We start from the raw sequence: 144,179 nt of genomic DNA on the forward strand, positions 1-144,179 counted from the left end.
CACTCCTTGACATACACACTTTGGACAGCCTGACCCCTCCGATCATGCCACTGTTTTGTCGCAAACAGGCAACTTTTTTTCAAAAGGCAAGGCGTTGACTCGAAATGACAAGCCTGTCATGAATGTTCCAAATGATCTTGCCAGGCAACCTAGCGTACATGATACCTCCAGACTCCTGCAGCCCATTCTGGGGAATTAAGTTCAAAGTTGACGTTAATGTTACCAACAAATGTCACAAAGACTCATCGCCCCGTTTTTGCATCTCCCAGAACTTATTTATTCATACGGAGCTCATATTTAGCAGCAGACTGACTTAACGGCATTATAGACACAGGACTGGCGACACAGGACTAACCCATCCAGCTTTGGGCTGAGTATGAGCATATTTTTAAATGCCTTTATGTACGGGGAGGCACAGATAGACAATGGGTGTTTATCAGAAGATGTAACAGTTGCTTAGAAAGCTTCTGAGTTGCACAGTTGTAACAAATAGGGGGAAAACGTGCGTTTGGTAGTATTGTTAATTTCTGTAACATCTTTTGACTGTACATGCGGGGGGGGGGGGGGGGGGGCACAATTTATCTTGCAGTGTAAAAGCTTGCTCAAGTGTTTTGTAGCTTTTTTCACCCCCCTATTCGAAATTAAAGCGCTTGAGATTTATTTGTTCTTGGACTCAGACGCTATTTAATTATTATTATTATTATTGTGGCCTTTTTAGTTGATGTCTGACACACGAATAGTTAGTTCACTGATGGGGAGACTTAACAAAGTAACCGCAGCTAGGGAGGGTGGTTTAACTTAATCGTCTTTTTAAAGGATTTTTTTTTGTTACATCAGGCTATTGTCAGTTTCCTAAAAGATGCCTTGAGATCAGTCTCGATGAGATGCAGCTAGTTCTGAAGACTCGGGCTTTCAAGTTTAATCCCAAATCTTAATGATTCCCCGGAATTTAGCAAGGGGGTCAGACGAACGCTTACTTAAAAAAAATGAGCTTATTGTCTTTTGGCAATCCCATGTCAAATTTGTTCAGGGAGCAGAATGTTAAATTTGGATTTTTAATTATATTGGTGTTGGTGGGGGGGGGGGGGGGGGTGTTGGGGAGTCAATGGGAAGGTTATTTTACACTTATGGGTGAAACAGAGTGTAAATCATCCTGCAAATTCCTATGATTATTATTTTGGCATCAATTCAGGGAGAGAATGGGTACTTTTGATAATCATTGCCCAATTGGAAGAAACTATTAATTCGCCTTTTGATATGGTCCCTGGTCTCTGAAGCGTTTCTAAATTCACGTAAATGATTATATTTTAGAATATTTTAATGTGTAGTGCACCTTAAGAGATGGTTTTATTTGACATTGAGTCAATTTTGATATGATGTTCAGTGAACAATTTCCTGTGCGCATAAAAAATGGAAAGGAGTTGTAACAGTTTTAATATAATCAACAATTTGATGTGGTATTATATACATGTTGGTCAGACACAATTAGGCAGCCTGTCTCACTTCCCCCTGCGTGCCCTTGTGGTCCTGTGGTTCTCGCTGATAGATTGAGGCAATCTTGCAACACAGAAGGAGGCCACTCTGCCCATCGGCCTCGTGCTGTCCACTTTGTCTCTCTCTACCCGTGCTCTTTCTCCATAGCACCGCAACTTTTTCCTTTTCCAAGAATAGCTCTACTTCCCCTGCTGCAAGTTACAAGTTGAGTTCTGTTTCCACCACCATTTCTGGCAGTATGCTCCAGATCATAAGTGGTTATGTGGAAAACAAAATGTTTCCTCATCCACCTCTGGTCAGTTTTTTTTTGCCATTGACCTTGATTCCTCTGCTTACTCACCCTCCCGTCAGTTTATCAAAACTGCTTGTAACTTTGTAGGCAGTTTATTTGATTTATACCCTGTGTTGTGCTCTGATCCCAAGTATTCTGCTCCCTCACCTTATCCATTTCTAAGGTCCCTCCTCAGTTACCAACATTCTACAACAATGCGCCAATCGTGTTAGATTAAATAGTGTGAGGGGGCTCGTATGGTAAGTAAGTAAAGTTGCCACAGTCCCAGATGACCATAGGCTTTGAGGGGGGGGGGGGGGGGGGGGGGGGGGGAGCTGACTGGTGGTGATTTAACCTGAGGGTCACCACACCTCAGGCGAGGGTCAAGGTTGAGAAACTAGGGCCTTCATGAATAACCTCAGCCGGTACGGGGATTGAACCCACACTGCTGGCCTCGTTCCGCATCACGTACCGGATAAAAACACTGATCTGGACTAATCAGCTCGAACGGCCCATTTCTCTGCCGAGGACCCTGGAATTTTATGTAATTCATGTATGTCTCATTAGGTAGTCGGGGGGACTCTCCTAACTTATCTGCAGTCTGGAATCCCCTCGCTAAACCTGTCTGCCTTTCCTTGTTTGAAACACACCCTAAAACCTACCTCCTACCACACTTTAACTCCATGACAAAGTTTTCGATCATCTGCCTTAACATTGCCGTCTGTAGCTTGTTGTTATATTTAGCATTATAATATGCTGGTGAAGCATCTGGGGTAGTCTCATTACATTACAGGCGCTACGTAAGTACATGTTGTTGTTGTATTATGTCTCCTGTACGCAACTGTCCCTAAATTGGCATTGTATTCAGTAATCCCACTGTGATAGGTCACAGGACGGCGGCTTAAGGAAAACAGAAAAATGACGTTGCACTGGTACACCAGGGGCGCCTTTCTGAGACTGGGGGCAAGGCACATTGTTGTAGTAGAGGAGAGAGAGCAATGACCTGCATCTTACAGTCCTGTAGCGTGACGGCAGAGAGCTTGAGATGGATGTGGAATGAAAATATTTTCCATTCTCCACCTTTAAACACCTCTGACTTTGAAGAGCGCCAAGAAAACTGAAGTGGTGCGTCCTTGTACTATTGGTAAGATAGGGGCTTGCTTCCGTCATTCGCTCGAGTTTCTGATTTTAATCAGAAGGCGACTGATTGGGGAGCGGAGGGAGGGAGGGAGGGAGGAAGGGAGAGAGAAAAAGAAGACACGGCTAGGGGGGTGGTGACAGGTCAACGCTGTCAGCAGCCTCAGAACAGAGCGAGTATCGCCTCGGAATTACTGCCGAGGCTCTCCGTGGGAGATTGCTGCTGAGGCTCTCCGTGGGAGATTGCTGCTGAGGCTCTCCGTGGGAGATTGGCAGAACACCTGGAAAAATCGGGTGAATGGCTAAAAATCTCTACCCTACTTCTACTGGACATGGGGGTCATCAATTCTAATAACTCCCTCGTATATTCGGTGTCAATTTGTGTAAGATTATGTGCCTGGGAAACACCTTGAGATATTTTACTGCGCTAAACATGCTTTATACCTGTAGTTTGTTGTTTCTGTCAATCTCCTATCGAAACCGCAACATGCAAACCTCTGTGAAAAATCAGGGTCAGGCATTTTTAAAAATAGGGATAGGCCCCTCACATTCTCCACTGCAGTATCCCTGTAGAAAATGGCCATTCGGTCCATCGAGTCTGCGCTGACCCTCTGAAAGAGCACCCTACCCAGGTCTATGCCCCCGGCCTAGCCCCATAACCCCACCTAACCTTTTGGACACCAAGGCACGATTTATCATGGCAAATTCACCTAACCTGGAACATCTTTGGACCGTGGGAGGAAACCCACGCAGACACAGGGAGAATGTGCAAACTCGACAGTCACCCAAGACCAGAATCGAACACGGACCCCTGGCACTGTGAGGAATTTGACGCTGTACCGCTGTGCCGCCCCTGTGAGGGAGTGCTGCACTGTTGGAGGGGCTGAATTTCAGGTGGGACATACACCGTGAGTTGGAGATAAAAGACCCCGTGGCAATAGTTCGGAAAAGAGCAAGGGAGTTCTCCCAGGCGACCTGGCTATTATTTACCCCTTAGCCAAGGTCACCAAAGTAGACTATCTGGTAGTTATTGCATTGCAGCTTGTAGCACCTTGTAGTTTGCATTTTTCCATGCCTGTATTTCCTAATTGCAATAGTGACTACACTTTGAAATGGCCTCAATGGCTGTAAAGCACTTTGGGGTGTCTTGTGGTCATGAAAGGTGGATCATCAGTGCACCGCCTACTTTCTCAATGGTTTATTGAGATATATAAAACATAGAACATTGAACATTACAGCGCAGTACAGGCCCTTCGGCCCTCGATGTTGCGGCACAACATCGTGTTCTATATATACAGCTCCAGGGTCCCAGGTTCGATTCCCAGCTGGGTCACTGTCTGTGTGGAGTCTGCACGTCCTCCCCGTGTGAGCGTGGGTTTCCTCCGGGTGCTCCGGTTTCCTCCCACAGTCCAAAGATGTGCGGGTTAGGTGGATTGACCGTGCTAAATTGCCCTTAGTGTCCTAAAAAAAGTAAGGTTAAGGGGGGGTTGTTGGGTTACGGGTATAGGGTGGATACGTGGGTTTGAGTAGGGTGATCATTGCTCGGCACAACATCGAGGGCCGAAGGGCCTGTTCTGTGCTGTACTGTTCTATGTTCTATGTTCTATAGATCATGTAATAATGCTTCTGAATACATTTTGTATAATAACATACTGTATATTGCATGTCAAGTTAATAATTGGTTGGCAGGATTATGCAAGGCATCAGTAAATTGGATCAGTTTAATACACAAAGGAAGCTAAATCGACTGAGTTTTAAATTTAAAGTACCCAATTACTTTTTTTTCCAATTAAAGGGCAATTTAGCCTGGCCAATCCACCTTAGCTGCACATCTTTGGGTTGTGGGGGTGAAACCCACGCAGACATAGGGAGAATGCGCAAACTCCACACGGACAGTGACCCAGGGCCGGGATTCGAACCCGGGTCCTCAGCACCGCAGTCCCAGTGCTAATCACTGTGCCACATGCCACCCCGATTTGAAACAGGGTTGAGGAGAAATTGCTTCTCTCAAAGGATGGTGAATCTGTGGACTTCACTATCCCAGAGTGCGGGGTATTGAGTGAATTTAAGGAGGAGACAGACAGATTTAGAATCCGTAATCCGTTCAAAGGTTATGGAGGATGGGCAGGAAAGTGGAGCTGAGGCCGGGAGGAGATTAGCCATGATTGTATTGAATGGCGGAGTGGGCTCGAGGGGCTGAATTGCCCACTCCTGCTCCTAGCTCTTATGTTCTTTCAGTTGCTTGCTAGGACAGAACCTGGGTACGGCATCGAGGCAGATGCAAGAATGCCAAATTTCAAAGCGAGCAACAATTTATACTGCATTAGAAAAGACTTCTAATTGGTTGGAAAGGTGACACTAATTGGCTGAGACATTGCCACGGAAAATGTACAAGGGAACTAGTGGCCCGCATTTGTTTAATTAAAAAAATATGCAATGCCTGGACATGTTCCTTTTGTATGCAGAGGACAGGACCTGTGTATGACCAAATGAGTCTTCTAGAAGTGTGACAGAGTCACATTGTAAGCCCAACTGATCATTTGAAATACGTGGTTAGTGTAATTCTCAGCACACTTGGGGTTGCTCAGTAAGTGCTGCCCATTCACAGAATCACATCTGTTTTGGACACCTTGGGCGGGATTCTCTCACCCCGGGGCTGGGCCAGAGAATCCCGGGACCGGGGCGAATCGCGCCACGCCCCCATTGAGGCCGGTCTACCGCTTCTCCGGAGTGTGGAGAATCGGCGCCAATGGCAACGGCACGGTTGGCCCGCGATGGGCCGAGTGGCCATGCCAAAAAAGCCGAGTCCCGTTGCCGCTGTTCACACCTGCACTTAGCCGACCGGACATCGGCATGGATGCATCCGGGGGGTGGCCTGGTGGGGGGGGGGGGAAGGGGGTCCGACCCCGGGAGGGGCCTCCGCTGTGGCCTGACCCGCGATCGGGGCACACCGATCGGCGGGCCAGCCTCTCGGGCTGGGGGCCTCTTTTGTTCCGCACCGGCCACTGTAGCCCTAGCTCGGGGACGGCGCGGAGAAGGGAGCCACTGCGCATGCGCGCTTTGGCACCGGTCCCACTGCTCATGCACGCTAATGCCACTGCGCATGCGCAGACCGGCGCCCATCTGACGCCGGGGATCGTCAGCTGGAGCGTCGCGCGTCGCTCCAGTGCCATGCTGGCCCCCTATAGGGGGTCAGAATTTCTGCTCCTAAGGGCATGTCGACGCTGTCGAGAAACGCGACGGCGTTTACTACGGCACCAACAACTTAGCCTCAGGATCACAGAATCCCGCCTTATGTTCTGAGTTTTGCAAACACAGGCTGGGTAAGTATTGCTGGCACTCTGTCTGTTGTAAGCAGCTGTAGGGATGTGCTGCTTGATACGATCTGCCAGTCATTGGGATGTACGGCCTCCATTTCTGGCATGGCATCGGCACTGGATTTGTTTGTCCCACAATATGATGGGCAAAATATTGTTTGGCCTGATGGCCGCATCTTGTTGGTGGCGAATACCAGCCGTGTTGCTACTCCGCAGTATCAACGTGAAACAGCTAATCTCACCTGTCACTCATATTTTTGTGATCCCTTACCCTTTCAAGATATTTTAGGCCTAAGGTGGCCATTTTGGACCTGAATTGTGCCCAGACTACCCCAAATTACCCTGGCAGGTTTGGTATCTCAAAAGTATGAGCAGCAAGCAAATTTAGTCATTTCATGTTGCTAGCATTAAGCTAAAAAGATGTTTTGCCTACCACATAAATGGGTAATGTGCTGTATGTGTGATACTAGGTGCTTAGGTCATTTGCTGAACAATCCCCAGTGTACAAAGAATTACACGAGCAGCCCGTTTATCAACCAGGCTTTCAAAATGCAGCTCACTTGACGCTTGCTAGAAGCCTCATATATTCCTAAGCAGGGAGCTGTCCTCTGCAGGCAAAAGGGACACATCCAGGCATTGAATCAAACAAAAATGTGGGGACAATTATTCCTTGCTGCATTCTCTATGGCAACGACGCGATCAATTAGAGTCAACTTGCCAACTAACCAGCACCCTTTTCTAATGCAGTAGAAATTATTGCCCCTTTTGAAATTTGCCATTCTTGCGTCCGTCCTGATGAATCCAAAATGAAAAACTTTGACAGCATGTCTCTTTTTTCAGCAATGCTTTAGTTCATTATGTTGTGTTTTGGCATTGGAGTCAAATATGTTCGGGAAAGAAATAGAGTATTTGGGTGGCATGTGGCGCAGTGGTTAGCAGTGGGACTGTGGCGCTGAGGATCCGGGTTCGAATCCCGGCCCCGGGTCACTGTCTGTGTGGAGTTTGCACATTCTCCCCGTGTCTGTGTGGGTTTCGCCCCCACAACCCAAAGACGTGCAGGTTAGGTGGATTGGCCACGCTAAATTGCCCCTTAATTGGAAAAAAAATAATTGGGTACTCGAAATTAAAAAACAAAAAGAAATAGAGTATTTAAGGAAATGTTAGATAAATGCACGAGAGAACAAGAAATAGGATAGGTTGATGGGGTAAGATGAACTAAGATGGGATGAAGCTTCTGTAATGCATAGGTAACGGCATAGATCCAGTGGGCTGAATGGCCTGTTTCTGGGCTGCAGTAGTGTTCAATGAATCGTTTTTGTCTTTTTGTTGTGCAGTATACTTTTGATCAAATATTTTGTTTCTGTTCCTCCTCCCCGAGGGTGTTGATTCTGTGCCAGAATGCAGTCCCAGATGTGGCCTGGGCCCTCCAGTACCTCCCTCGGTGGGGAGCTTAAACAAGCAACGCTTGTTGAGGGGGGTGGGGGGGTTTGGTGACACCGCAGCTCAGCCCAACCCTGCACTTACCCAACATCCACACATATGAACTTTGCAGCATTGGTCAAAATAATAATGATCACACTTAATGTAGACAATCTGAAATCATCCAGTTGTCTGAAAGTGTTTCATATATTGAATTTATTTCTGGAATAGGCCGACGCCAGTTTTACGCTTTTTCTTTCACTAGACCAAACTCTTTTGTTCCCTGATTTTGTTTCACCTCTCCCCGCAGATTGCATAGAACATAGAAAATACAGCACAGACCAGGCCCTTCGGCCCACGATGTTGTGCCCGAACTTTTGTCCTAGATTAAGAACAAATTAATCTACACCCCATTATTCTACCCTAATCCATGTACCTATCCAATAGCCGCTTGAAGGTCCCTAATGTTTCCGACTCAACTACTTCCACAGGCAGTGCATTCCATGCCCCCACTACTCTCTGGGTAAAGAACCTTCCTCTGACATCCCCCCCTATATCTTCCACCATTCACCTTAAATTTATGCCCCCTTGTAATGGTTTGTTCTACCCGGGGAAAAAGTCTCCGACTTTTTACTCGATCTATTTCCTTGACCATCTTATAAACCTCTATCAAGTCTCCCCTCCATAGTTGGTGGATACTTGGAGTTTGTGCTGGGTGGGTTGGGAGGAGGGGGTGATTGTTGTATAATTTGCACCCTGACACGATAGAATATGCTTGATGGACCTTTGGGATGGTCTTTTTCATCCCATCGTCTTTTTTGTTTTGCATGCTTGTGTGGTGTTGGTGGCAATATGAAATGAAATGAAAATCGCTTATTGTCACGAGTAGGCTTCAAATGAAGTTACTGTGAAAAGCCCCTAGTCGCCACATTCCGGCGCCTGTTCGGGGAGGCTGTTACGGGAATATAGCAATATAGTGACATTTGGAGTATTGTGTGCTGTTTTGGGCCCCATATCTAAGGAAGGAGGTGCTGGCCTTGGAAAGGGTCCAGAGGAGGTTCACAAGGATGATCCCTGGAATGAAGAGCTTGTCGTATGAGGAGCGGTTGAGGACTCTGGGTCTGTACTCATTGGGGTTTAGAAGGATGAGGGGGTTCTTATTGAAACTTAAAGGATACTGAGAGATCTAGATAGAGTGGACGTGGAGAGGGTGTTTCCACTTGTAGGATAAACTAGCAGCAGAGGACACAGATTCAAACTGAAGGGACGATCCTTTAAAACAGAGATGAGGAGGAATTTCTTCAGCCAGAGGGTGGTGAATCTGTGGAACTCTTTGCCGCAGAAGGCCGTGGAGGCCAAATCACTGAGTGTCTTTAAGACAGAGATAGACAGGTTCTTGATTAATAAGGGAATCAGGGGTTATGGGGAGAAGGCAGGAGAATGGGAATGAGAAACATATCAGCTATGATTGAACAGTGGAGCAGACTCGATGGGCCGAATGGCCTAATTTTGTTCCTATGTCTTAAGATATGCCTCAGCATGTAGTGGTGGGTTACTGAGCTAGTAATCCAAATAATACTAATAATCACTTATTGTCACAAGTAGCCCCTAGTCGCCACATTCTGGCGCCTGTTTGGGGAGGCCGGTACGGGAATTGAACCCGCGCTGCTGGCCTTGTTCTGCATTACAAGGGAGCTATTTATCCAACTGTGCTAAATCAGCCCCTATAAAAGGCCTGGACTTGGGCCCTGGCTGATGTGTGCTAAATCAGACCCCCTCTTCACAGCTTGGGAATTCCAGAATGTGGAAAAGCTGTCATTGTACAAGGAGTAATCACCACACTGTCCACTTGTCTTAAACATATTGTTATGGGCCAGGGTTCAGAGAACTCCAAAGTATATCATGGAGTTCACCTGACCCACAACTTTTAATAGATTGTGGTACGGGGAGCACACGGCCCACTCGACAGGTGTGGTACAGCAGAAATGGAAAAGTATTTTTTAAAAAGCAAAACAATGTTTATTCTATGAACTCAAGTTAAACGTTTTAACATACAGTGAACATTTTAGCAACCATCAATTCACATACAACCCCCAAAGACTACAACACTAAGTAATCCTTAATAACTTCCCAAACAACATCCAGAAGACAGAAGAAACACCTTTTAACAGAAGCATACTGTATTAGGTTTACATTCACTACTGAGAACATTTATAATTCTGAATTCACCAAATGATCAAGGATGGTCTTTTGATGGCAGAGAGAACAGCAATACACCTGCTTGGTCTGGCTTCAGCTCCAACGCTGAAAACGAAACTAAAACACACTCTGCAGCCTGCTCAAAAACAAAAGTAAAAAGCTGACAGACAGCCCAGCTCCACCCACTCTCTGACATCACTGATAAACACCCATTTCTTAAAGGTACTCTCACTGCAGATATCTATACACACCCATTTATAAACACCCATTTTTTAAAGGTACTCTCACTACAGATATCTATATACGTACCCATTTATAAACACTCATTTCTTAAAGGTACTCTCACATGACAATATTCAGCAACATCCTTTAACGGAAGGAAATCTTCCTTCCTTTCCTGGACTCGTAGACCCATCTATGAGTCAGTCTCACACCGAGGTGAACACAGCGGACTTTATTCTCTGCCCCAGTAGGACTGAACCTTGAAGGAATTCAGCACTTTCTCTCAGTATGGGACCACAGTGCCAGCCTAGTCTATTTGCTTATGCCTTGGACAGGAACTTGAATCTCAACCATCTGACTTGGGAAATCTTTTAATCTTAGGAATGGAGAAGATATTCAGGCTTTGCCAATTACACCCACATCCAGGAACGGGTTAAAGGAAGATATGCATTAAATAAACACAGAAGTGTTGTACCCCAGCAACACAAAATGCACTATAAGCAGCGTATACTTGGCCGTATGGTAGCTGTTATGTACCCCGATCTGAATCAGAAGGTTATAAATTCAAAAGCAACACCAGGTTGAGGGGATCATTCATTGTTGGACGTGTCTTCTTTCTTGAAATGAAAATGAAATGAAAATGAAAATCGCTTATTGTCACGAGTAGGCTTCAAATGAAGTTACTGTGAAAAGCTCCTAATCGCCATATTCGTGGAGGCTGGCACGGGAATTGAACCCGCGCTGCTGGTCTGCCTTGGTCTGCTTTAAAAGCCAGCTAATAGCCCACTGTGCTAAACCAGAAACGTTTGAGTGGATATAGTGGATCGTTACGCGCGGCACGTTATTTTTACTCTGTGGAAAGAGATATGCGTAGAATTCATGTTTTCTGTCACGCTCAAGACTCCTCGTTCTGTCACAGATCTTAAAAGAAAGTGAAACAAGTCCACACAATGCAGGATCTTCAGCCTGATCCAGCTCCGAGGGAAGGGGAAGGCAGGGGCATTACTGTGGAAATTTCAGAGTTCAAGCGTCGGCCAAAGTGAAGCAGACAACAAATGTCAACTGAATTAGGCAGTCACGTAGCAGGGGCTTTCCAGCTATTAAACACTGATTAACAGCCTCTATCCCTTAATAGATATTCAATCAGTCTTGGGACATGGACCCTTGTTGCTAGGCCATCAGCCTGGGCCTCTGAGTTACTACTGCACTTCCATTTCCAGTACTCCACCACTTTCCCCATTAGTCATAAGTGGGCCAAGGGCTGAGGTCCACTGGAGGCTAGAACGTACCCATGGAGGATGGGGCAAGTGTCTATTTAGGATGCGACAATTGGCAGGTTGGTAAGAGAGGTTTACCAGTGAGAGGTAAATCCAGCAACAAGTGAAATACTGATAAGTCCAAATGTGTTGTGTGTTCCTACACGCTCACTGGCAAAAATGGCTGTTATAGACACGAAGGTAGAGAGGCCAACAACAACTTGCATTTTTACTGTGGGTTTGACAGAGTAAAATGGCTCAAGGCACCTGAAGGAGCATGAAACAGACAGAAATGTAACACTGAGGCACTGGCTCAGATGCCCTAGTTAGAAAGATGGGCTTTAAGGAGTGTCTTAAGGGGAGGGAGAGAGAGGCAGAGAGGGAATTTGAGGGCTTTCGGGCCTTGCTAACTAAAGGTATGGTGCCCAGTGGTGAAAACTGGGATGAGCAGGAGACCAGAATGGGAAAAGCATTGGAGATCCCAGACGGTTATCGGTCTGCTGAAAGTTACAGCAATAGGATTGGATGAGGTATTGAAATGTAGAAAATAGGGGCAGGAGGAGGGAGGCCATTCAGCCCTTTCAGTTATTGGTGAGAATGGAAGACGTGAAGGTGACATTTTGTGAAGGAGGGAGAGCCACAATTTCAAGATGAGGACCATGTCACAGTTTTGTTGAGTCCGAAGACTAAACTAAACTGCACTCAGTTTTTGTTTTTGCATTTCACCATTGCAACTAGTGAGCCCAATCAGCATCAGTGACGTGTGTTAAAGGATGTTCATTCGATAACGGATTCAGCATAGATTCAGATTTGGCAATGATGCTTCCGATGGCGAAATTTCCCACTGTTACTCGCTGGGCAGCTGGTAGCACAAGTGATTAGCACTGTGGCTTCACAGCGCCAGGGTCCCAGGTTCGATTCTCCGCTGGGTCACTGTCTGTGCGGAGTCTGCACGTTCTCCCCCGTGTCTGTGTTGGGTTTCCTCCGGGTGCTCCGGTTTCCTCCCACAGTCCAAAGACGTGCAGCTTAGATGGATTGGCCGTGATAAATTGCCCTTAGTGACCAAAGGGTTTAGGAGGGGTTATTGGGTTACGGGGATAGGGTGGAAGTGAGGGCTGAAGTGGGTGGGTGCAGACTCGATGGGCCAAATAGCCTTCTTCCGCACAGTATGCTCTATGAATCTATGAGTCAAGATACTCACTTGGAGAATGCTGCCTAGGCGAGGTTATAAAGAGGGTGCTGACATTTGAAAGGCTAATTCTAATACCCAACCTATTGCCTGTGAAAGAATTCTATGCAATTACGTAGAATGACAGAGCAGAAACGCTCCTTCGCTCATACTGATCTATGTGAGTGTTTTTTTGCCCCGTGTTAGCCTTCTCCCACCTCTCTTCATGCAACTGCGTAAATGTGCGTCTTCCTCAGTATCACACCCTCCTACTGCTTTTTCTCTGATGCCCCTGTCTCTCTTCTCCTTAAATGCATCCATGCTCCGAGCTTGAGCTTTCTGGTGGGAATGGTTTAGTGCCACACTGATGATATCTTTTCCCACCAACTGGTTTGAGACTGGAAAAGGACGGGTATGGGAAGCACAGCCTGTCGTCATTTGCAAGGTAGGGGGAAAGTCCTCAGCGGCATTGACTACTGAAGCCATAATGTTAGCAGCTTCTTAGGGGTGGCACGGTGGTTAGCACTGCTGCCCCACAGTGCCAGGGACCCGGCCTTGGGTAACTGTCTGTGCGGAGTCTGCACATTCTCCCCGTGTCTGCGTGGGTTTCCTCCGGGTGCTCCGGTTTCCTCCCACAGTCCACAAGGATGTACAGGTTGGGTGGATTGGCCATGATCAATTGCCCCTTAGTGTCCAGGGGTGTAGAGGTCAGGTGGGGTTACGGGGATAAAGCAGGGAAGTGGGGCTAGGTCGGGTGCTCTTTCAGAGGGTCAGACTCGATGGGCCGTAGGCCTCCTTCTGCACTGTAGGGATTCTCTGACCTCTGCATGAACTCGCCAAGTGTTCACTTCACAGCAATTAGACTGTGTAGGCTGACGGGCGAGGGACAGCTGTGCTTTGGCTGAAGGTGAACTCAAGTGGAGATGGGGGGCGCGATTCTCTGAAATGGGGACAAAGTCCCGACACCGGAGTGAAAACCGGAGTGTTTCACTCCGGCGTCGGAGCCCGCATCCCAGCCCCCTATTCCCCCGCCCCTGGGGGGCTAGGAGCGGCGTCGCGTATTTTTACGCAGACTGGGCCTTGGAGCCGCGTAAAAAGCGGCGCCGCGTAAATGACGGCGTCGCGTAAATGAAGTCACCCGCGCATGCGCGGTTGCCGTCCTTCCCGAGGCCGCCTCGCAAGAAGATGGCGGATGGATCTTGCGGAGCGGTGGAGGAAAGGAGGTTCCCCTTTAGAGAGATCGTGGGCCAGACCCCATTGGAGCCCCCCCCCCCCCCCCCCCGGTGCAGGAACCCCCCTCCCCTCCCCACAGGCCGCCCCCCCAGATTTCCCGCCCAGTTCCCGCCGGCAGCGACCAGGTGTGGACGGCGCCGGCGGGAACCTGACGTGTTGGGGTGGCCGCTCGGCCCATCCGGGCTGGAGAATCACCGCTCGCCTTTTGCAAACGGCGAGCGGCGATTCTCCGAGCGGCCGTGATTCCCGCCGCGCTAGTTTGGGAGTGGGGGGGATGGGAGAATCGCGTACCGGTGCCGGGCTGGCGTGGCGGGACTCGCGTGGCGCCCTGGCGATTATCCCACCCGGCGTGGGGGGGGGGGAGAATTCCGCCCGAGATGTTAGAATCATAGAATCACAGAATCTACAGTGCAGAAGGAGGTCATCGAGTCTGCACCTGGTCTTGGAAAGAGATCTCTACTTAAGCCCACACCTCCATCCTATCCTCAAAACACAGTAACCCCACCTAACCATTTTGGACACTAAAGGCAATTTAGCATGGCCAATCCACCTAACCTGCACATCCCTGGACTGTGAGAGGAAACCGGAGCACCCGGAGGACACCCACGCAGACACTGGGAGGATTAGGTTTGCGTGTGCACAAATGCTCAGTTGGGAGAGCGTTTAGACTGAAGATCTAAAGGTCCCTGGTTAAACCCTGGTGCTGGCTTTCCTCGCTCTCCGTCACGTTGCATTGTTTATTTTGGTTTAATGTTTTAAGCCTCACTTTGTGATTCATTTTTGTTTTGGATTAAAGCGGTTTCCCTTTAAGGGACTGTCCCTTTAATTTGCCCCTCAGTTCATTTGATTTTGTTTAATTGGTTAGGCATGTTAAACAAGCTAGTCGGAATATCTAGCCCTCCGTGTGGCCCAGCTTTTCAAAGCTCCTGGCTTCGGATGCATCGATCTAGCTGTGTTTGTGTGTTTGAACTCTTGGGATCCATCCCTTTTTAAAGTGTTTCAGTTTATTCCAGACACAAAACGAATTTGGGTCGGGAATGTAGTAATCGCATGTTGGGTCGGACGAGGTATCGGACTAGTCTCAGTGTGATGGGACAGTGTGGAAGGAGCAAAGCTATCGGTGGGGGTGGGGGTGGGGGGAGGGGGGGGGGTAGGTAAACTAATCTCCTTTTGTGATGTGTGAAGGATGAATGTTGGTCAGCACAATGGGGAGAAGTCCTATTCTCTTCTTCAAAACACTGCCAAGGGATCCAACCTCTCAACCTTTTTTATGTTGCTTTCTAATATTTATCAACGTCTCGTTTAAAATCTATTCTTGACTTGCTTCAACCACTGTTTCTGGGAAGGGGGCCCCGCCCTTACAAACCTTTATAAATCCTTACTTCTCGATTCGTTGTTTTGCCTGATGATCCAGAATTGACACTCTGCAGTTAGGTGAATTGGCCATGATAAATTGCCCTTAGTGTCCAAAATTGCCCTTAGTGTTGGGTGGGGTTACTGAGTTATGGGGATAGGGTGGAGTTGTTGACCTTGGGTAGGGTGCTCTTTCCAAGAGCCGGTGCAGACTCGATGGGCTGAATGGCCTCCTTCTGCACTGTAAATTCTATGATTCTATGATTCTAACTCCCTGACCAATGCAAGTAGTTTTTCTCGATTTAGCTCATTAAAGCCTAATAACTTTGACCAGGTTGGGCAGGTTGTTTCCACTGGCAGGTGAAAGCAGAACTAGGGGGCATAGCCTCAAAATAAGGGGAAGTAGATTTATGAAATGAAAATGAAAATGGCTTATTGTCACGAGTAGGCTTCAATGAAGTTACTGTGAAAGGCCCCTAGTCGCCACATTCCGGCGCCTGTCCGGGGAGGCTGGTACAGGAATCGAACCGTGCTGCTGGCCTGCTTGGTCTGCTTTAAAAGCCAGCGATTTAGCTCAGTGAGCTAAACCAGCCCCTGAGTTTAGGAGGAACTTCTTCACCCAAAGGGTTGTGAATCTATGGAATTCCTTGCCCAGTGAAACAGTTGAGGCTCCTTCATTACATGTTTTTAAGGTAAAGATCGATAGTTTTTTGAAGAATAAAGGGATTAAGGATTATGGTGTTCGGGCCGGAAAGTGGAGCTGAGTCCACAAAAGATCAGCCATGATCTCATTGAATGGCGGAGCGGGCTCGAGGGGCCAGATGGCCTACTCCTGCTCCTAGTTCTTATGTTCTTATAACGCTTTCGAGAAAATTCTTCGGCTCCTCAGTTCCACTGAAAACTGACCCATCTTTCGGGCCAGTATTTGTAAGTAAAGATTGTCATTTTGGGATTATTTTCATGATCCCCATTGATAGCCTTAACCTCGTTCTAAAGTAAGGCACCCAACGGTGGTACAGCCTAAACAATTGAAAAATAAATAATCTTGCATTTATATAGTGACTTTCTCAGCCTCAGGGCATCCCAAAGTTCTTTATGGTCAATAAAGCCATCATAGAGTCATAAGGGTCGACAGCACAGAAAAGGCCCTTCGGCCCATTGTACCTGAGTATTCTAATCCCATTTTTCAGCACTTGGTCCATAGCCTTGTCTGCCCTGGGATTGCAAGTGCACATCTACATACTCCTTAAACGTTATGAGGGTACTGTTCCGGGACCTGTTTGTGGCCAACGAACAAGAGGAAGAATAGCCAGGTAGCCAAGAATTAGGGGAAATTAGTCAAGAATCAGGGGAGGGTAGCCAAGGCATGAAAGGGAGAGAGGGACTGGGAAGGAGGAGGGGGGGGGGGGCTAAACCTGAAGGAAGAAAGGCAAACCACAGTGGGGGGGGGGGGGGGGGGGGGGGGAGAGACAGCTAAACCTGAGGAAAGAAAGGCGAACAGTGGAGGGGGGGGGGGGGGAACAAGAGAGGAGAACCAGCGGGATGGGGCGGGGGGGCAGGGAAACGGGAGCCGGGAGGAAGGCACGGGATGCCAAAACGTACATGACATCTCCAGGAGCGGGGAACGAGGAAATTAAAGATGGAGGACGGGAGGAGCAGCAGAAGCGGAGTCGAGCGGGGGGACGGCAGCGAGAACCGTCCGGGAGAAGTAGGCGACAACAGCACACGACACAGCCAACACTGTAATTATCTCCCCGGCACCCAAATGTATATTTGCCCCCCCCCACAATCCCCGCCACCCCTGCCCCCCCCTTCCCCCCAACCCCCCCCCCCCCCCCCCCCCCCACGCAAACAGTCGCGTACGTACGTGGCGTAAATAATTCAGCCAGATGGACAGAGCTGCCGCTGTCGAGCTGGTGCACAGTACCCCCCACCAGTTAGTCTATTTCATATTTTATTGTATTTTATGTTGGGGTGTGCCCTTCTATTCTAAATATGTGTATATATATATGTTTCTTATTCTGTGTACATAACGGTAATTATACCTTGTTCAAAAACCCAATAAAAACATTTATTAAAAAAAAAATGTTATGAGGGTCCCTGCCTCCACCACCCTTTCAGTCAGCGAGTTCCAGACTCCCATCACCCTCTGGGTGAAAGGGTTTTTCCTCACATCCCCTCTAAACCTCCCGTCCCCTTACCTTAAATCTCTGCTGCCTGGTCATTGAACCGTCCACCAGGGGAACAAGCTTCATCCTCCCGACTCTATCTACACCACATCATTATGGTTGTAATGTCGGAAACGTGACAACTCAATTGGTGCACAGGAAGCTCCCACAAACAGCAATGCCACAGTGACATAGAATTTACAGTGCAGAAGGAGGCCATTCGGCCCATCGAGCCTGCACCAGCTCTTGGAAAGAGCACTCTACCCCCTACCCAAGGTCAACACCTCCACCCTATCCCCATAACCCAGTAACCCCACCCAACACTAAGGGCAATTTTGGACACTAAGGGCAATTTATTATGGCCAATCCATCCTAACCTGCACATCTTTGGACTGTGGGAGGAAACCGGAGCACCCGGAGGAAACCCACGCACACACGGGGAGAACGTGCAGACTCCGCAAAGACAGTGACCCAAGCCGGAAATCGAACCTGGGACCCTGGAGCTGTGAAGCATTTGTGCTATCCACAATGCTACCGTGCTGCCCAAAGAATCTAATTCAAAGTGACCAGAGAATCTAATTTTTACGATATTGGTTAAGAGGTGATCTTCCCTGGTCTTCTTTTAAGTAATTCTATGGGATCTTTTATCATCACCTGAGAGGAAATATAGAGGCTTCAAACAGCAACCCTGCCCGCCCTTTGACCTAGAGTGTGTCAACAGGCTGCAATTAACACTGGTGGGCACTGTACACAATCCTGCTCCATTTTCATTCCACATCCATACATGCCCACCCTTTACTAGCAGGGGTGCATGCATCAAGAATGAGTTAGGGAAATGGAGTCAAACACTTGGAGGATTATTAAAGATTAGATAAGAAATAGAAAGTTATGTTTTTAATCGCTTTTCAGTTATATCAGCATTCGAAAACGTTTTGCAGCCTATTAGCTACTCGTGAAGTACATAGTCACCGTTGTAATGCAAGAAATTCAGCAGCCAATTATTATCCAAATGGCGAGAGACGTGTGCGGCAGGGTGGCGCAGTGGTTAGCACTGCTGCCTCACGGGACCTGAGGACCCGGCTTCGATCCTGGCCGCGGTTCACTGTCCGTGTGGAGTCTGCACATTCTCCCCCGTGCCTGCGTGGGTCTCACCCCCGCAACCCAAAGATACGCAGGGTAGGTGGATTGGCCACGCTAAATTGCCCCTTAATTGGGGAAAAAAAATTATTGGGTGCACCAAATTTATAAAACAAGAAAGAAGAATGGTGAGAGATTGCAAAGGGAAGGGGCAGCGCGGTGGCGCAGTGGTTAGCATTGCGGCCTCACGGTGCCGAGGTCCCAGGTTCGATCCCGGCTCTGGCTCACTGTCCGTGTGGAGTTTGCACGTTCTCCCCGTGTCTGCGTGGGTCTCGCCCCCACAACCCAAAGATGTGCAGGGTAGGTGGATTGGCCACGCTAAATTGACCCTTAATTGGGGAAAAAATGAATTGGGTAATCTAAATTAAAAAATAAAATAAAATATAAAATAAAGATTGCAGAAGGATCTGGTTAGCCCAGTGCATGGATAACAAAAGCTTTGTTTTTCAAAATTCTTTCATAGGATGTGGGTACCCTGACTGGGTGACCATTTATTGCACACATTGCTGTGGATCTGGAGTCACATGTAGGCCAGACCGGGTAAGGGCGGCAGATTTCCTTCCCTGAAGGATATTAGTGAAGCAGATGAGTCATCGTGAGAATTTATAGTTCCAAGAATTCTATTCAACTCAAATTTCACCATCTGCCGCAGTGGGGTTTGAACCTGGGTCCCCAGCGAATTGCCCTGGGTCTCTGGAATACTAGTCTGAGTGACAACACCATCACGCCACTGCAACCCCATGCATGCACGCATTTAGGAAAGGTTAGCATGTTATTGTTTATTGTGAGAGGAATTGAATACAAAAGTCCAGGTTATGCTTCATTCATACAGAGGATTGGTGAGACCACATCTGGAGTACTGTGCACAATATTGGCCTCATTTAAGGAAGGACATAAAATATTTACTAGATTAATACCTGGAATGGCTGGGTTGTTTTATGAGGAAAGTTTAATAAAGTGTCATGTGAGCGCACCTTTAAGAAATGGGTATTTATTACTGCAGTGATGTCAGAGAGGGGGGTGGAGCTGGGCAGTCTGTCAGCTTTTTACTTTTGTTTTAGGCTGTTTGCTGCAGGGTGTGTTTTAGTTTAGTTTTCAGTGTCGGAGCTGAAGCCAGACAGAAATGAAATGAAATGAAATGAAAATTGCTTATTGTAGGCTTCAATGAAGTTACTGTGAAAAGCCCCTAGTTGTCACATTCCGGTGCCTGTCCGGGGAGGCTTATATGGGAATCGAACTGTGCTGCTGGCCTGCTTTAAAAGCCAGCAATTTAGCCCAGTGAGCTATCAGCCCCTTTCAGAGTGGGGGTACTGTTGATCTCTGCCATGAAAAGACTATCTCTTGATCATTTGGTGAATTCAGAATTATAAATGTTTTCAGTAATGAATGTAAACCTAATGTGCTTCTGTTAAAAGGTGTTTCTTCTGTCTTCTGGATGTTGTTAGGGAAGTTATTCAGGATTACTTAGTGTTGTATGTGAATTGATGGTTGCTAAGATGTTCACTGTATGTTTTAAAAAGTTTAACTTGAGTTCATAGAATAAACATTGTTTTGCTTCAAAAAATACTTTTCCATTTCTGCTGTACCACACCTGTAGAGTGGGCAGTGTGCTGCCCATACCACAATCTAGTAAAAGTTGTGGGTCAGGTGAACTCCAAGATACACTTTGGGGTTCTCTAAACCCTGGCCCGTAACAAAAGACACTGGGAGTCCACACCGAGTGAGAATACCGAACTTTGGTTTATTTACAATGACCTTATATACAACTCCTGGTAGATCCCAACCGGTAAGTTGGTGCCTTATTGGTCGACCTTTGAAACGCAACCAAATGAAGTTCTTGGATCAGCCATGATCTTATCGAATGGTGGAGCAGACTCGATGGGCCGAGTGGCCTACTCCTGTTCCTGATCCGTATGTTCGCATGGCAAGCTCGCGCATTGCCAATGTGATACGGAGCGCGTAATAGCCGTGAACCCGCGGCCCCATTAGTTGCGGGCGCAAATCCCGTAATGGCCACTAAATCTTGTGAGTGGCCAAAAACGGGATCAGTTTGAGAATCCCCCCCCCCCCCCCCCCTCCCTCCGCTCCAGTGACGTAATCAGATTCACACCCTTTCTGGATGTGATCCAGATTTCCATAAATTTTGATGCCAGGGTGGCAGTGCCAGGGGTGTGCCCTCTGGGGAACCTCGATGGGGAGAAAGGTTCCCTTCGGGTTGGGGTTGGAGGGGGTCCATGCTTTATGGGGGCGGACGTTGCGCCTGCATTGGGTTAGGGAGGTCCGGTTCTTGTTGGGGGTGGGGGGGGGGCGGAGCTGGAGCCTGTGAAGCGGATGGGGGTGGCAGCAGTGACAGGGAGGGGAATCCCTCCCCTCCAGCTGGCTGTGTGATCTTCGCCAGCACTCTGGAATTGCACAGAGCCCTGTTAAACCGGGCGAGAAAAGGCGTCTGTGAAGCTGATGGGTTCCATGCAGATTTTCCCGTCTGGTCCAATGCGCTCTGCAAATTTGGGGAAATTGCAGCCAATACATTCTTAGACGTTGGCTGAGGGGTAAATATCGGCCAGGAGCTCGGGACAATTCCCTTGTTCACCACCTAACTGGCACCATGGGATCTTTTATGACCGCACGAGAGGGTTTTCATCCTCATCCAAACAATGGCCATCCTCCATCTCATTCTCAGCACTGTCCTCACAACGATAGCCTGGATTTTGAACTCAAATCTCTGGGACAAAAGTCCCGATCCCACATCACCCCCGTGCTTGCTGACCTAAATTGGCGGCCAGTGAGGCAATGTTTAGATTTTAAAATCCTCGTCCTTGTTCTCAAGCCCTCCAAGGCCTCAACCCTTCGCTCCGCATCTTTATCATCGCCTCCCACTCCTTGAGACTTCTACACTCCTCCATTCTGGGTCTTGAGCATTCCCGATTTTAATCGCTCCGCCATTGGGTGATCTGAGAAAACTCAAACGAGCCCAGATTCTCTTCAAAAGCCTGGAGTGACCTTGCTGACTGGGGGAAAGTTACTGGGAGAAGTCGAAGGAATAGTTTTCAAAGTGCCACCTGCTCCATGTGTGCAGGAAATTGGGGTGGTAGGCAGCTGAATTTATTTCTAAGGAAAGATCCTGCCGATTGACTCGACCGAATTAGGCAGGGATCTTATTAACTTATTTATTCAGGTGCCCTGCACTGGGGCGGCACGGTGGCACAGCGGTTAGCACTGCTGCCTCCTTCTTGAACTGCGATCCGTGTGGTGTAGGTACACCCACAGTGCTGTTAGGGAGGGAGTCCCAGAATTTTGACCCAGCGACAGTGAAGGAATGCGCCGGAATGTTCGACTCTAATTTTTCTAAAATAATGCCCCCTTTAATTCCCCCCGCCAGAGGAAATAGTTTTTGTTCATCACTTCTCTTCGATTCTTTGAATATTTTAAACACCTCGATCAGGTCACACCTCAGTCTTCTTTCTCTACTCCAGGCAATCAAAGTTTATGTAATGTCATAATGTAACCCTTTTGGCCGTTCTCTCCGGCAAGATTTTCCTCGAATCCGGTAGTGGGTCCACCGTGAGAATCTGGAAACAGTTCGGACAACACTTCAGACTCAGTTCCGTGTCTGTGCTGGCCGCTATCTGCAATAGTCACCTCCTTTTGCGGGTTTGGATTCAGCCTTTAGGTCATGAGAGGGGAGGGGTTTGGAGAGGTTCTAGGACTTGTTTGTGGAGGGAAGGTTTGCCAGCTTGAAGGAGCTGTCGGAGAAATTTCTCCTGGTTCCAATCTGTTTAGCTACTTTCAGATTTGCGATTTTTCAGGCAAGGCTTTTCCCTCTTTCCCCTCGACACCACCTTCCTCCCTTTTGAAGAGGGTTTTGTCTTTGACCGGGTCTGATAGGGGGACTATTTCATGCACACACGGCCCGTTCCTATCGGCGGATTCGGCTCCGTTGAATGGGATGAAGGGGAAATGGGAAGGTGAATTGGATGATGAGATGTGGAACGAGGCTCTTCACAGAGTCAACTCCGCTTCCTCTTGCGCTCGGCTTAGTCTGATCCAGTTCAAGGTGGTGCACAGGGCTCATCTGACCGGGGCGAAGATGAGCGGATTTTTCTCTGGAGTGGAGGACAGGTGTGAACAGTGTTAGAACATAGAACATAGAAAAATACAGCTCAGAACAGGTCCTTCGGCCCACGATGTTGTGCCGAACTTTTATCCTAGATTAAGAACAAATTAATCTACACCCCATCATTCTTCTTGGGAGCCGCCTAATCACACTCATATGTTCTGGCCTTGTCCCAAGTTAGTGAGCTTTTGAATCTCTTTCTTCAACACCATGTCAGAGATACTCAATGATCTTTCCGCCCAATTCCCCAGTAACTGCGGGAAAAATGTCATATCTTCTGCACTTCAATTATGAATGTAGATGATACAAGCTTCATCAGTCACACCCTTACTACTCTCTGAGTAAAGAACCTACCCCTGACATCTGTCCTATATCTATCTCCCCTCAATTTAAAGCTATGTCCCCTCATGCTAGACATCACCATCCGAGGAAAAAGGCTCTCACTGTCCACTCTATATAATCCTCTGATCATCTTCTATGCCTCAATTAAGTCACCTCTTAACATAAGAACATAAGAACATAAGAACTAGGAGCAGGAGTAGGCCATCTGGCCCCTCGAGCCTGCTCCGCCATTCAATTAGATCATGGCTGATCTTTTGTGGACTCAGCTCCACTTTCCGGCCCGAACACCATGACCGTTAATCCCTTTATTCTTCAAAAAACTATCTATCTTTACCTTAAAAACATGTAATGAAGGAGCCTCAACTGCTTCACTTAACCTTCTTCTCTCTAACGAAAACAGCCTCAAGTCCCTCAGCCTTTCCTCATAAGATCTTCTCTCCATACCAGGCAACATCCTGGTAAATCCCCTCTGCACCCTTTCCAATGCTTCCACATCCTTCCTGTAAAGCAGCGACCAGAACTGCATTTGGATGGGGTAGTGGGCCTAGGTCGGCGGCTCTATCAGACGGTATGCGTGGACTCAATGGGAAAAATAGCCTCTTTTCCCCCATCCCCGTAAACCCCACCTAACCTTTGGATATCAAGGAGCAATTGATCATGGCCAATCCACTTGACCTGCACATCTACGGACTGCGGGAGGAAACCGGAGCACCCGGAGAAAACCCAAACAGGTACGGGAAGAACGTGCAAAATCCACACAGACAGTCGCCCAAAGCCAGAATCAACCTGGGTCCCTGCCACTGTAAGGCAGCAGTGCTAACCACTGTGCCACCATGCTGTTCCATTATTTTTTCTTTTTTGCAAATCTTTTTATTGGCTTTACTCATCTTTATAAACAGTTGTTGCTTATATACATTACATTTTTCTTCCCTGCGCTAATTTGCTTTATTTTACAGAGAGGTTTGTTTTGTCCTTCATTTGACTAACTGTACATACATTTTGCACCCCCCTGGGTGGATCTATAATATCCCCCCTTCCTCCTCCACTCCCCCCATTGGTTTCAGCACCCTTCCTCTTCTCTTGTGGTTTCCCCATTTTTCACCCCCCCCCCCCCCCAAGTATCCAGGGAGCCTTCCTCTGCTGACCCTCGGGTGGGGTACTTAATCTTCTCCAGGTGGAGAAATTCCGAGAGGTCAGCGAGCCAGTCTGCAGCTTTGGGTGATGCTGCCGATCGCCAGCCGAGCCGGATTCTCCGGCGTGTGATTAGGGAAGTGGAAGCGAGGGCGCTGGCCCCCCCTTCCCTATGTGTAACTCTGGCTGCTCCGATAGCCCGAAGATTGCCACGATCGGGCATGGTTTCACCCTCACCCCCACAACCTTGGACACTGCCTCGGAGAAGGCTGCCCAGAACCCAGCAAGCTTGGGGCAAGCCCAAAACATGTGGGTGTGGTTGGCCGGGCCCCTCTGGCACCGTTCACATTTGTCCTCCACCTCCGGGAAGAACCTGCTCATTCGGGTTCTGGTCAGCTGCGCTCTGTGCACCACTTTGAGCTGCATTAGGCTGAGCCTTGCGCAGGAGGAGGTGGAGCTCACCCTGCTTAGTACTTCGCTCCAGAGTCCCCATCCTACCTCTGTCCCCAGTTCGTCCTCCCATTTTTGTCTGGTCTCGTCCAGTGGTGTTCGGGCTCTGTCCAGTAGCTGTCCGTATATTTTCCCACATAGCCCCCCCCCTTATTGCTGCTCGTGCCTATGAGGTCCTCAAGTAGTGTGGTTTCTGAGGCTCCGGGGTACCCTACTGTCTCTTTGCGGAGGAAGTGTTTTATTTGGAGATGTCTCATTTCCTGTCCTCTTGCTAGTTTCCACTTCCTTGTCAGTTCGTCCAGTGTCGCCAGTCTGCGCCCTACGTAGAAGTTCCCGACCATCAGTGTGCCCCCGTCCCACCTCCATCTTTTGAAGGTGGTATCTAGCATGGCTGGGGGGAATCTGTGATTGCCGCAGATGGAGGCCATAAGGGACAATTTGGTTCTCCCGAAGCGCTGTCTCAACTGGGTCCACGTTCTCAGCGTGGCCGCTACCACTGGGCTCGTTGTGTACCTTGTTGAGGAGGATGGGAGTGCTGCTGTGGCCAGAGCCCGGAGGGTTGTTCCTTTACAGGATGCCTCCTCCATTTGTACCCAATCTGTGTCGGGTTCTTGTACCCATCCCCTCACTATTTCTGCCGTTGCTGCCCGGTGGTAGTATTGTAGGTTCGGTAGAGCCAGGCCCCCTCTGACTTTCCCTCTTTGCAGTGTCGGTTTGGGAATTCTCGGGTTCTTGCACCCCCCCACACACACACACACACACACAAACGCCATGATTAGCCGGTCTATGTTTTGGAAAAAGGCCTTGGGGACGAAGATTTGGATGGGTCTAAACAGGAAGAGGAACCTTGGCAGTACGTTCATCTTGATCGTCTGCACTCTCCCCGCCAGGGAGAGTGGGAGTGAGCCTCACCGTTGAAGGTCTTTTCTTACTTCCTCCACCAGGCTGGTCAGGTTCCACTTGTGGATCAGTGTCCAGTCTCTGGCTGTCCGGATCCCCAGGTAACGGAATCTGTTCTGGGCCACTTTGAACGGGAGCCCCTTCAGCTCTGCCCCTCCCCCATTTGGGTTCACTGGGAATGCTTTTGCCCAGGTTTAGTTTGTAGCCCGAGAAGGTTCCAAACCCTTTCAGTATTTGCAGTATTGCCTTCAGTCCCTCCTGTGGCTTCGAGACAGAGAGGAGCAGGTCAACTGCATAGAATGAGCCTCTGTGCTCTCTGTCTCCTCTCCGGATTCCCTTCCAGCTTTTCGCATCCCGCAGGGCTATTGCCAGAGGATTGATCGCTAGCGCGAACAAGAGTAGGGTCAGGGGGCAGCCCTGTCTTGTTCCTCTCTGTAGCTGGAAGTATTCAGAGCTGGTGGTGTAAGTTCGAACACTTGCTTTGGGAGTGTTGTGCAGGAGCCTCACCCAGGTGGTGAATCCCGCTCCGAGCCCAAACCATTCCAGTACCTCGAGGAGGTAGCTCCATTCGACTCTGTCAAAGGCCTTTTCTGCGTCCAGGGAGACAATCACCTCTGGTGTTCACTCCCGGGGGGGGGGGGGGGGGGGGGGCATCATTATCACATTCAGCAGCCGCCTGATGTTCGCTGTGAGCTGCCTACCCTTGACAAAGCCCGACTGGTCCTCTGCGACCACCTCCGGTACGCAGCCCTCCAGCCTTTTGGCCAGGACCTTTGCGAGTATTTTCGCAGCCACGTTCAACAGTGAAATGGGTCTGTATGATCCACATTCCATCAGGTCTTTATCTTTTTTTGGGTATTAGTGAGATTGTGACCTGCGCTAGCGTTGGGGGGCAGGGTGCCCCCTGCCAGCGAGTCTGCTAACATGTCTCTTAGGTGTGGGGCCAGGACTTGTGCGAATTTTTTGTAGAAGTCCGCTGGGAACCTGTCGGGTCCCGGTGCCTTCCCCGCCCGCACAGAGCTTTGCTATTCTAAACCTGCGCTATTTCCCTCGTGGCTACCTGCTTTCTCAGCTGGTGAGCCAATAGGCGGCCAGCCTTGTCTCCGTGTTTGTAGAAGGTCTCCCGTGTCTGGCGGAGTTGGTACACTGCTTTTCTGGTGGATAGCAGGTTAAAGTCCATTTGCAGCTTTTCCCACTCCGCCGGCAGCTCTACGTCGGGGCCTCGGAGTATTTTCTATCGACTTCCAGAATGGAGTCCACTAGCTGTTGCCTGGCCACCCTCTCTCCCCATCTCTACTGGCCTTTCAGGCTATGATCTCTCCTCTGGGCATGGGCTTCAGTGCCTCCCAAAATGTGGAGGGTGAGACCTCCCCGTTTTGGTTGTTACTAACGTAATCGCCTGTGGGTGCTGTTCCATTATAACGTTGCCCTTGGGTCTAGCAGTGTCTACAGGCCATGCTGAAGGTATTACAGAAATGCGGCTTGTTGTTTTCCCTCCGAATCTCAAGACGAGGTATTGTGACTTTTAAATCTGAATGAAAGGGAGATCAATGTTGTTAGGGTCTGGGGTTTAGAGAAGCCCAAAGTGTATCATGGAGTTCACCTGATTGTGGTATGGGGAGCACACGGCCCACTCTACAGGGGTGGTACAGCAGAAATGGAAAAGTATTTTTTAAAGCAAAACAATGTTTATTCTATGAACTCAAGTTAACCTTTATAAAACATACAGAGAACATTTTAGTAACCATTAATTCAAATATAACCCCCAAAGAATACAACATTACGTAATCCTTAAGATGTCCTTTTAACATCCATAAGGATTAAAAAAGAAATTTTAACAGAAGAACATCAGGTTAAAGTCACTACTGAGAGAAGTTATTAGTTTTAAATCACCAAAGGATCGATTTACAGTTTTTAGTTTACAGAGAGAGGGACTAATACCCCTTCTGGCTGTGACTCTAGCTATCCAGCTCTGAAAATGAAACTAAAACACACCCTGCAGCAAACAGCCTAAAACGAAAGCAAAAAGTTGACGGACAGCCCAGCTCCACCCACACTCTGACATCACTGATAAACACCCATTTCTTAAACGTACTCTCACATGACACCTCCCCCCCAAGAAAAAAAAGGAAACCATCAACTTCAAGATGGTTTCATTTTTCACCTTTTCACCATCCTTTAAGAAATGCACACAGTAAATATACTTTTTCATTTCAAAAAAACAACACACGCAAACAGGTGTAATAAATTAGTCCATTTTTGTTCTTCCTCCAACTGGAATCTCTCGATTGACAGTCTCTTTGAACAAGAAGGTCCTTGCACGATCCGTCCATTTCTCTGCGCCTCGGCATTTCTCTTTGAAGTGAGATACTTTAGTTCAATCTGATCACAGAGTCCCTTGTAATTCTCCAACACAGGAGCATTGGTTATCACAGCTTTCAGGCCGTCGAATACCTGTTGAAAGTCCGCTGTCCACTGAAGTTTTTGACGTTTCTTCAGCAAGTCCATCAGTGGAGCAACCACGCGATAAAAATCTTTCACCAATGTTCGATCAAATCCACTCTTGCCAAGAAATCGCATTATTTCCCTTCGTCTTGAGGGTGTCAGACACTCCTCAAAGAAAGTTACTTGGGCTTTTCCAAATTCACTTTTGGCTAGGTGTATCACCAAACCCGCCTCCTGAAGTCAATCGAATAACTCCATCAGATGTTCTAAATGTTCTTTCCATGTCTGGCTGAAAATTATCAGATCGTCAATGTATACCGCACAATTGGGTAATCCTGAAACAACTTTGTTAGTTAACCATTGAAATGTGGCTGGGGTGCTTTTCATGCCAAATGGCATAACTTTGAATTGGTATATACTATCTGGAGTCACAAAAGCTGAAATTTCCTTCACCCTTTCGGATAAAGGTACCTGCCAGTAACATTTAAGTAAATCCAGTTTGGAAATAAAAGCTGATTGCTCAGTGCAACCCTCCAAACGTGGGATAGGATAAGAGTCCGTTCTTGGAACTGCATTAACCTTTCTATAGTCCACACACAACCGTTGGGTACCGTCTGGTTTTGTTACCATCACTATGGGTGAGCTCCATTGGCTGCAACCCACTTCAATTATGCCATTTGTACAGTAAGAAGTCTTACAACACCAGGTTAAAGTCCAACAGGTTTGTTTCAAACACGAGCTTTCGGAGCGCACCTGAGGAAGGAGCTGCGCTCCGAAAGCTCGTGTTTGAAACAAACCTGTTGGACTTTAACCTGGTGTTGTAAGACTTCTTACTGTGCTCACCCCAGTCCAACGCCGGCATCTCCACATCATGCCATTTGTAAGCATACTTTCAATCTCTTTGTTAACCTGTGCCAATTTTAAAGGTTTAAGTCTATATGGATGTTGTTTGATTGGAACAGCCTTTCCCACATCTACATCATGTATAGCCATTTTAGTACTTCCCAATTTATCTCTACAAACTTGCCCATGTGATATCAATATCTTTCAGGTCAGTCCGTTTTTCATCTGGAAGGTAACTCAACAATTTATCCCAATTTTTAAGAACATCCATGTTTTCCAATTTAATTTGAGGTATGTCAAATTCACAGTCATCTGGATTTGGTTTGTCACTTTGATTTAGAATGATAAAAACCTCATTTTTCTCTCCTTCCCTTTCAAAGTACCTTTTAAGCATATTCACATGACACACTCGGTGATTCTTCCTTCTATCTGGTGTTTTTACCGCATAATTCACCTCACTTAATTTCCTTTCAATCTGATAAGGTCCACAAAACCTTGCTTTTAAAGGTTCACCTACCACATGGTAACAATACTAAAACTTTATCTCCACTGGCAAAACTAAGAACTTTGGATTTCTTGTCCGTGACCCGTTTCATCACATTTTGTGCAACTTTTAAATGTTGTCCAGCCAATTCACCTGCTCTATTTAATCATTCCCTAAACTTTCACAAGTAATCCAATAATGTAAGTTCTGATTTCTCACTCACCAATTTTTCCTTAATCAATTCTCTTACCTCATGACCAAAAATTAGTTCAAAAGGACTGAATTTGGTTGACTCATTAGGTGCATCCCTAATTGCAAACAAAAGAAATGGAATTCCTTTATCCCAACTCTCTGGATAATCTTGACAATAAGCCCTCAACATTGTCTTTAATGTCTGGTGCCAACTTTCTAACGCTCCCTGCGATTCTGGATGGTGCGCAGTTGAATTAAATTGTTTTATTCATAAGCTATCCATAACTTCTTTGAATAACCGGGAGGTAAAATTTGATCCTTGATCCGATTGTATTTCTGTGGGTAAACTACATCCAGTAAATAATTTAAGTAATTCCTCCACAATATTTTTAGCTGTAATATTATGTACTGGATTGTCGTCAAAAGATATTGGCCGGGATTCTCCCCTACCCGGCGGGGCGGGGGGTCTCGGCGTACTGGAGTGGCGAGAACTGCTCTGGCGTCGGGCCTCCCCAAAGGTGCAGAATTCTCCGCACCTTTAGGGGCTAGGCCCGCGCTGGAGTGCCTCCCGCTCCGCCGACCAACGCGTACGGCCTTTGGCGCCCCGCCGACCGACGCGAACGGCTGGCTGAAAAGCCTTCGCCGGTTGGCGTGAGTCTGCGCATGCGCCGGAGCGTCAGTGGCTGCTGACGTCACCCCGGCGCAAGCGCGGTAGGGGGGTTCTCTTCCGCCTCCACCATGGTGGAGGCCGTGGCGGCGGCGGAAGAAAAAGAGTGCCCCCACGGCACAGGCCTGCCAGCCAATCGGTGGGCCCCGATCGTGGGCCAGGCCACTGTGGGGGCACCCCCCCCGGGTCAGATCGCCTCTCGCCCCCCCAGGACCCCGGGGCCTGCTTGCGCCGCCTGCTCCCGCCAGCACCAGAGATGGTTTAAACCACGTTGGCGGGAGAGGCCTGGCAGCTGCAGGACTTCGGCCCATCACGGGCCGGAGAATCGCGGCGGGGGGCCCGCCGACCAGCACGGCATGATTCCTGCCCCCGCTGATTCCCGGGTGCCGGAGAATTCCGGCCACAGTGGGGGTGGGATTTTGGCCGGCCCCAGGCAATTCCCCGACCCTGCGGGGTGTCGGAGAATTCCGCCCATTGATTCCCACTTTTTGTTTTAGGAAGTGGTCCTACGCAATCAATTAGGACCCTTGTAAAAGGTTTCTCAAATGCTGGAATGGGTATTAAGGGCTCTGGTTTTATCACTGCTTGAGGTTTCCCTATCACTTGACATGTGTGACATGATTGACAAAATGTAACTACATCTTTATGTAGTCCAGGCCAATAAAAATGTTTTTGGATTTTAGCTTGAGTTTTTCTTGAGTCTTTAAGTTCACAAAGCCAATCCAATAGATAGACTTTTATCCCGGACGAGCCCCCAGTTTGTTATGGGCCAAGGTTTAGAGAACTCCAAAGTGTATCATGGAGTTAATCTGACCCACAACATTTAACAGATCGTTGTATGGAGAGCACACGGCCCACTCTACAGGTGTGGTACAGCAGAAATGGAAAAGTATTATTTAAAGCAAAACAATGTTTATTCTATGAACTCAAGTTAACCTTTTTAAAACATACAGTGAATAACAATCGAGGCTTTATTGCACAAGATGTTGTGCCTCCTGCAGCTGGAACCGGAATGGGAGCAGCGCGGGAGAGCACACACTTTAATACTCCGCCTGCTGGGAGGAGCCAGCAGGCTGGAATTTACTGTGGTACCTGTAATACAGTGGCAGTACCGTAATACATGCAATGTGTTACCAGTGGTGTTTACCACAATATGTCAAAAAGATTTACAGGTCAGCAATCATCTTGTTTGGCCACAAACACACCTTCCTTGGCCATTACGTCCTGGGGTGGGACTCGAACCACGAGCTTTAGCCTCAGAGTTAGGGACACTACTGTTAGAAATTGGCTTTTCTAGTTAGGTATAGATGATAGCGGTAAAAGGCATATTAAGCATTATTTAAGTGCAACAATAGCTGGAGACACATTAAAGGTTAATCCAGATGATACACTTTAGTTTTCTTTCATTAAAATTAGACTTTAACATTTTGCAAGTTGCTTGAGACCTGCTCAAAACTGAAGGAACAGTAACGACAGCTGACTGAAAGGCCCCATTGTGTGAAAGAACGGGCAGTTCCATTTCTGTGGTAACAACCAGTCTTGGGTGATAAGTCCTAGCGATGAATGTGTTTTTCTCAAGCCCTGGAATGGGAACATTTGTACCTTTATATTTTAATACAGATATCTCCTAAATTGATGGACAGACACTTTGGCCGAATTGAGTGAATTATAAATTAGTTAAAGCCAATCAGAGGTGACAAGAAGGCGAGACTTTAAGATAATAATCTCCTTAAGAATCACTTGTCAAAATGGGAAAAAATCCAATCTGGAATCAATCTATCTCTTTCTGAAACCTATTTTCTTTGCTTGCTTTTGCTAAATCGCCATCTTTCTTTTGTTTAAATCACTCAGTCATTTCATAGTGTGTATGATTTGAATAATTACCATGATTTGAAAATGAATGAAAACTCAACTACTGTATTCGCTACACACAATCAATCTAACCTAATTTTGTATTGACAAATAAAGTTTCCCAGTGGCACAAGCTGACAAATGATGTTCAACTGAGCTTTGCCAACAAGCACAGGCTTGATCTCTGTTACTTGGGAACTAAGAAGGAATAACGGATATCCAGGGTTCCGAATAGACACAGAGATCCATCAACTACCCATTGCATCATGGGACTGCACACTGAGGGCGGCTTGGTAGCACAGTGGTTATCACTATTGCTTCACAGCACCAGGGTCCCAGGTTCAATTCCCGGCTTGGGTCACTGTCTGTGTGGAGTCTGCACGTTCTCCCCGTGTCTGCGTGGGTTTCCTCCGGGTGCTCCAGTTTCCTCCCACAAGTTCAAAAAGACGTGTTTTTTAGGTAATTTGGACATTCTGAATTCTCCGTCTGTGTACCCGAACAGGCGCCGGAATGTGGCGACTAGGGGATTTTCACAGTAACTTCATTGCAGTGTTAATGTAAGCTTACTTGTGACACTAATAAAATATTATTACTACTTCATTGGCTGTAAAGACATCTTCGACTTGTGAAGGGTGTTGTACAAATGCAAATCCTTTATTTTGAGGATTTAGTGCTTATCACACAAACATATGCACACTCTCTCACACACACACAAACACTCACTCTCTCACTCCCCCCACACAAACACACTCTCTCACTCCTACACTCACTCTCTCATGCACACTTGCGCTCCCACCCCCACATACTCTCACACACACACTCTCACTCTCTCACTTCTCCACACACACTCACTCTCACACTCATTCACACACTCTCACTTCCACACCCACACACTCACTCTCACTCCCACACAAATACACACACTCTCTCACACACATACACGCTCACTCTCTCACACCCTTGCACTAACATACTCTCTCCACACCCCACACACAGCCACACTCACGCACACACATACAGTCACTCACTCACTCTCGCTCACTCACACACACATACACACACACACACACACACTCACTCTCTCACTCCCACACTCATACACACTCACGCCCACAGACACACACTCTCTCTCCCACACACACAGTCACTCTCATTCCTACACAAATACATACTCACTCTCTCACAGACATACACACAGTCACACTCCCACTCACACCCTCACAGTCTTTCTCTCACTCCTACACACACACACAGTCACTCTCTCTCTCACACACACACGGTCACGGATGTGTGAGGCGTGTAAGAAGGATCCAAACTCATTGGTGAAGCTTTTCTTTTCGAGAGAATTTATTGACTTATTCAGACTCACATCTCTCCTCCCAACCCAGTGTCCCAGTTATTCCCTATTTATCGCTGTTTTTTTGGGGCGCAGGGTGGCACAGTGGTTAGCACTGCTGCCTCGCAACGCCAGGGACCCGCGTTCAATTCCCACCTTGGTGACTGTGTGGAGTTTGCAAGTTCTCCCCGTGTCTGTGTGGCTTTCCTCCCACAGTCCAAAGATGTGCAGGATAGATGGGCTGGTCATGATAAATTGCCCCTTAGTGCCCAAAGATGGTTATAGGAAAGGGCAGTGGAGTGGACCTAGGTAAAATGCTGTTTCAGAGGATCGGTGCAGACTCGACGGGCTGAATAGCCTCCTTTTGCAGGGATTTGGAGGGATTCTATGGATTTCTTGATCTATCGAGTGAATGTTGAATGTGGTGAACGGGATTGCGTGTCAATCAAGCGGGGCTGCTTTGTCTTGGATGGTGTTGAACTTCTTGAGGGTTGTTGGAGCTGCACTCATCCAGGCAAGTGGAGAGTATTCCATCACACTCCTGACTTGTGCTTTGTAGATGGTGGACCGGCTTTGGGGAGTTGGGAGATGAGTTGCTCTCTGCAGAATTCACGGCATTTGTGCTAACATCAGAGATTAGTCAGAGAGTACAACTGGCAGATTAATGTTGTTTACATCCCACATCAGAAATGAGTATCGAGGTAATAATAATCTTTATTGTCACAAGTAGGCTTACATTATCACTGCAATGAAGTTACTGTGAAAATCCCCTAGTCGCCACATCCCGGCGCCTGTTCGGGTACACCGAGGGAGAATTCAGAATGTCCAATTCACCCAACAAGCACGTATTTCGGGACTTGTGGGAGGAAACCGGAGCCCCCGGAGGAAACCCACGCAGACACGGGGAGAACGTGCAGACTCCACACAGACAGCGACCCAAGCCGGGAATCGAACCCGAGGTCCTGGCGCTGTGAAGCAACAGTGCTAACCACTGTGCTACTGTGCCTCCCATATTGGTCAAAACAATGGAAGCGCCCAGACGGTGGCACTTAATTCTCTGGGATTTTCGATCCTCTTGTGACATTAATTACATAACAGCTAAACTATCAAGGTAATCGGTGTCAAGCCTGGAGGATGGGCGAGAAGGAACACCTTTCAATGTACACTCTGGGCAATGTGTGATTAAAAACTCACAGAGAGGCCTCCGCAGGATTTACCAGCTTCGCCACACCTTGCAAGATCAAATGAGAACTCAGAAGGCTTCACAATTTGGATCCCACGCGTTAAGGTCGGGAGCCAGATTTGCATATTCAAGTGAGCAGTTAGACGCTGAGTGGGTGCCGTTTACCGCTGGTTTCCACAAATATGGACCATCGTATCGGAACTTGGGGGGCCGGCAGGGGTCTCCCAGACGATCGGGGGCCTCTGGGCAAGGTGGTATCCTGGCATTGCCAGCCTGGCACCCAGGCAGTGCCACCCAACGTTTGGCGAGCAGGGCTTGCTCCTGCAGGAAATGGGCCTAAGTACCACCTCAGAGGGGCGTTCCTCACCAGAATGAAGCAGAGTCCTGTTTAATAGTGGGGCGGTTCTCAGTGCCAGCGCCTGACCACGGGACTCTGTTTCAATTCCATGAAATCGTGCCCAATATCTCTAGTTAAATAAGGGGATGGAAACTGCTCTGGATGTGGTCAGAATTTCAGCCTGTACAGTTGCAGCAAGACTTCCTGACTCTTATACTCCAATCCCCTTGCAATAAGGGCTTACATCCCATTAGCCCCCCTGAGGACCTGCTGCCCCTGGGTGCTCGCTTTCTGTGTTTCGTGCACAAGTCCCCCCAAGTCTCGAGGGCAGCACGGTAGCAGAAGTGGATAGCACTGTGGCTTCACAGCGCCAGGGTCCCAGGTTCGATTCCCCGCTGGGTCACTGTCTGCGCGGAGTCTGCACGTCCTCCCCGTGTCTGCGTTGGGTTTCCCTCCGGGTGCTCCGGTTTCCTCCCACAGCCCAAAGACGTGCAGGTTAGGTGGATTGGCCGCGCTAAATTGCCCTTAGTGACCAGAAAGGTGAGGAGGGGTTAGTGGGTTACGGGGATAGGGTGGTAGTGAGGGCTTAAGTGAGTTGGTGCAGACTCGATGGGCCGAATGGCCTTCTTCTACACTGTATGTTCTAAGTCCCTTTGTGTTCCAGCTTTCTGCAGTTTTTCTCCATTTAAATAATATCTGTTAGAACATAGAACAGTACAGCACAGAACAGGCCCTTCGGCCCTCGATGTTGTGCCGAGCAATGATCACCCTACTTAAACCCACGTAATCCGTATCCCAACAATCCCCCCATTAACCTTACGGGCAATTTTAGCATGGCCAATCCACCTAACCCGCACATCTTTGGACTGTGGGAGGAAACCGGGGCACCCGGAGGAAACCCACGCACACACGGGGAGGACATGCAGACTCCACACAGACAGTGACCCAGCCGGGAATCAAACCTGGGACCCTGGAGCTGTGAAGCATTGATGCTAACCACCATGCTACCGTGAGGCCTCCTTCCAAAATGAACAACTTCACATTTCCCCCACATTCTACTCCCTTTGCCAACTTTTTGCCCTCTTGACTTAACCTATTAATATCTCTTTGCAAACTGTTGGGATCCCTCTCGCAAGGCCATGTTTGATTGCCTTGTGTCTGTACGGATCTATTGTTTCACCATAATAGTTATTATTTGTTACTGATGTGCGAGTAATGAACTTGCATTTGGGGAACACATTTAAGCTTGAATTACCGACGAATCATTTGAAAATGAAAGGAAATGAAAATCGCTTATTGTCACGAGTAGGCTTCAATGAAGTTACTGTGAAAAGCCCCTAGTCGCCACATTCCGCCGCCTGTCCGGGGAGGCTGGTACGGGAATCAAACCGTGCTGCTGGCCTGCTTGGTCTGCTTTAAAAGCCAGCGATTTAGCTCAGTGAGCTAAACCAGCCCCTTTCGCCTTAACGCCTTTAGAATTTTCTGCTGTTCCGAAATACCAACATTTATGCGGTTAATGTATGTGGATATGGTATATATACTATAGATTATATATAGATAGATATATAGATTATATATATTGTTATGGGCCAGGGTATAGACAACTCCAAAGTATATCATGGAGTTCACCTGACCTACGACTGTTTATCGATTTTGGTTGCTATCAGCACAAGGACCTGCCTTTCAGGTGTTATTTATCAGAGATCTTAAGCACTTTTAATCAAAAACAAAGTTTATTCCATGAATTTAGTTAACATTTTTATAAACGCAGTCAGCGTTTTTATCAACTACCAACATAAATAGCGCACACAACTACAGTACTCTATATGTAACCCTCAATAAATTTCCCTTAACTGTTTTAATTTAATAACAACCTCCCATAAACCAAATAAACCCTTTTACCAAACAGTAGGTAACTGTAAGTATTGGTCTTCTTCTTTGGAATGACTCTTTAAAATTGAAAATAAAGAGACAGGCCAAAATACTTCTCTTTCTGATCCTACAGCAGTCACATGTGTAAACAAAAGTAAAAACCCAGAGCCACAGCCCAGCTCCACCCACACAATGACATCACTGAAGCCATGTGATGAGACAAAAACATTTCTTAAAGGGACACTCCCATGAGTGCCAATGAGCTGCGATCTCCGAGGCAACATGCTAATCACAATTAACGGAGATGTGAAATCAACCATTGCAACACCAATCGTGTAGAGTTAAATAAATCCTGGAGGTAGTCGGACTGGGAGGCAATTGATTGGCGGCGTGTTAGGGCCACCAGTGATTGAGGTTTCAGTGTGGAGCCTGTGACATCATCAAAAATGTAAGAACGGCAAAGATTAATGAAATGTCTAAATCAACCACTAGAGGGAGTTAGATGTACAAGTATATAAAACATTGATGCTAAGCCTTAGGGGTGAGAGGTTGAGGAGAAAGCTGGAGAACAGACTGAAGGAAAGATAGTGTGAGTGAGAGCAGATCATAGATAATGTAATAGTGTAGAGATTAGTAGTAGATTATATGTTTATTATCAACTGTGTATGATTGAGGAGTAAGTATTGAATTCAAATTAGTAGTATTAATAAATTTATAGCTTTGTTCAGTTTAATGCTATTTGTGGTCTTTGTTCACTCTACGCCAACCATCCTGAATTTAGCAACACAGAGCCAAGAGGAGGCACTGTTGCACCTTATTGTCCTCTTTAAGGACAGCAAGGATTGGATGCTGCTCACAAAAGAAAAGACAATGATATGTATGTCTCTATGGGTCTGTGTACATCAGCATGAATGTGTCAGTGTTTACTCTGTGTGTGTCTCTGTGGAGCTGGGCGTGTCTCTCTGTGGTTTTGTGTGCCTGTGCATTTGTGGATCTGTGCGTCTCTCTGTGGATCTAATCATTATAATATTTATTGTCACAAGTAGGCTTATATTAACACTGCAAATTAAGTTACTGTGAAAAGCCCCTAGTCGCCACAATCCGGTGCCTGTCCAGGTACACAGATGGAGAATTCAGAATGTCCAATTCACCTAACCAGCACGTCTTTCGGGCCTTGTGGGAGCGGTGGGGGGGGGGGGGGGCAAGGCTGGTGGATGAGATTTTCAGGGGTGCCAGAAGCAAGGTCGTTGAAGGTGAGGCAAAGGAGTTTGGGCTAGTTTCTAAGGGGAAGGAGGCGAGGCAGCTGTGGGGAGGGCCAGAGGGACAGTGTATGAGTACAGGGAGAAGACGAGCAGGATGTTGACACATCAGTTGAGGAAGCAGGAGGTGGCGAGGGACATTGGCAGACTTAGGGATGGTAAGGGTAAGGTGGTGATGGAGGGGGTGAATGGGGTATTTGAGGCCTTTTATAGGAGGCTCTCCGAGTCGGAGCCCCCGACCCGGGAGGTTCCTGGATGGGTTAGAGTTTCCCAAAGTGGAGGAGGGACTGGTTCAGGGAATGGAGCCCCAATTGGGCGGAGCGAGGTGATGGATGGCGTGAGGACTGTGCAGGCAGCGAGGGCGCCAGGGACGCACGGGTTTCCGGTAGAGTTTTATAAACCATTTGGGACGGACCTGGAGCCACTGATGGTGAGGGCGTATAATGAAGCGAGGGATAGCGGGGGGAACTCCCCCTACATTATCGCAGGCCTCCATCTCCCTGATTTTGAAGAGGGAAAAGGACCAGGAGCAATGTGAGTCGTACCGCCTGATATCACTATTGAATGTGGACATCGGGGCGGTATTCTCCCCTACCCGGCGGGGCGGGGGGTCCCGGCGTAGCCCTTTAGGGGCTAGGCCCGTGCTGGAGTGGCTCCCTCTCCGCCGACTGGCTGGCCGGAACGCCTTCGCGGTCGGTGTGAGTCCGCGCACGCGCCGGAGCGTCAGCGGCCGCTGCGTCACCACCGGCGCATGCGCGATGGAGGGGGTCTCTTCCACCTCCCCCATGGTGGAGGCCGTGGCGGCGGCGGAAGAAGAAGAGTGCCCCCACGGCACAGGCCCGCCGGCCGATCGGTGGGCCCCGATCGCGGGCCAGGCCACCGTGGGGGCACCCCCTGGGGTCCGATCGCCCCCCCTTCCCCCCCAGGACCCTGGGGGCCCGCTTGCGCCGCCAATCCCGCCGGCACAGAGGTGGTTTAAACCACGTCGGCGGGAGAGGCCTGACAGCGGCGGGACTTCAGCCCGTCGCGGGCCGGAGAATCGCCGCGTGGGGCCCGCCGACCGGCGGGGGCGCGATTCCCGGGTGGCGGAGAATTCCGGCCACGGCGGGGGCGGGACTTACAAAGGCCCCGGACGATTCCCCGACCCTGCGGGGGGGTTGGAGAATTCCGCCCCAGGTTACTGGCGAAGGTGCTGGCATTGCGAATCGAGGACTGTGTGGGGAGCGATAGGCGAGGATCAGGCGGGTTTTGTGAAGGGGAGGCTGTGGTCGGTGAATATGCGGAGGCTACTCAATGTAATCATGATGCCTTCGGAGGGGCAGGAGGTGGAGGTCGTGGTGGCGATGGACGGGGAGCAGACGTTTGATCGGGTGGAGTGGGCGTATTTGTTGGAGGTGAGGTTTGTGGATTGGGCCCGGTTGCTGCACAAGGTGTCGGTGACGAGTGTGCGGACGAACCGAGTGAGTTCCGCGTACTCCGGGCTGCATCATGGGATGAGGCAGGGATGCCGACGGTCCCAGTTGCTCTTCGCCTTGGTGATCGAGCAATTGGCGATGGCACTTTGGGCGTCAAGGGGCTGGCGAGGGATTAAGCGGCGGGGCGGGGGGTGCATTGAGCACAGGATCTTATTGTATGCGGACGAACTGTTGTTATATATTTTGGACCTGGGGGAATGTGGCCGGTTTTCGGGATACAAATTGAATATGGAAAAGAGCAAGGTGTTCCTGATTGAGGCTCGAGGGCGGTAACGGAGATTAGGGAAGTTGCCGTTTCGGAGTGGCGGGGGTGAGTTTCAGGTGTTCGGGTATCCAGGTGGGGCAGAGTTGGCGCAGGTGCATAAACTGAACTTGTCTCGGCTGGTGGATCAGGTGAAGGGGGAACGTTAAGAGGTGGGATGTGCTGCCGCTGTCGCTGGCAGAGCGGGTGGAGACCGTGGAAATGAGGTTTCTGGTTGTATTTCAGAACCTCCCAATCTTTGTTCCCAAGTCGTTTTTCAGGAGGGTCAATGGACTACTTTCTAGGTTTGTGTGTGGGGGCGGGGGGGTGGGGGGTGGGGGGGGGGGGGGGGAAGGCCCCATGGGTGCGGAGGGCATTCCTGCAGTGGGGGCAAGAGGGTAGTGGCTGGCGTCGCTGAACATGGTGAACTATTATTGGACGGCTATCATTGCTACGGTAAAGAAATGGGCTGTTTGGGAGATCTTTGTTGTTGGATCCCTTTACCATTCTCTCTGGCCAGGTACCCCGTGAGCCCAGTGGTGGTGTCGGCCCTGAGGGTGCGGGGGCAGTGGAGGCAGCACTTGGGGCTGGAGGGTGGCTCGGTGTGGGTGTCGATCTGTAATAACCACAGGTTTGTTGGGCGGGGCTGGGTGTGAGGTTTAGTGGGTGCCGGCAGGAAGGGATTGAGCGCTTCTGGGACTTGTTTAAGGGGGTGAATCCGCAGGGCTGGGAGGACCTGGAGGAAGACAATGAGTTGGCCAGGGGGAATGGCTTTAGGTACCTGCAGGCTCGGGACTTTGTAAGGATAGAGGTGCTGTCCTTTCCTGGGCTGCCTCCCCTGGGGTCGGAAATCTATCAGGAAGTTGGTGGAATGGGAGGGAGCCCTGGTTGGGGATATTAAGCGTAAATGGGAGGAGGAGCTGGGCGGGGAGGCGGGAGCTGAGACCTGGACTGAGGCCTAGCGGAGGGTGAATGCATCCTCGTCATGTAGGAGGTTAAGCCTCATCCAATTTAAAGTGGTACATAGGATTCATATGACGGTGGCAAGGGTGTGTAGGTTCTTTACGGGTAGAGGATAGGTGTGGGCAGTGCCCGTGAATGACGTTCACATGTTTTGGGCGTGTCCAAGACTAAAGGGGTTCTGGCAGGGGTTCTTGGAGGTGATGTCTGAGGTGCTGGGTATGCAAGTGTTTCCGAGTCCAGAGGTGGCCATATTTGGGGTGTCAGAAGACCCGGGAGTCCAGGGGGTGAGAGAACATAGAACATAGAACAGTACAGCACAGAACAGGCCCTTCGGCCCTCAAAGTTGTGCCGAGCCATGATCACCCTACTCAAACCCACATATCCACCCTATACCTGTAACCCAACAACACCCCTCTTAACCTTACTTTCATTAGGACACTACGGGCAATTTAGCGTGGCCAATCCACCTAACCCGCACATCTTTGGACTGTGGGAGGAAACCGGAGCACCCGGAGGAAACCCACGCACACAGGGGGAGGACGTGCAGACTCCACACAGACAGTGACCCAGCCAGGAATCGAACCTGGGACCCTGGAGCTGTGAAGCATTTATGCTAACCACCATGCTACCCTGCATGGGAGGCCGATGTTTTGGCCTTTGCCTCCCTGATAACCCGGAGACGGATTTTGCTAGGGTGGGCGTGACTCGGAGATGCCGAGAGCGGGGGAGTAGGTGAGCGGCCTGGCAGAATTCCTGAGGTTGGAAAAGGTCAAATTCGCTTTGCAAGGGTCGGCAGAGGGTTCACCTGGAGGTGGAAACCGTTCATCAATTTCTTTAAGGAGGATCAGCAAGGGGGTGGTGGTTGTGGGGAGGGGGGGGGGGGGGGGGTAAGGGGGTTAAAATAGAGAAGGTGGGATGGGAAGTGGCGTTGGCATCAAGTGGGCAGGTGGGTGTGGTTGTTTATTGAGTTAGTCCATTGTTCTGCTTTTCTTTATGTATATATGAAAATGTCTTGAATAAAATATTTTCTTAACAAAACCATGAAAAAATTGGATTATGATACAATGCACCTTTACTGACCCCTTACTTTAACAATTACACACAGGTTTTAGGATTAACATGGATGACACAGAACATCTTATTATACAATGCTCTCAATAACACAAAGTCCCTTTTGAGCACACAAGATGACTGTGGGCAAATACACTCTCCACTCTGAACCCCAAGTGAATGTTTATGGATGTCGCCTCGGGACCCCGCCAGGTGACTCATGTGAGAGCTTTCAAACTCCATTCCCAAAAACACACCTTAACATAGATCATAGAATTTACAGTGCAGAAGGAGGTCATTCGGCCTATTGAGTCTGCACCGGCTCTTGGAAAGAGCACCCTACCCAAGGTCCACACCTCCACCCTATCCCCATAACCCAGTAACCCCACCCAACACTAAGGGCAATTTTGGACACTAAGGGCAATTTATCATGGCCAAACCACCTAACCTGCACATCTTTGGACTGTGGGAGGAAACCGGAGCGCCCGGAGGAAACCCACGCAGACACGGGGAGAACGTGCAGACTCCACAAAGACAGTGACCCAAGCCGGGAATCGAACCTGGGACCCTGGAGCTGTGAAGCAATTGTGCTAACCACAATGCTACCGTGCTGCCCTAGTATGCCCTTCCAAGTATGCTTTCCCTTAGCGGTTTGCAGTCTGAAATCCAGACCAGGTTTTCCAAATGACACTGTTAAGCAAAGCTTCCGCTCCACTTTTAACAGTGAATTCAGTCCGAGATTTTACACCATTCACCCTTTTCGGAGATATTTTGGCTTAAAGGCTTTTACACAAACTCCAAAGCCCAACCACTGATTTCCATAGTTATTTCAACTCATGTTCCGCAGGTTGAAATAAACTCTCACATACCTGAAAACCACTTCAGATATCTTTCTGGTGTCTCAGCCGTCTCACCTCTGTCTGTCTTTACTGAACAGTTCACTGTTCTAGTAACTTTAACAGCAGACCTCGCGGAAACTTCTCTTCATTTCTCTAGTTTCATTAACTGGCTGCTTTTCGAATCTCTGCACTTGTTTCCTTTTTAAAAATAAATTTAGAGTTCCCGATTACTTTTTTTCCAATTAAGGGGTAATTTAGCGTGGCCAATCCACCTACCCTGCACATCTTTGGGTTGTGGGAGTGAGACCCACGCAGACTCGGGGAGAATGCGCAAACTCCACAAGGATAGTGACCCGGGGCCGGGATCGAAGCAAGGTCCTTGGCGCTGTGAGGCAGCAGTGCTAACCACTGCACCACCAGGCCTCCCCTGCACTTGCTTTCTTAACCATTACTCCATGGTATGGCTTTTCTTCTAGCACGGAAGAGATGTTCCCGCTTTAGCCGTCTGAAACTAAGTGACTCTTGCAGAGCTGTGAGAGCTGCCTTCTCTCTCACTAGCTATCTCCAAATCTGCAATCATATTGGCTAAATTAAAATCTAAAGGCGTCTCTACCTTACAAGGCCCCGGTTGCTAAGCAATACCCACACACCTCTGCTGGCTGTTTTATTCTTCACACCATAGCCCTCTCTAAGCACAATAGAATCACAGTTGGAATTGCAACCAACCCCCACACACACAAACACCTCTGTCCAGCATGAATCTAACTATAGGTGCCTTCCTGCACAGAAACATTAAGTTAAACCCACTTACAACCTTACCTTTTTTCTATTGCTTACCGATACAAATATAAATCTCTTAAAACTACCTTTGTTTACCTAAAGCTATACCCACTGTGTCAAATCTGTTTATTGTTTTAAACATTTGATTGGATCCCCTCTCAATCACATAATCAGTGTCATGAAACATGCCCTGAAACACAACACGGTTAATACGCAGACGAATTGCGCAATCTCACCAACGTCAGTGATACAGGCCTGAGGTATGGTGCCGAAAACTGATCGTGAGGCTGTAGATGGGATCTGACAAAGGTTCTATGTAACTGACGCTTGCTGCCTCCCTTTTGTATTCTACCCATTTAATTCGCTTTTGCTTAATATTTACTTTAATCCTCCATCAGGCAGAAGGTACAGAAATCTGAAGACCCGCACATCCAGACATAGGAACAGCTTCTTCCCCACAGCTACAAGACTCCTCAACGACTCCCCCTCGGACTGATCTGTTCCCTGTAAGAACACTATTCATGATGCCCTATGCTGCTCTTGCTCATGTATTTGCTTTGTTTGGCCCCTTGTCCCGCACTTTAACCAATCACTGTTTGTCGATGTACCATTTGTCAATGTTCTCTGTTGAATATTCTTTTGTCTACTATGTACGTGTACATTCCCTCGGCCGCAGAAAAAATACTTTTCACTGTACTTCGGTACATGTGACAATAAATCAAATCAAATTAATGAACTTTCCTCTGATTCAAATTTAGCTAACAGCGAGAAAGCCTGATTTCTGGTCTCCCAGTGGCTAGGGGACCCTCGTTAGGGAAGGTGGATAATTTGTTCCGATTGCCATCATTTTATTCTCCCAAAATATACTTTACTCGTGATGTGTGCCAAAGCACAAACCAAAAACATTTCAAATTAAATGGAGTGCAATGGAATGGAACTTGTTTTCGTACAGCATGTTCCAATCTGAGGTGCTTCAATACAATTTCGATATTAATACGTACGGTCAGCGCCGGCCCTAGGGTTGCTGGCGCCCCGGGCAAGCTGAACTTCGGCGCTCTTGGGGGGGCGGGGCCGGGGGGGGGGGGCCGGGGGGGTGGGTGGGTGGGGGGGGCGGGGCCGGGGGGCGGGGCCGGGGGGGGGGGCGGAGGGGGGGGCGAGGGGAGGGGCCGAGGGGGGGCGGGGCCGAGGGGAGGGGCCGAGGGGAGCGGACCCGAGGGGGGGGGCGGGGGGGCGGGGGGGACCGAGGGGGGGGGACCGAGGGGGGGTGGACCGAGGGGGGGGCGGGGGGGACCGAGGGGGGGGGGGCGGACCGAGGTGGGGCAGGGGGGACCGAGGGGCGGGGGCGGATCGAGGGGGGGGGGGCGGACCGAGGGGGGGGCGGGGGGGGGGGTGGGGGGAGCGGACCGAGCCGGGGGGGGCGGACCAAGGTGGGGGCCGCCCTGGGGGAGGGCGGCCACCGCGCATGCGCTGGTTGGCACCTGCCCAACTGCGCATGCGCGGGACCCGAGTCTCTGGCGCCCCCTAGCACATGGCGCCCCGGGCGACTGCCCGAGTTGCCGGTGCCTTGAGCCGGCCCTGCGTACGGTATTCAATCCGTGTCAGGCATACAACCCGAGGGATTCCATACAGTTTCCAACCCCTCGGAGTACAATGGCTGAAGGGCCTAAAATGGCGGCTTTCTCCAAGGTTTGGTGCATCCCTCGTCACGTGGCTCCGGACCTTAGAACAGGCCCGTCTGCCACACGCGGTCCAGGACATTGCTTTGCCCAGGAAGACCAGAACGTTTTGGCCAGACCAAATTAGCGCCTTCTGCAGAGTTGATGGGCCTCCAGCCGGAGTTGATGCTCATCCACGGTGCACCTTCCTGGGGACAGCCCGTCCAGCACACCTGCCCTACATCGCGGAGCTGCTCGGCGTGAACCTCGACAAAAACCCACCGCATCCCTTTCAAAAAAAATCTTTTTATTGGCATTGTGAAATGAAATGAAAATGAAAATCGCTTATTGTCACGAGTAGGCTTCAATGAAGTTATTGTGAAAAGCCCCTAGTCGCCACATTCCGGAGCCTGTTCGGGGAGGCTGGTACGGGAATCGAACCGTGCTGCTGGCCTACCTTGGTCTGCTTTCAAAGCCAGCGATTTAGCCCAGTGTGCTAACAATTATGTACATTGTTGGCCGTGTTTATTGACTGTACGATACAGCGAGGTTTGTCTTTTCCTTCCCTTAAGTTTTCCTATTTACATTCTGCCGCCACCTGGCTCGGCATGGGTCCCTCCCACGTTACCCCCTCCCTCCCGCGTTGTCCCTTTTGTGTCTCTCCAGCCTTCTCTCATCTTCCCCCACCCTCCCCCCAGGTTGCGCGTTGCTATGGTTTCCTCCCTCCCCCACCCCCGTCTTTATCTTTCTTTCTCCTCTCCCCTATCTTTCTAACTTTCCCGTTTCCCCATCTATTGGTCGTTGCTGGCCTCGAAAGGGCGCTGGAACAGACCGACAAACTGCCCCCAAGTATCCAGGAAGCCTCCCTCTGACCCTCGGATCCTCTCCAGGTGGAGAAATTCCGAGAGGTCAGCGAGCCAGTCTGCAGCTGTGGGTGGCGCAGCCGATCGCTGGCCCAGCAGGATTCTCCGGCGTGCGGTGAGGGAAGCGAAAGCAAGGGCGTCGGCCCCCCTTCCCCATGTGTACTGCACCTCTTTATTGACCCTCTTTGCAAAGGCACAGTCCAGAGGGAGGTGGATACCACATCCAACTCTAAGGGGCACCACATGGAGGGAGGAAGACTCCTGACAGGGGAGGCCTTTCTCACTGCCAGCCAAGCTCCATCTTGGTGTGTTTTGATGACCATAATTGGCGCGTTATATATTGCTCCTGGGTACAAGCTCTCACTCTACCCCCATCTCCCCCCCCCCCCCCCCCCCCCCCCCCACAACAAATTATTTTTCCTCCCCAGTGATGAAGACAATGACACACAAAGAGGTGTGAAGGAGGGTTGGCAGAGGCGTTGAGGCGAGAAGACCCCGTCACTTGTCAACGAGCAAGAGTCACCGTTTAATGACTTACATTGGGAGCCCCAGGGAAGTTGATGTCCCGGTCAAATACATTTGTACTTGAACAATGAATGTATGGGATTTAAAAAATGGGGTTTAAAATGGAGGAGAAAGATGTCAGTTCAACGCTGTTGAGCTCAATGTTGGCACACCTCTTGTTCTTAAGTTTTCTACATCTTGTTGCAATCTTTCCCAGCTACACTATAATATCCAACACATTCTCCCTTTCTTCAGTCATGATTAAGAGTCAAATAGGTTTGAAACGTTAACACTATTTTCTGTCCATAAGACCATAAGACATAGGAGCAGAATTAGGCCACTCGGCCCATCGAGTCTGCTCCGCCATTCAATCATGGTTGATATTTTCTCATCCCCATTCTCCTGCCTTCTCCCCATAACCCTTGATCCCCTTATTAATCAAGAACCTATCTAACTCTGTCTTAAAGACGCTCAATGATTTGACCTCCTTCTGTGGTAAAGAGTTCCACAGATTCACCACCCTGAAGAAATTCCTCCTCATCTCAGTCCCTACAAATGCGCCCAGACCGGCTGAGTTGTTCCATCGAATCATAGAATCCCTACAGTGCAGAGGGCCATTCGGCCCATCGAATTTGCGCCGACCCTCTGATAGAGCACCCTACCTCGGCCCACTCGCCCACCCCATCCTCGTAACCCCACCTATTCCCGTAGCCTTGCACGCTGTTCACGGCCAATCCACCTCGCCTGCACATCTTTGGACTGCGGGAAGAAACCGGAGCGCCTGGAGGAAACTCACACAGACACGGGGAGGACGTGCAAACTCCACACAGACACTGACCCAAGGTCGGAATTGAGCCCGGGTCCCAGGCGCTGTGAGGCAGCAGTGCTAACTACCGTGCCACTTCATATCCCTACTATGTTGCTCATGAAAATTGTATGAGAAAAGGAAGAGGGAAAAATTACAATTGTCTAATTAAAAAAGTATCCATACTTGTCGACTTAAAGCAAATGATAATTTGAAGGAATAAACAACCAATACAACCTTAATTTCTTCCCCTCTGTCTCCAGCTTTATAGGAGCCAGCATCCACTTACTCATGTGACTGGCAGAGAGAATCAGAAGTTGTCAGGAAGCTTATTGTCGCTCCTTATGGTTGTCTGTCTGCTGAAGGTGATATCACGTAGGCTGCCACACATCGTCCAATCTCCCGCTTGCAAACATTCTCACTGATCTGATGACTGAGGTAAGTAAACGTGCTTTTGTACCTGCGTCGTCGGTGCTCGGTTCAGTCCCTGCTCCACTCCCCCTTTCCCTAGAAACCTCCCTCAGGCCTTTAACCGAGACTCTATCAGCCCTCAAAGAGGATCATGGGAGTTCTCCACAGGGCCCTGGCCAATACTCACCCCTCACCCAACAGGGCCAGAAATTAGATTGATCCTGTCACGGTCACATTTCCATTCATGGGAGCTTGATGGGCAGCACGGTAGCATTGTGGATAGCACAATTGCTTCACAGCTCCAGGGTCCCAGGTTCGATTCCGGCTTGGGTCACTGTCTGTGCGGAGTCTGCACGTTCTCCCCGTGTGTGCGTGGGTTTCCTCCGGGTGCTCCGGTTTCCTCCCACAGTCACAAAGATGTGCAGGTTAGGTGGATTGGCCGTGCTAAATTGCCCTTAGTGCCCAAAATTGCCCTTAGTGTTGGGTGGGGTTACTGGGTTATGGGGATAGGGTGGAGGTGCTGACCTTGGGTAGGTTTCTCTTTCTAAGAGCCGGTGCAGACTCGATGGGCCGAACGGCCTCCTTCTGCACTGTAAATTCTATGATACGATTGGCTGCCACTTTCCCAACATTACAACACTGACTACACTCGCCAAGTCCATCGTTGGTTGAAAACCTTTGGAAGAAGTGCTATTTAATTGCGAGTTCTTCCCGATATCTCAATATGGGGAAGGGGTGGATTGTGGTAATTTCACTGTCCTGGCAGCCCACAGACCAGGTTTAACGCTCTGGGGACACGGGACTAATTTCCACCGTGACAGCTGACGGGATTTAAATTCTGTCGATAAAAATATCTGGAATCGAATGCTTGTCTCGCTATGAAACTATCAGCGATTGTTGTTAAAAATCCATCTGGTTCACCAGGGGATTTTCACAGTAACTTCATTGCAGTATTAATGCAAGCCGACTTGTGACAATAAAGATGATTATTATTATTATTATTATTATTATTAATGTCACTTCAGGGAAGGAAATTTGCCGTCCTTACCCGGTCTGGCCTACACATGAGTCCAGGCCCACATTAGGGTTAGGATTAGCAATGTGGCTGACCCTTAACTGAAACAACCTAGCAAGCCACTCAGTTCAAGGGCATGTAGGGACGGGCAACGAATGCCTCTCCAAGGGTAGGATTTTCCTTGGCCAATGGGAGGATTAGGTGTAATGCCTACTCTTGTCAACTTAGATCTGGTACGTCCCTTTCGTGTGGGACCATGAGTTGGATTTGCTGCCGTATTTTTCTTTTCCACGTAATAATCGGCGGGGACTTAGGCAAAGAACGAATGTTTATTAGCCAACGTGTTGGGACAGCACCAGTAGAGCAGTCATGTATATATTTATATATTAACTTAGGTATAAACCATCTGAAGTCTTTGATTAGACACCAGCTTCTAACCTACCCTTGGGTCTCGGTTACTCTATAGATAAACCACCCAAAGCTGCTGATTAGATTCCGGCCTGTTGTATTCAGAATGCACTGATTAGAGTTCTGCTGGAATGCCTTTTTTCCTGTTTCCTGTCAGGTTCTGTCTGCGAGCGGAGCCTTGCGCACCCTGGCCACTGAGGAACATCCAATGGGAGCTGATGGGATGTACGACAAGCTACGAATGTTGAACGTCCAGACAGGGAGCTGGGGCGGGCGGCCAGGATGGTATCAGGGAAGCTCGGTAACTGGGCAAGGGAGCACAGGTAACGCACACAGCACGTCGCTTTGAGAGCATCCGTATTGTCGGCCAGAATGCATTTTATGGAAGTGCTCACTCTTCCCGGGGTCTGATGCCCCCAATGGCTCAGTGGATCGAACATGTGCCTCTGATCTAAGAGGTTGTTAAGTCCTGCTCCAGACACTCGAGCACAAAGTTCTAAACTGACACTCCCAACGCAATACAGAGGGAGGGCTGCCTTTTGGAGGAGATCTTAAACCGAGGCCCTGTGAAAGGTGCTATATAAATGCAAGGCTTCCTTTTAAATCTGATTATTTGCCTTGATTCACAGTGAACAAGGCCTCAGGAGATTTGCGAGCCAATAGAATATAGATAGTGTAAAGTCTTTCCTGTTCATTTCCTTTGCACCCATTTATTTTATTTTATCATTTTGGTCCCTGGATCCTTTGAGCAGAAGGCTCAAAGTTGAAACAGCCAGGGCAGCACGGTGGCACAGTGGTTAGCATTGCTGCCTACGGCGCTGAGGACTCGGGTTCGAATCCCAGCCCTGGGTCACTGTCCGTGTGGAGGTTGCACATTCTCCCCGTGTCTGCGTGGGTTTCGCCCCCACAACCCAAAGATGTGCAGGGTAGGTGGATTGGCCGCGCTAAATTGCCCCTTAATTGGAAAAAATAATTGGGTACTCTAAATTTTAAAAAAAAGTTGAAACAGCCTGCTTGCTGGGACACTGTGTTCCCAGGTTTTGTTTTTTGAGAGGAGACGCCAGACTCCTCGGCACCGAGTGGATCTTAGGAATCGGTTGTGGAGGGAGGCGGTTTGATTGGTTAACTGGAAACCGGTGGGTAGGCCAGAAACAGTGTTCTGCTTGACAATAGTCAGTGATTGGTTCCTGCTTGAGGCTTTCTGAGAGAACTGAGCAGTGTTAGACTTTGGAAGTGAAAGAAATGTTCTCTCTCTGCAGGCTTGCTGAAGTGAAACACCTGCTCTATAGTTCTGCAAGCAGTGAGTGTCTGGCACATCCTTTGCTGTGAACCTGAATTGATGCTGAGTCTGCAGAGAAAGTAGACAACCTTGCCAGAGTAAACCATCTCAAGCCAAGAAGGATGAAGTACCAGAAAAAAGGGCATCATGGTAGCATAGTGGTTAGCACAGTTGCTTCACAGCTCCAGGGTCCCAGGTTCGATTCCCAGCTGGGTCACTGTCTGTGCGGAGTCTGCTCGTTCTCCCCGTGTCTGCGTGGGTTTCCTCTGGGTTCTCCGGTTTCCTCCCACAGTCCAAAAATGTGCGGATTAGGTGGATTGCCCATGCTAAATTGCCCTTTTGTGTCCAAAAAGGTTAAATGGGGGTTACTGGGTTATGGGGATAGGGTAAATAGGGCTTGAGTAGGGTGCTCTTTGTAAGGGCTAGTGAAGACTTGATGGGCCAAATGGCCTCCTTCTGCACTGTCAATTCTATGATTCTGTAAGAACGGCAGCCTGAATTTCAGAAAGACATTGACTGGAAGTCATTCCAGAGCGTCAAAGATCCTTATCCTTTTTTTTTCATTAATAATTTATTTCCTTTCCCACCACCCTTTCCCCTCTGTGTTGTTTCTGTGTGTGTATATGTGTGTGTGTGTGGGTGTGTGTAGACAGTGGGGTAGTTAGGAAGGGAGGGTTGGGAAAGGGGTGTTGGATGGTCAGTTACATTTTCTGTCTGTCTGCCAGGTGTCTGTGGAGAGAGAAGGGAGCTAACGTTTCGGGTCTGGATGCCTGTTTCTCAAAACTAGAGAGAACTGGGCAGCACGGTAGCATGGTGGTTAGCATAAATGCTTCACAGCTCCAGGGTCCCAGGTTCGATTCCCGGCTGGGTCACTGTCTGTGTGGAGTCTGCACGTCCTCCCCGTGTGTGCGTGGGTTTCCTCCGGGTGCTCCGGTTTCCTCCCACAGTCCAAAGATGTGTGGGTTAGGTGGATTGGCCATGCTAAATTGCCCGTAGTGTCCTAATAGTAAGGTTAAGGGGGGGAGTTGTTGGGTTACGGGTATAGGGTGGATACATGGGTTTGAGTAGGGTGATCATTGCTCGGCACAACATCGAGGGCTGAAGGGCCTGTTCTGTGCTGTACTGTTCTATGTTCTAACTGGAAATAGGATCAGACCTGTACTGTTTGGGGGGGGGGGGGGGGGGGGGTGAATAGAGGGCCAGCGATAGGTGGAGATCGATGAAGATGTCATGGACAGAAAGACAAAGGGAATATGATCAAGGTAGTGATCAAGGCTAAGAAGGATCCTGATCAGAGTGAGCTATTCTGACCAACACTCTAGTCAACTCAGCTAACCGTCCCCACTGAGCGAATATACTCATTGAACTAGTGTCCTTTGAGTTATTTTGTTGGCTGATGCTCACACGGCCATTGTTTGCAGCTCACTATGCCCTCTCAATCGCCCAAGGGAAGACTAGAAGAAAATGTTGAAAATACGCAAGCTTGTTTGCCATTGAGCTACATAGAATTTAGAAGCAGGAGGAGGCTATTCGGCCCTTCGAGCCTGCTCCGCCATTCATTACGATCATGGTGGATCATCAAGTTCAATACCCTGATTCCGCTTTCCCCCGTATTCCTTTAGCCCCGAGAGCTGTATCTAATTCCTTCTTGAAATGACACACGGTTTTGGCCTCAACTACTTTCTGTGGGAGTGAATTCCACAGATTCACCACTCTCTGGGTGAAGAAATTTCTCCTCGCCTCAGTCCTAAAAGGTTAACCCCCTTATCCGCAAACTATGCCCCCTAGTTCTGGACTCCCCCAGCGTCGGGAACATTCTTTGTGAATCTACCCTGAATCTACCCCGTTAGAATTTTTAAAGTTTCTATGAGATCCCTTCTCACTCTTCTAAACTCCAATGAATATAATCCTAACCGATAGCATCCCGCTTTTCCAATTGGCCGATAAACGTATTGGTGCCCAGATATCAGTCCTGCTCTCCCCCAGCCCTGCCCCGTCTCGGCCTCGAGGTCTGATACGTTTCAGATGAGCGGTTTTGCCGACCCTGAGCTTTGTGCCTTAACGCGACTGCCTTTGTGTCCTTATCTTCCTCAAACCCCGCCCACCCACCCACCAAACAGACAGCTGCCAGCAGCTGGAGGTCAGAGGTGAGAACGGCAGCGGGGCTAACGTCAACGGAGATGATTCCGATGAGTCCCAGATCCGCCTGCAGCTCAAGAGGAAACTCCAGCGGAACCGAACATCTTTCACGCAGGATCAGATTGAGGCGTTGGAAAAAGGTACTCCGACCCAAGTATGAATCAGGGTTGGGAACGTCCCTGGAGCCTCTCCGGCACTTTTCCGTAACTTCATCGGGACCCCTACAGATGGGGCTGGAGTCTCGGAGAAAATTCATACCCAAACATTCATAGTCATAGGCTGTAATTCCCCGGACATTATGATTCACTTTTCCTGTCAACAGTGGGAAATCCCGTTGACAAGCGGCAGGAAGACATAATCCCTCCGCCCGCGGACGGTGCGCTGTCGCGAAACGTCCGGCTGCGGAATCGGATGATCCATCCCCTAATGATAGATATTTGCTTTGTCCCTTCTTTAAACTCTTCTTCTTTTCCTCTTACTCCTCCTCCTCTTCTTCCTCGCTGTAAATAGTTCTTGGTCTTCTCTCAGCTATCAGTGCCTGGGGTACGAAGAGGGAGCTCGGGTGGTAGAGGGATAGATTTCCCCCGGATTGGTTTTCTCTCAGCCGTCCCTTTCTGTTTCAGCATCCCGGCTGTGCGTAGTTTAACGTTTCCCTTTCGTATTCTTCTTTCAAAGAATTTGAACGCACTCACTATCCAGATGTCTTTGCCAGAGAGCGGCTTGCAGCTAAAATCGACCTACCCGAAGCCAGAATACAGGTAACCGGAGAAGTGATGTATCTGAGCCGCTATGTGACACTGTAGGTATCGCCAACTTTCTGCTGCAGTCTAGGGTGTGGCAAATAGAGATAGAACTGATAGATCCTAATTCTGAGCCACTAAGTAAAACGTGGTGATTGGACTTAACACACATTGGAACGGAGAGAGATCTCTACATCTGGCCCATGTCGTACCCATCAGTGTCGATCTGTTAAAGGTGTGTTTGCCATTCAATTCTCTGCCCGATGGTAGGTCTGACCCACCCCCCGACCCTCCGCCATGGGTGCGGCAACGTGGCAGTGCCTGAATCCACTCCATAGGATCCAAGCTGGTTGGTGAACATTTCTTCATTGGGAGGGTTTTACCAACTTGTTCAATCTCACGGCTCTTCTCTCACACAGTCCCAGCTATCCCCTATTTATACGTGCTCAGAGTCACTTCATACCCATCATCTGCTTCTCTTAGCCATAACAATGTAATCGCCACGATATTAACAGCCAGAACAGGGGGTTGAGTCTCGTGCTTGGCATCATCTGATCCACAGCCAACTGAGTCAACGGGCCTCTCAGGGAGTCCAGATTGCTGTGGTAGCTTCCGTATGCACGCTGTGGTGCGGAGCTATGGATAGTGGCGATAGAGACTCTAATTTCCTTTCAAAGTCAAGGCTGACCAAGAGTGTCTCTCTCTCTCTCGTTCATACCGCCCGCCATTGCCGTGTATCAGAGGGATTTATAAGTTGACACTCGGCCTAGTTGGCCGTGTCCTTGGCCATCAAATCCTGGGGTGGGACTCAATCCCAGACCTCCTGACTCAAAGGCAGGGACGTAGCTCCAAAAGACCACCCACATCAAACCTCCCCCCCGCCATTAATCCTGGAATCCCTACAGTGAAGGAGGAGGCCATTCGGCCCAGTGAGTCTGCACTGACCCTCTGAAAAAGCATCCCACCTCAGCCCACTTCCCGCAACCCCACCCAATCTTTGGACACTGAGGGGCAACTTTCCACGGCCAATCCACCTAACCCGCACATCTTTGGACTGTGGGAGGAAACCGGAGCACCCGGAGGAAACCCACGCAGACACGGGGGAGAAGGTGCAGACTCCGCACAGACAGCGACCCGAGGTTGGAATCGAACCCGGGTCCCCGGTGCTGTGAGGCAGCAGTGCTAACCACTGCGCTACCGCGCCCCCAGTGGGTTATTAGGTTCCACACAAATGATCTGACTTCTGGAGACTGCCACAACATGTGGGCAGGAGAAGGACCCTCAAACCTGATCCACCATTCAACGGCATTATGGCTGATCTGTGATTTGGCTCCAAACCTCAGTTTGCCCTGTGACCCTGAACGCCATTGGCTCACAGAATCTACGGAGAGCCACATGTTCATGAGGCTAAAGAGATGCAGTTGCGTCGACACTTAGAACGTGGACGTTTATAAGCCTGGATGAAGGTCGACTCCCATTCTACAATCGCAGATTCTGTTATGGTGCAGAAGGAGGCCACTCGGCCCAGCATGTCCCTGCTGGCTCGCTGAATGAGCAACTCCCCGAGTTTCATTCTCCCGCCTTCTCCCCATAACCCTGCCCATTCCTCATTGTCAAATAACAGCCTGATTGCCTTCGGATAAAGTCAGTGGGAAAGACTGGAGCTGTTATTCTGGGACCGCGTGACCATCGCACGAGATGTGGACACTGTTGGCGAGGCCAGCCCCATTTGAGGGGCTCGCTCGGCCGTTTCAGAGGGGGGCAGTTCAGAGTCAACCTCATGGCTGTCGGCCTGGAGTCACATGTAGGCCAGACCGGGTAAGGACGGCAGATTTCCTTCCCTGAAGGACATTAGTGAACCAGATGGGTTTTTTAACAACAATGGACAATGGTTTCACAGTCGCCGTTATTTTATAATTTGAATTGAAATTCCACCCACTGCCGTGGTGGGTTTTGAACCTGTGTCTCCCAGAGCGTTATCCTGGGCCTCTGGATTCCTCACCCCACTGATCTGGTCATTAACTCGAGTGTGTAAATTAGTGACTGAATGTTGTACGTTGGCATTCCTCTCTCATTAACAGGACTAAGTTAACGACTATGTTTCTGGTGTTTGAACTGTGTTATTTCCCAAAAAGACCCTTTGCGTTTGGATTCTGAGTGGGATTTCTCACTCCCGCCGAAACGGACCCCCCGCCCGCCGCGGTGGGTTCTCCTTCTCCAGCAGCGGGAACGGGCAATCCATGCGGAAGCCCCTGGTCTTTGGTGGGACCGAAATACCAATAGCGTGCCGCATCCACGCGGGGAAACCTGCCGAGGAGGGACGGCTGGTTTAGCTCACTAGGCTAAATCGCTGGCTTTTAAAGCAGACCAAGGCAGGCCAGCAGCACGGTTCGATTCCCGTACCAGCCTCCCCGGACAGGCGCCGGAATGTGGCGACTAGGGGCTTTTCACAGTAACTTCATTGAAGCCTACTCGTGACAATAAGCGATTTTCATTTTTCATTTCATTTCGGGAGGGAGTGGGGGGTGCTGGTTCGGGGGGGGGGGGGGGGGGGGGGGGGGGGGGGAGGTGGCGGAATGGAGTGATGGGGGGGAGGGGGCAGAAAATCCCAGCCCAGGGTGTTTTGCATGACCGTCATTCTCCAAACCCTCGACCCTTTGCGGCCATTCTGTTCAATTGCATTTCTCTTTCTCGCCTCAAGGTCTGGTTTTCAAATCGACGTGCCAAGTGGAGGAGGGAAGAGAAGCTCCGGAATCAGCGGAGGCAGGCGTGCAGCGGCCCGAGCCACGTGCCAATCAACAGCAGCTTCTCGCCAACGCTTTACCAGTCGATTCCACAGCCCGTCACCTCAGGTCATTATCACCCTCCGAACGCATTCCAAATGACCCTTGGAGGTCAACTTGTTAATCGTCCCTCATTTGTGTCCCCGCCCACTAGATTTCTCTGTCTTTGAAATGAGATGTTCCATAGAATCCCTACAGTGCAGGAGGAGGCCATTCAGCCCATTGAGTCTGCACTGCGCTCTGAAAGAGCATTCTACCCAGGTCTACTGCCCCACCCTAACCCCATAATCTAACCTGCATATTTTTGGACACTAAGGAGCAATTTAGCACGGCCAATCCACCTAACCTACACATCTTTGGACACTAAGGGGCAATTTAGCGTGGCCAATCTACCTAACCTGCACATCTTTGGACACTAAGGGGCAATCTAGCACGGCCAATCCACCTAACCTGCACATCTTTAACACTAAGGGGCAATTTAGCATGGCCAATCCGCCTAACCTGCACATCTTTTGACACTAAGGGGCAATTTAGCATGGCCAATCCACCTAACCTGCACATCTTTGGACACTAAGGGGCAATTTAGCATGGCCAATCCACCTAACCTACACATCTTTGGACACTAAGGGGCAATATAGCACGGCCAATCCACCTAACCTGCACATCTTTGGACACTAAGGGGCAATTTAGCATGGCCAATCCACCTAATCTGCACATATTTGGACACTAAGGGGAAATTTAGCATGGGCAACCGATCTAACCTACACATCTTTGGACACTAAGGGGCAATTTAGCATGGCCAATCCACCTAATCTGGACATCTTTGGACACTAAGGGGAAATTTAGCATGGGCAATCGATCTAACCTACACATCTTTGGACACTAAGGGGCAATTTAGCATGGCCAATCCACCTAACCTGCACATCTTTGGACACTAAGGGGCAATATAGCACGGCCAATCCACCTAACCAACACATCTTTGGACTGTGGGAGGAAACCGGAGCATCCGGAGGAAACCCAAGCAGACACGGGGAGAACGTGCAGACTCCACACACTGTGACCAGAGACTGGAATCGAACTCGGGTACCCGGTGCAGTGAAGCAGCAGTGATAACCACTGTGCCACCTTGCTGCCCATAATGGGCCCCGGATTCTGGCCCCTGGCACCAACTTTGTGTCTTCGGGCAAAATTCTGAAAAATATTTTAAAAAAACTATGCTCCAAAAGTTGAGGCCAAGATAGAATGAATTGGAAAGAAATTGCCCGGAACTTCTTAAGCCATCGGGTTTTACGGGCAGAGGGTGCCTCTGGCAACCGTCGCCAAGTGTGGGAGCTGGAACAGTGTGGGTCGGCAGGCCATTTGGCATTGTGGGGCATCACAGTGGACACCTTGTCCGTGTCCAACTGTCCATACATGGGAACTCTCTACCAGATCAATTGGGCACGGGAATCCTACGTGACTCCTTCCCTCCGTCATCCAGTATTGGCGATGACATTTTTGCCGCCCCCCAACCCCTGCTCACCCTCAGTCAGGTTAAACGCGAGTTATTATTGAGATTATTGTTGTTTATTTTTCTCTCTCTCTCTCTCCCTTCAGGACCCATGCTGGTGAGAAACGAAAGCTCGCTCACAAGCAGTTACAGTGGGCTGCCACCGATGCCAGCTTTTGCCATGGCAAATAATCTTCCCTTGCAGGTAATACCTATCGAGGTGTGAATGGTCGGAGCCCCCACTGGTACCATGTGGCGCCGGTTTAGCACAGTTGTCGGCAATATTGAGAATGGCGTAACCCACTCTAAGATTTGGCACAAAATCTAGGCTGAAATTTACAACATCAGACGTCCTGCCTTTTGGCTAAAATGGGCAAATGGCACGTTACCACAGGAGGATTGGAGTATATGAACTCCTTGCTTCAATTCGAGAGAGCCTTGGTTAGACCTCACCTGGAGTACTGTGTGCAGTTTTGGTTCCCTGATCTAAGGAAGGATATACTTGTCATAGAGGGAGTTCAGCGGAGGTTTACTAGACCGTTTCCTGAGATGGCGGGACTGTCCTATGAGGCGAGATTGAGGAAACTGGGTCTTGTATTCTCGAGGATTTAGAAGAATAAGAGGTGGTCGCTTTGAAACTTTAAACGTTCTTAATGGGCTCGATGGGGAAGATGCAGCAAGGATGTTTCCCATGGCTGGCAGGTATAGAACCAGGAGATGTAGTCTCAGAATAAGGAGTTGGCCATTAGGTCTGAGGTGAAGAAGAATTTCCTCATTCAGAGGGTGGCGAATCTTTAGAATTCTCTACCTCAGAGGGCCGTGGAAGCTCAGTTATTGAGAATGTGCAAGGCAGAGATGGATAGATTTTTGAAATACTCATTGTCGTGTCATTCACCCTGGGGTAACACTGACTGCAACTGGATGCAGTTGTACTGTAAAGTAGACGCCAAACTTAGACGTTGGTTCAATACGTTTTATTGAACTTCTGGAGCAGTGAACACAGTTCGCTGTGGGTTTGATACTCTACTAATCTAAGTTTGCTGACTATAACTAACTAGACCAGACTAGCTCTGAGCCACGTGTAGAAGGTGCTGACTGATATATACACCCTGACTGTCACTACAGTTGTCACCAGTGGAAAGAGGCAGAGTGCTGATGCCTCGTGTGTTTTATAGTGGGACACCACCCTCTAGTGTTCTGCCTGGTGATTGGTTGTGTTCTGTCCTGTGTGTTGATTGGCTGTACTGGGTGTCTGTCACTGCCTGTCTGTATCTCATTATGTGCACAAGTGCATATTATGACACTCATGATATTCCCAAGGGTTATGAAGATAGTACAGGAAAATGGGAGACAATCAGCCATGGTCACGTTGATTGGAAGAGCAGACTCCAGGGGCTAAGTGACCTACCTCTATGTTCCCAAATCTCTCCTTCTATTCCTTTCTCCAACGCGAACGTGTCTGGTTTCTCCTCAAAGATTACCTGTGTGATTTGCTTAAACTATTCCATGCAGCAATGCGGTTTGCATCCATAATAGATGATCTCTGAGGGAGAGACCTTCCCCGATTCTGTAACCCCGACAACTCTCCAAGATATCCGCTCTCCTCCAGTTCTAATCGACATGGTCGCCATGCCTTCAGCTGTCAAGGTCCCCGAGTTCCTTCACTAAACCTTTCCGCCTCCCAACCTCTCTTTCCTTCTTTAGGATGCTGCTTAAAACCCCCCTTGGCCAAAGCTCTGGACATCTGCCCTAATACCTCCTCATGTGACCTCTTGCCAAATTTTGTTTGATATTGCTCCGGCGAAGAGCGTTGGGATGTTTTTCTGTTCAATGGCGTAAAATGGTCAGAAGCCACCTGAGAGACAAGTTGAAATAAAGGATAGAATTTTAAAAAAATATTTTAATTCAAGTTTTTGAAATTTTAACATTTTAAAACACACAACATGGTAAAGAAAAACAACATCAACCGCGCCCCCCTAACCTCAACCAAGCACCTCACTTTTCCCCCACCCCCACTTAACAGTTGACGGCAACCAGCTCCTTGAAATGAAGTACGAACAAACCCAATCCCTTGTGGTACCCCACACTCGCCTCAAATCAAATTTCACCTTTTCCAGATACAAAAACACCATTAAATCCCCCAGCCACACCGCGGCACAGGGTGGGGACACTGACCCCCCCCCCCCCCCCCCCCCCCCATCCCAACTGGACCCGTGATCAGTGGGGTGAAGGTTAAAACATCTGCCCCCCGCTCGCGTCCGCAACTGCGGCAGGTCCGACACCCCAAACATGGGTTCCATATCTACGTACAAGACCGGCAATGTGGTGCTGAAGAACGATCTCCAAAATGTCTCCAATTTAGGGCAGGACCTACGCCCCTCTCACACCGCTCACAAATACCCTCCACGCCTTCAAACAACCGACTCATCCTCGACTTTTTCAGGTGAGCTCTATGTCCTGCCTTTAACTGTGTCAACCCCAGCCTCGCACATGAGGTCGAGACATTCACCCTCCGCAGCATCTCACATCACAGCCCCTCCTCCAGCTGCTCTTTCCACTAGGCCTTAACCCACTCCAGAGACACCATATCCTTCTCCAAAACACTCCGGCTCCCTCTCTCTGCTGGAGTAAGCACCACATTCAACAGATCCGCATGTTCAATGACAACTGCCTGGCCTAAAAGGATACAATTCTAAAGGGGGTCAGAAGGTCCTGGGTGTTTATGTGCATAAAACATTGAAGGTGACAGGACAGGTTGGAAGAGTGGTTAAGAAAACATACAGAATCCTTGCATTATCAGGGGCATAGGGAACAGGAACGAAGTATTGATGTTAGAACAACGAACAAAGAAAATTACAGCACAGGAACAGGCCCTTCGGCCCTCCCAGCCTGCACCGATCCAGATCCTTTATCTAAACCTGTTGCCTATTTTCCAAGGTCTACTTCTCTCTGTTCCCCACCCGTTTATATGTCTGTCCAGATGCATCTTAAATGATGCTATCGTACCCACCTCTACCACCTCTGCTGGCAAAGCGTTCCAGGCACTCACCACCCTCTGCGTAAAAAACTTCCCATGCACATCTCCCTTAAACATTTCCCCTCTCACCTTGAAATCGTGACCCCTTGTAATTGACACCCCCACTCTTGGAAAAAGCTTGTTGCTATCCACCCTGTCCATACCTCATAATTTTGTAGACCTCAATCAAGTCTCCCCTCAACGTCCGTCTTTCCAACGAAAACAATCCTAATCTACTCAACCTTTCTTCATAGCTAGCACCCTCCATACCAGGCAAAATCCTGGTGAACCTCCTCTGCACCCTCTCTAAAGAATCCACATCCTTCTGGTAATGTGGCGACCAGAACTGCACGCAGTATTCCAAATGTGGCCTAAGCAAAGTCCGATACAACTGCAACATGACCTGCCGACTCTTGTACTCAAAACCCCGTCCGATGAAGGCAAGCATGCTGTATGCCTTCTTGACCACTCTATCGACCTGCGTTGCCACCTTCAGGGTACAATGGACCTGAACTCCCAGATCTCTCTGTACATCAATTTTCCCCAGGACTCTTCCATTGACCATATAGTCCGCTCTTGAGTTAGATCTTCCAAAATGCATCACCTCGCATTTGCCTGGATTGAACTCCATCTGCCATTTCTCTGCCCAACTCTCCAATCTATCTATATTTTGCTGTATTCTCTGACAGTCCGCCTCGCTATCTGCAACTTCCCCAATCTTAGCATCATCTGCAAACTTGCTCATCAGACCACTTATACCTTCGTCCAGATCATTTATGCATATCACAAACAACAGTGGTCCGAGCACGGATCCCTGTGGAACACCACTAGTCACCTTTCTCCATTTTGAGACACTCCCTTCCACCACTACTCTCTGTCTCCTGTTGCCCAGCCAGTTCTTTATCCACCTAGCTAGTACACCCTGAACCCCATACGACTTCACTTTTTCCATCAACCTGCCATGGGAAACTTTATCAAATGCTTTACTGAAGTCCATGTATATGACATCTACAGCCCTTCCCTCATCGATTAACTTTGTCACTTCCTCAAAGAATTCTATTAGGTTTGTAAGACATGACCTTCCCTGCACAAAACCATGCTGCCTATCACTGATAAGTCTATTTTCTTCCAAATGTGAATAGATCCTATTCCTCAGTATCTTCTCCAACAGTTTGCCTACCACTGATGTCAAGCTCACAGCTCTATAATTCCCTGGATTATCCCTGCTACCCTTCTTAAACAAAGGGACAACATTAGCAATTCTCCAGTCCTCCGGGACCTCACCCGTGCTCAAGGATGCTGCAAAGATATCTGTTAAGGCCCTAGCTATTTCAACCCTCGCTTCCCTCAGTAACCTGGGATAGATCCCATCCGGTCCTGGGGACTTGTCCACCTTAATGCCTTTTAGAATACCCAAAACCTCCCCCTTCCTTATGCCGACATGACCTAGAGTATTTAAACATCCATCCCTAGCCTCAACATCCATCATGTCCCTCTCCTTGGTGAATACCGATGCAAAGTACTCATTAAATAGCTCACTCATTTCCTCTGACTCCATGCATAAATTCCCTCTTTTGTCTTTGAGTGGGCCAATCCTTTCTCTAGTTACCCTCTTGCTCCTTATATACGAATAAAAGGCTTTGGGATTTTCCTTAACCCTGTTAGCCAAAGATATTTCATGACCCCTTTTAGCCCTCTTTATTGCGCGTTTGAGATTCGTCCTACATTTCCCGATATTCCTCCAAAGCTTCATCAGTTTTGAGTCGCCTCGATCTTATGTATGCTTCCTTTTTCATTTTAGCTAGTCTCACAATTCCACCCGTCATCCATGGTTCCCTAATCTTGCCATTTCTATCTCTCATTTTCACAGGAACATGTCTGTCCTGCACTCTAATCAACCTTTCCTTAAAAGACTCCCACATTTCAAATGTGGATTTACCCTTAAACAGCTGCTCCCAATCCACATTCCCTAGCTTGGATTGGATTGGATTTGTTTATTGTCACGTGTACCGAGGTACAGTGAAAAGTATTTTTCTGCAAGCAGCTCAACAGATCATTCAGTACATGGGAAGAAAAGGGAATTAAACAGAATTCAAGAAAATACATGAGAATTAATTTTTAAAAGGTTAGAACGAGTATAAATAAAGTTAAAAGTGGATCTGTTGGGGAGAGCTTGCAGAGAGTCGCCTCGCTCCGGTGCCATCATCTTGCACACCTGGCTCCTGCCGAATTTTGTTATAGTTGGCCTTTCCCCAATTTAGCACTCTTCCTTTAGGACTCTCGTCTTTGTCCATGAGTATTCTAAAACTTATGGAATTGTGATCGCTATTCCCAAAGTAATCGCCGACTGAAACGTCAACCACCTGGCCGGGATCATTCCCCAATACCAGGTCCAGTATGGCCCAGTATGTTAAACTTGTATAAAACACCTGTTGAGCTCCAATGGTGTACTGGCCGGAATTCTCCAGCCGTTGGGATTCTCTATTCCCGCCGGCAATGCACTCCCGTCTGCTGGTTTCCCAGCGGCGCGGGATGGCTTCAATGGGAAATCCCATTGACATGCGGCGGGAAGAGAGAATCCCGCCTCCAGCGAACGTCGGGCCTCCGAGAAACACACGGCAGGGGGAGCGGAGATTCCCGCCCCGTTACTGTGTCCCGTTCCTGGGACGAGGAAGAGTTTTGTTGCTAGCTTGGGGAAGCTGGGACTGTTTGCCGTGAGGAGATTTGATCGAGGTGTTCCAAACCGCGAGGGGTCTGGACAGAGCCAATCGGGGGAAACTGTTCTCACTTGTGAAAGGACCAAGAACGAGAGGGTCACAGATTTGAGGGAATTGGTGAATGAAGCAACGGAGACACGAGGATAAACCTTTTTCATACAGCGAGTGGTCAGGATCTGGGTTGTGTTGCCTGGGTGTGCGGGGGAGGTGGATTCAAGAGAGAATTAGATTCTTATTTTTAAAAATAATAATCTTTACTGTCACAAATCAGCTTACATTAACGCTGCAATGAAGTTATTGTGAAAAGCCCCTAGTCACCACATTCTGGCACCTGTTCGGGTACACAGAGGGAGAATTCAGAGTTCTCAGCTGGTAGCTGGGAGTTGAACCCATGCTGCTGGCCTTGTTCTGCATCATCAGCCAGTGGTCTAGCCCACTGAGCTAAACCAGGAACATCTGAAAGGGAAGAATGTGCAGGGTTACGGGAGAAGGTGGGGGAGTGACATTCGGAGAGCCGGTGGAGACACGATGGGTAGAATGGCCTCCTTCTGTGCTGTAACAATTCTGCAGCAATTGTACAAGTACAAATGTTTTGTTGCAGGTATTCAGGAAACAGTTTTGATTATCTCCTGTCTTTTCAGCAATCTGTCCAGTCAGTTCCCGGCCAAACCTCCTCGTATTCCTGTATGATTCCAGCCAGCCCAGCGGTCAGTGTGCGGAGCTATGACGCCTACACTCCTCCGCATATGCAGCCGCACATGAACTCACAGTCCCTGGCTTCAACAGGAGGCTCCTCTACAGGTGAGACCCATCAATCACACGCGGAAAAACATTGCGAGTGGCTCACGTTTGACTCGGCCGTTAAGAGTATGCTGTCTCTCGCCGAGATTCGATTGTGTGCTCCCAGCGTGGTCGCAGTTCCCTCGCCCAAAAGACTGTTTTCTCATGTGTGAACCAGGAGAGAAACTGTCAGTGGGCTGATCAACATGGAAAGCATCGTATATGGCCCCGAGCTGGTCATCAGTATCCACACGTACACCAAATAACATTAGGAAGAAAACTGAAGACAACTAAGTCACTTGTACCAATGCCACCCCTGCCCAGAACAGTCAATTAGGCTTCAACCATGGCTCAGTAGGTCACACTCATCTCTTGCTCAAAGGTTGTCAGTTCAAGTCTTGCCCCCGGACTTGAGTACATGAGTACTCCAGTGAAGGACTGAGAGAAAGAGTTATTAAAATTCTTTCAAGGGATTGAGACTTGCTAGCTAGACCAGCGTTTATTGCCCATTTCTAATTGCCCTTGAGAAACATAATTCTCGAACAGTCCATTCAATGTAAGTCCATTCACAGTGCTGTTAGGAAGGAGTTCCAGGTTTCTGACCTGGCGACAGTAAAGGAATGTCAATGTTCCAAAATTCCCATGATTCTTGAATGGCCCCAGCAGATTGGAAGTTAGCAAATGTAACACCGCTATTCAAGAAAGGAGGCAGAGAGGAAACAAGGAACTACAGATCAGTTAGCCTGATATTAGTCATCGGGAAAGTGCTGCAATCTCCGAATAAGGGCCGGGATACTCCCTTCTGGAGACTAAGTCCCCACGCTGGCGGGAGAACTGGCGCCAACCACTCTAGCGTGAATGGCCCCCAACCTGTCTATGGGGCTAGATGGACGCTGGAAAAGTTGGCGCCGCTCCAGCCGGCTCCGAAGGGCCGGTGTGATCTCACGCATGCGCGGAATGGCCGCCATGGTTCCACTCCTGCGCAGACCAGCAGGCGTATTTTGGCGCATGCGCGGAAAAACTTCTCTTTTCCGCGCCGGCCATGGCAGAGCCCTACAGGGGCTGGCGCGGAAGGGAGAAGTACCCCACGGAACAAGCCCACCCGCTGATCGGTGGGCCCCGATCGTTGGCCAGGCCGCCATGGGGGCCTCCCCTGGGGTCGGTTCCCCCCTCCCCCCCGGAGGTCCGCCCCCGCCAACTTACCTGCCACATCCCGTCGGTATGTGAGTTGAGTGATTCACGCCGGCGGGACTGGCTAAAAATGGCTGGCCACTCGGCCCATCGGGGCCCAGTGAATCACTGGGGGGTGAGGGGGGGGCGCTGCTAAAGGCCCCCGACCGGCATGGCGGGAATCCCACCCCGCCCGAAAAACGGCACCGGAGAATACGGCAGCTGGCATTGGGGCGGCGGGGCGGGATTCGTGTCGCCCCATGGGGATTCTCCGATCCGGTGGTAGAGGTACAGTGGAAAGTGTTTACCTATCCAGCTGTGGCAAAAGTCTCAATAAATGTCTTTGTGGAACACAGCCTCCCTAGTGCTAGCCTTTATTTTGTGGCTCTGTATGGGCTGAAATAGGGAGGCCAGGACCTTCTATAAAGGAATGAAGAAAGTAAACAAAAGGGAAACTGCTTATTGGCACTTAAAAACATCCCACTGCAAACAGTCTACAGAGTCTATTTAAACAACATCCCACTGCAAACAGTATACAGAGTCTACGTAAACAACATCCCACTGCAAACAGTATTCAGAGCCTATTTAAACAACATCCCACTGCAAACAGTCTACAGAGTCTATATAAACAACATCCCACTGCAAACAGTCTACAGAGTCTACTTAAACAACATCCCACTGCAAACAGTCTACAGAGTCTATTTAAACAACATCCCACTGCAAACAGTCTACAGAGTCTATTTAAACAACATCCCACTGCAAGCAGTCTACAGAGTCTACTTAAACAACATCCCACTGCAAACAGTCTACAGAGTCTACTTAAACAACATCCCACTGCAAACAGTCTACAGAGTCTACTTAAACAACATCCCACTGCAAACAGTCTACAGAGTCTATTTAAACAACATCCCACTGCAAACAGTCTACAGAGTCTACTTAAACAACATCCCACTGCAAACAGTCTACAGAGTCTATTTAAACAACATCCCACTGCAAACAGTTTACATAGTCTATTTAAACAACATCCCACTGCAAACAGTCTACAGAGTCTATTTAAACAACATCCCACTGCAAACAGTCTACAGAGTCTATTTAAACATCATCCCACTGCAAACAGTCTACAGTCTACTTAAACAACATCCCACTGCAAACAGTCTACAGAATCTATTTAAACAACATCCCACTGCAAACAGTCTACAGAGTCTATTTAAACAAATCCCACTGCAAACAGTTTACAGAGTCTATTTAAACAACATCCCACTGCAAACAGTCTACAGGGCCTACTTAAACAACATCCCACTGCAAACAGTCTACAGAGTCTATTTAAACATCATCCCACTGCAAACAGTCTACAGAGTCTACTTAAACAACATCCCACTGCAAACAGTCTACAGAGTCTATTTAAACAACATCCCACTGCAAACAGTCTACAGAGTCTATTTAAACAAATCCCACTGCAAACAGTTTACAGAGTCTACTTAAACAACATCCCACTGCAAACAATTTACAGAGTCTATTTAAACAACATCCTACGGCAAACAGTCTACAGAGTCTTAAACAACATCCCACTGCAAACATTCTACAGAGTCTATTTAAGCCCAACATCCCACTGCAAACAGTCTACAGAGTCTATTTAAACAACATCCCACTGCAAACAGTCTACAGGGTCTACTTAAACAACATCCCACTGCAAACAGTCTACAGAGTCTATTTAAACAACATCCCACTGCAAACAATTTACAGAGTCTATTTAAACAATATCCCGCTGCAAACAGTCTACAGAGTCTACTTAAACAACATTCCCCTGCAAACAGTCTACAGAGTCTATTTAAACAACATCCCACTGCAAACAGTCTACAGAGTCTACTTAAACAACATCCCACTGCAAACAATTTACAGAGTCTATTTAAACAACATCCCACTGCAAACAGTCTACAGAGTCTATTTAAACAACATCCCACTGCAAACAGTCTACAGAGTCTATTTAAACAACATCCCACTGCAAACAGTCTACAGAGTCTATTTAAACAACATCCCACTGCAAACAGTCTACAGAGTCTACTTATACAACATCCCACTGCAAACAATTTACAGAGTCTATTTAAACAACATCCCACTGCAAACAGTCTACAGAGTCTATTTAAACAACATCCCACTGCAAACAGTTTACAAAGATTTTAGTAGGACTGGATCAAGGAGTGTTCCACATAACCCTCAAAAAGACAGGACTAACGGGCCCATATGAGGGGTGGGGAATGTGTCCATTAGGAAACTAATTTCAAAATCAAGCCTTTGAGAAGGGATTGAGTGGTTGATAAAAGAAGGGGCGAGTCAGGACTGCCACAGAAAAAAAAAGGGATGGGGAAATTAGAACACATTTTCCCTCACACACGTCAATGTCACTGGAGATCTGCCAGCTTGCTCATTTTTATTTTCCGGGTTTTATCTTTTTCCCCAGGACTAATCTCTCCTGGAGTGTCGGTGCCAGTTCAGGTTCCTGGAGGCGATCAGGACATGGCTCAGTACTGGCCGAGACTGCAGTAAGGAAGGGGAGAGGGCGGGAAACTGAACAACGAAGAGCACTGCCTTTGAGATGAAGCCAGATTCTGTCTACGGTGTCCCAGAGGTGCCAGTGTAATATCAACCCACCCTATCGAATTCAGTGGGACTCGATGCAATGACTGACAGCCTGCCATATTTAACTCGTGTTAACAATTCCGCTATTCTCCCATTGCTTTTTTTGTTTAAAAAGAAGAGGAATTTACCTGGAGCCCGTTGCTGCGCAGAGGGGGAAGTCTTGAAATCTCCAATGTAAAGATGTCAGAGTTGTAGTTATGTAAATATAAGAGGGTTCCAATATTATGCCAGGTTGAAAACTACACTGGTGGAAACAGGGACAGGTGGGGGGGGAGAGGACTATGGTTGGTACCTTTTTCATTGGCGGCGCCAAATATTAATCTTAATCGCTAACTCCGCATCGTGAAATGGAGGGAAGTGAAAGAGGTGAATTTCTTTCTGAACGGTCGCGCCAACTGCTGACATTGTCCGTCACCACTTGATGTTCTCACACCGTGTCGCCGGCAATCATACCGATTTATAAAGGACTGGACCAATACGAATGGCCAGGCTGAGTTTCTGGAATGTTCCTCTCTTCACACCCCGCCATGTTTCCTTCTGGTGGGGCGGGTGGAGGGGAAAGGGTGGTTGGGGGGGGGGTTGCTGCTGCTAGATTTCCTTTGTAGAATTAACAAAGGTGGAATCGAGCTTTTGGTAGAACCAAGAACCAGGTCGTTGGCACAAACGACTTGGTTCTTAACAAAAAAAAAAATAAAGGTACCTCAAGTTTTTATTGGCTGGCAGTGCTGGAAGGAATCATACCTTGACACCATTTTCAAGGTGCTTTACACTGGCGATCTAGGGCGACGTTCTCCGATCCGAGCGAGATCGGAAAGTTTGGCGTTCACTCTCAGTGTTACCGGAAAATTCCCAGCCACGGACGAAGGACGGAAGGTTTTGCCCATATACAGAACCAAGATCCTCCCACTCACTGTCCACGTCCGGGATTTTTCACTCCCGTCATGGCTGATGCGGCAAATCAACCAAAGGTCCATTGACTTCAGTAGCACCGCTAAATCCCGCCGGTGGGCCGGACTAGAAGTCCCCATCCTGTGTAACGAGGTATTATAATGAATGGAACCACACAGCCACTTGCCCCCACCTCCCTGCGTCAAAGATTCAGTCCGCCCCAGACCTTCTGCTTTGCGCCTGTAACATCCTCTTCATGCCGAGTGTTCATGCAGCTCATTTTCTGAATAAAACGCCGCCCTCTTTCAGGCAGTGCACACCGGGCCATAACGACACACTGGGCAAAAGAATCATTTGTCCTCAATTCCCCGTCTCGCTTGTTTGTTAATCACCTTCAATCTGTGACCTCCCACCCACCCTTCTGCCAGTTTCTTCCTGTGTGCTCTGAGCAAAATGGTTCATCATCCTGAACACCTTGACTTGCCCTGCTCCAAAGAGAATAATCCCAGCCTCTCTAGCCGCTCTACGTAACTGAAGCCTGACATACTTTTACCATTGAGTGAATCTCCTCTGTCCCAGGCCTCGTCCTCGGCACCTTTCCTAAAACGGCGCCCAGAAATGGACACAATACCCTAGCGGAAGCCTGGTGATTTATGTATTTAAATAAGGTCAGCATCATACAAGTCAAGGACACATTGGAGCTCCTCTCGAAATACATTTCTTGTTTCTAGTTCATAGAATTTACAGTGCAGAAGGAGGCCATTTGGCCCATCGAGTCTGCACCGGCTCTTGGAAAGAGCACCCTACCCAAGGTCAACACCTCCATCCTATCCCCATAACCCAGTAACCCCACCCAACCCAACACTAAAGGCAATTTTGGACACAGAGGGCAATTTATCATGGCCAATCCACCTAACCTGCACATCTTTGGACTGTGGGAGGAAACCGGAGCACCCGGAGGAAACCCACGCACGCACGGGGAGGATGTGCAGGCTCCGCACAGACAGTGACCCAAGCCGGAATCGAACCTGGGACCCTGGAGCTGTGAAGCATTTGTGCTAACCACTATGCTACCGTGCTGCCTCAACTAAGCACTAAGTTGTCCTATACCTTACTGCGGGCCCTGCAACTTACTGAGGCTCATTGACTTGTCTTCCATGCATCACTTAACACGGCGGAGATCCATGCCTCCCGTAATCTACTCAAGTTAAGACACAAAGGGCACTTGAGGACCTCTTCCAGTCGCTGCTGGGCGGATGGTGAGGTCACCAAGTGAAACCTGGAAGACCTTTTTGTGGGCTGTGGATGGGGAGAGTGGGAACCCTCTTGTTAGGACCCCCGTACTCAACAGAGGCGCACTCCCCTCCCCAACCCGGGGTATTCTCCCCCTTCGGCTCCCTCCCCCCCCCCTCCTCGCTCAAAACTCAAACACCTCAACAGAAACCAGAGGGTGATTTTCAAAACGCCAACCTCAGTTCTCAGCCAATCAACTGCTTGAGCTCCACGAGCCGATTTTCAATGTTGGCTATTTAAGACGTTACTGTCACCTTTCGATATCCAAGCACTGGACACTTTCAGATCATTGCATTGGGATTCCCCATTTGGAATTTGGCCTGAGATTAGGATCTGGATGTGAAATGATTCATTGAGCGTTGAAAGGTCATTTCGAAAACCACAGTAGCCTATCCCCCAAGCAGATCGCTGCAGACTTTAGGGTTGGCAACCGTGAGTCCATGTGATTTGCCCCCCACCTCGCGCTCCAGCCATTAGTCGGCCAACACATCCACCCTCGTGACGCATGGCCTTCCTCTGTCCAATCGGAAAGCAAAAGGACTCATCACCCAATTGGATGATGCTCGACTCTCCGCACTGCCCGCCCCCCCCCCCCCCCCCCCCCTCCCATTTTCTTACCCAATTTTTTTTCCAATTAAGGGGCAATTTAGCATGGCCAATCCACCTAGCCTGTACATCTTTGGGTTGTGGGGGTGAAACCCACGCAGACACGGGGAGAATGTGCAAACTCCACACGGACAGCGACCCAGGGCCGGGATTCAAACCCGGGTCCTCAGCGCCGCAGTCCCAGTGCTAACCACTGCGCCCCATGCCACCCTTGCCTCCACCATTTTCAGCGGGCAGGATTCTCAGCTCCCCTGGTCCCGTGTCTCTGGGTGGCGCACCATTCGCTGGCGGTGGATTCTATACTCCCGCCGCTTGTCGATGGGATTTCCCATTAACGCCACTCCACGCTGCCGGGAATCCTGCGGCCGATTGCTCCGCTGACGGGAAAAGTGAATCGCAACGGCAGATTTTCGGCCAATATTTTTTACATCCGGTAACGAGATATTTTCAAAGAAAATGAGAAAGAAAGTCTTTTATTTAATCACCGATGAATTTTTTTCTCTGGGGTTCCACCCACAGCAGTATCCTGGAGATAGATCTTCAATTCCTGTTGGCTCCAGGCCGATCTTGGAGGGTTGGTAACCCAAGTGGACCTTCCAGCAAACTCTCATGTCGAGATAACCTGGGTCAAAGGGCTTGGGAGGACCCAAGGCTTGTGGGACTGGAAGCAGATTGTCACATTATGCACCTTCCCCAGGTTGGATAATCACTCACCGTGACCCAGAGCTTCATCAAAAATGACACAAAGTATGGCAAGGCGGATGAAGCAAGCAAGCCAGAAGACTTGCTCCAACTGTACAGGGCATTGGGGAGGCCGCGTCTGGGCACTGCCTACAGTTTGATCTTCATTTAAGGAAGGACATATTTGCATTGGAGGCAATTCAGAGTAGGTCAACGAGGCCGACTCCTGGCATGAAGGGGTTTGTCTTCAGGAGCAGTTGAGCAGGTTGGGCCCATACTCACTGGAGTTTAGAAGAATGAGAGATAAAAAACAAGAGATTGAAGATTCTGAAGGAGCTTGACAGGGTGGATGCTGAAATAGTTGGAGAATAAGCGATCTCCCATTTACGATGTTGATGAGGAGGAATTTGTTTTTGGAATTCTATTCCCCACAGAGCAGTGAAGGCTAGGTCATTGAATATATTCAAGGTTCATTTGGACAGGTTATAATCTAAAGGTGAGATGGGGATATTGGGGGGCAGGCAGGAAAGAATATAGAGTTACTGCCGCAATTGGGTCAGCCATGACCTTTATGAAATGGGGGAGCACACACGAGGGGCTGATTGGCCTCATTCTGTTCCTTTTCTTATACTCTTATGCTAATTGAATGCTCTGGGCCAGTGGTTCCAGGGGAGAATGCAGCTACCCGGCGTAATCCACGATTGAGTAACGCAGACTCATTGACTGGACCGAGTTTGAGGCTCTCCAGTAGGGGCTGGGGCAAGTGCAGTGGCCAGAGGTTAACTAGAAGATGCACCGGACCAGAATTCAACTGCAAGGTTAAGCTTGGCGAATCTGCTGGATAGGAGCGGGGACCTGTTACTGTTCCCTTACTGTTACGATCCCAGTTGGACTGGGATAATAGGACAGGAAGATCCCAGAATGGAACCCTGGTTCAAAAGACCGTAACTTGTACCTTTTGTTATAAAATGTGGAGGAACAGGCCACTAATTAGTTTGAACAGCAAGAAAAAAAACATTTGTCGAACATGAAAAGGTGGATTATGATACAATACCTTATTCCCTTATTCCCTATAGATTTTAAGATGAACACTGGTTACAAAAGTTCATCTTAAGCTACAATGGTCTCCTTAACACATAAAGTCCCTTCTAAGAACACAGGTCGAATGTGGTCAGACGCACTCCTCCCTGAACCCAAGTGAATGTCTGTGGATTCATCCTCAAAATCCCTCCAGATGATTCTTGCAGCGCGAACCACCTTGTCGCACTGAACTCCAGCTTCCCCGCCAGTGATTTCAGATTCCGCTTCCAAAAGTCACACTTTCAAATCTTCTTTTAAACTATCCTGACCCTCCGCAGCTTTCATCAGGGTTTCGCTTTCAGGTTTTACGCCCCTCCCTTCAGGTTTCCCTTCGTCTTAAAGACTTTTTTTTTTTTACACAAACTCCCGGTATGGGCCTACAAGCAACTACGAGGGCCTTGGTGAGCCTTCGGGCAGGGAGGCTGCCTGACGCCTTGCCCATGTCAACAGGATACACACCAGTTGGTGAAGCAGAAACCGAGATACAGGCCTTTTCCCTATTGGTAGAGTTAATAGAGGGGCTGGTTTAGCACACTGGGCTAAATCGCTGGCTTTGGAAGCAGACCAAGGCAGGCCAGCAGCACGGTTCAATTCCCGTACCAGCCTCCCCGAACAGGCGCCGGAATGTGGCGACTAGGGGCTTTTCACAGTAACTTCATTGAAGCCGACTCGTGACAATAAGCGATTTTCATTTCATTTCATTTTCAGTTAGTTGGCTCGCTTAGTCTCACAGCTCTCCGCCCATCCAGCCCAGTGTCCCAGCTACCCCCTATTTCTACTCTTTTTAATTAAACAGATGATCAGTAAATTAAGAAAAAACGATGGGGGGGGGGGGGGGGGGGGGGTTGACCGCACCTGGTGGGCACAAAATGTCAAAGAAAGCGTAACTTACTAAACCAAAATGTAATTCCCCGGGGGTGATAATGTCCCACCCCCCCCCCACCTCTTCAGCGACCACCCCCCTATTTATACCTGCTCAAAGACAATAAAGGCCCACATCCTGTTTCTTGAAACTGTAACGTAGCATCCCTACGGTGCAGAAGGAGGCCATTCGAACCTCCCCCTTCCACCCCACCCTATCCCTGTAACCCCATAACCTAACCAGCACATGCTTGGGCACTAAGGGGCAATTTAACACGGTCAATCCACCTAACCTGCACATCTTTGGGCCGTGGGAGGAAACCGGAGCACCCAAGAGGAAACCCACGCAGACACGGGGAGAATGTGCAAACTCCACACGGACAGTGACCCGAGGCCGGAATTGAACCCAGGCCCCTGGCGCTGTGAGGCAGCAGTGCTAACCACTCTGCCACCGTGCCACCGGCCTCCCATGTAACATATGTAATTGGCCCCCCATGTAACAAATGACATTGTCCCCCATAATATGGGGGAACGGGGAGAGGGATGTGTGTGGGAAGGTGGCATGTCCTGCCCCACTCTTCAGGCCTTTCATCCTGCCAGTAGGGGGGGCCATAAAATTGACCCCTCACAATCAGATCCCAGACACAGTGGAATCCAATTTCACTTTCCCCTTGTATATATACAAAATGCTGGATGGAGGGGGATATGAGAAAGATGATGATTTGATAATCAGGATACAGTTTATCAGTATACTATTCCATGGCGCCACAACATTCATACTAATGTGGTTTAACAGGAAATGTTTCGCCAGAAATATATTCGCTCAACAGGAATCTCCAGCCACAGTCACCCAGGTTCAAGTACAGTCCGTGTAGATAGGAATTCATTTTAGCTTGTTGAAATGTATTCACTGGAACGCAATAATCACTCATCAGATCCGCAAGTACAGGAGGATAGTAAAATAATTCTGCACATTGGAAGGTGAGATACTGGCCTGGCAACTGAAATGGGCGACCAGAGCACCTAATCTGCTCGAGAGGGTTTGCTAACTCCAGTAGTTGAGAGGGTTGGGGTACCCCTATGAATGGATTATTTTGGATGGGCCCAGGACCTGGCAATGCAGCTACTGGACCCCCCCACCCCCACCCCTCCGGAGTACATACGATAAATGATCAGTATTGGTTAAGACAAAGGGTTGAAGGTGAAGGGTTCATCTGCTGTGGCCTCCATTGAGTTATGTCGATCTATTCAGGGACTGTCAAACCTGGAGGGCAGAGGGCTGGGGGGGGGGTGCAGTCCAGAGTTTCCAACAATGCGGCCCCCAAGTAGCGAAACAAATGGAAAGTTCCGGACAGATTTCCTTTCCTCTAGTTGTGATGCATGAAAACATATTTACAGCAAATACACATCATTGTGTTGTGTCTTCTGGATCAATAAATTGACCTATTTTGTGTTTGATACCAATATATGTCTGTGAATATATGATATGTGGAAATTAGAGAACGACAGCATTTTACTTCACAAAGTAATAAAAGAACATTGTTAAGTAAATGACCTGAATTAGTTCTTTCGGGCCTTTGGCGAAGGCCCCGCTCAAAGAGCCTTCGATTTATTCTTCTTGTGACAGAATTGGATTTGTTTTCCGTTTTCCTCCCTCTCTCTCCTGTCGGAGGTGGTACACGCTCAACTGTCTTGCCCCTCGACTGTGGTGATGGTTCTCAGTAGGCCAATTAGCCCCTCGAGCCTGTTCCACCCTGTTTTTCGATCAGCGGTCATCTGCATCTCGACTCTATTGTCCTGAATTTAGGTCCATATCCCTTCACATCTGACTCCCTAACAGTGCTCCAGTTAATCCAGCACCTAGCTTGGCTCCAGTTTTAAGATTTATTTGACCTCTTTCCGTGCATTTTCCCCACCCAGAGGAAATAATTTACCTGAATCTATCCCATTGGATCCTTTTGTCCTTGATTCGATCGCCATGCAACTTTCTAAATTCAAGGAAAGTCAAATCAATTGTATGCAAACCACCGTTGTAATTTACCCTTCAATACCCGATATCATTCTCACGTATCTGTACTGTACCCCTCCAAGGTTAGTTTATGTTTCCTGAGGGATGGGGATCAGAACTGAATAATCCTGAGCACTCCTGGTGGAGTCTGGCTGTGCAGCTGAAGACTAAAATTGTGACAAGAAGGAGCAGGACTCAATTCCCTTGAGCCCTGCTCCACCATTTAATAACATCATGGCTGATCTCAATTCCACTTTCTTGCCTGACCCGTATCCCTTTACCCACTGCGAGGTTCGCAAAATCTATTAATTTAGTTAATTTTGATACTTTTCAGCGGCTGGCTGCACCCTGGAATGGGGGAGGGGGGATGTAGAGAACTCCAAATCTTCACAACCCTCTCAGTCTCCTCACCCCGGTCCCAAATGGCCGCTCCTTTGTCCTGAGACTGTGCTGCTGGTCCTGAAACTCGGCCCTCCCGCCGGGGGGAAAGCACCTGCCTCTCAGCTTCTAACTTCCTCCCCTTTGCACTCTTCCCCCTTTGAGGCAAAGGTCAACACCCATTAACCTGCCCGTACCGCAGCCCGCCGGATTTTAGTACCTGGAATCCTGAGTCCCTTGTTCCTCTGTAATTCCTAAATTCTCGCCACTTAGAAAGTGTTCTGATTGCTCTTTCTCCGACGCGAAGTAGACGATTTCATTATTTCCCACAATTTCCATCGGCCACCTTCCCGGGATCAAAGGTTATGGGGTAAAGGTGGGATTAGGCTACTGAGTTGAATGATCAGCTATGATCACATTGAATGGCACAGCAGGCTCAAAGGGCCGAATGGCCTCCTCCTGCTCCTTATTTTCCATCTTTGGACTGTGGGATGGAACCGGAAAAGCCGGAGGAAACGCACGCAGACACAGGGAGAACGTGCCGATGCGCGATCAATAACTACTGAAACGAAGGAGTAGTCCGAATTGAAGGCTTTAATCTGCAAGATGTTTCCCCAGCAGCTCGAGTACAGAAAGAAGGATGGCTGCTGGGAAACATGGGTTCTTATACCCCGCCTCATTGGGCGGAGCTACCTTATGTCCCGACCATGCAAACACTTGGGCCAATGATCAGCGAGCCTTCTCCACCAATGGTAGCTCACACTCCCAGGTACCGTAATACCTCTCATACTACCACACTCAGCACAGGCAATCACTCGAGGCTGGAATCGAACCAGGGTGCCTGGCGCTGTGAGGCAGCAGTGCTAACCACCATGCCACCTTGCATGTAACCAAGACATTATTGTATATGGTAAATAGCTGGAGTCCAAGTACAGAGAATTGGGAGACTCTGCATGTCATATTCTGGGGACCAGCACCTGAGGAACCTGGCGAGATAAAAGATGAGAAATTTCCATTTGCGAAAGGCCGCAGGCCTCGCCGTCTTCTGCTGGTTTTGGCCGTGGAAACCTGTGGTCCCAGCCGCCCTCCCCGAAAGAGTTAAAGGACTTGGAACAACAGCAAGAGCGGACGGGGAAGAGCAGTGAGGAGTATATTATGTGTCACCGCTCGTAGGCCTGCCTTTCAGAGCAACGGAAAAGGTCGTGCGTCGGGGAAAAAAAAAGAAATTTTTTTTTTTAATCGGTCAGTCCTGGGAGGCTGGGGGAGGGAGAGAGTCAGCAGCAGCAGCAGCAGCAGTCAGACCTGGGCTGAGGCGAGGAGCATTGAAACATTCACCACGGGCGGTGTAGAGCTAGCTGGGCTGTCACAAGCTGTAAGACTCAAACACATCAGTTCGAAGCAAGCCTGCCGTGAAGTGAGGGGGCGGTGGGAGGGGGGCAGCTGGGGGAGGGGAGAGGCAGAAGACCAGGCCGCAGGGGGCAGTGGTTATCTTACCTCACCAGGTCAGGCTGCACGCACAGAAACACCGAGGGGCAGAGGTGGCCTCCTGCTCGGAAGACTGAACTTGCCTTTTCTCAAGCCCCGAAACTGGGCAGGGCCAGGTAATAAAGAAATATAGAGCGCCTGGCCTGCTCACTTTCCCGGAACGTATTCTCCAGAATTATTTTATTGTAATTATGAGCAAGACTAGATCATCTGTTTTATTGCCATTTGTTGAAAGATGAGTGTTAGCCAGGTCTTACAAACATACAACCAAGGAGCAGGAGCGGGCCATTCAGCCCCTCGAATCTGCTCCTACATTTAATAAGATCATGACTGACCTGACACTAACCTCAAATCTGCATCTCGCCTACTCCTCTGATAACCCAGCTTTTTTTTTAACCAAGAATCTGTCCACCTTTTGCGATTCATGCCCTAAGACCCCCAGGTCCCTCTGCGCCTCAGAGCTCTGCAATCTCCCCACTTGGATAATGGGCTGGATTCTTTGCCGTCCGCCACCGGGAGTGGAGTCTCTGATGCGGCGGAGAATCCAGCGTCGGGAAAATCCTACTGTCGGCGTCATCGAGGTTCATGCCCCGCGCCATTATTAATAATAATAATAATAATAATCGCTTATTGTCACAAGTAGGCTTCAATGAAGTTGCTGTGAAAACTTCCTCCACATTCCGGCGCCTGTTCGGGAAGGCTGGTACGGGAATTGAACCCGCGCTGCTGGCTGTGTTCTGCATTACAACCAGCGATTTAGCCACCTGTAATGCGGCAGGCACCCTATTCTCCATGCCCTCGTGATTTGCCGATCCTCTGGGCTCGGAATTCATGTGGGCGAGAATTGTTGCAGGTATTTACAGACGTCGCCTTGGCACGGTGGACCTCACGGTCGGCCGGGGAGGGGGGGGGTAGCTATTTAAGGGAGTTGCCCCCTGAAGCCAATCAGAGGGCCACCCTCCTCCCCACGATGCAAATCCTGTCCACCCCCACTAGACTCCTCTCACCGCCCGCTCCACCAGAGACCCCCCAGTTACAGAGACCCCACTAGAGACCCCCCTTATTACAGGGACTCCTGCCTGGATGCCCTCCTTAAGAAAGACGTCTGCCAGGAAGCTCCCATCAGAGAGACCCATGTCTGGGAGCCCCCCTTAAGAGTGACCCATGCTTCGCCCTCTGTAAGAGAGACCCCTGGCTGGAAGCCTCCCCCATTAAAGACACATCTGCTTGGGAGCCCCCCAGAAGACAGCCTGGAAGTTAGCGAGCAGTCCAGACTGAGGCAGTGAAAAAAAAAAATCACTGCTTTAAACCTCACCTGGGCTCATGCAGGGAAGAAGCAGCACCTTTCAATTCCTAGAAAGAGAAAACCAGTCAGCTGGGTTTAGACCCCCCTCTTAGTGCTTTAAGTGCTCTCACTTCCTCTTTTTCTCTGCAGAAAGCACTTAACTGCCTTTGATGTGGTCCAGGAGCTGTCAGTCGCAGAGCGATGTTTATAAACATTGAGGCTAGTTTCACAGCCATTTTGAGTGGGTGATCTGATAGCGGGATTCCCTAGGGAATCCCTCGCAATCTCCACCATGCATAAATTTGCATGGCAACATTTGTGAATCATCTCTGGATTTGTACTCCCGGCGTGAGTAAATCAGTTTTGATTCAGCTCTGAAGGGAGAAGTCAGGGAATTTCAGCTCATATGTTTCTCTTTTATGCTTCCTGCCAAAATGGGCAACTTCACATTTTCCTACATTATTCCCCATTTACCAGATCTTTATACACTCGCTCAACCTGTCCATATCTTTTGGTAGCTTCTGTGTTCGCAACTTACCTTCCTGCCTATCTTTGTGTCACAAGCAAATTTGGCATCTCTCCCTTCATCTGAGTCATTGACATAAATTGTAAAACGTTGAGGTCCCAGTGCTGATCTCTGTGGAACACCACTTGTCGCATCTTGCTATTCTGAAAAAGGCCCATTTATGCCGACTCTCTGCTTTCCATTAAGTAGCCAATCTTCTATCCAGGACACTGCGGAGAACTTCTACATTCTCCTTCGAAACAGTGTCATGGGATTTTATTTACAGCTAGCATTGATTACAGTAAGGACCTTGGTTTAGTGCCTTGGCCCAATGCTCTGCCAGACACCTTTCCAAAGGCTTCATGGCCCATGGAGGGAACAATGGCTGCCCCCAATATTCCATCACCACCACTGGAAGCTTTCACCCGTGATTGTCGGCACTGACCTGCCCAACCCTGGCATTTCCAAATCTCTCAGTGTTCATTAAAGGGCGCCTCAACATGGAGCCTAACTTAAAATCCCAGAGCTTAACAATATCCCAGAGACTAACTCAATATCTGACAGCTTAACTCAATATCCTAGAGCCTAACTCAATATCCCAGAGCTCAACAAAAAATCCCAGAGCCTAACTGTATATCCCAGAGCTTAACTCAATATCCCAGAGCCTAACTCAATATCCGAGAGCTTAACTCAATATCCCAGAGCCTAACTCAATATCCCAGAGCCTAACTCAATATCCCAGAGCCTAACTGTATATCCCAGAGCTTAACTCAATATCCCAGAGCCTAACTCAATATCCGAGAGCTTAACTCAATATCCCAGAGCCTAACTCAATATCCCAGAGACTAACCCAATATCCCAGAGACTAACCCAATATCCCAGAGACTAACTCAATATCTCAGAATCTAATTCAATATCCCAGAGTCCAATTCAATATCCCTGAGCCTAATTCAATATATCAGAATCTAACTTAATATCACAGATTCCAATTCAATATCCCAGAGCCTAACTCAATATCCCAGAGCCAAACTCAATATCCCAGAGCCAAACTCAATATCCCAGAGCCAAACTCAATATTCCAGAGCCTAACTCAATATCCCAGAATTTTACACAACATTCCAGAGCTTAACTCAATATCCCAGAACTTAACTCCATATCCCAGAGCCACACTCAATATTCCAGAGCCTAACTCAATATCCCAGAGCCAAACACAATATCCAAGAGCCAAACTCAATATTCCAGAGCCTAACTCAATATCCCAGAGCCTAACTCAATATCCCAGAGCCTAACTCAATATTCCAGAGCCTAACTCAATATCCCAGAATTTTACACAACATTCCAGAGCTTAACTCAATATGCCAGAACTTAACTCCATATCCCAGAGCCACACTCAATATTCCAGAGCCTAACTCAATATCCCAGAGCCAAACTCAATATCCAAGAGCCAAACTCAATATTCCAGAGCCTAACTCAATATTCCAGAGCCTAACTCAATATCCCAGAGCCAAACTCAATATTGCAGAGCCTAACTCAATATCCCAGAGCCAAACTCAATATCCCAGAGCCTAACTCAAAATTCCAGAGCCTAACTCAATATCCCAGAATTTTACACAACATTCCAGAGCTTAACTCAATATCCCAGAACTTAACTCCATATCCCAGAGCCTAACTCAATATCCCAGAGCCTAACTCAATATCCCAGAGCCTAACTCAATATCGCAGAGCCTAACTCAATATGCCAGAGCCTAACTCAATATCCCAGAGCCAAACTCAATATTCCAGAGCCTAACTCAATATCCCGGAGCCTAACTCAATATTCCAGAGCCTAACTCAATACCCCAGAGCCTAACTGTATATCCCAGAGCCAAACTCAATATCCCATAGCCTAACTCAATATGTACACAGCCTAACTCAATATTCCAGAGCCTAACTCAATATCCCAGAATTTTACACAACATTCCAGAGCTTAACTCAATATCCCAGAACTTAACTCCATATCCCAGAGCCACACTCAATATTCCAGAGCCTAACTCAATATCCCAGAGCCAAACTCAATATCCAAGAGCCAAACTCAATATTCCAGAGCCTAACTCAATATTCCAGAGCCTAACTCAATATCCCAGAGCCAAACTCAATATTGCAGAGCCTAACTCAATATCCCAGAGCCAAACTCAATATCCCAGAGCCTAACTCAATATTCCAGAGCCTAACTCAATATCCCAGAATTTTACACAACATTCCAGAGCTTAACTCAATATCCCAGAACTTAACTCCATATCCCAGAGCCTAACTCAATATCCCAGAGCCTAACTCAATATCCCAGAGCCTAACTCAATATCGCAGAGCCTAACTCAATATGCCAGAGCCTAACTCAATATCCCAGAGCCAAACTCAATATTCCAGAGCCTAACTCAATATCCCGGAGCCTAACTCAATATTCCAGAGCCTAACTCAATACCCCAGAGCCTAACTGTATATCCCAGAGCCAAACTCAATATCCCATAGCCTAACTCAATATGTACACAGCCTAACTCAATATCCCAGAGCCAAACTCAATATCCCAGAGCCTAACTGTATATCCCAGAGCCAAACTCAATATCCCATAGCCTAACTCAATATGTACACAGCCCAACACAATATCCGAGAGCCTAACTCAATATCCCAGAATCCAATTCAATATTCCACAGCCTAACTCAATATTCCACAGCCTAACTCAATATCCCATAGCCTAACTCAATATCCCAGAGCCTAACTCAATATACCAGAGCCAAACTCAATATTCCACAGCCTAACTCAATATCCCAGAGCCTAACTCAATATACCAGAGCCTAACTCAATATACCAGAGCCAAACTCAATATTCCAGAATTTTACTCAATATCCCAGAGCCAAACTCAATATTCCAGAATTTTACTGAATATCTCAGAGCCTAACTCAATATCCCAGAGCCTAACTCAATATCCCAGAGCCTAACTCAATATTCCAGAATTTTACTCAATATCCCAGAGCTTAACTCAATATCCTAAAATCTTACTCAACATTTCAGAGGCTAACTCAATATCCCAGAATTTTAATTAACATTCCAGAGTCTAACTCAATATCCCAGAGACTAACTCAATATCCCAGAGACTAACTCAATATCCCAGAGCCTAACTCAATATCCCAGAGACTAACTCAATATTCCAGAGCGTAACTCGATATCCCAGTGCCTAACACAATATCCCAGCGCCTAACTCAATATCCCAGAGACTAACTCAATATCCCAGAGCCTAACTCAATATCCCAGAGACTAACTCAATATCCCAGAGCCTAACTCAATATCCCACAGCTTAACTCAATATTCCAGAATTTAACTCAATATCCCAGAGCCAAACTCAATATCCCAGAGCCTATCTCAACATCCCAGAGCTTAACTCAATGTCCCAGTGACTAACTCAATATGCCAGAGACTAACTTAATATCCCAGAGACTAACTCAATATCCCAGAGACTAACTCAATACCCCAGAGCCTAACTCAACATCCCAGAGACTAACTCAATATCCCAGAGACTAACTCAATATCTCAGAGACTAACTCAATATCCCAGAGCCTAACTCAATATCCCAGAGCCAAACTCAATATCCCAGAGACTAACTCAATATGCCAGAGCCTAACTCAATATCCCAGAGCCAAACTCAATATCCCAGAGCCGAACTCAATATGCCAGAGCCAAACTCAATATCCCAGAGCCAAACTCAATATCCCAGAGCCTATCTCAATATCCCAGAGCCTATCTCATCATCCCAGAGCCTAACTCAATATCCCAGAGACTAACTCAATATCCCAGAGCCTAACTCAATATCCCAGAGCCTATCTCAATATCCCAGAGCCTAACTCAATATCCCAGAGACTAACTCAATATCCCAGAGCCTAACTCAATATCGCAGAGCCTAACTCAATATCCCAGAGACTAACTCAATATCCCAGAGCCTAACTCAATATCCCAGAGCCTAACTCAATATCCCAGAGCCTAAAGCAATGTCCCAGAGACTAACTCAATATCCCAGAGCCAAACTCAATATCCCAGAGCCAAACTCAATAACCCAGAGCCTATCTCAATAGCCCAGAGACTAACTCAATATCTCAGAGCCAAACTCAATACCCCAGAGCCTAACTAAATATCCCAGAGCCAAACTCAATATCCCAGAGCCTAACTCAATATCCCAGAGCCTAACTCAATATCCCAGAGACTAACTCAATATCCCAGAGCCTAACTCAATATCCCAGAGCCTAACTCAATATCCCAGAGCCTAAAGCAATGTCCCAGAGACTAACTCAATATCCCAGAGCCAAACTCAATAACCCAGAGCCTATCTCAATATCCCAGAGACTAACTCAATATTCCAGAGCCAAACTCAATATCCCAGAGCCTAACTGTATATCCCAGAGCCAAACACAATATCCCATAGCCTAACTCAATATCCCAGAGCTTAACTCAATATCCGAGAGCCTAACTCAATATCCAAGAATGCAATTCAATATCCCAGAGCCTAACTCAATATCCCAGAGCCAAACTCAATATCCCAGAGACTAACTCAATATCCCAGAGCTGAACTCAGTATCCTAGAGCTGAACTCAATATCCCAGAATCCAATTCAATATCCCAGAGCCTATCTCCATACCCCAGAGCCTAATTCCACATCCCAGAGCCTAACTCAATATCCCATAGCCTAACTCAATATCCCAGAGCCTAACTCAATATCCAAGAATGCAATTCAATATCCCAGAGACTAACTCAATATCCCAGAGCCAAACTCAATATCCCAGAGACTAACTCAATATCCCAGAGCTGAACTCAATATCCCAGAGACTAACTCAATATCCCAGAGCCAAACTCAGTATCCTAGAGCTGAACTCAATATCCCAGAATCCAATTCAATATCCCAGAGCCTATCTCCATACCCCAGAGCCTAATTCCACATCCCAGAGCCTAACTCAATATCCCAGAGCCTAAAGCAATGTCCCAGGGCCTAACTTGATATCGGAGACTCTAACCCAGGGTTCATTGTAAAAGTCTAATTCACAGCTCAGTACTAACTCAGGATCCCAGATGTTGCTTCCGAAGCAATGACAGATGTGCAGAAATATACATAAATGTGCTAGCGGCCGGAGAGAGACTGAAGTCACCACCACACAGTTTCTGTTCCCGAAACTCCCCTTTCCTGACTGCCCTTACTCCGTTAGTCAGAAGCGCCGGGCTCCGTCGGATCGAATCAAACCACTGGAGCGGGAGGGAACAAGCACTAATTGCTGGACCTGTGGGTGATGCCGCAGGTTATGGATTTCAGATGATAACGCGGTTGGAGGAACAGTGTCTGCTGTCACCTATTTACAGCTCTCTTTCTGAGCAGGCCTGAGTCGCTCCGACAGGCCTGGCTGTGATCCGTCAAACGCCCTTCAGCTCCCAGCCCCGATAATTGTGGAAAAAAAGTCCCACATTTTGCTGGGGCCTGTATTTATTTTTCTGCCCCCTCCTCTTATTTGTTTTCTTTTCAGGTTGTAGTGGTGGGGGGGAAGGGGTTGTGGGGGGTGGGGGTGGGGGGGGGGACTTATTTGGGTCGGTCGTCATTTCAGGTCTGAGAAAATAAGGCCGTTCTTGTCAGCCCTACCCATTCTGCTAATTCTTGGTTGTGATAATCAAAGTGATCCTGGAGCATCCGACGGTGAGGGGTGGGGGGGGGGGGGGGGGGGGGAGGAGGGGGGTAAGTGGACAGGGTGTTTAGTTGTCTGGTCCACCTGGCCTGGGGTACTCAGTAATCCTCCACTTGGCTGGTGAAAGGGTATCGTCAGCAGAGGTTTCAACTGAAGAGCGGTTAAGGCCTATTTTTACATCATGATCTGAGTTTTTGTTTAAAACCCCCAGCCCTTGAAACGTGAGAAGACAAACAGGCTGAATGAAGCTGTCAGTTCAAGTCACAAAAAAAAATCACCCTCTGCTGAACTGTTTTGATTGACACGCCAACTCTGAAGGGCAACTAGGGATGGGCAATAAATGCTGGCCAACCAGCAACGCACACATCCCGCAAATTCATTTAAAAAAAGAAATAAACATTGGCACCTGCCCCTGCAAGTTCAATAGAGTTCTTTTTTGGCATCTCCCAAGGGCTGGCGGCACAGCTGGAGTCTTTATGAATGCTTGGCTGAGTTTCAAACACTACAGAAAGGAGTTATTTCAGCTGGTGGGGTTGTGGTGGGTCACCTTTTCATTGAAAGTTTAAAGGAGCTATTAAAGGTTTAGTTGTCTTTGATGTGGTTAGTAATTAGAATTTTGTTTTTAAAGCAAATTGAGCACTTTAGGGGATCTAAAAGCTTTGAGCGGGTTTCATGAATGGGAGCTATTTTCATATCCAAATGCAGGTGATTGTTAAAAGACTGGTTGTTTTTTCATCTCCACCTCGTCTCCCGTGGTCTGGTGGATGCTGGGCAAGTAGCTACTCAGATGGCATGGGATATGATGGGGGCACGGAGGAAGGAGGGGAGTGAGGACGAGAGTGAGGCCCAAGCATCTGGGCCCAAGTCCAAGAGAATCAAGGTGGGTCCCGAACTAGCCCGTCTCAGCACCCACCTGCCCGCGTGGCCGTCTAAAAGCTCCTTCTGGGGGTGAGTGGGCCTGACTCTACCCTACATCCCCACCTCCCTATAGCAAAGATTGGGTGCCTTTAAACCAGGGTGAGTCTCGACTCCTCGTCCAGGTGGTGAAAACCCGGATCATAGAGTTATGGAACAAAAGGAAGCCATTCGGCCAATCGTGTCCTTCCTTTTTAGAGCAATCCCATCAGTCCTATTTGCCCTGTTCTATCTCTGCAATTAGAGGTGGCCCAGTTGCACAGTGGTTAACACTGCTGCCCCACGGTGGCAAGGACCCGGTCTTAATTCTGACCTCGGGTCACTGTCTGTGTGGAGTTTGCACTTTCTCTCCATGTCTGCGTGGGTTTCCTCCCACAGTCGAAAGATGTGCAGGTTAGGTGGCTTTATTGGGATAGGGCAAGGTGGGCCCAGATAGTGTCATAATATACACACAAGTATATGATGGTGCACAGACAGACATTGATTGACACACAGGATGACCAATAAACACACAGAACACAGCAGCCAATCATCAGACAGGACACAACCACTAGAAAGCCAGAGGGCACTAGTTTTCCCGCTCTCTCGGGATGCAGCCTCTGAGACAGTCAGAGCCCGTGAGCAACAACTAGAACACCCACCATGTGGTAGTAAGATAGTCTGGTCATGTTAGCCCCAGGTCTCCAGTCAACTCAGCATAGTGTCAACCCACAGTTAAAGAATGTTTAATAGTTAAGAGTTCAATAAAATAGAGTTGCATTTCTCCAAGTGTTGGAAGCCTGTCTCTCTCACTGCTCTGGTAAACGCAGTCCTCGCAGACCCAGCATACCCAACACATCAGATAGGATTATCTTTCAGGGGGTCGGTGCAGATTCGATGGGCCGAGTGGCCTGCTTCTGCACTGTAGGAATTCCATGGTCCAAGGTCTGCGGGTTTGTTTCTCTCAAGTCCCCATCCAATTTCCATTTGAAATTGTCGATCGCCTCCGCTTGTGCCACCATCTTGGGCAACGGGTTCCAGCTCGTTACCACTCGCTGTGTAAAATAAAATAAAGTTTTTCCTCATATCCTCCCCCCACCCTGCCCCCCAGTATCACTTCTCCAAAACTTCAAATCTGAGTCTCCCTGATAGGAATCTATTTGTCCACCTTTTCTAGACTGACCATAATCCTGTCGAGCTCTATTAATTCTCCCACCAGCCTCTGCACAGAACAACTGCAGTTTCTCCAACCTAATGTTATAGCTAAAATGTTTCATCCCTGGACCCATTCTGGTAAATCTCCACTGCCTCTCCTCCTCTCTCTCCATCCTTTAAGGAGGGCAGCACGGTAGCATAGTGTTTAGCATCAATGCTTCACAGCTCCAGGGTCCCAGGTTCGGTTCCTGGCTGGGTCACTGTCTGTGCGGAGTCTGCACGTCCTCCCCGTGTGTGCGTGGGTTTCCTCCGGGTGCTCCGGTTTCCTCCCACAGTCCAAAGATGTGCGGGTTAGGTGGATTGGCCATGCTAAATTGCCCGTAGTGTCCTAAAAAGTAAGGTTAAGGGGGAGTTGTTGGGTTACGGGTATAGGGTGGATACGTGAGTTTGAGTAGGGTGATCATTGCTCGGCACAACATCGAGGGCCGAAGGGCCTGTTCTGTGCTGTACTGTTCTAAATTCTCCTGAAAATCCACGGAGACAATTTTCAGCCCATCTTTGCCCGTCAGAGAGAACGGCAATACAGTCAGAATGCTGGCATAGCCAGCGATGCCCACATCCTGCAAAATTAATTTTAAGAATCACCTATTTTTATAAAAATGCTGATTATCGTGCTTACCATGCTTCCGATGTCAAGTGCCGGCATCTATCTTGGGCGCCACACTTGGCCAGTGGCCGGTTTATGCATCACCCCTTGCACAGCGCATTGTCTCAAATCACGTGATCAGAAAACAACGCTGAACAGTTACTTCCCAATCGGCCAGGACTAACTGGGAGGGGAAACCGTCAATCTGTGATGCTGGAGGTAACATCCCTCAAAACGAGGCGGATAATGAATGGCAACCGATGGGGAAAAAGAGGTCAACCAAACAAATTTCTCAAAATATTTCTTGACACCCCCCAAGCTTCACAGCCAATGAGGTCGCTTTGAAGAGTCAACCACGGCTACGATGTAGGTAACGTGGCCGAAAATTTGCGCAGGGCAAGATCCCACGTAGAAACAGGTGATAGTGGCCAGATAACGCGCGTGAATTTGATTGAGGGATAACTGATGGTCAAAATACTGGGGGAATCTCCCCTACTTTTCAGAGCGATGGGCGCAATCTACCGGCCACGTTATGTCCGAAAAGCAGCACAGCGCGATGCGGGTAGATGCTGGGAGATCCCCCTCCCAGGATCTACCCTGCTAGCCTTCACGCGATCTTTTTAAAAAATATATTTTTATTCTCCTTTTTCACAGTTTTTCTCCCGAATTCACACCCACCAACAACAAACAGTAATCAACAACAAATATATCACACCCCATAACAATAACAACGATCCCACCCTCCCACCAACCCCCAAACATCAGCCCGCATGTTAACATAAACAAATGACAAAAAAGGAATCAGGGATTACCCACGGCCATCCTTAACATACACAGCCCCCCACCCCCCCCAGCTAATGTTCGATGTTATCCAGTTCTTGAAAGTGCATAATAAATAGTGCCCATGAATTGTAGAACCCCTCTGAGCTTCCCCTCAGTTCGAACTTAACCTTCTCAAGGGTCAAGTATTCCAACAGGTCCCCTCCGCCACGCTAGGGCACAGGCTGGAGAGGCCGCTCTCCATCCCAGCAGGTCCCCCCGCCACGCCAGGGCACAGGGTGGAGAGGCTGTTCTCCATCCCAGCAGGATCCACCTTCAGGCGATCAACGAGGCGAAGGCTATGATATCTGCCTCCGCACCCGTTTCCAACCCTGGCTGATCCGACACCCCGAATATGGCCTCCCGGGGACCTGGGTCCAGCTTCACATGCACCATCTTGGAAATTACCCTAAACACCTCCTTCCAGTACTCCCCTAGCATTGGACAGGACCAAAACATATGAACGTGATTAGCGGGACCCCCCCCCCCCCCACAACGTTCACACACTTCTACCCCTTTAAAGAATCGGCTCATCCTCGCCCTCGTGAGGTGCGCTCTGTACACCACCTTCAGCTGTATAAGCCCCAACCTCGCACACATGATGGAGGCACTCACTCTCCAGAGCACCTTGTGTTGAATATAACTCCGTAATTCACACTGTATTGTATATACATGAGACCATGCATTTGTAAGCGTAGTTGCGTTGTCCGACCACTAGGGGGAGTAGCGCTGAGAATGCTTAGGAGTTTGTACAGGGCTCCACCCTTGGCTCCGCCCACGACTCCTCCCCCTGGACTGCTGTATAAATACCAATGCTCAGAGCCAGTCGTTGAGTTCATCGAGAGTTCAACGCGGAACAGGCTGGCTCTGTTGTAAGTAGATTAAAACCACTGTTCATATCTTAAAGCACATGTCTAGTGAATAGATGGTTCCATCACACCTCACACCAGAACCCCTCCTCTATAACCTCTCCCAACTCTTCCTCCCACTTTGCCTTCATGAGATCTAACGCGATCTCGCGAGACGTCGCAATGTGAATCCCGCCCATGGTGGGTGGACCACTTCTTTGCAAACCTGCATATTAGAGCGAGGCGTCTAGGCTCACTAGTATCCGTTCCCACGATCTGCGCAAGGCGTTGGGATCTCGCCCCTTCGGCCTGGAGACCTCGGGCGCCGTTCAGTGACAGTCTCCACAACATGGACCAGAGGAACGGTACTCATGGGGGTCTCCCAATCCACCAGGTGCTTGCCCTCTGGGCAGGCTGGCACTGATGGTGCCACTCGGCCACCTTGGCATTGCCAGCCGGCCGATCGGAGCTCCTCAGAGCAGAAAACGGGACAAAGTGTGGCCTCGTCGGGGTGTTCCCCGCTGAGGCTCCGAATCTACCCGAATGGGAGCAGCGTCCCCTTTGATAGCGTTGGGGGTTCCCCAGCGTTCTGAGCTGCCAGCGCCATTGGATCTGTAACTCCGCCTGCGAGGGGCAAATGGGACCGTGGTTTCATACCTCATCCAAAAAGGGAGCATCTCCAACACTGCCTCAGTACTGCACCGGAGTGTCAGTCACCCTCGGTTCATTCACGCACCTGCTCCTGGAGTACAATTCTGAACCCGCGATCCTGACTTGGAGGCGAATATGTATGTGACGGGTGGACCCATTGCTCTTATCGTTGTAGGTGTTGGAGACACAGGTTTGAGAGTCACTGCTGAAGGAGCCTGGGATGAAGAGTAGAATGTACCTCACTAACTATCTAACATAGAAACAATACTGAAGAAAGGGGCAGCAGGTTCCAATTTGGAGCTGGGTTTTGGACGCTCTTCACACGTGGAATGAATAGACATCTTGGAAGAATGGTTGAAGTCGCTGCAATGGCTTTTCCCACCCCTGCATCTCTTCCCCCCCCCCCCCCCCCCCCCCCTCCCCCTCTCTCACCCTTGCTTTAAGGCCCTTCTTTGGCCAAGCCTTTGGTAATCTGACCTAAGGCTTCCTCCTGTATCTCGGTGTCAAACATTGCTTTATTAGGCTCCTTTGAGTCCTGGGGTGTTTATTTGCTGTAACCTACTTGGATACAAGTTTGAATAAAATGCGTTTCAAAAAAAAAATAACGCTCCTTTGAGGCACTTTGGGAAATTTAATTATATTAAAGGCTATAAAATAGAAGCCATCGTTTCAGACAGACCACTGTTTTGTGTTGTCAGCATTGACCTCTGGTGGTGAAACTAGGAAATAATTTAGATTTGGGAGTATCGGTGTCCAAAGTGGACTTCCTGCTAAATGCTGAGTTAGAGTTAATGCTTGGTGACCTCTGACGCGGACCGAATAAATGTGAGCAACACCGGGATAATTTGCTGTTATGGATCTATTGGGATGAATGGACTGAGTCTTTCCTGTGTGTACTTTGCAATCCACCCCGAGAGAGGACTGGATGACTGGGGCTTTCCAGGCACGCTGGGGCGAATCCATTGACTTCGATGGGGGTCAGAAGATCCCGGCCCGCATCTGAGATACACTCAGCGGAATTCTCCGCGGGTTTCCCCGACGGCGCGGGTCGGCCACAATGGGGAAACCTCATTGGCCGACTGCGGGATCGGAGAATCCCGTTACTGGCACGGGCGCGTCGGCCGGAAAAACGGGGCTGGCCGATCCGGGGAATCTGTCTGCGGAGCGTTCCCTCACCGCCGCACTGGAGTGTGAGCCTAGATTCTGCATCCAGGATCCGGGAAGACAGTGGCACAGCGGCAATGTCACTGGGCTACTTTGCAGAGGCTCAAGCTAATGCTCTGGGGAGGGGGTCTCAAATCTCCTCATTGCAGTTGGTGGAATTTGAATTCAATTAATAAAACCTGGAATTGAAAGCTAGTCTAGTAACGGCGATCATGGAACCATTGGCGATTGTTGTAAAAACCCATCTGCTTACATAAAGCCGGTCCTGAATTCCTATCAACTGACATTTGAAAGCCTCCCACATGCCAGATGTTGATTTACCCTCAAACATCCGCACCCAAACTAGATTCTTCAGTTCCTGCCCAATATTATTATAATTAGCTTTCCCCCAATTTAGCACCTTTATCCAAGGACTACTCTTACCTTTATCCAACAGGACCTGAAAACTTACTGAATTATGGTCACTGTTCCCGAAATGCTCCCCCAGTGAAACCTCGGCCACCTGACCAGGCTCATTCCCGAATACCAGATCCAGTACGGCCCCTTCCCTAGTTGGACTATTTACATATTGTTTCAAGAAGCCTCCCAGGTGCTCCTTACAAACTCTGCCCCATCCACGCCCCGAGCACTGAGTGAGTCCCAGTCAATATGGGGGAAGTTAAATCACCCACCACAGCAATCCTATTGACTCTTGGAGAGGCTTGTAGTAAACCCCAAACGTTGCGTCTGCACCTTTCCTATTCCTGAGCTCTACCCATATTGTCTCGCTGAATGAGCCCTCCTAGGTGTCCTCCCGCAGTACAGCTGTGATATTCTCCTCCCTCTGTTACCCTCTTTCCCTCCCTCATTTAACCCTCTCCCCCCTCAGCTACCCCTCTCCCTCTCCCACAGTTACCTTGCTCCCCCTCCCACCGTTACCCCTCTCCCTCTCCCTGCTCCCCTCTTGCCTCCTTCAGTAACCTCTCTCCCTTTCTCTCAGTTACTGCTCTCTCTCCCTCAGTTACCCCCTCCCTCTGCTGCCCTTCTCTCTTTCCCTCAATTACACCTCTCCTTCAGTTACCGCTCCCCACCCGTTACCTCTCCCCCTCACTCAGTTACCCCTCTTTCCTGCTCTGTTACCTCTCTCCCCCTCCCTCAGTTATCCCTCTCCCCCTCTCAGTAACCCTTACCCCCTCCCTCAGTTACCCCTCCTTCCCTCTCTCTGTTACCCCTCTCCCCCAGTTACTCCTCTCCCCCAGTTACCTCTCTACCGCTGCCTCAGTTACCCCTCCTTCCCTCTCGCAATTACCACTCTCCCCCCCTCAGTAACATCTCCTCCAGTTATCTCTCCCTCCCTCAGTTACTCCTCTCCCCCAGTTACCTCTCTCCCCCTCCCTCAGTTACCCCTCCTTCCCTCCCTCAGTTACTCCTCTCCCCTAGTTACCCCCTCCCCCTCCCTCAGTTACTCCTCCCCATTACCTCTCTCCCCTTCCCTCAGTTACCCCTCTCTGTTACCCCCTCCCTCCGTTACTCCTCACCCCCCCCACTCAGTTACCCCTCCCCCCCTCCCTCCGTTACTCCTCACCCCCCCCACTCAGTTACCCCTCTCCCCCTCCCTCAGTTACCCCTCCTTCCCTCTCTCAGGTACCCCTCTTTCCTGCTCTCAGTTACCTCTCTAATTTGGACTCTTTTCCGATGCTTTAATGTACAACACATCTCGTTGCGGTTCGGATTTGGTACTGAGGTCGCCACGTCCAATGATGAAATCATCGTCTGAGTCATAGTCTTCAAGGACTAAATCATCTCTTAGGGCAGTGCTAACTGCTTGTTGCAGGGTTTTGCGGAGGTTGCTTTCAGTTACTGGTCGAAGTTCAGGCATTGTGCTGTCGTTCCAGGTGAAAGAATTGTGTTTTCTGGCATAACATTTTTTTTGACTATTTTCGGACATTTCCCCTTTATGTGGGCGTGGTCCGGAGCCTCCGACGCCTTGACCCTTGTGGCGTAGAGCGTAGGAATGGATTGCGCATGCACAAATCGCTTTTCCTTTACTGTGCGCCCTTTGCGCATGCGCTGCTCCTCGCGCATGCGCAAAACACTGGTTTGCCAGATCGCGTCTTCTCAGGAACTGCGCATGTGCGGCTCCTTGCGCAAGATGACTGCCAATCAAAATTGCTGTTTGCTTCTGTTGCAAGCCTACCTTTGCCTCGTGGTATAGGCGCCAGTTTTACCAATTTCTGTTGTGTTTACCTCGCAGTAGTTTTCAAACTTGTCCAGGACTGTCTGGGAGCCTCTCTTGTCCTGCCCTTTGGAGTACTTGAAGGAGTTGAAGATTTCTGTCGCACTTTCATCTATATTCTCAGCATCGGCCCGCCATCTAGGTCGGAAGCTGCCATGTAAATCTCAAATCTCTGCTTGAATGCACGGCAGTTGGCACTGAGATTGCCGTGGTACCTGAACTGCTGAGGAACCGGAATCTCGATCATCTTGCCTGGGTGCTGTTGCTGGTAGTCACGGATCTTGCTGAGTTGAACTATATAGATTCAACAGGCACTACTGATACCATGTTGTGTTTTGTACTCTGGGATAACACAGGCTGCAACTCGATGCAACTTTGACCAAAAGATACTCCAGACTTTGAAGTAAGTTCAATGTGATTTATTGAACCATTAGCACAGTTCTCTATGAGTTCGACTCTCCTGCTAATCTTGCTACAGTAACTCAGTCTAACTAACCAGTCTGCTCTAAGCCACGTGGTGGGTGTGATGCTTCTGATCTGCCCCTGTCCTACTCTCTAAGTGTTGCCTGTGGAAAGAGACAGAGCATGTATGCCCTGTCCTTATATATGGGTTGTGTAATGCCCCCTTGTTACCTTGTCACCTCTGGATGCCTTGACTGCTCATTGGCCGTGTCCTATTCTATGTGTTCATTAGCTGTCTGTCTGCATGTCATGATGCCTCTGGTGCTCCCTCTAGTGTTTACTTAGTTGTCGTGCATTTACATTAACCCCTTGTGTATTTACAGTGATGCATATCACCACACTCCTCCCTCAGTTACCCCTCACCCCCCTCTCAGTTACATCTCTCTCCCTCCCTCAGTTACCCCTCCTTCCCTCTCTCAGTTACCCCTCCCTCAGTTACTCCTCTCCCCCAGTTACCTCTCTCCCCCTCCCTCAGTTACCCCTCTCCCCCTCTGTTACCCCTCTCCCCCTCCCTCAGTTACTCCTCTCCTCCAGTTACCTCTCTCCCCGTCCCTCAGTTACCCCTCCTTCCCTCCCTCAGTTACCCCTCTTTCCCGCTCTCAATTACCTCTCTCCCCCTCCCTCAGTTACCCTCTCCCTCAGAACCCCTCTCCCCAGTTACCCCTCTCCCCCTCCCTCAGTTACTCCTCTCCCCAGTTACCCCTCTCCCCCTGCCTCGGTTACCCCTCCTTCCCTCTCTCAGTTACCCCTCTCCCCCTCCCTCAGTTACTCCCCTCCCCCCCCCAGTTATCCCTCTCCCCCTCCCTCAGTTACCCCTCTTCCCTGCTCATGATCAGCTTCCTGGTTCTTGGAATTTCTCACGCTAACAGCGGCTGAGATGAAGCAACACACCAGCACAGAGAGCCCAACCCATAGAGTAACATTGGCAGGTGTAACATGATGACCCATCAGGTGACCAACCGTCATTCCACCAGGATTGGCAGCCCTCAGTGCGGAGTGCTACTGTCTCATTCTTTAGTATTAACATCGGCCACCTCAACAGGTGCTGCTGTCAAGAGATGGCACAGGACGGGTGTGGGCATGGGCCTCTTAATTCAACTTGATTGGACTGACACACGGAAAGCCTTGGGCAAGACTCCCTCATGACTGTTGGTTGACCTGTTAGATTTTCTTGGGTTTCCGTCCAACTTGGAGGTAATAGAAACCCGAGAAGGTCCCAAATAATGCATAACTTAAGAGCAAGACTCCCGCATCCTGGGAAAACAGGCCTTGATCCACAGCTGAAACCAGTGTTACTGTGTAAGGAAACAGAGAGAATAAAGAGTTAAAGGACTCACTGTATATGGGAAATCCCACCCAATTCTTTCCCAAACTCTTGCTTTTTGTATTAGCTCTCTCAAAGGTCTTGATGGCTCAGTCAGTAACGCTCCGGACGAGGAGCCGGATCAACGGTTCCTCCCCCATTCCAGCACCCCAAACACAAAATCCCGGCTGACACTTGGAGTGGTACGGAGGGAGTGCTGCTCTGCCGAGGGGGCATAGCTTGGGTGATGGACTTGGGAGCTGGTTCCTTGCCCTGCCGGTGGTCGAGGCGCTGGGTGAGGGCCGCCCTGCCTTCGGGCAGAGAACGCAAGAAGAGGAATTCTCCACGCTGACAGGATTCAGGTCTGTCTCTAAAAACCGTCTCAAAGAATATCTCTACACAGCAAGTATACCTGATTGCTAACTGTGTTCAAAAGTGGATTGAGAGCTGAGATGGCTTTGTTGTTTGAGCGGGAATAAAGATAGCAGTTAAGGGTTATCGTATCACTGTATTGATTAGCATTGTTTAAGAGGTAATTGTAAGCTATTTTCTGGGGCGAGGTTAAAGAAAAATACTGTTTTTTTTTAGTGATAACGTTTGTTTCAATATACCATGGGCTGGATTCTCCGCAGGCCGGCGCCAAAATCGCGTTCGGTCCCCGGAGAATCACTTGGGAATTGCTCGCGCGATCTACGCGGCGCGGGAAGTGGGCCATTGACAGAGGCCCCCCTCCGCGGTTCTCCGGGCAAAACTGGCCGAGTTCCCGACGGCGTGGTTCTAACCACCAATCAGCCGTCAGAAACCTCGAGTGCCGGCTGAGGACTCAGTCCGTGGCTATCCTGGTGGGGGAGGGGTGGGATCAATCACCGGGGGGGGGGGGGGGGGCCTCATGGACGACCGGGGGTGCGATCGGGCGGCACAGATCCGTGGACGCACGCGATCTCGGGGGGGTTGCCTACATTTCTGATGCCACTCCGCGGTCCGAGTCCGCCATGTCCCACAGGCCGCCTGCGTGGGCTCCTGACCGGAAGTGCGGGGCCCCGTATCCGCAGCCAGAGCTGTGAGAAGCATTCCGCGGCCCTGCCAGCCCCCTGCAGGTAGGGGAATCGCTCAAGACTTTCTTAAGGAAAGTCAAGAGTGAAATGACAGCGTAAAGGAAAACCACCCCCCATTTTTGGAGAATTCAGCCCCACATCCCTATTTTGTGTGAAATCAGTCCTGCAGCGAGGTATCCTTTCCTCGGTCTTACAAAACTAAAATAAAATATTGGGGTTTCTGTCCAGTATCCTAGGTCCAAGATAGTAATATGACCAATGAGCAAGGGGATGGAGAAAAGACAGCGCAAATGGCATTAACTCATGATGCTTGTTTGGAGGGCTGGTGCAGTCACGATGGGCCAAATGGCCTCCTTCTGCGCTGTCACAGTTCTGTGGTTCTTGACATTGCGGCGCTCCTTCAGTGCTGCAGTGGGAGTGTCGGCTTGGATTTTTTCCAGTCAACTCTGACCGGGGAACCTGACGCCCGGAACTGGCGTCAATCCCGCACCCGCCGTGTCCCAAATTCTCCGCCCCCTCGAGATTCGGCGGGTGCGGGAATCGCGGCGCGCCGGTAGGCAGGCCCCCCGCGGCGATTCTCCGGCCCGCGATGGGCCGAAGTCCCGCCGCTGACAGGGCTCTCCCGCCGACGTGGTTTAAACCACCTCTGGTGCCGGCTGGATTGGCGGCGCGGGCGGGCTCCGGGGTCCTGGTTGGGGGGGGGGGGGGGGGGCGGCGTGGGGCCATCTGACCCCGGGGGGGGTGACCCCACGGTGGCCTGGCCCGCAATCGGGGCCCACCGATCGGCGGGCGGGCCTGTGCCGTGGGGGCACTCTTTTTCTTCCGCCCCCGCCATGGCCTTCACCATGGCGGGGGGGAGGGGGGGGAGGGGCAGAAGAGACCCCTCCCCTGCGCATGCGCCGGTATGACGTCAGCAGCCGCTGACGCACCGGCGCAGGCGCGGACTTCCGCCGGCCGGCGAAGTCCTTTCGGCCCCGGCTGCTGGGGCACCAAAGGCCGTTCGCGCCGGCTGGCGGAGCGGGAGCCACTCCGGCGTGGGCCTAGCCCCTAAAGGTGCGGAGAATTCCACACCTTTGGGGAGGCCCAACGCCGGAGTGGTTCACGCCACTCCGTCCCGCCGGGACCCCCCGCCCCGCCGGGCAGGGGAGAATCCCGGCCCTTGAATCAACAATGTCGGTCTACGGCAGGTGCAGCTTTTTTCTTCTTAAGCGGGCCAACTGCCTTGACCCCAAGTGGAACACGAGAACACAGCGCAGTAAGGAAGTGTGAGCACTCAGATATACCTACCCAGAAACTGCACGATGAAATAGAATGTCTCCGACAGGAGTGTCCATCGAATAATCGCCTTCTCCGAAGTGTAAAAGGCGCTCCATAGGATCAGAGAGATACCTTTACTCAAAAAAGAAAAACCTTTGTTATGCTCTGGAAGCGCCCCAAGTTTCGGGAATGTATCAATACTGAGAAAGGCATGATCTATATCGTGTCTCATTTTATTTCGAGTGTGCGTTGGATGCAGAGATGGTCTTCTGGTCGAGCGTCTGCCTCTGAGCTGAGGGATCTTGGTTTGGATCCCACCCCAGGAGCTGACGGTCAAGGAAGCTGCATTCATACACGTGACCAAACAGGTTGAGTACCTGTCTTGTTATGCTCTAGGCGTAGCATAAGCGGCTTCCTTGTGGTGCACTTGACAAAGGAAGGTTCAGACGTGGAGATAACTTCAACACGTTTATTAAACTATTTACAATTCTCCTACTCGGATTCGCCTCTACTGTTAATCCTTCTATAGCTACTCAGACTGATGAACCAGTCTGCTACAATCCACGTGGTGGGTGTGATGTTGAATCAACCCTGTGTCTGTACTCACTGACTGTCTCCACTGGAAAGAGGAAGATCATGTGTGTGGTGTCCTTTATATATGGGTTGGTGTAATGCCCTCCTGTGGTCGTGTCACCTCTGCGTGTATCGTGAATGCCCATTGGTCGTGTCCTATCTAACTGGTCTATTGGTTGAGTGTCTGTGTCATGTCTCTGCTGCTCCCTCTAGTGTCCAGCTAGTCTACATGTATTTACATTAACCCCTTGTGTATTTACAGTGATGCACATCACCACAGTACCAACTTGTAAATCCTTCCAAGCACGCGCCAATGGCGGGTGGCGAGGGCACGGAGAGACACCCCTGGTGATCCACCTGATGGAAAGAACGTTGGAGTCGCTACCATCACTATCCATAGCTCCAGATTGGGAGAGACGCAGGTTGCCGTGGCGACTCGGACGCCACGTGGGGTGCATTGGCCTATTTGAGTGGGTGGCCGGTGTGGATGAGATTGGGGTTCAACCCCCAATCCGGCTGGGATGGACTTGGGAGCCGTCTCCTTGCCCTGCCGGGTCGAGGCCTGCTTTCGGGCAGAGAACGCAAGAACAGGAATTCTCCACACAAAGGCGAAACAATACACAGGGGCCGTACGGCACTCGTTGAAAATATATTGTGGCCTTTCCCTTCATGTAAAAACCCTGCTCGGGGACTACAACAAAACTTGCATTTGTTTAGCATCTTTAACATAATAATCATCTTTATTAGTGTCACAAGTAGGCTTACATTAACACTGCAATGAAGTTACTGTGAAAATCCCCTAGTCGCCACACTCCGGCGCCTGTTCGGGTACACGGAGGGAGAATTCAGAATGTCCAATTCACCTAACAAGCACGTCTTTCGGGACTTGTGGGAGGAAACCGGAGCGCCCGGAGGAAACCCACGCAGACACGGGGAGAACGTGCAGACTCCGCACAGACAGTGACCCAAACGGGAATCGAACCCGGGTCTCTGGCACTGTGAAGCAACAGTGCTAGCCACTGTGCTACCGTGCCACCCTGGTAGTCAAATGTTCGCAACCACTTCGCAGGAGTTACCGAGTCACCGCGGGAGTTGCCATGAGGCCGGGTCAAAGGTGTGGTTTTAAAAACTGAGAGGCAGAAAGAGAGGTGGAGGGTGGAGCTAGTTTAGGGAGGTCGTTCCAGGGTTTGAGACCTGGACAACGGAAGACGCGGCTGCCAATGGCAGAGTGAAGAGGGTGGTCGAATCAGGAGAGGTCTGAGCTTTGTACAAAGTTCTCTGCCGTTTGCAGGGCTGCAGGAGGTTTTGGTGATGGGGAGCAGTGAGGCCACGGGGGGGGGGGGGGGGGGGGGGGGGGGGTGGGGGGGAGGGGGGGGGGGGAGAATTTCAAATTCGCAATGTCGATGGGGCACGAGTTAATTTGGGGAATGGGTATGGGGAGAGAATGGGTACAAGAGCCAACCCTGAGGCACACACAAACTCCAACACGTCAGATTATTCCCTTTGATGCAATATGGATGCATGTAGGACGATAAAGTCTGAGGTAGGGCTATCACGGTAGCATTGTGGTTAGCACAATTGCTTCATGGCTCCAGGGTCCCAGGTTCGATTCCCGGCTTGGGTCACTGTCTGTGCGGAGTCTGCACATCCTCCCCGTGTGTGTGTGGGTTTCCTCCGGGTGCTCCGGTTTCCTCCCACAGTCCAAAGATGTGCAGGTTCGGTGGATTGGCCATGATAAACTGCCCTTAGTGACCAAAATTGCCCTTAGTGTTGGGTGGGGTTACTGGGTTATGGGGATAGGGTGGAGGTGTTGACCTTGGGTAGGGTGCTCTTTCCAGGAGTCGGTGCAGACTCGATGGGCCGAATGGCCTCCTTCTGCACTGTAAATTGTATGATAATCTATGAGTGAGCTATGCAGCACTGGATGGGAGTGAATTGTTCTCTTATCTGATGAAAAAGATCAGCAACCGATTCTAATCTACTTCAACCCAATGACCAGGCCCAACCCCATTTGGCACGACCTCTGTCTGAGGTGGGGCAAGTAGGCAGGCCCCAAATCTCCCCAAGCCAGAACAGGAGTCGAAACCCGTACTACTGGCACTGGTCTGATCCACACACCTTCCAGCCAACCGAAATACCCGACACCCCTCGGACTTTTCCCACGGATGTTGTTGACCGGAGTTACGGACAGTGATGGTCTTTCCACATGCTTTCCACCCCAATAATCTCCCTCATTCTTACTGCCTGCCAGTGAGAAGGATTTGCAACCTGTTTTGGCCACGTTACGAACGCTCCTTCCTTGGCCATCAGGCCCTGGGGCGGGAATCGAACCCGGAGCCTCTGGCTCAGAGCCAGGGGGCGCTAACCCACCACCCCACAAGGCCTCCTGTTGCAGCAAATCATCAACCGCGAAGGTTGGTAAACCTTGATCCCAACCGTCACAGGCAGCGTAACTACAATAGGTGCCTGAAGTGGCCTCAGGATCAACCAAACACTGGGCCTCCAATCATAAACCGGGAAAACTGACCGCCCCGTTGCCCCATCCTAGGGGCCCAGAGCAACCATAGCTGGGAAAGGTCCTGGGAAGACAAAGGAAGTGGTGGTGAATAAAGGGGTGAGGGAGAGATCGACATGGTTACCATCCCCATCCAATAGGAGCATCTCCTGATCCCCTTGACTCCATTTTCAAGTGAGAAAACGTCTGCAAATTAGGCTGCTGTGTGACCTGTGGCGTGCAAAGTCCACCCCGATTTTGACCCATTTCCGAGCGGCCTCCTCAAATCAGCATTAGGCTCTTGTTGGAGTATGGGAGGGTCTTAAGCCTGTTTCAGGCAGTGGTCAAGGATTACCGAATGTCGCCTGGGCCAATTCAAATTTGGATGTATTTCAGTCCCCTTGATTCACGGGACATAGCCCCGTGAAATTGGGTCAACTTTGCTCCCATTGTGGGCCTGCGTATCAGGTCCTCTCCGTGTATCAGAACTCATTGGGTGCTGCTTTGTTTCAGAAATTGTAAACTGATTGCAGGTAAAGCAGTTGCGAAGAAACTAAAATTAGGGGCAGCAGGGTAGCATGGTGGTTAGCATAAATGCTTCACAGCTCCAGGGTCCCAGGTTCGATTCCCGGCTGGGTCACTGTCTGTGTGGAGTCTGCACGTCCTCCCCCTGTGTGCGTGGGTTTCCTCCGGGTGCTCCGGTTTCCTCCCACAGTCCAAAGATGTGCGGGTTAGGTGGATTGGCCATGATAAATTGCCCGTAGTGTCCTAAAACGTAAGGTTAAAGGGGGGAGGTTGTTGGGTTACGGGTATAGGGTGGATACGTGGGTTTGAGTAGGGTGATCATGGCTCGGCACAGCATTGAGGGCCGAAGGGCCTGTTCTGTTCTATTCTATGCTCTAAATGTCAACGTTCTGAATTCTGTTATTTAACTATTTTGTTTCCCGTGATGAAATTAGAAGTGGCCAACTGGATACAAACCCGTTTTCCGGGCGAGAGCATGGGTGGGTGGCGCTGCCCAATTTGGTGCCCGCCAAGCAGGGCTTCCTGCTCTAGCGTTTACGCTGGTAAAGACTGATCAGCCAACAACGAAGACAAGGCCTTTCGTCTCGCTTCATACCTTACCACCGAGCTTGGGATCCATTTCTCAAAAGGTAATTAGTACTTTGATGTGTGACTTACTGAGCAACGCGCCACCATGGAGTCGGAGAGATGCTTCACAGGACGGCCTATATTCTTCCTGCAACAGCCAACCATGCAGCATCCTGGGAGACACCAGGGTCTAAAGCAGGAAGGAAGCAACAATATTAAATCTCAGGCAGTCCAGGGGAAGGAACTATTTCATGTTCTCTTTTCAAATAAAGACCCTCTATCTATGGTTCTGTGTCATTACCATCCTTGGGCACAATCCTCCACCCACTGCATTTTAATAAAGTATGACTGCCTCCATTGGGAAACGTTGCCGTAGTTTTGGTTCTGAGTTCTATTTGCTATAGTTCATAGAGGCTCTGTTCAAGTCGACACTGTTTGCTGAGTGAATAAACTGTTCGTAATAGTGAAATGTTTAAGTAGACTCTGTTTGTTGAGTGAATAGACTTTATTTACTGTAAGGCAGACTCTGTCTGCTGGAACCCCTCAAGTCAGCTGGCGGGCGGCAGGGTAGCACAGTGGTTAGCACCGCTGCCTCACAGCTACAGGGTCCCAGGTTCAATTCCGGCCTCGGGTCACTGTCTGTGCGGAGTTTGCACTTACTCCCCGTGACTGCGTGGGTTTCCTCCGGGTGCTCCGGTTTCCTCCCACTGTCCAAAGAAGTGCAGGTTAGGTGGATTGGCCGTGCTAAATTGCCCTTATTGTCCAAAAGGTTAAGTGGGGTTACTGGTTTATGGGGATAGGGTGGAGGTGTAGGTTTAAGTTGGGTGCTCTTTCCAAGGGTCAGTGCAGACTCAATGGGACGAATAGCCTCCTTCTACATTGTAAATTCTATGATTCTATGACCCCCATTGAACGCAATAGTGTCAGCATTTACTTCCTGGTTAGATTCCTGAATTCATATCTTATTGCTCCTGTGTACCCCCCACCCCACAGACCCTTTCCCCAGGCTTCTGGTCAGTGCTGTCTGGATAGAAACCTCTGAACGTCACTACAGCTGGACAATTTATATTCAGCGAACTTAATAAATCTGGAAAAAGAAGTTTAGTGTATTGGCGACCAAGAAACTAGTAGACGGTTCCATAAATCCATCTGGTTCCCTAATCTTCTTTAGGGAAGGAAATCTGCCGTCCTTACCCGGTCTGGCCTACATGTGACTCCAGACCCCACAGCCATGTGGTTGACACTGTGTTTCCCTCTGCCTAGCAAACGCCTCCATAGACAAGGAGGTGATGAAGGATGGATCTAAATATTGGCCGTGCCAGCAATGCCCACAACTTCTTGCTTTCTTTTTTAAAAATAAATTTAGAGAGCCCAATTATTTTATTTTCCAATTAAGGGGCAATTTAGCATGGCCAATCCACCTACCCTGCACATCTTTGGATTGTGGGGGTGAGACCCACATATACACGGGGAGAATGAGCAAACTCCACATGGACAGTGACCCGGGACCGGGATCGAACCCAGGTCCTCAGCCCTGTCGCAGCAGTGCTAACCACTGAGCTCACTTTTTGCTTTATGATCACTTTGTGATGATATTAATTATATTACCACAGAGTTTGATAAGATCATTGCTAATGTTTCCTTTGACACCCATGTATGTGCTGTGGTTAGATCTGATATCGTTATCAAATCATATCCTCCCAACCAAGTCATGTAGGACTGTTTGAAATGAGCCAAGCTATGCCTAAGATCTAAACACCCTTGCTAGGTGATGCACTATCAATTACGCCGAGACGAGAGTAGAATGTAATCGAGGCTTTATTACACTGAGATGTGTGGCCTCCTACAGCAGCTGACAAAATGGCTGCTGTACGGGGAGCACACATATTTATACTCCGCCTACTGGGCGGAGCCAGCAGGCAGGGATCTACCCCATACCTGTAGTACAGCCTTACCGTAAAACCCATATATATATACAGTAAAATACATCAGTGGTGACTACCACATTCACCCCCTGTTAAAAATGAGCCCATGGGGGTGATGGATAACTATTTTCAGACAAGTTGCTTTTAAAAATCGCAGCGACTATTACAAATTTAGGCGGTCCAGTGCCTTGATGTGTCGTTGAGAGTGCCGCAGTGCTGGTGGCGACTCAGGCGTCGGCTTGGTCTTCGGTGACTCCGGGAGCGTGTCGACATCCGCTTCATCCCCAGGGAGTTGATTTTGTCTGATGAAAGGGCAGCAAGGCAGTGTTAGCACTGTGGCTTCACAGCGCCAGGGCCCCAGGTTCGATTCCCCTCTGGGTCACTGTCTGTGAGGAGTCTGCACGTTCCCCCCCGTGTCTGCGTGGGTTTCCTCCGGGTGCTCCGGTTTCCTCCCACAGTCCAAAGATGCGCATGTTAGGTGGATTGATGATCAATTTATTCAGGTTAAGTTTAAGAATTTCTTTTGACACATAATAGTCTTTGTTTTAGTCTCCGTGGAAACCCATGAATGGATGTGGGCATTGCATAACAAGAGTGGGAATGTGGGCAAGATATTGGCTGATGATTCATACATCAGGCCAACTTCCGCAAGGGGGAAGAGTTTGAGGAGGAGATTCCAGGGGCGGGGGGGGGGGGGGGGGGGGGGGGGGGATTTTATCAGCTGCTTGGATGCAGTATTGGGGGTGGGAGGAGGAGGGTTAGAGAAACGTGCGGGATCTTGCCGGAGGCTGGGTGAGCCACCTGATCGGTAGTAGCGGGCGGTCAATTATCAACAATTAAGTTACGCACTTTGGAGCAATTTGGAGGCACCATTGGGATCTTCCTGGTGACCTTCCTGGTGATCTTCCTGGATTCATGGGCAGCACGGTAGCATTGTGGATAGCACAATCGCTTCACAGCTCCAGGGTCCCAGGTTCGATTCCGGCTTGGGTCACTGTCTGTGCGGAGTCTGCACATCCTCCCCGTGTGTGCGTGGGTTTCCTCCGGGTGCTCCGGTTTCCTCCCACAGTCACAAAGATGTGCGGGTTAGGTGGATTGGCCATGATAGTGTCCGAAATTGCCCTTAGTGTTGGGTGGGGTTACTGGGTTATGGGGATAGGGTGGAGGTGTTGACCTTGGGTTGGGTGCTCTTTCCAAGAGCCGGTGCAGACTCGATGGGCCGAATGGCCTCCTTCTGCTCTGTAAACTCTATGATAATCTATGAAAAATGACAGGCCGGGTGGACAGTGAGACCTTCCTTATTGTAGCCTCCCTGGAGCCGGATAGCAGATCTCTGTAGCTGGCTCCCCCTCCACAATGGCGGCCTATAGCAGTGGCCGCAGTCCACCACCCAGCATTTATTAGCCTTCAGAGACGCTCCACCTTGAGGTGCCCTCCGTGCGGCCTGACGTCGGAGCGGTGTGGCGGGAATTTCCCGCGCCCACCGGCGATTCTCCGACCCGGGGCGGGCTGGGTCTCAGTCAAAGCTGAAATCATTAGAGTTTGGGAGATTAAAGGGAATTAAGGGACGTGGGGATAATATGAGGAAGTGGAGGTAGAGGATGAAGCATGTTCTTATTGAATGAAGAGGCAGGTTCCGAGGGTTGAATGGTCTAATCCTGTCCCTCCTTCTTTTGCTGTTGGGTTGTGCTGAGTGAATGGCCCATGGGTCCGGAAGACTTTGTACCAGATATTTTTCATCCTGCCCCACCTTGCCCTGGAGAGGTAGACAATGGATTTTTCCGACGGGAATTCTGTTTATTCAGCAGGGTAAGGATCATTCACTGTGTAACTGTATGGAGCCTCCGTTTATTCAGCAGGGTAAGGATCATTCACTGTGTAACTGTATGGAGCCTCCGTTTATTCAGCAGGGTAAGGATCATTCACTGTGTAACTGTATGGAGCCTCCGTTTATTCAGCAGGGTAAGGATCATTCACTGTGTAACTGTATGGAGCCTCCGTTTATTTAGCAGGTGATTGTAGAGTCCGCCACAGTAGATGAGGTAGCTCTGGAAGGCATGCTAACCTAGCAGAGAGGGACATGCCTGGAGCTTCCTGGCACTCTGCCCGTTTGGGTTCCAACCCATTGGGGGAGCAGTGACCCAACTCCAAGGTTAAGGTCCGGGCATCGCCTGCAATTCCGCCCGGGATGATGCTGAAATTCGAATTCCATACAAATCGGGGATTAAAAGTCTAATAGACGGCCATGAAACCATTGTCGATTGCCGTAAGAACCCATCTGGTTCACTAATGTCCTTTAGGGGCAGGAAATCTGCCGTCCTTACCCGGTCTGGCCTACCCGTGACTCCAGACCCACAGCGACGTGGTTGACTCTTAAATGGCCCAGCAAGCCGTTCAGTTCAAGGGAAATTAGGGTTGGGCAACAAATGCCGGCCCAGCCACCGACTCCCACATCCCATGAAAGAAGTTTTTAAAAATCCACCAATTACACACGACAGGTTTATGCTGAAGATCTTGAACTGACCAGAATTCCAGCGATGGTGAACGTAACGGCAGACGTGAACTGCCAGCATCTGAAAGAAGAAGAAATGTGGAGACTGTTAGGTTGCACATTCTGGTTGCACTTGATTCCTGATAATTCAGCAGGGTAAGGATCACTCACTGTGTAACTGTATGGACCCACTGTTTATTCAGCAGGGTAAGGATCACTCACTGTGTAACTGTATGGACCCACTGTTTATTCAGCAGGGTAAGGATCACTCACTGTGTAACTGTATGGACCCACTGTTTATTCAGCAGGGTAAGGATCACTCACTGTGTAACTGTCTGGACCCACTGTTTATTCAGCAGGGTAATGATCACTCACTGTGTAACTGTATGGACCCACTGTTTATTCAGCAGGGTAAGGATCACTCACTGTGTAACTGTATGGACCCACTGTTTATTCAGCAGGGTAAGGATCACTCACTGTGTAACTGTATGGACCCACTGTTTATTCAGCAGGGTAAGGATCACTCACTGTGTAACTGTGTGGACCCACTGTTTATTCAGCAGGGTAAGGATCACTCACTGTGTAACTGTGTGGAGCTTGTGTTTATTCAGCAGGATAAGGATCACTCACTGTGTAACTGTGTGGACCCACTGTTTATTCAGCAGGGTAAGGACCACTCACTGTGTAACTGTATGGAGCTTCTGTTTATTCACCAGGGTAAGGATCATTTACTGCGCAACTGCAGAGTTTCTACTTTTCAGTAGAATTATTATAAACTTATGGTTCAGTCTTCATAGAATCATAGAATCCCTACAGTGCAGAAGGAGGCCATTTGGCCCATCGAATGTGCACCGATCCTCTGAAAGAGCAGCCTACCCATACCCCCTGTCCCCGAAACCCTGCACATTGACCGTGGCCAATCCACCTAACCCGCACATCTTTGGAGTGTGGGAGGAAACCGGAGCACCCAGAGGAAATCCATCCAGACATGGGGAGAGCGTGCAGACTCCGTGTCCAAGTTTGGAATCAAACAAGGGTCCCTGGCGCTGTGAAGCAGCAGTGCTAACCACTGTGCCACTGCTTTGGCCTTGATTCATATTAAAATAATACCACGGGCGCAATTCTCCCCAAGTGTGGTCTCCAGCAGGAAACAAGGTGTGATTCCTCCTGGATGGAACGCGTTGATCAACTCGATCCACCCACACTTGGAAACTATTTTGGAACCGGGGTGATTCACGGCATGGGACCCTAAGAAGCGGGAACGGCTGGATCCTCAGACACCGGAAAGGAGGTCCCGATCTCTGATTAACACCACAGCTCCCCTCCAATTGCTGGCAAGTACCCCCCCCCCCCCAAATGCCCCTTTCAGACCCTTCCCCTTGGCAGTGCTAATCTGGCACTGCACATTGGCAGTGCAACCTGACACGACACTGCCCTATGACACGCTGGCAGTGGCAACCTGGCACTCCAGATTGGCACTGCCAGGGCACCTGGGGTGGTGCTCAGATGGAGCATCTGGCCCTTCTAGGAAGCACATCAGAACAAAGAATCTGCCTCTTTTTAAAAACTGTGAATAAAAACAACACCTGCTCAAAACGGAAGAACTTCAGAGCTATTAAAACAAAAAGCTAAACCCTTCTTTGAAATAGCCCAGACCTGCCAATCAGGTGACTTTAAAAGGTTCTGAGCCATGAAGAGCTATAAACACAAACAATCCACCACTCCTCTGAAGTAGCCTGGACCTGTCAATCAAGTGGCTTGTAAAATTAAATGGGCCATACAATTGAATGTAAACAATGCAGTTCAGAGGTTTCTCAGCATGCCCAAAGGCTTGAAAGAGTTAAAGGGGAAACAAATTGAACGTGAATAAAGCACTTCAAAGGTTTTGAACACATCAAAGGGAAGACTTCTACCTTAAGCTGACAGATCTTTGAATTTGACTTCCTGGTGGAAACATGAAAGGTTTTCAAGGCTACAGATGGAAGACTTTTACTTTCATCTGACAGATCATTGTCATTGACAAGCTGGGAAAGTTTTAAGGTTTTCAAGGCTCAGAGGGAAGACTTGCTACATGACCCTCATGGCAGACTGGTACAAAAGGTGAAGTCACATGGGATCAGGGGTGAGCTTGCAAGATGGATACAGAACTGGATAGGTCATAGAAGGCAGAGAGTAGCACTGGAAGGGTGCTTTTCTGATTGGAGGACTGTGACTAGTGGTGTTCCGCAGGGATCAGTGCTGGGACCTTTCCTGTTCGCAGTATATACAAATGATTTGGAGGAAAATGTAACTGGTCTGATTAGTAAGTTTGCAGACGACACAAAGGTTGGTGGAATTGCGGATAGCGATGAGGACTGTCAGAAGGTACAGCAGGATTTAGATCATTTGGAGACTTGGGCGGAGAGATGGCAGATGGAGTTTAATCCGGACAAATGCGAGGTAATGCATTTTGGAAGATCTAATGCAGGTAGGGAATATACAGTGAATGGTAAAACCCTCAAGAGTATTGACGGTCAGAGAGTTCTAGATGTACAGGTCCACAGGTCACTGAAAGGGGCAACACAGATGGAGAAGGTAGTCAAGAAAGCATACGGCATGCTTGCCTTCATTGGCCGGGGCATTGAGTATAAGAATTGGCAAGTCATGTTGCAGCTGTATAAAACCTTAGTTAGGCCACACTTGGAGTATAGTGTTCAATTCTGGTGGCCACACTGCCAGAAGGATGTGGAGGCGTTAGAGAGGGTGCAGAAGGGATTTACCAGGATGTTGCCTGGTATGGAGGGCATTAGCTATGAGGAGAGGTTGGATAAACTCGGTTTGTTCTCACTGGGACGACGGAGGTTGAGGGGTGACCTGATAGTGATCTATAAAATTATGAGGGGCATAGACAGAGTGGATAGTCAGAGGCTTTTTCCCAGGGTAGAGGGGCCAATTACTAGGGGGGATAGGTTTAAGGTGCGAGGTGCAACATTTAGAGGAGATGTATGAGGCAATTTGTTTACACAGAGTGTAGTAGGTGCCTGGAACTCTCTGCCGGAGGCGGTGGTGGAAGCAGGGACGATAGTGACATTTAAGGGGCATCTTGACAAATACATAAATAGGATGGGAATAGAGGGATACGGACCCAGGAAGTGTCGAAGATTGTAGTTTAGTTGGGCAGCATGGTCGGCACAGGCTTGGAGGGCCGAAGGGCCTGTTCCTGTGCTGCACTTTTCTTTGTTCTTTGTTCTTTGACCGCCATCCTGGGAAAGACCCCCGACCTGAGCCCCTCCATCCCAGCCCTCACCCTCACCCAACCCCCACCTCCCCTGAAGGACTCTCCTTGGCTCCCGAGAGGTTGGTTTAGAGGGGGTACTCACCCCCTTGTCCCTCTTCGGAGTTCCTGTCGTACTTCCAGCTGGGGAAGAGGGGGGGGAGCTTCCTGGGAGTCTGCAGCATTCCACTGCAATCTCGCTAGTGCGATTCAAATTGGTGCTAGTGAGTTATTGTCAGGTTCCCGCCGTTTCTGAACGAGAATTTGATCTCGCCGGGGCAGTGGCCGAGCGACTTGTGACAAGTTCGACGCCCGTTAAGAATCCCGTTTTGGGCCTCGTACCTGATTCAAAGGGCCAGCGGGAACCATGACAAACGCTAACGGCCCTGGAGAATCGCCCTCCATATTACATTTTCTGATGTGAACATTTAGAATTACGGGGTTGTACCTCCCCCCCCACAGGCCGCTGCCCAACTCTTCAATGCCGAGTTCCCGCCGGCAGAGGGCAGGTGTGGATGGCGCCGGCGGGACTCAGTGTTTATACAACGCCCGCTCTGCCCATTCCGGGCCGAGAATCGGCGGGCCGGACGGGTAGAGCGGCCCCCCCACTGGAGTGCGGCGTCAATGGCGCCAATTCTCCGCTCTGCAGCAGTCACTGCGGCAGTACAGAGGGAGTGCTGCACTGGCACAGAGGCAGTACAGAGGGAGTGCTGCACTGGCACAGAGGCAGTACTGAGGGAGTGCCGCACTGTCAATGGGTTAATACTGAGGGAGCGCTGCACTGTCAGAGGGTCAGTACTGAGGGAGTGCTGTACTGTCAGAGGGTCAGTACTGAGGGGGTGCCGCACTGTCAGAGGGTCAGTACTGAGGGAGTGCCGCACTGTCAGAGGGTCAGTACTGAGGGAGTGCCGTACTTTCAGAGGGGCAGGACAGAGGGAGTGCTGCACTGGCACAGAGGCAGTACAGGGGAGTGCTGCACTGTCAGAGGGTCAGTACTGAGGGAGCGCTGCACTGTCAGAGGGTCAGTACTGAGGGAGTGCTGCACTGTCACTGGGGCAGTACAGAGGGAGTGCTGCACTGTCAGAGGGTCAGTACTGAGGGGGTACTGCACTGTCAGAGGGTCAGTACTGAGGGAGCTCTGCACTGTCAGAGGGTCAGTACTGAGGGCGTGCTGCACTGTCAGAGGGTCAGTACTGAGGGAGCGCTGCACTGTCACTGGGGCAGTACAGAGGGAGTGCTGCACTGTCAGAGGGTCAGTACTGAGGGGGTACTGCACTGTCAGAGGGTCAGTACTGAGGGAGCTCTGCACTGTCAGAGGGTCAGTTCTGAGGGAGTGCTGCACTGTCAATGGGTTAATACTGAGGGAGCGCTGCACTGTCAGAGGGTCAGTACTGAGGGAGTGCTGTACTGTCAGAGGGTCAGTACTGAGGGAGTGCTGCACTGTCAGAGGGTCAGTACTGAGGGAGTGCTGCACTGTCAGAGGGTCAGTACTGAGGGGGTACTGCACTGTCAGAGGGTCAGTACTGAGGGAGCTCTGCACTGTCAGAGGGTCAGTACTGAGGGAGTGCCGCACTGTCAGAGGGTCAGTACTGAGGGAATGGCGCACTGTCAGAGGATCAGTACTGAGGGAGTGCCGCACTGTCAGAGGGTCAGTACTGAGGGCGTGCTGCACTGTCAGAGGGTCAGTACTGAGGGAGTGCCGCACCGTCAGAGGGTCAGTACTGAGGGAGAGCTGCACTGTCAGAGGGTCAATACTGAGGGAGTGCTGCACTGTCAGAGGGCCAGTACTGAGGGGGTACTGCACTGTCAGAGGGTCAGTACTGAGGGAGTGCCGCACTGTCAGAGGGTCAGTACTGAGGGAGTGCTGTACTGTCAGAGGGTCAGGACTGAGGGAGTGCTGCACTGTCAGAGGGTCAGTACTGAGGGAGTGCTGCACTGTCAGAGGGTCAGTACTGAGGGAGTGCTGCACTGTCAGAGGGTCAGTACTGAGGGAGTGCGGCACTGTCAGAGGGTCAGTACTGAGGGAGAGCCGCACTGTCAGAGGGTCAGTACTGAGGGAGTGCTGCACTGTCAGAGGGTCAGTACTGAGGGAGTGCTGCACTGTCAGAGGGTCAGTACTGAGGGAATGCTGCACTGTCTCAGGGTCAGTACTGAGGGAGTGCTGCACTGTCAGAGGGTCAGTACTGAGGTAGTGCTGCACTGTCTGAGGGTCAGTACTGAGGGAGTGCTGCACTGTCAGAGGGTCAGTACTGAGGGAGTGCTGTACTGTCAATGGGGCAGTTCAGAGGAGGTGCTGTGGTGTTAGATGAGGTGTTGTTAATAATGTAAAGCAATCCATTTTGTTTCTGTGGAATTTACAATCTGAGTTTTGGGAAATTTTATTTTATTACCTGAGGCCGTGCGGCTCATGAAGAGCAAACTTTAATTCATTTCCCAACATCTGACTGATCTGCAGGAGGAAATTAAAAATATTAATTTGGGGGCATTATCTGCAGCACGATTGACTCTCAACTGTCTCACAGAAGTGGCCAAATTAGCTTAATTGTATCAAACCACTGCCCCTGCTGAGGTTTAAGAAGATGGTTTAATATCACTTCTCAGGATGGATGATAATTGCCAGTCTTGTTAATAATGCCCCCATCCTGAGATCAATGATAAAAATATAATCCTGTGTGGGACATTCTTCAAAACATTCAACAAAACACACCCACATACATGAACAGACACACGCAAACACATACATTCACACCCATGCACCTGCATACACACATGAACACACACTCAAAGATGCATTACATTCACACTTACAAACACGTGCAAACACACACATGTATACACACACTTAAACACACAAATGTGCACATGTTTAAATACACTTAGAGACACGAGCACAGGGGCATACAAACACCCATGTGCATACATACACACACATATGTACAAACACACATGTTTAACCACACTTAGAGACACAACCACACATGCAAACAAACACACACTTGTATGCACCCATTCACACTCATGCACTTACACACACACGCTCTCAATCGCACATGAACACACGCTCAAAAAAACATTTGCACACAAACACACATGCACACAATGACAGTCACGCCGGTTCATGCACTCACACAAACATGTGACTGTGCACTCACATTAATGCACACGTGCAGACTTGCAAGCTCACAACGGCACACACATACTGTACTCCACACACATACACAACACACAGAGACAAACACAGGCACACACATACTGTACTCCACACACATACTGTACTCCACAGAGACAAACACAGGTACACACATACTGTACTCCACACACACACACACAGACACACACAGGCACACACATACTGTACTCCCCACACACACACACAGAGACACACACAGGCACACACATACTGTACTCCCCACACACACACACATAGACACACACAGGCACACACATACTGTACTCCACACACACAGACAAACACAGGCACACACATACTGTACTCCACACACACACACACAGACACACACAGGCACACACATACTGTACTCCACACACACACACACACAGGCACACACATACTGTACTCCACACACACACACACACAGACAAACACAGGCACACACATACTGTACTCCACACACACACACACACAGACAAACACAGGCACACACATACTGTACTCCACACACACACACAGAGACACACACAGGCACACACATACTGTACTCCACACACACAGACAAACACAGGCACACACATACTGTACTCCACACACACACACACAGACACACACAGGCACACACATACTGTACTCCACACACACACACACACACACACAGACAAACACAGGCACACACATACTGTACTCCACACACACACACAGGCACACACATACTGTACTCCACACACACAGACAAACACAGGCACACACATACTGTACTCCACACACACACACACACAGGCACACACATACTGTACTCCACACACACACACACACAGGCACACACATACTGTACTCCACACACACACACACACACACACACACACACACACACACAGGCACACACATACTGTACTCCACACACACACACACACAGACAAACACAGGCACACACATACTGTACTCCACACACACACACAGGCACACACATACTGTACTCCACACACACACACAGAGACACACACAGGCACACACATACTGTACTCCACACAAACACACATGCACACAATGACAGTCACGCCGGTTCATGCACTCACACAAACATGTGACTGTGCACTCACATTAATGCACACGTGCAGACTTGCAAGCTCACAACGGCACACACATACTGTACTCCACACACATACACAACACACAGAGACAAACACAGACACACACATACTGTACTCCACACACACACACAGAGACACACACAGGCACACACATACTGCACTCCCACAAACACACACACACAGGTACACACATACTGCACTTGCACAAATACACACACACAAATATATACATGCGCACACACACATACACACACACACGCACACACACATGCACACACATGCACACTTGCAGAAACCCGTCAAACCCACGCAAGCCATAAGCCTGTTGCTGAAACCACGGTAAATCGAATAAAAAAGACTAACAGTTAATGTTACTGATGTAGCTCTGGGCTAGACCAGGCTGCACACCCCAGCTCATTGCAATCTCAGGCGCTGTTCAATCTTTTCTCTCTTTCCAAAGAACTTTTTCCAATGTGAAACAGGCTACTTGATGAAAAAAATCCATTTTAATGCCAGAGAGTGGAACACTCTCCTCTTTGGCAACCCAATTATCAAGGTGAATCAAACTGTTTAGCACAGGGCTAAATCGCTGGCTTTGAAAGCAGACCAAGGCAAGCCAGCAGCACGGTTCGATTCCCGTACCAGCCTCCCCGAACAGGCGCCGGAATGTGGCGACTAGGGGCTTTTCACAGTCACTTTATTTGAAGCCTACTTGTGACAATAAGCGACTTTCATTTCATTTCAACTGGACCAAGATGTAGAATGACTAGATGCAATGTGAAAATACCCTTACTTTCCAGCTCAATACTGAGCCTTGTGTACCTGAGAGAGTTTATTGACTTTGTTCAGTGTCAATCCTGCTCACAGTCGCCCAGTGTCCCAGCTATCCCCTATTTACATGTGTTCAAATATCCATCACTCTTCACCTTGCAATTGATACCGACAAGCCTTAACAATGTAATTGACATCAACAAAGCGGAACAATGTAATTAACAAGACACTGACAGGTCCGGGTGACAGAACACAAATTCAGGAGAGAAGTTGGGAAATATTTCTTCAGGCAAAGGCTGGTGGAAGCGTGGAACCATGTCCCGCAAAAGGAAATAGATGTTAACTCAATTCATGTTCAATCTGAGATCAGTAGAGTTTTGCCAACGCACGAGCATTGAGGCATATGGAGCCAAGGGGGATGGGCGGGGTCAGGGTGCCACAACCTCATTGGATGCTGGAATAGGCTCAGGGAACAAGGGGGGAAGGGTCGACCCATGTTTCTGACCCAGAATGAGGAGTCTGGACAGAGTGGATGGGGAAAGGCTGTCCCCCCCCCCCCCCCCATCGGTGGAAGGATCGAGAACGAGAGGGACTCCACGGATTGAAGGTAATTGGAAAAAGAGGCGACGAGGACACGAGGAGAACCTTTTTTCACCCAGCGAGCGGTTAGGGTCTGGGATGAGAGCGTGGTGGAGCCAGGGTCAATTGGAGCTTCCCAGAGGGAATTAGATTAATATCTGAAAAGGAAGAATGTGCGGGGTTACGGGGAGGAGGCAGAAGGCAAAATGCTTATTCGGCGAGCCGGTGCGGACACGATGTGCAGAGTGGCCTCTTTTTCTGGGGTGACAATTCTGCGATTCTGTGAGGAGCACTGGTGGGACGTTGTACAATTCCTCGAACCATCTCTGAGGCTGCAGTTTATCTGAGGAGATGCCTGTCTAGACCGGAGCAGAGGTAGTCATGGGCTCATGCCCATGCGGAGCTGGACTGGGATTGACTAAACCCATATTGCACGGGTCCCTTACAGAGAGGGAGAGTAATACAATCCCAGTCCGGACCCCAACAATGCCTAGGATACTGGACTAGGATACTGGGATATTTTAGTTTATTTTAAGACTGTGTGGAAAGAATGATTCGCTCCAGGAGTGAGTGCATGAAGAAAAAGGGATTCGGTATTTCTAAAACAAAACTTTATTATGAATACAATATTATAAATTTCACACTCAAGAAAGTGCAGCTCACAATTGCCCCTTAACACTACTATACAATTTCCCATTAAACGACAAGAAAAGAAACATTCAGCCGTCAATTCAGCTTTGAAATCAGCAGGGCACAGAATAATACTTCCATTACAGAACAGATGTGGTCCAAGGTTAGAACCCCTGGAGATTCTGGCTAGATATCTACAAAAAGCTGCTTCACCTGGGTTGGTTTCTGCTCCTTCCCTGTCCACAGACAAGACTGCTCTGCTTTAAATATTATTACTCCTTTTGTAACTAGCCTACTGTGAGAGAAAGTTGCTTGTAATAGTGGTCAAAACATGGACTGCCAGATCAGACTGCAACTCTTTTCCACAAAGCTTTTTCAAAATGTCTCTCTGAATCCCGTGGCTTCACCCAGCAATGACATCATCTGTCCGAGCCGAAACAAACAAAAAAATGAACACTCCAGGGCCTTCCCCAGTCAAACCACAGTGCGTTCGCCCAGACTGAAAAAAACATTCCTCTGGTCAATTTCACCTGACTTGCAAAGGCTCCCTTGCAAAAAAAAATTATTTAAAAAAAACATGATCACTTCGGTCAAACACACTATCACTTTGGGCTTTCAACCCATAAATTTCCCAACTCTTAGATTCCAATATTCCTAAAATCCCTCATTCATCACAAGAGGAAGAGTCAGGTACAACCAGTCGAAACTGAGTTGGCAGAGGGCGAAAGACCGGTGGCTCACCATCAAAAACTATTATTATTATTTTTTGTCCTCCAGGAGGTCAACTTTACCTTCGAGCGGTGAATTTCCCCCTCGTCGTCTTCCCCCCCGACTCCAAGGATTTTCCTGCTCTTCAGTCGGCTCACCAGGTCACTCTGGCTGTGTTTCTTCAGCAGGGAGTTGTGCGATTTGACAGCCATCATGGTCGTCCAGACCCTGACTCCCTTAACTCCCAGAAAACCGTCGTCCTGTCACAACACAGTCCTGAAACAAAAAGGCAAAGAGGGAGCTCGCCGCTTTCATCCTGAGGTGCAGCTGGAATGGAGAGTGGATTTATTATTGAACATCAAATGAGTCTATTATTTATAATACTGAGGCACTAAAACCACTTCAGGCTTTCAGCTACCAGCCCCTGAAGTAATGTATTTGCCTTAAAGTGTGATTAAAATCACTGTAGCTTTGTGAGCAAACTCAGTGTTATTGATGTGCATTTACGTAGCATCTTTCTCGATCCCCGGGACTTGGCAGCGAGGTGAAGTGTTTCTGAAAGATAAACAGGAAGTGCTGAAAATACTCAGCAGGTCGGCGGAGATTGAAACACAGCTGATGTTTCAGATCGATGAGCTTTGATCAGAACTGCCAGAAAGTCGCAGGTCTTAAACGTTAACTGTTTCCCCCGCCCCACCCCCCCCCCTCTTCCCTCAACCCCCAAATGCTCCCTGACCTGTTGAGCGTTTCCAATGCTTTTGAGGTGTAGTCGCCGTTGTCGATGTAAGAAAAGCGGCAGCTGATTTGCGAACAGCAAGCTCCGACAAAGGGCCCTGTGATGATCGACAGTGATGTCAGTTTGGGTGGGGGGTGGGGGGGGGTGGTGGGGGGGCGGGGGAGAGGGGGGGGGATCAGTATCGGTCAGGCCATCGGTTAGCCGACGAGTGGCCCCAGGAGGGGCAGCAGGGTAGCATGGTGGTTAGCATAAATGCTTCACAGCTCCAGGGTCCCAGGTTCGATTCCAGGCTGGGTCACTGTCTGTGTGGAGTCTGCACGTCCTCCCCCTGTGTGCGTGGGTTTCCTCCGGGTGCTCCGGTTTCCTCCCACAGTCCAAAGATGTGTGGGTTAGGTGGATTGGCCATGGTAAATTGCCCGTAGTGTCCTAATAAATGTAAGGTTAAGGGGGGGGGGGGTTGTTGGGTTACGGGTATAGGGTGGATACGTGGGTTTGAGTAGGGTGATCATGGCTCGGCACAACATTGAGGGCCGAAGGGCCTGTTCTGTGCTGTACTGTTCTATGTGGGCAGATGGGACACGGTTCAAAAGATGTCGGACAAGATTCCCCGTTTCCCGACGGCAATTTCGTAATCGGCGGTCGGGCGGAGAATCCCTTTTTCCGAAGGAATCGGGGGCGGCGTCTGTTTTACGCAGGTTGCATATGCTCACCCCCCCCCCCCCCCCGCCACGCCGTTGGGACAGCCTCAGGCTCTACCCCGATGCTCCGCCCCCGATACGGCGAGTTCACAATGGCGCTGTGGACGTGTGATCCCAGGCGCGCGGGAGCCCGGCGTGACGGCTGCGGACTGTGTCCAGTGCCGCCACAGTCAGGCGGGAACCGTGCTGCTGGCTGGGCGGTGGGGGGGGGTCTTCGGCGGGGGCCGGGGGTACTGGTGGGGGGTGGCGGCGAGGGGGTGTCTAAGGGGGGCACTCTCTGGCAGCTCAGATCCGCTCACGCCCGGCGCCTTGTTGTACCGCTGCAGGTCGTCACCGTGCGCATCCGCGCCCACGGAGCCGGCAATTCTCCGGCTCTCTATTTCGCGGAGGCTGGGTGTTTTACGCGGTGTGGCTGCTGCGACCGGTGAGGAGGGGGGGGCGCCGTCTTTCTCCACGTAAAACAGCACGGACCCGCCACGCTTAGCCTCAGAATTGGGCAACCTCGCCCGTCACTTCCGACAGGTCAGCGCTCCCTCAGTGCTGCAGTGGTACAATCAGTCAGGAATCTGCGATCCAGGCTGCTCAAATAGAATTTGTGAACACGCAGCCTTTTTCAGAAGACGACAGTGAAAAAGAATACACAGGAGGAGAAATCATCTTGGCTCCAAATCAGCACAGCGCCTTTGAAAGCCAGCAACGTGAAGGTCCTGGGAGACATAATTTGAGCCAGGGAGTTCCTCCTAAAAAGGTTGCGGTCCCGTCTTGCTTAACATCTGAAAAATGAGAGGGCGGATTTTTGAATTGGAAACATGGATGACTCAAAGGGATCCCACATTGAATTCCACATTAAAGACACTGAGGAGCTCAGATTAACTCCATGGGACTCGGCAATACCTGTTGGATTCTGCCTCACAAACGCCGCCATCAATAATCGTTTGTGGGGGGTTTTTTTTTCCATTCGTGAATTTGTTTCTAAATGTCATGACTCCTTAGTGATAATAGAGAAAAAACAATCCACAGCACTGTGCGCTTAGTCGCGCCTTGGGGGAAAATCGGTTAAGTGGCAGAATCAGTCACAACGCACACCTACGGGGGGTGGGGGGAGGGGGGGGGGGTGGGGGGAAGGTGACACATGTCCAAAGCAAATTGCAGCTGTTTGCTAAACTCCCGAGTGTTCTTATTTTGCCTTCTCCAATTCACGGCCTATTTCTCCCTCTTTTGCCGCAGGCATCGTTCCACATAACTTGATTCAAAACTACTTCATTGGCCCACCCCCCCACTATCAACATCCTGGGGGGTGGGAGGCACGGTGGCACAGTGGTTAGCACTGTTGCCTCACGCCTCTGAGGATCCGGGTTCGATCCCGGTCCCAGGTCACTGTCCGTGTGGAGTTTGCACATTCTCCCCGTGTTTGCGTGGGATTCACCCCCACAACCCAAAGATGTGCAGGGTAGGTGGATTGTCCGTGCTAAATTGCCCCTTAAATGGAATAAAAAGAATTGGGTACTCTAAATTTATTTTTTTTAAACCCAAAAACAAACAACATCTAGGGGTTCCCATTGACCTGAAACTGAACTGGAACAACCACTGTGGCTACCAGAGCAGGTCAGAGGCTGGGAATCCTCGAGTAACTCACCTCCTCAATCCCTATTCATCCTCTACAACGCGACAAGTAAGGAGTGTGATGGAATACTCTCCACTTGTCTGGGTGAGCGCAGCTCCAATAACATTCAGCACCATCCAGGACAAAGCAACCCCGCTCGATTGCTCCCCCTTCCATCCGTATTCAGTCCCTCCACCATCCCTTCACAGCTCCAGGGTCCCAGGTTCGATTCCCCGCTGGGTCACTGTCTGTGCGGTGTCTGGACGTTCCCCCCTTGTCTGCGTGGATTTCCTCCGGGTGCTCCAGTCTCCTCCCACAGTCCAAAGACGTGCAGGTTGGGTGGATTGGCTGTGCTAAATTGCCCTTAGTGTCCAAAAAAGGGTTAGGAGGAGTTATTGGGTTCTGAGGATAGGGAGGAAATGAGGGCTTAAGTGGGTTGGTGCAGACTCGATGGGCCGAATGGCCTCCTTCTGCACTGTATGTTCTATGTATCTTTGTATGTATTGATGCACAGTAAGGTGTACGGCAGGAACTCACCAAGGCTCCTTCGACAGCACCTTCCAAACCCACGACCACCACCATCTAGAAGGACAAGGGCAGCAGACACATGGAAACACCACAAACTGGAGGTCCCACCCCAATTCACTCACCATCCTGACTTGGAAATATATCATCGTTCCTTCACTGTCAGTGGGTCAAATTCCCGGAATTCACTCCCTAACACCAGAGTGGATATACCTACACCTCAGACTGCAGTGGTTCAAGATGATAGCTCAACACCACCTTCTCAAGGGTAACTAGGGATTGGCAATAAACATGATGCCCACATCCCGTAAATGTATGAAAACAATGAATGGGATGAAACTCTCTTTTCCCTGAAGGCTCCCAAAGTGAGCTCACCTTGCCAGCCCAGATCCTGTTTCTTGGACACACATTAACCCGTTCATAAGTCATCATTTAAGATTAAATGATTTCTGCACGTCCTCCCCGTGTGTGCGTGGGTTTCCTCCGGGTGCTCCGGTTTCCTCCCACAGTCCAAAGATGAGCGGGTTAGGTGGATTGGCCGTGCTAAATTGCCTGTAGTGTCCTAAAAAGTAAGGTTAAGGGGGGGGTTGTTGGGTTACGGGTATAGGGTGGATACGTGGGTTTGAGTAGGGTGATCATGGCTCGGCACAACATCGAGGGCCGAAGGGCCTGTTCAGTGCTGTACTGTTCTATGTTCTATGTTCTATTAAGGGTAAGATCCTGGCATGGATAGAGGATTGGCTGACTGACAGAAGGCAGAGAGTGGGGATAGAATCATAGAATTTACAGTGCAGAAGGAGGCCATTCGGCCCATCGAGTCTGCACTGGCTCGTGGAAAGAGCACCCTACCCAAGCCCACACCCCCACCCTATCCCCATAACCCAGTAACCCCACCCAACCGGATTGGCCATGATAAATTGCCCTTAGTGTCTAAAATTGCCCTTAGTGTTGGGTCGGGTTACTGGGTTATGGGGATAGGGTGAAGGTGTTAACCTTGGGTAGGGTGCTCTTTCCAGGAGCCGGTGCAGACTCGATGGGCCGAATGGCCTCCTTCTGCCCTGTAAATTCTATGATCTAAGGGCAATTTTGGACACTAAGGGCAATTTAGCATGGCCAATCCACCTAACCTGCACATCTTTGGACTGTGGAAGGAAACCGGAGCACCCGGAGGAAACCCACGCACACACGGGGAGGATGTGCAGACTCCGCACACACAGTGACCCAAGCCGGGAATCGAACCTGGGACCCTCGAGCTGTGAAGCAATTGTGCTAACTACTATGCTACCGTGCTGCCCATGGGATGAAGGGAGAAATATTTTTGCATTTACCTAGCGCCTTTTAACAACCCAGGGTACCCCACAGTGCTTTACCGATGCAACTTGAATTGCAGTCACCGTTGCGATGTGGGAAACCCGGCCGCTGACATGCGCACAGCAAGATCCCACAAAAGAGCAATGTGATGAGGACCAGATTCAAAATAGTGCTCGGGGTATTTATTGTGCGCCCGCCTGTGAGGGTCTCGGTTGACCACTCCATCCGAAAGACGACACCTCCGACAGTGCGGCACTCCCGCAGTGCTCCATCGGAATGTCGATTTTTCAGAGATAGAACACACAGAGCAAAGTCTGCACCGACCCACTTAAGCCCTCACCCCCACCCTATCCCCGTAACCCCACCAAATTTTTTTGGTCATTCAGGGCAACTGATCACGGCCAATCCGCCTAACAGCACATCTTTGGACTGTGGGAGGAAACCGGAGCACCCGGAGGAAACCCACGCAGACACGGGGAGAACGTGCAGACTCCGCACAGACAGTGACCCAAGCCGGGAATCGAACCTGGGACCCTGGCGCTGTGAAGCCACAGTGCGAGCCACTTGTGCCACCGTGCTGCACTGGGTATGTGCACACGACTTGTGTTGAAGGCACGAGTGAGGCACGGCGCCGGGCATTATTCAGCGGCGCCGCGCTTACTAAAACGCCGCCAATCCCCTATCACCTACTTTCTGCTGGCTCACCAGGAGGAATTGCCAAAGCTTGCGATAAAGTGGGAAGCATTCAGCTCAAATCGACAACAAAAACAGGAAAGAAATTAAAAAGGTTGTCCCGCTGGGAGATCTGGTGGCGTTCACCAGAGATAACAATTAACGTAAATAATTCATTAGAAAATCTAAACATTCTGTCCGTACCTTTTTACTTGTGGTCAGGGTTCATGCTAAAGTTTCACGATTTAAGGTGCTGCAATCGTTCTCCTTTGCTCCGTTTCCAATGGCTGGTCTTGCTGTGGGTGTTATGTGTGTTCGAGGCAGAGAGAGATAGCACGAGAGACAGGCAGAGACACAGCCTTACCTTAAAGTGTGGAATAGAGGTGCAGTTCAAGATGCAGTTGAGTGCACACATCTCTTTGCCGAAGTTAATCTTATTAAAGGTTCTCGGCGCGAATGCTCCATCTTTCTCAGTGGTGCATAGTTCCCATGTTCGCAAAGGGACAATGTATCTGGCATTGGGTTCGAATCACACTGTCCGGCAGGTCAAGCTTTCTCTGCAATAAACAAATGAGACAAGGTCTAGTCTGTGCTCGTTAAACAGACATTGGGTCCCAATTGATGGAATTCTTATCTGTCTGTTCAAATCCATCCACCATTTTGCCCTCTCTATTTCTGCCACCTCTTCCAGCCCTCTAACCCTCCGAGATCTCTGTGCTCCCCAAATCTGGCTCTTAGCGCATTCCCCAAATTCCATCAGCCCACCATTGCCGACCACGCCCCTAAGCCCTACAATTCCCTCCCGAAAACTCTCCCCGCCTCTCTCTCTCTCTCTCTCCTTCTTGAAGAAAGTCCTTCAAACCTGCCCCGTTGACCGACAATTCGGTCACCAGACCTCATGTCTCAGTGTCAAATGTTGTTTGAATATACCCCTGCGGAATGCCGTGGGTGGGTTGGGGGAGCAGGGTGACGTTTCACTGCATTAAAGGTGCTATGCGAATGTAAGTTGTTGTTGGGATTGGACTGCAAGGCCCTGTTCAAAAAGGCGTTGTACACTGCACTCCCTCATTGGTATGTTGTAGGGAAATGTGCCTGAGCATGTTGCAATGCTTTGAGATACTGTAGGATTCGTAAAGAGCAAATAGTTTGTCTCCTGTCCTCTCTCCTTGAACCCCTCCCTCATTCCACTTTTGTGTGTTTTACTCTTTATCTGCAGTTAGACTCTCACTGGGTTACAGCTGCATAGGCATCCAGCACCCCACAGTGTGTTGGTCAACCCTGGGTAAGTTGTATAGCCCGGGCCACTTACTGACCCACTGCTGTCTTTGCATACCTTTGGTGCTTTCGACATTCCTAGAATCCCAACAGTGCAGAAGGAGGCCATTCGGCCCGTCAGGTCTGCGCTGACCCTTGGAAAGAGAACGCTTCCTAGGCCTACTCCCCCATCCTATTTCCATAACCCCACCTAACCCTGTACATACCTGGACACTTAAGGCCAATCCACCTAACCTGCACATCTTTGGACTGTGGGATGAAACCGGAGCACCCGGAGGAAACCCTCGCAGGCATGGGGAGAACGTGCAGACTCCGCCTCGAGGGTGCCATCTAAAGAGAAAGTTTCACCTGTGACCGGTTTTTCTGGGAGTTCCTCACCGCTATTTAACCACTCTTAGTCACTTTTTTGGGCCCCCGGGAGTTTCTCACCTGTTCGGTGCACACTTTAGGGGCTGTTTAGCACAGAGCTAAATCGCTGGCTTTGAAAGCAGCCCGAGGCAGACTAGCAGCACGGTTCGATTCCCGTACCAGCCTCCCCAAACAGGCGCCGGAATGTGGCGACTAGGGACTTTTCACAGTAACTTCATTGAAGCCTACTCGTGACAATAAGCGATTTTCATTTCATTTCACTTAGGCCAGATCTTCCCAAAAGGGAACAAAGTCCCCCCCAGCGACTGCGTTTAGCAGCGTTTTTGCCAGCACTGAGAAACAGAGCTATTCAACGTGACTTGCTTTGAATAAGGGGTCAGAACGGGGAACACAGGGCCCAGGCCACACATTGCCCCGTTTTGTACGGTGGGGAGCTCCACTTGCTGGTGCCAGGGTGGCACTGCCAAGGTGCAAAACTGGTACTGCCAGGGTGCCTAGGTGGCACTGCCAGGGTGCCCAAAGGGCATGCCGCTGGGGACCAGTTGTTTTTTTTCCAAAAAATATACTTTATTCATAAAATCTCTAATAAACATTACAGAACATTTCGGATTGTCTTGACTGTACATTTCCATCAAAGTTACACATTCCCGTGACTTTCTTCATTCAATTGGGATGATTACACACATATCCCTCTTTACGTTACAATTCTTTCTTCAATATTTACATAGTCGTGTTTCTTTTATACATTGTGGTACTGAAGACCCAGACCGAGGGGTTTTACACTGTTACCCACCCCTCGGTGTACATTTGCTGGTCAGACCTTACACTGTGGTCTTTCCCCATTGCGGCTTGGCGGCAGCTGCCCCAAGCTCGAGTGCGTCCCTGAGCACGTAGTCCTGGACCTTGGAATGTGCCAGTCTGCAACACTCGGTTGAGGACAATTCTTTGCACTGGAAGATCAGCAAGTTTCGGGCAGACCAAAGCGCGTCTTTCACCGAGTTGATGACCTTCCAGCAGCAGTTGATGTTTGTCTCGGTGGGTGTCCCTGGAAACAGTCCGTAGAGCACAGAGTCCTGTGTCACAGAGCTGCTCGGGATGAACCTGGACAAATACCACCGCATCTCTCTCCAGACCTGCTTTGCAAAGGCACATTCCACAAGGAGGTGGGTGACCGTCTCATTTCCCCACAGCCACTCCGAGGGCAGCAACGGTGCTGAGCCTCCGGGTGTACATGAAGAATCTGACGGGGCGCCCCGTTTGTGGGGACCAGTGCCAGACGGTGCTCGCCTGAGGTCCTCGAGGGGAAGGGATTCAATCCCAAAGCCTGAGGTACCTCGGGAATCTGCACATTGGAGTGAGACTTCCTGCCTCGCTCTAATATGCGGATTTGGCAAAAACTGATCCCGCCCATTGTGGCCGGGATTCACCTCGCAACGCCTCTCACGAGATTGCGTTGAATCGAGCGAAGCATTGCGAGCCGGATAGATCCTGGAAGCGGGGGTCACCCAGCTTTCACCGGCCACGCTGAGCCGCGGTGAGCTGCTCTTCCGGCGCAGTGTGGCCGGACAATCTCGCCCTTTGAATTTTATTCAGCACCGTGGAGCTGAGCTCAGAGATTGGGCCGCCATTTTGAAAAGGTGCCCCGATCTCGAGATGAGTTTGTGGGTCCCCCGCACACCCCACCCATGGGCAATGTCACCACACACCCTCAAGTAGGGAACACTCCGCTAAAGAGTCCGTGCCCCCCCCCCCCCTCCTTCAGGCCCCCCCGCACCCTCTTAGAGGCCCCCACCCATCCAGGACCCCACCCATCATCCCACCAACTTCATAGGGGCCCCTTCGTACCTGCCCCACACCCTTCACATGCCTCCTCCACCCTCCTTTCATGGGCATGGTCCGCCTCAGGCCCCGACACGTGGTTGTACCAGACTGGCACCTGGCCACCCTTGCACTGCCACCCTGGCATTGCTCCTGCCAGCTTGACAGTGCCACCCAGGCACCTTGGCAGTGTCAAGTTGCCAACCTGGCAGTACCAAGGAGCCCATGTTCCAGGGGGAGGACCAGGGTGCCACCCTACCTCAGCCCTGACCACCCAGGGGCCTCCAATAGCCTGGGAGACCTGTCGGGTGGGCCAGATTTGTGTGGACCAGCACTGACCAGTAACAGGTTGGGGACTACCTGGGGAGGCCGTTAGATCCCAGCAGAGTAGGCCTTAGTAGGTTTAACACCTACTTACGACAGTTGCCTAAGGCTGGAATTGTACCCGGGTCCCTGGCGCTGTGAGGCAGCAGCGCTAACCACTGTGCCGCCTTGATCAACATCCTTTTGCGATCACGTCAACTGTGGCGCAGTTGGTTGTGTCTCCGCTTTCTGTCTGCAGGTTGTGGGTTTAGGTCCACCTCCAGGTCTCCGGTGCTGCAATCCCGTCACCAGTGCAGTGCCGAGGGAGGTGCTGCACTGTTGGCGGTTACTGGTCTTTCAGATCAGACTGACCCCAGCTCCCGCCTGCCCCCTTCGGGTGGATGTCAGAGATCCAGCAGCGTCATTTGGGTGAAGGACAGAGGGAATTCTCTCTGGTGTCCAGGCCAATATTCACCGCTCATTCGACATTGCAAAGACAAATTGCAAAGGCATTGCAAAGGCAGCACGGTAGCATTGTGGATAGCACAATTGCTCCACAGCTCCAGGGTCCCAGGTTCGATTCCAGCTTGGGTCACTGTCTGTGCGGAGTCTGCACATCCTCCCCGTGTCTGCGTGGGTTTCCTCCGGGTGCTCCGGTTTCCTCCCACAGTCCAAAGATGTGCAGGTTAGGTGGATTGGCCATGATAAATTGCCCTTAGTGTCCAAAATTGCCGTTAGTGTTAGAACATAGAACATAGAACAGTACAGCACAGAACAGGCCCTTCGGCCCTCGATGTTGCGCCGAGCAATGATCACCCTACTTAAACCCACGTAACCCGTATACCCGTAACCCAACAATCCCCCCATTAACCTTACACTACGGGCAATTTAGCATGGCCAATCCACCTAACCCGCACATCTTTGGACTGTGGGAGGAAACCGGAGCACCCGGAGGAAACCCACGCACACACGGGGAGGACGTGCAGACTCCACACAGACAGTGACCCAGCCGGGAATCGAACCTGTGGGGTTACTGGGTTACGGGGATAGGGTGGAGGTGTCGACCTCGGGTAGGGTGCTCTTCCCAAGAGCTGGTGCAGACTCGATGGGTCGAATGGCCTCCTTCTGCACTGTAAATTCTATGATAATCAAGATCTATGAAATGGTCCAGCCGTTACCACACTGCTGCACATGGGATCTTGCTGTGTGCTAATTGGCTGCCCCGTTACCTAGATCACACCAGAGACGCCGTCTCAATGAGCGAAGTGCTTCATTGGTTGGAACGTGCTTGTGGCAGATGGTCTTGAGAAAAGCGCTAAATAACTGCAAGTTTCCCTTCTCATTATTGAGAGACTGCCGGCTCTTTGAGGCTGGCTTATCTCTGCGGTTTGCAAATGAAGCTTTCTGTTATATATACTGGGTGGTGTCCTTCCTGATCTTTTGCTGCTGATAGAAGCATAACAAAAATACCCTGGTGCCTGAGGCTGACACTCCCAGTGCAGCTCGATGGGGGTGTTGTCCTGTCTGCCGCGCTGGCTTCCAGGTGGGCCGCCAAACCGTGACCCCGCCGGCCCCCCTCACGTTGATGTAAAAGGTCCCAAGGTCAAGGTTCAAGGAGGCAGCTCACCACCAGATTCTCAAGGGGATGGGGGTCTTCTGGGAGCCTGTTTTACGAAAATTCCCCGCCGTGTTTCCTATATCACAACAGTGTCTACAACGGTGGGGGGGGGGGGGGGTGGGGGGTGGGGGGGGGGGGGGGGGTGGGGGGGGGGGGGGTCCAGAACCAGGGATCATAGTTTGAGGATAAGGGGTAAACCTTTTAGGACTGAGGTGAGGAGAAATTTCTTTACCCAGAGAGCGGTGAATCTGTGGAACTCACTGCCACAGATATTAGTTGAGGCCAAAGCGTTGTGTGATTTCAAGACGGATTTAGATATAGCTCTTGGGGCTTAAGGGATCAAGGGATATGGGGGGGGGAAGGCAGGATAAGGGTATTGAACTTGATGACTAGCCATGATTCGAGGGGCCGAATGGCCTCGATAGCACAGTGGTTAGCACTGTTGCTTCAAAGAGGCAGGGTCCCGGGTTCGATTGCCGACTCGGGTCACTGTCTGTGCGGGGTCTGCACGTTCTCCCCGTGGCTGCGTGGGGTTTCCTCCGGGTGCTCCGGTTTCCTCCCACCAGTCCCGAAAGACGTGCTGAGGGGGCTGGTTTAGCTCAGTGGGCTAGACAGCTGGTTCGTGATGCAGATCTAGGCCAGCAGCACGGAGAGAATTCTGTACTCTCCCTCCGTGTACCCGAACAGGCGCCGGAATGGGGCGACAAGGGCCTTTTCACAGTAACTTCATTGCAGTGTTAATGTCAGCCCACTTGTGACAATAATAAATTATTATTATTATTAAAGATCTTTGGGTGTCCTGAAGCTGCCCAGGGTTTTCTGCCTTTTAATGCGTAGAGCAGGTAAACAGACTCAATAAAGGCTGCACTGTCTGTTGGCTCACAAGCCATTCAACGCAATCGATTGCTGAGCTACATAACTCAGCTTTCTGCATCAAAAGTGTTTGAACAGAACAGACAGCAAGATAATTTGTTTTTCCTTTTCCAAAGGAAAAAAAAACAGCCTCCTGTTTCTCAGCCACCTGCTCGTGATGTTTATTTCTTCTTCATTATTGTCTCAGCGTGTCTCGGAACCACAGCTGCGGACTCGTGAGGGGGGTCTGACAGCGAAAATGGGAGCTGAGGGAACACCGAGAGTGATCGGGAATGGAGGGGCTGCTGAGATCTGGGTCAATGCCGGGAGGGGCAGCGCCCCGCAGAAGTCCTGTGGCTGAACCGGATTGGAATTGCTTCTGTTCCCGTTGGAAAATAAATAAAGCAGTCGGTGTTCAGCTCAGCGAGGGAGCAGATCGTTTTCTCATCAGTAATTTTGCTGCACTTTGTGTCATCGAGTGGATTGCAACACGCAACCAAAGTATTTAATGTAGCATCTTTAATGCGGATAAAATGACCGGAGAAGCTTCACAGAGTTGCTCTCCAACAAGATTTACCTCACCTCAGGTGGTTCTCTCAGATTGCTGAGCAGAAGCTTGTTCAAAGATGCGGGGCGGGATTCTCTGCCGGCCGACACCGGAATCGGGAACGCGATTGGGGCGGAGAATGGCACGTGCGGCGAAAAGCGTGGCCGACGGAATGCCAGGCTCCGGTGCCTCGTCAGCGGCGTCAGTGCATTCTACTCCGCACGTACAGTAAACGCCATTGGTATATCATTAGCGGGCGCGACCCGGCATTCTCCGGGGCCTCTGGGCTACCGTCAGCAGGAATTACTGATGGCCAGGTTCACTTGTGGTTTCAAGGAGACCACAGCTAGGAAGCAGGCCGTGGGGTTGGGGTGGACGGGCAGGGACTGCCAATGCCGTAGCCGGTAAGGCAGCCATGCAGCTGTGCACACCGCTGACTGCCCACTGTGAACTTAGTGCCACGGGTCGTATGGGTCCCCCCCCCCCCCCCCCCCCCCTCCAGCCACCCCCAGGTAGCCTTTGGCCCCAGCAGACCCATCAACGGAATGGGCGCGCTCCAGCGCAACCAGTGCCAGCTTGTTGGCTGGGGTGAGTGTGCGCACGGAGCGGAGTGCTCATGTGCGGCTAGGAGCTTGTCAGCCTCTCGAGTGGTAATCGCGAATTGAATGGCCAGCACGGTAGCATGGTGGTTAGCATAAATGCTTCACAGCTCCAGGGTCCCAGGTTCGATTCCCGACTTGGGTCACTGTCTGTGCGGAGTCTGCACGTCCTCTCCGTGTCCGCGTGGGTTTCCTCCGGGTGCTCCGGTTTCCTCCCACAGTCCAAAGATGTGCGGGTTAGGTGGATTGGCCGTGCTAAATTGCCCGTAGTGTCCTAAAAAGTAAGGTTAAGGGGGGGGTTGTTGGGTAACGGGTATAGGGTGGATACGTGGGTTTGAGTAGGGTGATCATTGCTCGGCACAACATCGAGGGCCAAAGGGCCTGTTCTGTGCTGTACTGTTCTATGTTCTATGAACACCGTTTTTCACTGGAATCCCTCGTGTTCCACGTGGCGGCAGTGCTAGCCAATTAACCATTTTGAAATTGCTCCGGACCGGTGCCAATTTTGCTGTCGTAGAAATCCACCGATTCTGACCCGGCGTCAGGTCTCTGAAATGGAGGATCCTGCCTGTGATAACAAACAGCTTGTGGTAGTCGGTTTTAGGGGTATTACAGTACCCTGGATAATGCTGTTAGACCATTAGTGTGGGAGGTACCTGAGACTGCTGTATCATTGGTGAAGACTGCCTGCTGGTTCCGCCCAGTAAGGCGGAGTATAAGAGCCCGTGTCTCCCCAGCAGCTGCATTCTGTACCTGCGCTGCTGGAGGAAACATCTAGTCCAATAAAGCCTTCAATTGTCATCCAATCTCTCTTCTGGGGTCATTGATCGAGCATCACAGCTCAAAGGAGAAAGAGAGGTAGTGAGATGGGGAGGTGTCTGGAGGGAATTCCAGAGCTCAGGGTTCAGGCAGCTGGAAGCATGGCCGTCAACGGTGGAGCATTTAAAATCGGGAAACGGGCACAGAAGGCTTAAAGCCAGTATACAGCACATGCTCCCTCGCATAGAATCATGGAATTTACAGTGCAGAAGGAGGCCATTCGGCCCATCGAGTCTGCACCAACCCTTGGAAGGAGCACCTTACCTAACACGTCCACCCCATCCCCGTACTCGAGTAGCCCCACTTAACTTTTTTGGACACTAAGGGCCAATCCACCTAACCTGCACCTGTTTGGACTGTGGGAGGAAACCGGAGCTCCCGGAGGAAACCCACGCAGACACGGGGAGAACGTGCAGACTCCACACGGACAGTGACCCAGGATCGGGATCGAACCCGGGTTCTTGGTGCCGTGAGGCAGCAGTGCTAACCAGTGCGCCACCGTGCCGTCCTGTTATTAGGAGATTTAACGATATGAAATGAAATGAAAATCGCTTATTGTCACGAGTAGGCTTCAAATGAAGTTACTGTGAAAAGCCCCTAGTTGCCACATTTCGGTGCCTGTCCGGTGAGGCTGATACAGGAATCGAACCGTGCTGCTGGCCTGCTTGGTCTGCTTTAAAAGCCAGCGATTTAGCCTTGTGAGCTAAAGCAGCCCCTGCGGCCTAGTTGCGGCCTAACCAGAGATTTCTAAAGGTTCAAGATTAACCTCCCTGCTTTTGTGCTCAGTGAAGCCCAAGATTCTGCTCCCTTTGCTCAGCAATCTCTCATGGTCTGCCACCTTCAAAGATCGACACTTATGAACCCCCAGGTCCCTCCATCCCTGCATATTCTTCAGAACTGTGCCATTATAGGGCAGCACGGTGGCACAGTGGCTAGCATTGCTGCCTACGGCGCTGAGGACCGGGGTTCGAATCCCGGCCCTGGGTCACTGTCCGTGTGGAGTTTGCACATTCTCCCCGTGTCTGCGTGGGTTTCGCCCCCACAACCCAAAGATGTGCAGAGTAGGTGGATTGGCCATGATAAATTGCCCCTTAATTGGAAAAAATAATTAGGTACTCTAAATGTTTAAAAGAAGCGGGCCATTAAGATTCTTCCCATCCATTCCACCAAAACGAATAATTTCAAACTTCTCAATAAATTCCACCCGCTATGTCTCTGGCCATTATGTTAGCTTTCCTGTGCGTTGTTGCAGACAATTCATATCATCTTCACTGCTTGAGACTCCTCCTAGTTTGGTGTCGTCGACAAATTTTAAAATTTTACTCCATATTCCAGGATCCATGTCGTTTGAAATGAAAATGAAAATCGCTTATTGTCACGAGTAGGCTTCAATGAAGTTACTGTGAAAAGCCCCTAGTCGCCACATTCCGGCGCCTGTCCGGGGAGGCTGGTACGGGAATCGAACCGTGCTGCTGGCCTGCCTTGGTCTGCTTTCAAAGCTAGCGATTTAGCCGATTGAGCTAAACCAGCCCCAGTGTTCATATATAGCAAAAAAACAGTGGCCCTTCTATAATCGCCCATTGCAAAAACAACCATCTGCCGCAACTCACTTCTTTGTCCTTCAGCCAATTAAAACAAAATCCTAATCCAGATTGGCCACCCCATTCCTTAATTTTGTTAATCAGCCTTTTATGTGATATCTTAAAAATCATAAAATCCCTACAGTGCAGAAGGAGGCCGTTCGGCCCATCGAGTATGCACTGACCCGCTGAAAGAGCACCCTAACTTGATCTACTCCCATGCCCTACCCCCTTAACCCCACCTCACCTTTGGATACTCAGGGCAATTTCCCACCCAACCTGCACATCTTTGGACTGTGGGAGGAAACAGGAGCACCCGGAAGAAACCCACGCAGACACGGGGAGAACGTGCAAACTCTGCACAGACAGAGACCCAAGCCGGGAATCGAACCTGGATCCCTGGCGCTGTGAGGCAGCAGTGCTAACCACTGCACCACTTGTCAAATGTTTTCTTAAAATCCCTTGTGAAGATGATGGTATTATCTTTTAATATTTTAGGGTCTACTGTGATATTCTGTGAAACTGGTTTATGGGGGCTGAGTGAGTTTGTGTGTGTGTTTGCGTATCTATGGGTAAGTGTCTGTGTGGGTGTGTGTGTGAGTTTGTGTGTCTGTGTCTGTATATTTGTGTCTGTGTGTGTGTCTGTCTGTGATTGTGCCTGTATGTCAGTGTTTGTGTGTGTCTATGTGTCTATCTGTGTGTTTGTGTATCTGTCTGTGTCTGTGTATATGTGCGTGTATGTGCTGCGAATGTATTTGTGTTTGTGTGTCTGTCTTTGAGTGTGAGTGCCTGTGTATGTATTTGTGTGTCTGTGTGCATGAGTGTGTTTGCATCCGTGTGTGTGTCTGTTTGTGTGTGTGTGGTTGTCAGTGTGTGTATATCTGAGTATGTGTGTGTGTGTGCTTGTGTGTGTGTGTGTGTGTATCTGTGTATATGAAAAATGAATGATGGCTTATTGTCACGAGTAGGCTTCAGTGAAGTTACTGTGAAAAGCCCCTAGTCGCCACATTCCGGCGCCTGTCCGGGGAGGCTGGTACGGGAATCGAACTGTGCTGCTGGCCTGCTTGGTCTGCTTTAAAAGCCAGCGATTTAGCCTGGTGAGCTAAACCAGCCATTCTGGCAGTTCTACCATTTATGATTGCTGTTCAGGAGAGATTTACAATGGCCACTTTACAATAAAAGCACCATTTCATAAAATGAAAAATATAGTAGAGTTACAGTAAATAAGCTAACTGTTTACATGCTCTCACGCGTGTGAGTGTGTGTATATATGTGTGAGTGTGTGTATATATGTGTGAGTGTGTGTATATATGTGTGAGTGTGTGTATATATGTGTGAGTGTGTGTATATATGTGTGAGTGTGTGTATATATGTGTGAGTGTGTGTATATATGTGTGAGTGTGTGTATATATGTGTGCATAGTTGAGCCTAATGGCTCATTTAAATATAATTACCGGGATTACGTGATCGTGCCGGGCAGTGCGGGTCAGGTGACTTGCGGAAAGATTTGCATCCGGCATAAAGCCTGAGTTGGGCCTCTCCCGCGATGCTCCAGCACACCCAGCTCGACACCGGGCACAAAGCCTGAGTTGGGCCACTCCCGCGATGCTCCCAGCACACCCAGCTCGACACCGGGCACAAAGCCTGAGTTGGGCCTCTCCCGCGATGCTCCCAGCACACCCAGCTCGGGGCCAGGCACAAAGCCTGAGTTGGGCCTCTCCCGCGATGCTCCCAGCGCACCCAGCTCAGGGCCAGGCATAAAGCCTGAGTTGGGCCTCTCCCGCGATGCTCCCAGCGCACCCAGCTTGGGGCCAGGCATAAAGCCTGAGTTGGGCCTCTCCCGCGATGCTCCCAGCACACCCAGCTCGGGGCCAGGCATAAAGCCTGATTTGGGCCTCTCCCGCGATGCTCCAGCACACCCAGCTCGACACCGGGCACAAAGCCTGAGTTGGGCCTCTCCCGCGATGCTCCCAGCACACCCAGCTCGACACCGGGCATAAAGCCTGAATTGGGCCTCTCCCGCGATGCTCCCAGCACACCCAGATCGACACCGGGCACAAAGCCTGATTTGGGCCTCTCCCGCGATGCTCCCAGCACACCCAGCTCGACACCGGGCACAAAGCCTGAGTTGGGCTTCTCCCACGATGCTCCCAGCACACCCAGCTCGGGGCCAGGCACAAAGAGGTGGAAAAATCCCCACCCATAGCCTTGTGTATTCAAGTTTTATTTTCTTTTGATTGTAAAGATTTGAATTCAACATTTAAGATCTCCAAATTACTGTAATTTGTGGCTTTTGGCTTCAGTACCCAAATCTCCCCGTGGTAAAAATGCAAAAAAGAAAACAGTTGTGATAGCTTGCCAAATTTCCCTTTGGGATTCAATTTGCCTGTCTCACCGCCTGCCATATCATAACACCCCATTGACAACATGAACTGCATTCCCTTCGTCAATCCCCTCCGTAACTTTATCAAAAAAATTCAATTTGTAGCAGAATTAACACATTTGAAGGGAAACCGAAGATGTTAATTAGCAGTAATAGGCAAATTGCCTGGGGGGCCAAACATGGAAACTCATAACACGTCCTTGAATTACCTTGCTGCCGGGAGCATGCCAAACAGCTGCTCTTTCCAGACACAAACACATACTCCTCAAGGTCCTTAAATTCGATAAGAGATAAGAGTGACTTGCTTTTCCCGTAAAAAAAACACAATGGAAGACTTCTTGGCTTTAGCTGAAATTTCTCTCTTAAACACACCAGAGCTCAGCAACGCTTCCCTCAGCCATATTCAGAGACAACTTGAGTTCTTTTTAAAATTCCCCTTGACAAACACGCTTCAAAGCAATCAGAAATGATGCTGGATTATAAATATAACTACGCTCAATTAATATTGTTTGCACATACAGACTGTTTATTGTGGTAGATTCAAATTTTGTATGTTTTCTTAAACATCAGTGGGCAGCCCGGTAGCACAGTGTATAGCATTGTGGCATCACAGCGCCAGGGTCCCAGGTTCGAATCCCCGCTGGGTCACTGTCTGTGCGGAGTCTGCACGCTCTCCCCGTGTCTGCGTGGGTTTCCTCCGGATGCTCCGGTTTCCTCCCACAAGTCCTGAAAGACGTGCAGGTTAGGTGGATTGGCCATGATAAATTGCCCTTAGTGTCCAAAACGTTTCGGAGGGGTTATTGGGTTATGGGGATAGGGTGGAAGTGAGGGCTTAAGTGGGTCGGTGCAGACTCGATGGGCCAAATGGCCTCCTTCTGCACTGTATGTTCTATGTCATCATTGGCATCTTATAGGGAAGCACGGTAGCATTGTGGATAGCACAATTGCTTCACAGCTCCAGGGTCCCAGGTTCGATTCCGGCCTGGGTCACTGTCTGTGCGGAGTCTGCACGTCCTCCCCGTGTGTGCGTGGGTTTCCTCCGGGTGCTCCGGTTTCCTCCCACAGTCCAAAGATGTGCAGGTTAGGTGGATTGGCCATGCTAAATTGCCCTTAGTGTCCAAAATTGCCCTTCGTGTTGGGTGGGGTTATTGGGTTATGCGCATGCGCGATTGCCGTCCTCCCCACGGGCGCCCCGCAAGTCATGGAGGATTGATCTTGCGGGGCGGCGGAGGAAAAGAGTGCGTCCTTTAGAGACGCCGGCCCGCCAATCGGTGGGCACCGATCACGGGCCAGACCCCTACTGAGCGCCCCACTGGTACTCGATTTCCCCCCCCCCTTCCCCCCCCCCCTCCCCCCCCCCCCCCCCCCCCCCCCACACACAGGCCTCACACGCAGCGTTTGCGCGCTGTTCACGCCGGCAGCGATCAGGGGCGAAATTCTCCGACCCCCAGCAGGGTCGGAGAATCGCCTGAGGGCGCCTAAAATCCCGCCCCCGCCACGGCAGAGATTCTCCGTCACCCGGGAAGTGGCGGGGGCAGGAATCTCGCCACTCCGATCGGAGAGGCCCCGGCGGCGATTCTCCGGCCCGGATGGGTTGAAGTCCCGCCGCTGGGAGGCCTCTCCCGCCGCGAAAGGTTTAAACCACCTCTGGAACGGCAGGATCGGTGGCGCAAGCAGGCCCCCGGGGTCCTGGGGGTGGGCGGGGGCTGATCGAACCCCGGGGGGGGGGTGCCCCCACGGCGGCCTGGCCCGCGATCGGGGCCCCCCTCAGAGTCCGGGCCAGTGCCCTGGCTCCACTATTTCTCTTCCGCGGCCGCCATGGCGGAAGCGGAAGAGAACCCCACATTGCGCATGCGCCGGCAGTGACGTCAGCGGCCAGCTGCCGCTGACGTCACTGCCGGTGCATGCGCGGACCGACGAAGCCTTTCGGCCAGCCCCGCTGCCGGGGGCACCGGATTTTTGCGCCGGTCTTCTGGTGCTAACCGCTTCGGCGCGGGGCTGGCCCCCAAAGGTGGGGAGAATTCCCCACCTTTGGGGAGGCCCGACCCCTGAGTGGTTGGCGCCACTCCCCTACTCCGGGACCCTCCGTCATGCTGGGTAGGGGAGAATGCCGCCCCAGGTGTGGTTGGCGTCAGCGTGAACCCGTCGGATTGGGCAGGCTGCTCAGCCCATCCGGGCCGGAGAATCGCCTGCTCGCCTGCTATAAACGGCGAGCGGCGATTCTCCGAGCGGCCTGTCGTGAAACGCGGCACGCCTTTTGGGGGGGGTGGGGTGGGAGAATCGCGTGCGGGTGCCAGGGCGGCATGGCGGGAATCGCCCAGCACTCCCGCGATTCTCCCACCCGGCGTGGGGGTCGGAGAATTGCGCCCATAGTCTATGACATCAGTGACCTAAGATCACATGAGAACAGAGCACGGAGAGAGATAATTCTATATCGCGCCTCGTACTAAGTCTGTATTGTACATGGATGGAGATGGTTCGTGATTCTGACTTACAGGCACTGCTGGATCCACTGTGTATTTATTTTTCTCTGGCATTGAACCATCCTGTATCTGTCAGGCATTGTAATTGTACATTAGCCAGTTAGATTGCCACATTGGATCAGTAGTAATTTTGTATTAATTGTGTTTCAGACAAGCTTTAAAGCTCGATCAGATACACGGTGGGGGACAGGGGTCTGCGGAGGAGAGAACAGAGGAGTTTAAAGATTGGTGTTACGGTGCATAAAACAACACACTCCCCTTTTGCAAAGCAGCTGTGATATCAGCCTGGCCTCTGATCTCCGAGCAAGCTGTGTGTTACTTTACGGAGGAATTAAAACTCTTGCGATTTTGGCAAAGCTCGGAGGAATTTCAATCGACTCCTCCCCTCCTGCTCCAGTACAGCCCACGCTTTAACCAACCAGGCCAGTGTGGCTTTGAGGGGATATGGTCAAAGATTCAGGAAACTGCAATCTCCTGCTACCATTGGAGGAGGAAATGGTGATTGGAGGTCTCCGCGATATAACAACAACTTACATTTATATATCACCTTTGACGTGATGAAGTATCCCAAGGTGCTGCACTCTAAGACAAAGGATGAAATTGAGCCACATGAGGGGATATATTTAGGTCAGATGACCAAAAAACTTGGCCAAGTAAGTTTTTTAAAAATGTCTTGCCGTCGGAAAGTGAGATTGAGAGGTTTAGGGCGGGACTTCCAGGGCTTGGGGCTACCAGTAGTGAAGTGATTATGATTGGGAATGCTCAAGCAACCATCTATCCTGCTCCGCCCACGTCGACGGTACGAGCATAATCAAAGACTCCTCCCACCCGGCTAACTCACTCTTCCAACTTTTTCCATCGGGCAGGAGATACAAAAGTCTGAGCACGCGCGTGAGAGCATGTGTGTGAGAGTGTGCGCATGTTTTGTGTGTGAGAGTGCGTGTATAAGAGTGTGTGAGTGTGTGTGCAAGAGAGTGTGCACGTGTGAGAGATGTGTGTGTATGTGAGTGTGAGTGTGTGTGTTTGAGAGAGTGCCTGTGTGTGGGAGAGTATGCATGAGTGAAAGTGCGTGAGAATGTGTGAGAGAGTGTGTGTGTGTGTGCGACAGTGTGTGTGAGAATGTGCATGTGTGCATGTGTGACAGTGTGTGGGTCTGTGTGTGAGTGCGTATGTGTGTTTCTGTGAGTGTGTGTGTGTGTGTGTATGTGTGTCTGTGAGCGTGTGTGTGTGAGTGTCTGGAGATGTGTGTGTGTGAGTGTGTGTAAGCGCATGAGTCTGTGTGAGAGTGTGTGTGTGACAGTGTGTGCGAGTGTATGTGCGTGTCTGTATGTGTGTGTGTATGAGAGTCTGTGTGCGTGACAGTGTGTGTGTGCATGGGTGTGTGTGTGTGTCTGTGTGAGTGTGTGTGAGAATGTGTAACAGTGTGTGTGTGCGAGGGTGTGTGTGAGTGTGTGTGTCTAAGTGTGTGTGTGTTACAGTGTGTGTGACAGTATGTATGACACTGTGTGTCTGTGACAGTGTGTGTATGAGTGTGTGTAAGTGTTTGTGTTACAGTGTGTGTGTGACAGTATGTGTGGCAGTGTGTGTGTGTCTGTGTGTGTGTCACAGTGTGTGTATGAGTGTGTGTGTAAGTGTGTGTCACAGTGTGTGTGTGTCTGTGTGTGTCTGTGCGTGTCAGCTGACTCGAGAGGTGCCGGGCTGTCAGGGAGCAATTCAAAATGCCGAACTCCGTCACCTTTGGCCTCTGACCCAATGTCTCACTCCCGCCTTTACTCCCACTCCAGTCTTAGCCTAGGCCAGACTGTTTGCTACCCTGGTGTCTTATTCTGCCTGCAGACCCTCTCCCTCTTTAAGATTTCCCCCTCCCGGATATCTCCTGTGATTTCTCTCCAGGCTGTGGTCTAGAACTCTGGAAATCTCTGAAACCCTGTCTGTGTTCTCTTGGCTGCTCACTCCTCACACTGTCCTGACTGATTCCTGCTGCCCCACAATCCCCAATTTAAAGTTCTCTATTCAATTCCTTCCAGGCCCCCCTCCCCCCTCCCCATATGAAAGTCACCCCCACCAGCCCTTCAACCCCCCCCCCCCCCCCGTACAACCACCAATCCAGAGCTCACTGGCTGGAAGGAGTTTTGCATGCCCCAATGTGGACAAAGGCACTATATAAATGTAAGTCTGTTTTTACTGTATGGACCTTGAGGACCTTCCCCAAGGACGTTCCCCTTGTACTGCTCATCTCAGGGTGCGGTTATTTGACATCTGATTTGACCCTTCAGATACAACATCAACTTTTCACTTCCTGTTCTGTTCATAGAATTTACAGTGCAGAAGGAGGCCATTCGGCCCATCGAGTCTGCACTTGCCCTTCCAAAGAGCACCCTACTTAAGCCCACAGCTTCTGTATGACTGTAAGAGCACCCTACTCAAGCACACAGGGGCTGTTTAGCACAGGGCTAAATCGCTGGCTTTGAAAGCAGACCAAGGCAGGCCAGCAGCACGGTTCAATTCTCGTAACAGCCTCCCCGAACAGGCGCTGGAATGTGGCGACTAGGGGCTTTTCACAGTAACTTCATTTGAAGCCTACTCGTAACAATAAGCGATTTTCATTTCATTTTCATTTCATCTCCACCCTATGCCCGTAAACCCCACCTAACCTTTTTTTTTGGACACTATGGGCAATTTAGCATGGCCAATCCACCTAACCTGCACGTCTTTGGGCTGTGGGAGGAAACCGGAGGAAACCCACGCAGACATGAGGAGAACGTGCAAACTCCACACTGTCATATGAGAGTACCTTTAAGAAATGGGTGTTTACTACTGCAGTGATGTCAGAGAGTGGATGGAGCTGGGCTGTCTGTCAGCTTTTTACTTTCATTTTAGGCTGTTTGCTGCAGGGTGTGTTTTAGTTTTGTTTTCAGTGTTGGAGCTGAAGCCAGACAAAGCAAGTGTACTGCTGATCTCTCTGCCATCAAAAGACTATCCCTTGATCATTTGGTGAATTCAGAATTATAAATGTTTTCAGTAGTGAATGTAAACCTGATGTGCTTCTGGTAAAAGGTGTTTTGAAGTCGTATGGATGTTAAAAGGAAAGCTTAAAGGATTACTTAGTGTTGTAGTCTTTGGAGGTTGTATTTGAATTGATGGTTGCTAAGATGTTCACTGTATGTTTCAAAAAGGTTAACTTGAGTTCATAGAATAAACATTGTTTTGCTTTAAAAAATACTTTTCCATTTCTGCTGTACCATACCTGTAAGTGGGCCGTGTGCTCCCCATACCACAATCTATTAAAAGTTGTGGGTCAGGTGAACTCCATGATACACTTTGGGGTTCTCTAAACACTGGCCCATAACAACACAGACGTTGACCCAAGCTGGGGATCGAACCCGGGTCCCTGGAGCTGTGCCGCATGTTCATGTTTCTGTGAGAGGCCAGTTTGTGACTCGCACTTTACTGATCCCACCCCACGGCCCTCGGTTCTGGTGACTTATTTCATCAGCTATCTCCCTGGGTGCAGCCCTCGAACTGACGGCTTAAAGCGCGCTGGGGGCCAGGAGCTGAGGGCCAGGATCTGAGACCGTTGCTCCCCGTGGCTTCCAGGAGGGGTGGGGCGAAGGGGGGCTAACAAGGGGGGCATTGGCCCTGGAAAAGTTCACCGTGAGGTCCTGAGAGGGGGAATGCAGCACCTGATGGGGCACAGCGCCATGCATATCTGGAGTACCCACGCTGATGGCTGTGAGGTGGTGGGGGTGGGGTGGTGGGTGAGGGTTAGTCAGGGGGAGGTGGGCGACGGGTGTCACTAATGATCATACCCATGAAATTTGGGGACGAGGGTTGGAAGAAGGACTGCCAGTTCCCCCTCGTCACAGCAACCTAGCACTGACATAGCCTCTCGTTGGTTCGCACCCCCGCCTTTGGGGGCAGAGAACTTGTGAGTTCGAGTCCCGCTCCAGCGACTTGGGACAAGATTTTAGGCTTTGGGTCTGGGTCCTGGCATCAGGGAGTCACGGCGTGGGGGGACAGTCACCTGGAAATTATTTTCCTCGAATTGGCCAGTTAGTGGCCAATCAGAATTAACGTCCAATTAAAGCTACCTTTTCCAGGTCAGAAAGAGAGGGGGGGAGGGGGGATGCCTCAAGATGGAGATGCCCTAACTCCAACATTTTAGATTCTTAAATAGAAATCAGACGCAGCAGCCGGGGTAGCGTTGCTCCAGGACAGACCCAATGGGTCAACTCCAGGCCACGGGCCTATCCCCAACGTCTCCGAAGATTTCAGTCATCCTCTGACAATAGGCCTTGAGTGGCCTTCGACAGGCCTTAATTCGCCACCTAGTGCTGGTGGGCGGGTCTCCCTGCTGCACCCCTCCCCCGCCCATCCAACCTCTAGGAAAATGGCTGGCGGGGGGTGGTGGGGGGTCTTGATAGTGCCTGAAATGTTCAATGGCTTAATTGTCCTATGTTTAATTTTATGAATCTGGTAATGGATCTTTGCTCACTGTGGTTAATTGGTTATAAATAAAAAATTAAAAAATAAAAATTGCTTATTGTCACGAGTAGGCTTCAATGAAGTTACTGTGAAAAGCCCCTAGTCGCCACATTCCGGCGCCTGTCCGGGGCGGCTGGTACAGGAATCGAACCGTGCTGCTGGCCTGCTTGAAAAGCCAGCGATTTAGCCTTGTGAGCTAAACCAGTCTTGGTGTTGACCCTGAGCGAAGTAAGCAGCTGGCATAGAAGCTTCTAGAAGCTGTGCTGGGTGGACGATATAGACTTTTGAAAGCATCGTATAAAATCCTGTAAACTGTATAAATTCTGTAGGTTCCTGCACACGCAGAAGCTACTGTCATCTCGGCGGACTCCTGAGGAAAATAAAATGTATTAAATATGCCACAGCGCCGGCAAACCGGCAGCGCCGGTTCTCTCGCCTGCCCGCAGGCATCTACTTTCGCCTCAGTGCGGGTGGGGGGGGGGGGGGGGGGGGGGGGGGAGGAATCCAGCCGTCGAGCACAAAATCACGGCTGACACCCCGGCGCAGTACCGAGGGAGTGCCGTCTCTCAGAGCGGCCCACTTTCAGTTGAGACGTTTGATGTACCATCAATTGGACTCGAGTCGTGAAGAAGTTCCATATATCAGGCTTTAATCAACTAGTTGTTTGCCCGGCACTCGACTCACAGAGAAAGGCCGACTGCCGGGTCCTACGGGTTCTTATACCCCGCCTCATAGGCGGGACTACTTGCCTCTCGGCCAATGGGCGAGCAGTCACATGACTAGCCTCAACCAATCAGTAGAGAGGCACATGACCGACCTGAGCCAATGGGCAGCGAGTGCTCTACACCAATGGCGGATAGGTACCGTATACCACCTAGTTATACCACCACAACGTTAAAACCGAATCCCTGTCAGGAGGACCGAGAAAATTCTCTGCCGCTCAGTAGAGCCCCGGTCGGTATCTATCCCTCGATCCACATCGTTAAAAATGTATCTTGGTCGGTATCGCGTTGCTGTTTGTGGGATCTTGCTGTGCACAGATTGGCGGCCACGTTTCCTACGCTACAGCAGTGACTTCACGCTTCAAAGGGCACTTCATCGCTCGCCGTGCGGTTCACCCATGTACCTTGGGGGAAGGAAATCTGCCGTCCAGACCCCGGCCTGGCCTACACGTGACTCCAGACCCAGGCAGCGACACGGTCGACTCGGAAATGCTCCCCCCCCCCACCAAAATGGCCGAACTCGGTTCAATGGCAAATAGGGATGGACAACAAATGCTGGGCCCAACCCAGCGGCGCCCGCACCCCGTCAACAATTGGGTAACAGCTGTTTCCTCTTCAATCTTAGAACGAGTGAAGCACATTTCGGTCACGGGGTGTGGGTGGGTGGGGGGGTAAAACCCAGCCCCCGTAGCTTCCAGTAGAACGTTGCTTGCCATTTTTAATGAAATTAGTGAGCCGTGACCCCGGGACGACCCCAGAGATTTCCTGTTTTTGCGCTCGGAGCAGTTTGTGTGTCTGTGTGTGTGTGTGTGTGTTTTTCACCCTTCGGAACAAACATCTGCTGGGCTGTTGCGCGCCTCCCGGCCTCTTACCCCCTCCCTTACTTGAGGGCGGAAAGCAGGAAGCTCTCGCCCCTTATCGCTTCCTGGCATCTCCCTCTCTCGTTCTCGCTGATTTTTCACCCCGTCGCTTTTCTGCGCCTCTTGCGTTCTTTGCAGCACAAAACTCAGGTTTGATTGCTCTCCCTCCCCCTCTTCCAACTCTCTCAACCCCCTGGGCCCCCCCGGCGAGGCAAATGGCTAAAATGTTTTTAAGAGATCGGACAAGGGAAACCCTCGGGGACGCACCAGGGCTCAGGTAATAAGGTTTTATTTTATTTAAAGTCGCATTTTTTTTTCCTGTTAAATTATACGACCGCCACCGTTTAGCCAGGCGGCTGGGCGTAGCAAGGTGAGAATTCCGTCGACAAGACTCCGAAGGAACGAGCCATTCCAGTTGAGCCTCTCGGCGTTGAAACGTGGAACTTGCATTAAGTTAATCTCAGATTCTGCTGCGTCCTGTTCATTGCAGGGTCATTTTAATCGGCGGCGGAGCTCCTTTGCTGTGAAGGATGTGTCCGTGTGAAAAACCTCACGCTTGAAACACGTGAAAAAGCCCATAAGATGCTTCGTTGAAGCCACTTAATTGCGTCCGTACGGATAAAGTTCCGGACACGGGATGTGGGGCTTATCTCACGAAGCAAAGTTGAACAGATCGGGCCTAAACCTGTTGGAGTTTAGAAGGATGAGGGATGGTCTTATAGAGCGGCACAGCGGTTAGCACTGCTGCCTCACAGCGCCAGGGACCCGAGTTCGATTCCGACCTCGGGGCACTGTCGGCGTGGAGTTTGCACCGAGTCTCCCCGTGTCCCCGTTTCCTCCGGGTGCTCCGGTTTCCGCCCGCAGTCCAAAGATGTGCAGGTTGGGTGGATTGGCCCCTTAGTCTCCAAAGGGTAGATGAGGTGACAGGGTGGCGCAGGTCAGGTGGATTGGCCAGGATCAATTGCCCGTTAGTATCCAGGGTCGCGCTGGTTGGGGTATGAGGTTGTGGGGATCGGGGGCATGGGTAGCGTGGGCATTCGCAGGTCTGGCACAGACGCGATGGTCTCCTTCTGCACTGTTGGGATTCTATGAGGTTGTCTATGAAACAGAAACGGGGGGATTTGGTAGGTTAGATATCGGGAGAATGTTTCCTCATGTGGGGGAGACTAGAACCAGGAGACACAGTTTAAGAATAAGAAGTCCATGGTTTAAGACAGAGGTGAAGAGAATTTCTTTCTCTCTAAGAACCGTTAGTCTGTTGCAGTCTCTTCCCGCACAGCAGGGGAGCTGGGTTACTGAATTTATTCAGGGCAGAGTTAGAGAGATTTTTGATAGATTAAGGGAGTCAAGGGATATCAGGGGACAGACAGAAAAGTGAAGGTGAGACCGCAACCAGCTCTGCCGTGATCTTATTGAATGGTGGAGCAGGCACGGGGTGAGGGGCCGAATGGACTCCAGCTCCTCAGTCCTACCTCCCCTAAAGCTGGACAATTAGTAAAGACCCGTGGTGGAAACTGAGGCCGTTCAAATGTGGGTTCTCCCATGTATGCTATACGTACACGGGCAGCACGGTAGCACAGCGGTTAGCGCAGTTGCTTCACAGCGCCAGGGTCCCAGGTTCGATTCCCGGCTTGGGTCACTGCCTGTGCGGAGTCTGCACGTTCTCCCCGTGTCTGCCTGGGTTTCCTCCGGGGGCTCCGGTTTCCTCCCACAAGTCCTGAAAGATGTGCTGTTAGGTGAATTGGACATTCTGAATTCTCCCTCTGTGTACCCCAACAGGCGCCGGAGTGTGGTGACCAGGGAATTTTCACAGTAACTTCATTGCAGTGTTAATGTCAGCCTACTTGTGACAATAAAGGTTATTCTAAATTGGACAGGCTATATCACAAGCGAAGAGGTGTTCGAAATTGCAAGAGCAAAGATTAACTCTGAGAAGCGACATCCAGGTAGCTCCTCGAGGGGAAAGTGGAGGACAACAGAAAGAGGGGTCGACCTAGGTGTAGTTGGATAACAGGGGGATTCAAACGAGCTACAGTGGATGAGAGGGGATGGTGCAAGGTAGACAAGCAGATCTCATGGTGGGAGTGGCTACAAGCACAGGGAAAGAAGGAGAGAGACGTCAGACTTCCATTCACACTCCTGGTTGAGGAGTGCAGTCTGGGGCTGTTCCCAGGGTGGGGATATGCATCACTGTAAATACACAAGGGGTTAATGTAAACACACTACAACTAAGTAAACACTAGGGGGAGCACCAGAGATGTCATGAGATACAGACAGACAGCGAATGAACACATAGAATAGGACACGACCAATGGGCAGTCAAGACACCCAGAGGTGACACTACCACAAGGGGCATTACACAACCCATATA

At 49.9% G+C, this 144,179-nt stretch overlaps 2 protein-coding genes across 4 annotated transcripts; one reads left to right on the plus strand and one right to left on the minus strand.

Moving 5' to 3' along the window:
* The first annotated feature begins 211 nt into the window (after positions 1-211).
* LOC119956467 (paired box protein Pax-6-like) lies at positions 212-68,106 on the plus strand. Of its 2 annotated transcripts, none has more exons than XM_038783738.1 (9): positions 212-374; positions 47,219-47,393; positions 48,947-49,112; positions 52,189-52,347; positions 52,883-52,965; positions 55,649-55,799; positions 57,327-57,424; positions 63,594-63,753; positions 67,361-68,106. In XM_038783738.1, exons 2-9 carry the CDS (start codon positions 47,385-47,387, stop codon positions 67,444-67,446), a joined length of 912 nt encoding a protein of 303 aa, XP_038639666.1. In that variant the 5' UTR covers positions 212-374; positions 47,219-47,384; the 3' UTR covers positions 67,447-68,106. The 2 variants fall into 2 exon arrangements, with proteins under 2 accessions (XP_038639666.1, XP_038639665.1); XM_038783737.1 differs by lacking the exon at positions 212-374 and adding an exon at positions 43,550-43,634.
* A 25,849-nt stretch (positions 68,107-93,955) lies between these two features.
* LOC119956523 (tumor protein p53-inducible protein 11-like) lies at positions 93,956-121,646 on the minus strand. 2 transcript variants are annotated; one of them, XM_038783810.1, is made up of 7 exons: positions 121,460-121,646; positions 115,634-115,826; positions 110,987-111,045; positions 105,377-105,425; positions 101,018-101,117; positions 96,799-96,900; positions 93,956-94,448 (listed from the first exon to the last, which is right to left on the minus strand). In XM_038783810.1, the coding sequence occupies exons 2-7, from the start codon at positions 115,763-115,765 to the stop codon at positions 94,315-94,317; spliced, it is 576 nt and encodes a 191-aa protein (XP_038639738.1). In that variant the 5' UTR covers positions 115,766-115,826; positions 121,460-121,646; the 3' UTR covers positions 93,956-94,314. The 2 variants fall into 2 exon arrangements, with proteins under 2 accessions (XP_038639738.1, XP_038639737.1); XM_038783809.1 differs by lacking the exon at positions 121,460-121,646 and adding an exon at positions 121,300-121,448.
* Positions 121,647-144,179: the final 22,533 nt, after the last annotated feature.

Source organism: Scyliorhinus canicula, chromosome 23 (assembly GCF_902713615.1).
Source record: "Scyliorhinus canicula chromosome 23, sScyCan1.1, whole genome shotgun sequence".
In the NCBI taxonomy this organism is placed as follows: Eukaryota; Metazoa; Chordata; class Chondrichthyes; order Carcharhiniformes; family Scyliorhinidae; genus Scyliorhinus; species Scyliorhinus canicula.

Coding starts and splice junctions, on each gene's coding strand:
- LOC119956467 (XM_038783738.1), top strand. Junction 49,113..52,188: donor AACTGGGCAAGGGAGCACAG/GTAACGCACACA, acceptor CCCACCAAACAG/ACAGCTGCCAGCAGCTGGAG. Junction 55,800..57,326: donor TCCACAGCCCGTCACCTCAG/GTCATTATCACC, acceptor CTCTCCCTTCAG/GACCCATGCTGGTGAGAAAC.
- LOC119956523 (XM_038783810.1), bottom strand. CDS start 115,765: ATGATGGCTGTCAAATCGCACAACTCCCTGCTGAAGAAACACAGCCAG. Junction 111,046..115,633: donor GGGAAATTCACCGCTCGAAG/GTAAAGTTGACC, acceptor TTCCTCCTGCAG/ATCAGTCAGATGTTGGGAAA. Junction 105,426..110,986: donor CATGAGCCGCACGGCCTCAG/GTAATAAAATAA, acceptor TTCTTCTTTCAG/ATGCTGGCAGTTCACGTCTG.